This window comes from Phacochoerus africanus, chromosome 12 (assembly GCF_016906955.1).
Source record: "Phacochoerus africanus isolate WHEZ1 chromosome 12, ROS_Pafr_v1, whole genome shotgun sequence".
Lineage (NCBI taxonomy): Eukaryota > Metazoa > Chordata > Mammalia > Artiodactyla > Suidae > Phacochoerus > Phacochoerus africanus.
Genome location: NC_062555.1, coordinates 57,787,349 through 57,888,846, shown reverse-complemented (window position 1 = coordinate 57,888,846; position 101,498 = coordinate 57,787,349). Strand labels below are relative to the sequence as shown.

At 39.4% G+C, this 101,498-nt stretch overlaps 1 protein-coding gene across 2 annotated transcripts; it reads left to right on the top strand.

Annotated features, from left to right (window-relative positions):
* Nucleotides 1-6,962: 6,962 nt before the first annotated feature.
* Nucleotides 6,963-78,531, top strand: SPAG6 (sperm associated antigen 6). 2 transcript variants are annotated; one of them, XM_047755309.1, is made up of 11 exons: nt 6,963-7,131; nt 7,213-7,308; nt 30,416-30,582; nt 34,263-34,446; nt 55,892-56,097; nt 57,211-57,384; nt 58,487-58,639; nt 61,120-61,311; nt 66,364-66,480; nt 70,707-70,852; nt 78,214-78,531. In XM_047755309.1, the coding sequence occupies exons 1-11, from the start codon at nt 7,107-7,109 to the stop codon at nt 78,281-78,283; spliced, it is 1,530 nt and encodes a 509-aa protein (XP_047611265.1). In that variant the 5' UTR covers nt 6,963-7,106; the 3' UTR covers nt 78,284-78,531. The 2 variants fall into 2 exon arrangements, with proteins under 2 accessions (XP_047611265.1, XP_047611266.1); XM_047755310.1 differs by lacking the exon at nt 70,707-70,852 and having other exon boundaries at nt 6,964-7,131.
* The last annotated feature ends 22,967 nt before the right edge of the window (nt 78,532-101,498 follow it).

Below are 101,498 nucleotides of genomic sequence, written 5' to 3'. Positions count from 1 at the left end.
CTGAAACCAGAAATGCTGCTGCTTTTGAGTCTACACCCCTAAGGCTGTAGAATTTCTTCTGAGGATTCAAAAGCCAAGCAATTAGGTCTGACAACCACGTCATTTCCATAATGTACTTCCCTACAGAGGACTTTTTATTGGAATTGGTTACATTTCTATAGAATCTTACCACACAATCTTTGACTCCTTTCCAATCACCTGAACAAAACTAAGTTCAATAAACACACATCCAGAATACTTATGTATAAATGGTCCTGGGAGAATAGAGTGCTGCTGAGAGAGCATTTGGCTGTTCATGAATCAGAAAATTAATGCTATCAGTAATTAACTCAGGAGAGAGTATTTTTCCTCTGAACATAATTTATTACAGTTTGTTTTCTAGTGTAACTAAAGAACTTAGAGTAAGTTTGGAAAAATGTGTTTACCAGCTGTTTCTTTCTAAATATGCCTCATGACAATTGTCTTAAAATATTTTCACTTGGGTGTTCTTCACATTGTCCCATCATTTTCCAAGGAGAAGTAGTAGGTTAAGAGATCCAGTGGACCCCACCTACTGTTACCAAGTAATCATTCTGCTCAAATTATTCACCAGTGAAAATTCTTATCACTTTAAAGAACATTTCTAAGGAAATTCATTAGAATAAAGTAATTTTTTACAACAGAATAATATAACCAACCTTGAAAATAGGCTTAAGGAAATGATTTAATGAGCTTCAAAATTCATCTCAGCTCTCTAAAGACAGACCTTAATGCAACCAAGTCTATTATATTATCATGGTCTGCAATGGGTTCTGGGAATATTTTTTCCAAGAAAGATAACTGATGTCTTAATTGGTATCACTCTTAAATGTTTGCCCTACATTTAAAGCATTATGCATAAGCACCACATTAAAACAAAATCAATGTTTTTCTATTCAGTTGTGCTACAAGGAGTCTCTATTTAAATGTCCCCATTTGGTGTCCTTAGTATTGCAAGCCATTCCCTAAGCCAAGAGTTTGTTAATAAGTTTAATTCTCTGGGATTTGACTATAAGTATACAGCAGTTACTTGTATACATCTAACTTTATCTGTAAACTTCCAAGACCTTTACTCTTGAGTTACAATTAAAATAAGCAATTACGTATAATTTTACCAGGGGGAAAAAAAGACACTCCTAGAATAAAAAGCATTTCTTTACAATTCATTTCCTGTCTTACTGATGGGAAAGACATTAGCATTTTCTTCATATAGGTAGTTATTAATCTTTATTCACTTTAAAAAATAAAGATGAGGCAACTTTGGAGTAGGAGAGAAAGTAATTCAGCATTAGCACTATTCAGATATTTACTCTGAAATATCCAAAAATAGGATGACAAGAGTTGTGTTGTATAGCTTACTTAGACTAAGGAGGATGCAAACTGTAGTGCAAGTATCTCCACTTAAAGGATGGAGAGTTGTGCCACTGCGTCTTCCTAATCTAACCTACGTTTTAGCGGAGCTCCCTCTAAAACTCTGAGGGGAAACCGACGGGCAGGGTGGATAGACTATCTGTGCTATCTTTGCGAAAGCAAAAACCTTGAATACTTTCTCTCTGTATTTTTGAAGTATTTCTTAGGAGTCAGCATACGGTCAATTATTTTTCAGAGCAATCAATGAGCAAGAAGTTTTGGCTTAGGACTTGATGTAGCGAAATGACGTCAAAAATAAAAAAAAAAAATCGAGGCTCGCACATGCGCAGTGAGATGCAGTTTTTTTGGTGGTTTTTTTTTTTTTTTTTTTTTTTTTTTTTTTTTTTTTAAGTAAAAGCTTTGGGCTCCTCACACCCCCTCGGGGATCCAGCCTGAGCCTCGGGGTCTAGGTAGCTGGCTGATGTAAGATAGTGTAGGATTCCCACACCCCGCTCCCAGCCAAGAAAGTCTGACTGCGCCGCCTCCCGCGGCCCCCCGCCACCAACTGGGCTTTTAAGTCCCGGGGGGAGGAGACAGCACAGGGGAAGCAGGGCCGACCCGAGCGGCCGCCGCGAGCTTTTCTGGCTGCTCAGCACTGCGGGGCCTTTGCTCCCGGGGTTCCGGTCTCCGCCCGCTCTGGGCTTGCCCCTGCCAGTCGGCCGCACCATTCCCAGGTCCACGAGTCCGTTGCGCCGCGGGGAGGCTTGGGCCGGGACTTCTCGGCGAGAGCCCGCGCCGCCGTGCGGTGCTTGCCGGAGGCCTGGCCGAGGGAAGCAAACCGAAAGGACAGAGGCCTTCTTCATCTTGCAGCCCACCCCCAGCAGACGCTGGCTGCGGGATGCACGACCCCTCCCCTCCTGATCCCCAGGCCTGTGTCCGGCGGGGCTGAGAGCAAGCGGGAGAGTAGGACCTCCCCCCTCGCCAGCGCCCGCCGGCCAGCGGGCCCCCCCCGCCCCAACTCTCCGCCAGGCCCCGCGGGAGGGAGGCCGCCGGCTCCGAGCCTGCGCCGCGCTTCCGCACTCGCGCCCTCGGGCCGCGCGCCCCCGCCTCTGCCTCTGGTCCGCGCTCCCAACCCTGCTATCTCCGCGCCCCCTTTTCGGCCCACCTTTACGACCCCCTGCGGGGGTCTTGCGGGTTTCTAATGGGTAAGATGGCCTGACCCCAGCCCCAGCTGATTCCCGCCCTCCCTTGGCGTTTAGTACTGCGCGGAGACCGCGGAGGTGCCCGTTGGGGTTTGGGAAACTTTGGCCTAAAGAGCCAAGGACACCGCTGGAGCATCACGTTCTTCCCTTCTCCCGGGGCCCCAACACCTCCTCCACGCTGAACGCAGTTGTCTGCCAGCGCCAGCGCCGTCGAGCCGTAGACCCCGCTCCCATTCTGCGCGTCGGCCCAGAACCTTCCGTTTGGGGCTCGCGGAGACGCGGCGCACCCCTGGCGGGACCCGCACCTGAAGGATGCGTGGGCCCTGTCCTCCCGGGTCTCCGCCCGGATGCGGGATTGGTGTGCTTCGGTGTTTTTTTGTTGTTTTCCCCTATGTGACACCTTCCATCTTTTGTCTCTTGTGCCCTGTACTAATAAAAAGATGGGAAAGGGATAGTACCGACTTTGGCTGAGACAAATCCAACAAGGTCAAGATTTTAAAGAGGTGGGCGACTTGGAGGTGTTCAGAGGGAGTAGTTGACAGACTTCTATAGCAGGGCGCCTAGAGAGTATCTGATAGTGCGGGGTTTGAGTACAAATTTAAAGGAAAACTCATGTAAGTCTTTAAAAAGAAAGTATTCCCATAACATTCGCACACACAACACGCACACCAAGCAGCAATAATTTGATTTTTATGCATGTCCCACTGCCCTAGAAAGCGTTATGCTGCATTTCAGAATTCTACATTAGAAGCATCAATTTTTATATCAGTCATTTTGTGCTATATGGTGCCTTTGGAGGTGAAATCATTTGTGTGCGGGATCCCCTAATCAGATTCACTTTGGTAGTGGAAAAGATAAGTTCAGTCTCTGCATCCACTGAATTACTGGAAAAGGAAGCTATTTACAGGCATATTTTTAGAACTTTGGGGCTAGCAAAATCACTGTCATTTTAACATTTTATTGGCCTTAACACAAAGTAAATAAAAACTTTAAATATAAGGAGTTGACTTTAAAAGGCTTGAAAAGCAAAGAATTGGTAACAGGGCACAAACACAACACCAGTATAGAAATGTTAACCTTCACCTCCTAGATGGAAGTGTCCAAGTCTCTTTTGCTCTGCTGACAAACTTGATGGCACAATTGGTTGGTCTGCTGAAACCTAAATGTAAAATCCTGAGACTTTTTCCCCAAAGAGGGGCGGAGCAACATTTAAGATGTCATATGTATGCTTTCATCATTTAACTTTGTTATAGGGTGTGTCATGCCTCTATTTTTAATTCAAGTAAGTATGGAGTTATATTTTAAATTTTAGGTTTGGTATGGACAAAATGATTATTGTATTCTCAGAACTTAAATAATTACTTGCAGGTGCCAAATGAGTGCATAGTTAAATACTACCATTATTTTTTAATTCTTTGGGGGATGAGGGAAGGAGATTTCATATCTGGATAAAACTCAGGTTTTTTTTTTTTTTTTCTTAAAAACAAGCCACCTTTTATTAGTTAAGTGATACTTTAGATATTCTCACCTCTTCCCCTAGGTTATCCTAAATTCCTCTTTGTTCCCAAAGTACTAACAATGCTGAGTACAATTATAACCCCTAAAACAAGGCAGGCTGCAGTATGTGCTTGTTGAATGAATTAAACTTTGTTTAGATGTCTTTCTCCCACTGGATTTTCATGTCCTAGAAGATAGGCACATTCTTTTATTAGCAAAGTGTCTGTCATACATTGATATTTAATGGTTTGGGCTTGAGAGAGGAATCTATATCTATACTTGATTCATCTCAAGAGCAGTTTTTTAAAATGTGGGTATTAATATCTAATTAGCACATATAAAGCTTTAATTTTTAAAATTCATCCAGAAGCTGAAGAAAAAATACATGCCTGTTAAAATTAGTAAAACTTCCTTTAGGCATGTGTAGAATATATTCCCATGGTAATAGTGTTTTCTAGATTCTCAGAGCAGATTTTTAAAAGATACAGAACAGGACTTTTAAATTGGCTTTAGGGTGTTGTCTTTTTGAGTCTCTTTTTCATAAAAAGAGGAATTAAATGCAAAAATTATTTTGAAGTTACCTGTGGTTAGCTTTATACAAAAAGAGGCAAAGCCTTCCACACAAATCTTTCATGGAAACATTTGGCAAGTTATTCAGGTAATATGTTTCATTATCTATTAGATGTATAGTTTAATGTGTCAAGTACATTGTATATCTATTTAAAGTCAGCTGGTAAGAGGAGTAATCTTAAGAGCACCTTTTCTCTTTTTTAAATTAATATATCCTTTTGAACAGTTTTCTTTCTCACTGCTTACCTGCTTAACTGTTAGAAGTGTGTATGTCATCTGGAGGCATCCAATTAGCTTTGTAAAATAAAACAGTATTTTAAATTTATAAGTTGAAAAGTGGATCAGAAAACATAGATTGGCTTTCTTGTCAGTAAAAATAATCTTTCACTTTTGCCATATTTTATATATTTAAATTACTAACAATTCCTTTATGTTTTGTGATAATTCCATGTTACATTTTTCCATTTAATTTTAAAGACTTTAAAAAAGAAAACTAAAATCAAGAGCAAAGGTCTAGTTTCTTCAGTATGTCCATTTTAGATATAAAGTAGTAATTCTATATTGTGTTTTATCTAGAACAGTTTACCCCACAGACACTGTTAATGACAAATACTCAGAATCTATAGTTTAAAATAATTTACACTCCATTTGAACTTTTCAAACTTTGTAGTGTTCCATAAATAGACTATGTTTATAGGTTAAGACTTTTTCACTATTGAGCTCTTATCTCCACACTTTTAAAGTAGAAAATACATACTAAAAACAATTACTAAAAATGGCAGCTGTAGTAGCTTAGGAGTTTGAATTGTTTAAGGACTAAAACCAAATATGGAACCTTTTAGTTTTAAGGGGATTTCTTTTTTCAAAATGCAACAAGGAACTGAAAACAAAATTACAATGAAGGTTTATTTGCAGTTTTAATTATTTGTCCAATCTATTCCCCCCACATCCCTAAATTGGGACACACAAAAGCTCTAATTTTAAAGGACATGCTTCCTTAGGGAAATGTGGTTATCACTGTGAAACTATGCTTCAGAGTTAAGTAAAAGGATTGTGGCTATCATTGGTTTCTAAGCTGCAGAGCAAACACATGCACCTGTTCTGGGGGTAGCAGGGACCCAGCTGAGCATACTTATTCCTCTCTCTGGTTGTTGGTCCATTCCACAACTATTTGGGGCTTCACAAATTACAATGTCCAGAGAGCTCACGTGAGAATGAGATTTCAAAGATTATTATATAGGACTCACCCCAAATATGAGAACCAGCTAAGTATGTATGATCCTTTCTATTAAAGAAGAGATATCAAGAGCTTCACTGTCTTGGCACTACTCAGCAGCAGCTGTGACTAGCTGCCAATTTGACACCTAATGAAACAATTTCTGATGGAGAAACGTTTAAGGTTGACACCTGTCATTGAAACATGGGGTATACAGTTTTCAGACAAGCTGGAAACCAAAGATAGACCCAGCTTCTTTGAACAAAAGTCAAGTAGTCTGGAGTTAAAGTCATGTAAGCTAGGGAAGTCTGGCTGAGATAATGTGAATCAAGACTTTGCAGGTAAAGATTCTCTCTCCCTTTCTTTTGGAAATGTCCTTCCCGGGGGGGAGGGGGAACGAAGCCTAAATTTAAAAGACAAAGACTAAATGTTTAAAAATCATCTAAAAGTGAGGAAACAGCAAAGTTAGTAGTAACTGGAGAAAGTAATGGAAGATAGGAGGCTTATCATACTGTTTACTTATCTACTTTTCTCACTGATTCTCTGTGAGTGCCGATTAAATGCTATCCATAGAGCATAATTATGAACTAATTCATATAGTATGAACGTAGTTGTCTTGACTCTCCAGGAATCCTGAAGCCTGAAATGCTAGGTATATAAAAGCTGGACTAAAGAGGGAAATATTTGGTTTTCAATTTGCACTGACAGTAATGTATTTCTCAGATTACACAATGTCACATGTGGGATTTTTCTCCACTATCAAAGCCTAGGTGACTCCATCGCCGCACTTTGCTGTCTCGAGCACTTGAACCCGGTTTTCTGGGCGCGCGGGGCTCCCCCCGGACCCTCCGCAGTCAGGAAACTACGCGGGTCTGGGTTGGGTTTTGAAGCTCCCGACCTCCAGGCGGATGCCTGTACCTTCAGGGTGGTGACCCTCGACGGCGCGCGGCTCCCGCACTGGCCGGGCGAGTGCCACACGTCTGGGAGCCCGGCGCGCAGAGTCCCCTCCTGGCTGCCGACGGCTCGGGGCTCGAGGGCACCGCGCCGTGACGTCACTCCCGGGCCTGCCGTTGCCGCGAAACGGCCGCGTTCCGGTTCCGGTCGGTTGCCCGGAGACGCGGGTACACAGAGAGAACCGGCTCCCGTCGGAGGCCGAGTGGTCGCCGCGGTCGCCCCCTCCGCGAAGTCACAGGCCGGGAGCAGACGACCCGCGTCGCCGCCGAGCCGGTGGCCGGCGCCGAACCGCGGGCGCCATGAGTCAGAGGCAAGTGCTGCAAGGTAGGCCCGGGCGCCCCGACGGGTGGCGGCGGGTCCCCGGGGGACAGCGGGCGGCGCGCTCCAGCGTGTCTCTCCCCGCAGTCTTTGAGCAGTATCAGAAAGCGCGGACCCAGTTCGTGCAGATGGTGGCAGAGCTGGCGACCAGACCCCAGAACATCGAGACGCTGCAGAATGCCGGTGAGCCCTCACCCCGAACCCGCGTTGCTCCGCGCCCCTGGCCTCGCCGGTCGCTCCGCATCCCTGGGTCCCTCGGCTTCGCCCCGCACATCCAGCCCCTAGTCACCCCGGGCTCCCTCACCCTGTATCCCTGGCTCCTCGTCTCCCAGTGCCCCCTGGCCTCGCCTAGACCCTGGTTCCCGTCGCCCGGCTCCTCTGCCAGCTGAGATGTTGCGGAGCGGAAGGATGGGGATAGGAGAATCGGCGTCCCTAAATTCCTCCAGTCCACCTCAGAGGCTGTAGAAGTGTTAGGTCTCTTTAGCGGATCTTTGCGGGTGTAGTTTCCAGATTGGTGTGAGAGGGGGCCGACGCCCCTATTTCCATCTTTATCGCAACCAGCCAAATATCAGAAAGTCAAGACCTTAAGAATTGCCTGGAAGTTATTTTGCGTGAATGCGAATCTATCCTAACCAGATCCGTTTTATCCTAATGCCCTGCCTTTAATCACCTTTGACTTGACTTTGTCACCCTAAAGGAATTTCAGGGTGGTTGACACGTTATTTCTCGCCTTGCATTAGTGAAAGAGCAAAGATATGCTTGAATATATTTTCCAAGATGTTCAAAGTAGGCTGAGACCTAGCTTTGAGAAATCCTTATGGTGCTGTTATTCCTCCTCTCAGTTCATAGTCATGTAGACTCTATAGGGAGAGGAAGAGTGTATGTGTATGTGTTTTTGTGTTTTGTTTGTTATCTTTTAACATAAACAGAGAAGATGATGCTGGAACCCCCCCCCCACCTCTTGTCTGTCTCTCCAGATTCCACCACCATCTGAAGGTAGTATTTTATCGCTGTGTCATGACAAATCTTCAATTTATAGGACGTGATCTTTAAAACTCATTTAAATGGATGTGAAATTAGAAGAAAATTAAGAACATATTTTCAGGGCAGGAATGTTTGGACATAATGTTTTTTCTGGGTTTCTTTAAGGGGAATTATTACTGTGCCTAGATGGTAATTTCTTTTGTCACTGGGAGGGATTCTGGTGTGTATTCATTGCATATTTTTATTTGGGGGGTGTATTTAAAACAAAGTGTATTTTATAATCATTTCAGAAACTTAATTTTGAGATAATTGTAGATTCACATGCAGTGGTAAGAATTAAGAAAGAGATCTCATGTACCTCAAAACTGTAGTATGATATCACAACCAGAATGTTGACATTGATAAAAATCCATCAGTTTTTTCAGTTTTCCCCACTTTTACTTGTACTTTAAGTGTGTGTGTATTTATTTCTATACAATTTTGTATTGTTGCATACCCATCACCACTGTAGTCAAGATACTTTTATCACCACAAAGATCCCTTGTGATATCTTTTTATAAGCACACCCACTTCTCTCTTGTCCCTAACCCTGGGCAGCCACTAATCTGTTCTCCATTTTGAAATTTTCTACAGTTGTTTCACATGGATTAGTTTTCTTCTGCATGTGTGTGTGTGTGTGTGCGCTTGTGTGCATGCCTGTATGCTCAAAGTTCCCAGAAGAGTGCTGACACACAGTGTTTTACATACGATATTTAAACTTTATTAGTAAGTATTACATTTTTTGAATGCACTTATTTTTTAGATTTTTTTTCCCCTTTCTGTCCTGCTCAATGGTCTTTGTGAATGGACTCTTGCTATTTATAAATATTTAATTTTCTGGACAGTATATATACAGTTAAAATAAAACATGTTCTTTTTTAAAAAAGGGAAATTGGCGTTCTTTTAGAAATTTGATACTAAAATAAAACATACAGATAAAACTTAAAATACAGAATATCATGTTTTAGTGTAATAGTGACAAATTATCTCTTCCCATAGGTGTACAATGTAGAATATATTATAGAATTTAATCAATCCAAACAGGCTAAGTCATCATCAAAGTATAAGTGATTTAGATATGACATTCTTAAATAGCCACCTATTTCCAGTTTAAGTCTGGATTATGAAGGAATGGGATACAAAAGGAATATAACTTAATGTTTTGAAATTGTCTGCTCTTGACTCATATCTTGATCAAATGGTAATATTTTTCTTTTCCCCGAGGAACTTATTTTGACATATTTAATGTTATTTAAGTTCAACTTAAGCACCCTTTTCATAACTTTAAATAGAGAGAATATTTCAATATATTATTCTTTTAATTAAAAAAAAACCTGTAAGCTTTGTTATGAAACCTTCTGTTAATAGTCAATTTAACCACTCACATGGTTTATTTTTTTTTAAAAAATCACCATGGATTTAAAAATGCTTTTGAATGAGCCTAATGTGTGTACATAAATTATATATTTTAATAAAGCTTTTTTTTTAATGACTTCATTTTGGTAGTATAAGATACCAATACATTTTATTCCTGACTTTGACATATTGTCCATATACCTTGAAGGGTTTTGTTTTATTTTCATACTTTTCTCCCCTAATAAACTATTTAAATAAATATGTATCATGGGTCCAAAATAATGTAAAAAAAATTCCATATAGACATCATGATAAATCAGTAGTTCACTTGTTAGGAATTTTTAAATTCAGTGTGGAAGGAATCTTAAAGATGAAAATTATCAATGGAGTTTTATTTCAATTTAAAATCTCTGATCTTTTTCATTGTGTTTTTGATGTGCTAATGACAGTTTTTACTTTATTAAATATGTCCAACATAATTTAAAGCAAAAACAAAGTGTTGCAAATTATCTTCTTCAGTCTATTTGGACAAAAATAAGTGAGTTCTAATCAAAATTGTTACTAGAAAGAGCTGTGTGCAATGTATCTGTAACCTAAGTTGTTTTTTTTTTCTCATTGAGAGTTTGTTTCTTCTAAATCAAAAGAATATACATGATAACATTAAAAATGTTTCATGTTTGTTATAAAATCTCTCTTTTTTTTTTTTTTTTTTTTTTTGCTATTTCTTTGGGCCGCTCCTGCGGCAAATGGAGGTTCCCAGGCTAGGGGTCGAATCGGAGCTGTAGCCACTGGCCTACGCCAGAGCCACAGCAATGCGGGATCCGAGCTGCGTCTGCAACCTACACCACAGCTCACGGCAACGCCAGATCCTTAACCCACTGAGCAAGGCCAGGGACCAAACCCGCAACCTCATGGTTCCTAGTCGGATTCGTTAACCACTGCGCCACGACGGGAACTCCTAAAATCTCTTTATGCATCCTCAGACTCTGTGTTTGAGCCATGTCTTGCAGCTATTTAAAGATGAATTTGGATACTTCCTTTCTTTGAATAACTAGTAACATATGACTGCAGTGGTAGAGATAATACATCATTACTTGTACCAATTGTGGAATTTCAGCAATTGCAGGTGATTGTTATAAAATATAAGAAAGGTGTTTTCTAGTATATTGGAGTACCAGGCCACTCTTAGGTTGTTTAGGAGGTTTTTAAAATAAGCTAATAAAAGCTCCAAGAACATGATTTTAAAACTGCCTAGCCACATAAACCTCTGAAGCAGCTTTTTATATAAGAAAAGTGGGGATAAAGTTTAAAATAATACTTTGTAATGTATTTCTTATAACCTATAGCCAAACAATAAACATGGAAAATCAGTTGTTATACAACATTTTCAGAAGCGTAGGAATAGAAAAGTTTGCCTAACACTTTATGCAACTAATTTGGTTTACAATTCAAGAAAATAAGTAATATATGTTGACATAAAATTATTTGAAATTACATATATCTGGGGCAGGGTGAAAATCTTTAGATTAATTATCTAGCATTTCAGTTAATAGCTATGAGAAGGAAAAACCTCTTAAGCATTTATGGTGTATTTAAAATATAACATGGGAGGTATATGCACCATGATTCTCCTATAAGAACTACTGGTCCCAAGAATATTAGAACCGCAAAGTTAATTAATAAAGCAATTTAAAAAAACTTAACCAATTATGCTATTTAAATTTGACGTATTTTGTCAATATAAAAAAGTCTTGTTGTGACTGTATGATAATTAATTCAAAGCACTTTTTTTAAGGATAGGGATAAAGTTTGTTTTTTAACACATACTTAAATGGAAAATATTCCAGGGAACTTTAAAAATTCAGAACTTGTATGTATCTAACAATATGTCCTAAAAACAAGATTTTTCAGAATTTTATTGTGTTCCAAATTATTGTTCCTACAAGGACATTTATCTGTTTTGTTATCTAAGCATTGGTACCTAGGTAGAAAATAATACAACCAGGACTAGAATCTCACTGTTTGCTTAGGAAAAGCTGAATGATTAAAAAGAAAAATCCAAATTATAGATGAATCTGAAAGTGTGGGTTTTGGGAATGGCAAGTTGTGTGGGTTAAATTTTAATGTCACAGATTAAAAGTTTTTGAAAAGTAGGAGTTTCCATTGTGGCACAGCAGAAACGAATCCAACTAGGATCCATAAGGACGCGGGTTCCATCCCTAGCCTCGCTCCGTGGATTAAGGATCCGGCGTTGCCATGAGCTGTGGTGTAGGTCAAAGACCTGGCTCAGATCTGGCATTGCAGTGGCTGTGGCATAGGCCAGCAGCTATAGCTCTGAGTGAACCCCTAGCCTGGGAACCTCCATATGCTGCAGGTGTGGCTCTAAAAAGCAAAAAAAGAAAAAAAAGTTTTTGAAAATGTATTTAACACTTTGCATTTGGATGTTTTCCCATGGCCTTTGCTCCTCTGACTTGAACCTTTTCCTACACTTCTTTGCCTGCTGAATTTCTGTTTGTTCCTCATGGCTCTGTGTAGATGTTGATTCCTCAGGGAAACCGTCCTTGAGGCTCACAATGAGTTGAGTCTTTTGATTTAACTTTCTTTGGTTCTAATATTTCCTTTTCATAGTCCTTATCACGATTGTAATGACTTAGTTTCTGCTTTCTCTGCTAATGAAAACTCCATGCCTAGCATAATGCTTGGATAGAACAGATGTTCAACATGTTAAAGGAACATGAAGGAAGGAGTAAATATTTGTGTGTTTTCACATCTCTTAAAAGTTAGATTTTTCTAACAGCTTGGGTAGTTACAGTGGGTATCTTTTTCAGTGTGGTTTAAGCCCAAAGAAGGTTGGATAATTGCCCTTATCACAAAGTGAGTTAGTTCTCCAACTGGGACTGGAATCTGTTTCTTTTTTTTTTTTTCTTTTTTCTTTTTTCGTCTTTTTGCCATTTCTTGGGCCACTTCCCCAGCATATGGAGGTTCCCAGGCTAGGGGTCCAATCGGAGCTGTAGCCGCCAGCCTATGCCAGAGCCACAGCAATGTGGGATCTGAGCCATGTCTGCAACCTACACCACAGCTCACGGCAACACCGGATCCTTAACCCGCTGAGCAAGGCCAGGGATCGAACCCGCAACCTCATGGTTCTTAGTCGGATTCGTTAACCACTGAGCCATGGCGGTAACTCCTGGAATCTGTTTCTTAATTGCTGTCTGACCTTGTGCTCTCTCTGTGTTCCCTCAGAGGTTTTAGGACACTATTCCTAGATGTTCTAGGAGTTCGAATAAACCTCAATGTTAACCGTAACATCAAGTCATCTGTTTAGGCTTTTGGGTACCAATGACTGTCCAGCAATTGTGCGTAACTGCCTTCAAGGTCTGCCGGAGCGCCACTACGAGGTATTGAGTGGCAGCCTGGTGCAGAGGACTCATTTTGATACGCCTGGAGCTTTGAGGGAGGGAAAGTTGTATTTAGGGCTTAAATTGGCCTCAGAGCTCTAAAAACCTTTTGGCTTCCTCTGGCTTCTAAGAAAAAGCCTTATCAAACCAGAAAGTCTTTAAAAGCACCTGGGGAAAGCATGTAATGCTTTGGAAGTTGCAAACCCGGAGAGTACTTGAGAGCTCCTGGACTGAGACGCACCGTTATCAGGAGGAGTGCTGCGGAGACTTGGTCAGAGCCTGGGGTGGCTGACTGCCTGCTCTCCTGGGCTTTTCGAGAACATGTGAGCTAGAGCACAGTGAAGAGGGAAGCCCTTAATATTGGTTGGTTGATTGACATGAGTGTGTACTTGACACTTCTCTTTGTTCTTTATTTACTCACACTTTGTGTAAAGGACTTTTTTTCTGTGTTCATCAGGGGCAGAACTTTGGGATTTCTATTGAGTAGATGTACTGGCCCTAGAAGAAATTCAGGGTGTACCTTGAGATAAAAATTGGCCTTGCCTCGTAGTGGGTGGGATGGTCCATCTGAACACAAGTCGGATTTTCCTAGTCTTCAAAGTGAAATGCTGGATTTTCCATACACCCCAAGTTTTCTTTTATAAGGGTGGCTCAATTTTAAATTTATTGTTTATTAAAGTTCTGTTAAAAATCTAGGTGGAGGAGTTCCCGTTGTGGCGCAGTGGTTAACGAATCTGACTAGGGACCATGAGGTTGCGGGTTCGATCCCTGCCCTTGCTCAGTGGGTTGAGGATCCAGCGTTGCTGTGAGCTGTGGTGAAGGTTGCAAACGTGGCTTGGATCTTGCGTTGCTGTGGCTCTGGCATGGGCCAGTGGCTCCAGCTCCGATACAACCCCTAGCCTGGGAATTTCCATATGCCGCTGGAGCGGCCCAGGAAATAGCAAAAAGACAAAAAAAAAAATCTAGGTGGAAACAAGTAATGTATGTGTGCATGTGTCTCCAAAGGAAGTGATCTCTCTCCACATTTCTGTATGTTCTCAGGTCCATCTCTTTGTCAAATTAGAATCACTCTTGAATTATATACATACACTAGATTACATTAGTTTTCCATAGAAATGTTTTTGTAGAATTAAATAATATACCTTTGTGTGTGTGTGTGTGTGTGTGTGTGTGTGTGTGAGGGTTTATTTAAAAATAGACACAGAGTTCCTGCTATAGTACAGTGGGTTAAGGATCTGGTGTTGCCCCAGCTGTGGTGTAAGTCACAACTGCAGCTTGGATTCAGTCCTTGGCCTGGGAACTTCCATATGCCACGGGTATAGCCGAAAAAGAAAAAAAAAACATACTTAGACTTTCCTGTAACTTTTAAAATCATTGAAGGTATTGTCCATTTTGTTGTTAAGTTTTAAAATATAAAGATACACTCTTTATTTTTTTTCTTTTTACATCTAAACCTGTGGCATATGGAATTTCTCAGGCTAGGGGTCGAATCAGAGCTGCAGCTCCCAGCCTATGCCACAGCCACAGCAACACCAGGTCTGAGCTACACCTTCGGCCTACACCACAACTTGTGGTAATGCTGGATCCTTAACCCTCTGAGTGAGGCCAGGGATGGAATCCACATCCTCATAGACACTTGGAGCCACAGTAGGAACTCCAAGATAGACTCTTTTATTCAACCAGACTTTATCAACTATTACTTGTCAAGCCAGGCCTAGATGTGATTTCAGGAAAAAAACAAGGACGAACAACAACAACAACAACAAACTTGTTCCTGATTCCTTTTGTTTCACAAAGTGGTTCTGTTTTTACTTTTGCTGTCACAAAATTCAGTGCTGCATTCAGAGTTCAATTGTAGCAATTATCCCTAAAGTATATTTCTGACTCAAAAAACAAAACAAAACAAAACAAAAAAAACGAACCTAGCCCCTCTCTCCACATATGGCTCTTAATTATTATCTTTGTGTCCATTTGTTTTATTTACTTTTATTTAAAAATTTTATTATAGTTGATTTACAGTGTAGTGTCAGTTTCTGCTATATGGCAAAGTGACTCAGTTATACATACATACATTCTTTTTCTCATATTGTCCTCCAGCATGTTCCATCACAAGGGATTGGATGTACTTCCCTGTGCTATACAGCAGGTGTGTCCATATCTTTTAGAGTGTCTCGAAAATATTTAAGGTAGGTAGAGTATGAATAAAACAAAAAACTTTGTCTAAAGATAGATTTTTGAACTGATTGCTCTCAAAAATTTCCTCTTCAAATATTGCCCATGAAATCCCTTGGAGCAGGCAACCCTTTGAGAATCCGAGCCACGCCTGCAACCTACACCACAGCTCACGGCAACCAGATCCTTAACCCGCTAAGCAAGGCCAGGAATCGAACCTGCAACCTCATGGTTCCTAGTTGGATTCATTAACCACTGCACCACGACAGGAACTCCAGGCAACCCTTTTAGAGCTGTCCTCTCTATTCCCTGTACTAACTCCATTCCCAGACATTCCATCTTCTCCAGGAAGATGGGTGTAATAAGTATATATTGTAAAAGAGAAGATAGGACTAATTTAAATTTTTCAGCTATCTAGAAGACTTTCACATTAAAATGAATTATATTTATGTGGGATGATATTAGGTGAGAGGGTAGTTTAAGTGACTCATGTGAGTTCCTTAAACCTCTATGAAATTATGATAATAGTGACATTTATGTACCTGACCTTATGTTCCTCCCCAAAATAAATGTGACCATGTATCATCCATTTTGATATTTTAACTAAAATTTACCTGAAAAGAGAAAACTGCACATTAATTTTCACAGTTTGTTCACTTATCATTCAACAAACATTTACTGAGTGTAATGCAAGTGGCAGATGCATGCTTACATGCTGATCATGCAAAAATAGAAGGCATAGACTTTGCCCTTAAAGAGCTTATTTGCTAATGGAGAGATATATAAATGAATGAAATACTTTTTGATAAGTGTCTAATATAGAGACATACATAAAAACATAGGGGGAGTTCCCATCGTGGCGCAGTGGTTAACAAATCCGACTAGGAACCATGAGGTTGCGGGTTCGGTCCCTGCCCTTGCTCAGTGGGTTAACGATCCGGCGTTGCCGTGAGCTGCGGTGTAGGTTGCAGACGCGGCTCGGATCCCGCGTTGCTGTGGCTCTGGCATAGGCCGGTGGCTACAGCTCCGATTCAGCCCCTAGCCTGGGAACCTCCATATGCCGAGGGAGCGGCCCAAGAAATAGCAACAACAACAACAACAACAACAACAACAACAACAACAACAAAGACAAAAAAAAAAAACGTAGGAAGGTCGTCACACCAAGCTTTAGGAATGAGGGGTGCTGGTCATGGGAGACTTCTAGGAGGAGATAACTGGCTGAATTGTTTCTACGAGTTTGGTAGATGAAGGGGGAGAGGGAGACTGCATTTTGGTAAAGGGAACATTATGTGTAAAGGTAAAGAGGCCAGAGGAAAGGTGGTACTCCTTAGAAAAGGCAGTTGTTTTGGTATGACTGGACCTTCTGGGGGTGAGGGGGATGGTTAACAGGACAAGAAAGAGGAGGGTCAGTGGCTGGAGAGGAAAATAGGCCTGAAGTTTGGATTAATCCTGAAATTGATAGAAAACCATTGGAAAAAATCAATTAGAGGGATGAAGGGATCCATTGGTGTTATAGGGAGATGATTTTCACAGTAGTATGGGGAAGAGATTGGAGGGGATTGAAATAGGATCAGGATGACCAGGTGCCCATTTTTATCCAGCAGTTACGCTGAATAAGGGCTCTACAGGACTTGTGACTTAATGGGAGGAGGGGAACAGGGGCAGGTGAGGAGAGAGCATGACTCCAAAATGACTCCTGGGAAAACTAATTCAAAAGATACATGCACCTCAGTGTTCATAGAAGCACTTTTTTTTTTTTTTTATGATAGCCAAGATATGGAAGCACCCTAAATGTTCAGCAACAGAGGAATAGAAGATATGGTCTGTATACAATGGAATACTACTCAGGCATAAAAAAGAATGAAATAATGCCATTTGCAGCAACATGGATAGATCTAGAAATGATCATACTAAGAAAGTCAGAAAGAGAAAGACAAATACCATGTGATATCACTTATATGTGGATTCTAAAATATGACACAAACTGATTTTCAAAACAGAAGCAGGCTCAAACCTAGAAAACAAATTTATGATTATCAAAGGGGTGGGGGAGGAATAAATTAGGAGTTTGGGATTAGTAGATACTAACTGCTTTTTGTAAAATAGATAAATAATATCCTACTGTATAGGACAAGGAACTATATTCAATATAATATCCTTTAATAAACCATATGGAAAAGAATATGAAAAATAGTATATATGTATAATTCAATCACTGTTCTGCACACCAGAAACTAACACAACCTTGTAAATTATACTTCGATTACAAAAAATTTTTTAAAAAGAAGTTATTACAGAACTCCATCTGGCAGAGAGCCCAGTACAGTGTGGGTGCTCAATAAATGTTGAGTCAACTTCGGAAGGGCAAAAGCATGAAGGACTGCCTGAGGAAAGGTAGGATTTTATGCTTTGGTGATAAAATGACTTTTAGAAAATCAGGAGTTCCCGTCGTGGTGCAGTGGTTGACGAATCCGACTAGGAACCATGAGGTTTCTGGTTCAATCCCTGGCCTTGCTCAGTGGGTTAAGGATCCAGCATTGCCGTGAGCTGTGGTGTAGGTTGCAGATGCGGCTTGGATCCTGAGTTGCTGTGGCTCTGGTGTAGGCCGGTGGCTACAGCTCTGATTAGACCCCTAGCCTGGGAACCTCCATATGCTGCAGAAGTGGCCCTAGAAAAGGCAAAAAGACAAAAGGCAAAAAAACAAAACCAAAGAAAATCAAACAAAATGACTCCAAGGCTTCTGGTTACTTAGGCAAATAAGCAGTATCATTAGCAGAGATGGGATACAAGCAGCAGAGGGAAGAGGTGGTTTCACTCTAACGGTGTGAGTTTGAAGTGTGTCTGGGAGATCTGTGTGCCACTGACTATGGTAAGAAGTTTGGATATTTAGGGCTCTGGAGCTCAGGAGAGAGATCTTAGCTGAAAACAAAAGCTTGGATATGTGAAACTTAAATATTCATTTGAAAACTAAAAGCCCATTTGTATCTCTTCATATAATTATAAACGTAAGTTCTAATCATATAAGTATCATGTTAAGTTGAACTTGCCATAACTTTTATGCTCTACATACTCAGTTTAAATCTCTCATGTAGGACAGATGGTGGTGGCTGTGACCTAGTCAAGAGTCAGAGTTGCGCTGGCCAGATGAATGGAATTTTGGTTTAATACAGTAATCAGGGAAGAGACCTACAGTAATGTTAATGGCAGAATAATATGACTTCAACAGATGGTGTGCCTTCTAAACCTGGCACAGGGGCCAGTTTTCACTGGTAAATGGGCTGATTGACACTGGGGATGAGAAACAGGAGGGCATGGACTGTGGAGATAGCATCCACCTCTAGGATTGTAATGAGGATCTATGGGTTAATACTTGTAAATTGGGTGGGGGCTGGGGAGTACCTGACCCTTGGTAAAAGCTCTATAAGTGTATGTTAAATAAGTAAATAAATACATCCTGTGCTTCCTTGCCCTCCTAGTAGAATTACTAGCTGCCAGTGAGAAAATCTTTGTCTCATCTTCCTGTCACCCCTCCCCACTCAACAATGATATGTCAAGTGTGGTGGCCTTTCACTCACAAATGACTGAAATAACAGCGAATCGCCAAACAAAATTCAGAGGATACTATAGATAATGAGAATAAAGTTAAAAGGAGAAACTAGATTACTCTTGACCATAAGAGTTTCTTGAATTATGTACCCTTACAATTGAATTTTATGTTAAAAAGACTATACATACATTTTGTGATTCATTCTGACCCTTTAAATAAGTTAGAAGGCTTTTTGTTGTAAGGGATATAACATCAAAAATCATAATTGACTTTATAGTTATGGCAGTGAAAAAGTGTTTCACAGAAAACAAGACGAATAGGTATGTGATGCCAACATTTATTAATTATTAATCAGATGAAGGAGTAGTGGCCAGAGGTATATAATCATAGAGGCTGAAGGAAATCAGATCAGAGCCTGAAAATTCTTACTTTAAAAGAAAAAAATCAAGGGAGGAATACAAATATTTTCAAGTGACAAAAGGCCGATTAAGGAAAATTAGAACATGCCTTAAAACTCATCAGTGTCATAAAACTTGCTTCAGTATAAATATAGACATGTAAATATAATAACTTATTATAGAAGTAAAACAAAGTCACAGTAAAGCTGATGTTTAATTGAAGTTACTCTGAAATAGGAGAGTAGGTAGTGCTTGTAATAGTAAAATCAATGGGGATGGTGGTTTCCAGAATCAAGACCCCAGAGTGTTTCCGTGAAAGTTAGATGTGGAGTTCCCATCATGGCTCAGTGGTAATGAACCCAGTATCCATGAGGATACAGGTTCAATCCCTGGCCTCGCTTGGTGGGTTAAGCTGTGAGCTGTGGTGTAGGTCGAACAGGCAGCTCAGATCCCACATTACTGTGGCTGTGTCTGTGGCTAGGCCAGCAGCCACAGCTCTGATTCGCCCCCTGGCCTGGGAACTTCCATATGCCAATGGGCGAGGCCCTAAAAAGACAAAAATGAAAATAAAAATAGAAAATAAAAGTTAGTTGTGTGTTCAGAACTGTGTTAGGTAATTTGAGAAATAGAAAAAAGTATAAAACATAAACACTGCTCTAGAGATGTTTTTTATTATTATACTGAGGAGTTAAGACATTTAGTTTTATAAAACAGGCTAGGGAACCACATAAAAATCAAGGATGGCCTCTGTGCTTTGCACAACTTCGGGAGGGCCGTTTATATCATGATCTATGTGAATGGCATCCCCTGGATTTGTGCAGTCCACAGCCTGCCCAGCTATACATTGTGGACCTGGGAATTGTTCAGCCTTTATTTTCATCTATTTACTTCACTGAGAGTGAGTGGTGCAAACAATAAAGCTCCCCATGGCTTCCCATTTCACTTAGAACAACATCTCAGAGTCTTAATTTGACCTATAGCCAAATTCTCTCTGGTCCCAAGTGATCTCTCCAGCTGTATCTCTTGCCACATTACCCCTCCCACTTTAGGGCTGAGACCAGTATGATTTATCATGGCTTTGTCAGCAGTCTACAACAATCATGCATCCCTTGTCCCAAGCCAGAAACTTAGAAGTACCACGGTTTCCTTCCTCTTCATCACAATAATCAGTTTATCTCCTAAATATCTCCTTAAGTCTTTCACATTTGTCTTTTCCTTTCCCCATTATTCCTCTCCCACTGTCTTCACATCTGGCCTAGGTTCCTACAATAGCTTCCTAAGTGGTCTTCCTGCCTCCCATCTCCTCTCTTTTCATCCTTTCTCCCCAATGTAAACAGAGTGATCCTTCTTTTCAAAGTGCAAATTTTGTCTGTCACTGCATTGACATTATTGCTCAGACTGAATTCAAAATACTTAAAATAGTTCATTGGACCCTTCAGGACTTATGTCTCTGTTAATCTCAGCCATCATTCTCCAACACCTTTCTCCTCTCTTGTACTGTTAGTCAAACTGCATTCTCAGTTTTGTCAGCATATCAAACTCTTTTTGGTTCTGAGCTTCATTTATGTGGTTCCTTCTGGTTGGAGGACACTACGTCCTGCGCCCTCCACTCCCTGCAATTTTTTCAGCAGATGATCTGCCTGAGAACCTTCAGATCTCAATTCAGATGTCAGTTGCCTTCCCTCTGACACTCAAAGCCTGGGTTAGGTGCTCTGCTCTGTGTTTGCAGAGCATCCTCTACTCCTTTCGTTGCACACATTGTAGTGTGTGTGTTTATCTCTCATGATGCCTTTATGAGTTCCTTGAGGTCAGGGACAATTGTGTTTTAACACCTTGTATATTCTTGTATAGATATTTCTTAAATGAATAGTTTATAAATTATTCATTCCATAGTAATTCTAAAATATATGGTAGAAAAACTCAATCTACGGGCCATGCAACATAAATATTTCTTCATTACCATAGAAGGTATTGATTAAATAATGTCATATATGTTAATAATAGGAGTTCCCATTGTAGCTCAGCAACTAGTATCCATAAGGATGCAGGTTCAATCCCTGGCCTCGCTCAGTGGGTTAAGGATCTACACCTGTGGTGTAGGTTGCAGATGCGGCTTGGATCCTGTGTTGCTTTGGCTGTGATGTAGGCTGGCAGCTGCAGCTCTCATTCAACCTCTAGCCTGGGAATCTCCATGTGTGGTGGGTGCAGCCCTAAAAAGCAAATAATAATAATGATACTAATAATAAATAAAAATGTGTTAATAATAAAATGTTGATGAAAAATATGGTCAATATAGGAAATTGATTCCTTTAGAGCACTTTTATTTATCAAGCACTTACTGGTATTTATTTTGTCCCAACTAATCTTTCTAGCACTTTAGAAATCTTAACTCATTTTATCTCACAACGACTTTCTGAGGTAGTCCTAGAATTTGTCACCATTTTACATATAAGGAAATTGAGACAGAGTGATGTTGAGTAATTTCACTGAGGTCCACAGCCAGGAAGTGGCAGAGTCCAGATTTCAACCTAGTAATCTCCCTCCAGGTACATGCTATTAACTACCTCAGTTTGTTATCTCTCAGCATAGGCAGTCATATAACATGCTAAAGCATGACATTTCTTTTATATTTTAATTGGACCCCAACAGCATGCCTGAGTAACACTGATGGTCCAAAGTGAATTCTTTGCTGTGTATTGGTTAATTGTATGAAGAAATCACTTATTCCAAAACTTTAATGATAGTAGCAGTTTCATAGTAAATGAATATATGTAATCTCATTTTATTTTAAAAATGTTTTTATTATACTTGATTTACAGTGTTCTGTTAATTTCTGCTGTATAGCAAAGTGACCCAGTTATACATATATATACATTCTTTTTTTTACATTATCCTCCATCATGGTCCATCACAAGTGACTAGATATAGTTCCTTGTGCTATACAGGAAGATCTCATTGCTTATCCACTCCAAATGCAATAGTTTACACCTACTAACCCCAAACTCCCAGTCCATCTCACTACCTCCCCGTCCCTCTCCCCTCGGCAACCACAAGTCTGTTCTCCAAGTCCATGAGTTTCTTTTCTGTGGAAAGGTTCATTTGTACCATATATTAGATTCCAGATATAAGTGAAATCATAAGGTATTTGTCTTTCTCTTTCAGACTGACTTCACTCAGTATGAGAGTCTCTAGTTCCATCCATATTGCTGCAAATGGCATTATTTTTTTATAGCAGAGCAGTACTCCATTGTGTATATGTACCACATCTTCTTAATCCAATCATCTGTCAATGGACATTTAGGTTGCTTCCATGTCTTGGCTATTGTGAATAGCGCTGCTACGAACATATGGGTGCATGTATCTTTTTCCATGAAAGATTTGTCTGGATATATGCCCAGGAGGGGGATTGCTGGATCATATGGTAGTTCTATATTTAGTTTTCTGAGGTACCTCCATACTGTTTTCCATAATGGCTGTACCAATTTACATTCCCACCTGCAGTGTAGGAGGGTTCCCTTTTCTCCATACCCTCTGCAGCATTTGTTATTTGTAGACTTACTAATGATAACCATTCTTACCTGTGTGAAGTGGTACCTCACTGTAGTTTTGACTGGCTTTTCTCTGATAATTAGTGATGTTGAGCATTTTTTCATGTGCCTGTTGACTATCCATATGTTTTCTTTGAAGAAATGTCTATTCGGGTCTTTTGCCCATTTCTCAGCTTTTTTTTTTTTTCTTTTTTACTGTTGAGTTGTATGAGTTGTTGTATATTTTGGAGATTAAGCCCTAGTTGCATAATTCGAAAGTATTTTCTCCCATTCCATAGGTTGCCTTCGTTTGTTTTTTTAATGTTTTCCTTTCCTTAAGCTTCTAAGTTTGATTAGGACTCATTGGTTTATTTTTGTTTTTACTTCTATTGTTTTGGGAAACTGACCTAATAAAACATTTGTACCATTAATGTCAATAATTTTAGATTAAACATTGTTGGAGTTTAAAATTTAAGGGCTTTGTAAAATGTATAATAATAAATCTTTATCTTTTTATGTTTGCGGTAATTTTGAATAAAATTAGAATGTAAAAATATATATAGTAGAAATCACTTCATTTAAGTTTAAAAAAACAAAGAGGGACATCAAAGTACATTATCAGGAGAGTGAAAAGACAGCTTGCAGAATGGGAGAAAATACTTGCAAAGCATATGTTTGATAAGAGCTTAATATTCAGAAAATGTAAAGAACTACAAATACCGCCAACAAAAAAATCCACTTCAAAAATGGGCTGAAGATTTAAATCGATTATATTTCTCCAAAGAAGATAAAACAAATAGGCAATAAACACATGAAAAATAGCTCAGGATCACCAGTCATTTGGAAAATGCAAATCAAACCACACTGAGATGCCCCTTCACACACATTAGGGTGGCTATGATAAACCGTAACAACACAATGTAATATTGGTGAGTATGTGGAGAAATTGGAACTCATGTATTGCTGGTGGAAATGCAAAATGGTGCTGCCACTATGGAAAATAGTTTGAGAGTTCTCAAAAAGTTAAACATAGAATTACCACTGGTATAGCAATTCCACTCCCAGGTATATACTCAAGAGAATTGACAGCAAGGACTCAGATGGATACTTGCACACCAGTGTTCACAGAGGCGTTATTCACAATAGGCCAAAGGTGGAAAGAACCCAGTCTACCAGCACATGACTAGACAAACAAAATATATATATTCACAATGGGATATTATTCAATCTTAGAAAAGGAATGAAATTTTGATACATGCTACAATATGGAAGAACCTTAAAAACATTATGCTAGGTGAAAGAAACCAGACAAAAAAGGACAAATATTGTATGATTCCACTTATATGAAGTATCTAAAATAGGCAAAGTTACAGAGACATAAACTATCACAGGCTAGGAGTAGGGGGAAATAGGAAGTTATTGTTTAATTGGGATAGAGTGGCTGTTAGGAATGAAGAGTAAGTTCTGGAAATGATAATAGCGAGGGCTGCACAACACTGTGACAGTACTTAATGTTATTGAAAATGTATACTTAAAAAGGTTAAAATGGTAAATTTAATGTTATGTATATTTTACCACAATTAAAAAACAACAACAAAGAAGTAACTAGGGCAACCAGAAATCTTTATTAGGACCTAAATGAACCCAAAGGGTTAGTTTACAGATACTTGTTTTTAATGGAACAAACTTGAGATGTTAAATATCTTCATAAAACACCTCATGGAGTTCCCGTCGTGGCGCAGTGGTTAACGAATCTGACTAGGAACCATGAGGTTGCAGGTTCAATCCCTGCCCTTGCTCAGTGGGTTGGGGATCCGGCGTTGCAGTGAGCTGTGGTGTAGGTTGCAGACGCGGCTTGGATCCCGCGTTGCTGTGGCTCTGGCGTAGGCCGGCGGCTACAGCTCTGATTCGACCCCTAGCCTGGGAACCTCCATATGCCCTGGGAGCAGCCCAAGAAATGGCAAAAAGACAGAAAAAAAAAAAAAAAAACCCTCAGATTGAAGTAACGTGTATAAATTATACACATGTAATTTGAGAATGAGCCAGGGTTTTTTTTGTCTTTAGAAATGTTTGACCATTTTTTCCCTGAATTATATGTGCAGTTGGCATTCAAAATTAAAATGATTCAGCCTATGTTACATTCAAGGAATTAATGGAAAGAGTTTTGATTATTTTGAGATTATTTTATAAACTCTTCTACCAGATTATTAATTTTTTGAGATTATGCGACCACATACTCATGTATGTGGTCTTATTTCCTGCCACTTGGTAAACCTTGGTCTATTTTTTGAATGGACGACTGTGGGCAGGATCAGGGAGGGTTTTTTTAATTTTTGTTTTTTGCATAACAGCGTTACAACCAAAGGATTAGAAGCAGTGGCCCCAGTATGGCACTGGAACAAGAAATACAGAAAAGAAAGTCAAAGCTGTAAAGTTAGGGGTGGGGAAAATTGTAAAGATTTAGCCTATACATTTACATTTCAGAAGTATTTTCAAACCATTTTATCAATTTGTACAGAGAAGACAGGATTTTTTATAGATATTAAAGTACAACATATGGATTATTTTTGCTATTAGATAGAATACTAAATAGTATATGTTGGCTCCTTCAGTGGAGACCCCAGTGAGGCCATTAGCTGCTCACTGGAGACCCTGTCTATCAGATACTGTAGCAGCTATTCAGACTGCTGTAATTTATGGACTCTGCATTTTCATGCATTCACTCACCAAGGATCAGTCAACATGGATTCCTAATGGACAGGCAAGTAAGGAAATTTTTCTTTTTATGCTATGTACACATCACTTTTCCCTCCTCTCTCCCATCCTCTCTCCCTCCCTTCCTTCCTCAGTTCTTCTTAAATAATTACCTGTATTTTTAGAACAAATCTGCAATCAGAATAACAAAGTCTTAATGCTTGGTCTATGTAAGAGATAAAAACATGTCCCTGGGGACTGATGACTATGAAGCACTAAGAGGCAATTTAAGGACTGGAAATTGGGGGCAATATTTTCTCTAATAAGAATGACTATTCAAACAGATATTTAACATAGAAACTTTAGGAGTTGCCGTCTTGGCGCAGCAGAAACAATCCAACTAGGAACCATGAGGTTGAGGGTTCAATCCGTGGCCTTGCTCAGGGGGTTAAGGATCTGGCGTTGCTGTGGCTGTGGCTGGCAGCTGTAGCTCTGATTCGACCCCTAGCCTGGGAACCTCCATATGCCATGGGTTCGGCCCTAAAAAGACAAAAGACAAAAAAAAAAAAAAAGGAAACTTTAGCTTTTACTTTTATAGTTTCAGAGATTTTAAGTTTTTCAAAGTTGTTATTGTATTACTATCTGAATGAAGGAATATAGGAAAAGTATGAAAAAGCATCTGCGTAGACGCCTAACTTTGATGTTGAATACAGGAATAGAAGGAAAGGAATTGTGTGTCATTTTGTTGACCCCATTTTTCCTGGGCCAGATGCAGTAGAAGAGGGGAGGAGAAAATATGTAAAGCTGAAAATTCCTTTAAGTACATGGGCAAGAGAAATAGCTTTTTGGTGTTAAAATACTTATTGCTGAAATGGCAAATTGAAGATATCCCAAATTGGGAGGCTTGTATATTAGATAATATAGTAACTAATAATAAAATAATAAAAATATTGTAGATTCAGATAAATTCATTCTTAAAATTTGTTCAAAGCTCTTGAAATTAAATTCAAAGTTCCAGGTCGAACAATCTAGTATGGATTGAGTTTTCAGTTACATTTCAAAAGATGATAAGCCACTTCCTTCACATAAATATACTGAGGAAAAAAGAAAATACCAGAATCATCAGGGAAAAATAACATGAAACATATTTGTACTTCCTTTAAACTGTTCTAAGCATACTTACACTTTATATTTTTTGGCTTTAACATATTTATTATGAAACTTTGAATATACGTTAACAAATTTAACTTTTCCTTTTTAGAGTATTGACTTGTTTTATTTAAAATGGTGCATATTCATTATAAAAAATATCAAGTTGGGGGGGGTCCCCTTTGTGGCTCAGCGGTTAACAAACCTGACTAGAATCCATGAGGACACAGGTTCGATCCCTGGCCTCACTCAGTGGATTAAGGATCTGGTGTTGCTGTGAGCTGTGGTGTAGGTCGCAGATGCAGCTCAGATCCTGCGTTGCTGTGGCTGTGGTGTGGCCGGTGGCTACAGCTCTGATTAGACCCCTAGCCTGGGAACTTCCATATTCCATGGGTGCGGCCCTAAAATAACAGCAACAACAAAAAATCAAGTTATACTCAACAACAACAAAAAATCCAACCCACTTAAAAAATGGCCATAGGACTTACATAGACATTTCAACAAAGAAGAAGTACAAAAGGCCAATAAGCACATACACCATCATCACAGTGTGCTAGGAAAATAAAAACCAAACACAAGGAGATAGCACTTTATACCTATGGCTAGTCTTAAAAAAACAGTAAGTGTTGGTGAGTTTGGGGAGCACTTTCAACCCTTGTACTTTGCTCATGGGAGTGTAAGGTGATGCAGCATCTGTGGAAAGCAGTTTAACATTCCTAGATAGTGGTGATGATTAAACGCCATCGTAAATATATTTAATGCCACTGAATTGTACCCCCCTCAAAATGGTTATAATGGTAATTTTTATGTTATATATATATTACCACTATTAAAAACTTCAGTAATAAAGCAACTACAAAGAAGAGATCAACAAATTATTTTAGATCCAACTTTTTAGAAGGAATCTATGTTAACGTTTAGTGGTCATTCTAATGCCCTATTCTGTGCTTTAAACTTTTTGTTGAGATACTTCATAAATTGTCTCTTTAAAAAATAATATAGGCAGCACTTTTATGCACATGGACATGTTGATTTGTTTAACATGAACTTGACCCAGGCATGAAAGGAAGAGGGCTGTGTGCCTGCAAAGTTACCCAGCCTGAGCAGGATGCAAACTTGCATCAGTGGCCTTACATAAAATGATCTAACCCAGCTGACTTAGACATAAAAATGATCAATAAAGGAAAGTGGGGATTACGGAAAGCTGCAGGGCACATCATTCGGTGTTTCTGTGATAAGCGTCATCATCCCCTGCTTCTGTTATTCGGTGGCACTGTTAACTTATTTTGCCTGATCCCAAATATTATTGTAAATATTTTTCTTTTATTCTATTTCATGTTTTTCTGGCTAGAAAAGAATATATGTGATATGTATTCACTTTTATAGGTCACTGGGGTATGTTTTTAAAGAAAAGATGTAATAGGGAGTTCTCGTTGTGGCTCAGTGGAAACAAATCTGGCCAGTATCCATGAGGATGAAGGTTCGATCCCTAGCCTGGGAACCTCCATAGCCATGGGTGCAGCTCTAAAAAGACATAAATAAATAAATAAATGCAGAATCTTAAGTTGTTGAAGACACTAAGGGGTGTTTAAACCTTAAAAAAAATTAAAGACCACAAATAACAAGTGCTGGAGGGGGTGTGGAGAAAAGGGAACCCTCCTGCACTGTTGGTGGGAATGTAAACTGGTACAGCCACTATGGAGAACAGTTTGGAGATACCTTAGAAATCTATACATAGAACTTCCATATGACCCCGCAATCCCACTCTTGGGCATCTATTCGGACAAAACTCTACTTAAAAGAGACACGTGCACCCGCATGTTCATTGCAGCACTATTCACAATAGCCAGGACATGGAAACAACCCAAATGTCCATCGACAGAGGATTGGATTCGGAAGAGGTGGTATATATACACAATGGAATACTACTCAGCCATAAAAAACAATGACATAATGCCATTTGCAGCAACATGGATGGAGCTAGAGAATCTCATCCTGAGTGAAATGAGCCAGAAAGACAAAGACAGATACCATATGATATCACTTATAACTGGAATCTAATATCCAGCACAAATGAACATCTCCTCAGAAAAGAAACTCATGGACTTGGAGAAGAGACTTGTGGCTGCCTGATGGGAGGGGGAGGGAGTGGGAGGGATCAGGAGCTTGGGCTTATCAGACACAACTTAGAAGAGATTTACAAGGAGATCCTGCTGAATAGCATTGAGAACTTTGTCTAGATACTCATGTTGCAACAGAAGAAAGGGTGGGGGAAAAAATGTAATTGTAATGTATACATGTAAGGATAACCTGACCCCCTTGCTGTACAGTGGGAAAATTAAAAAATTATTAAAAAAGGAAAGAATGAGAAAAAAAATTAAAAGAAACAGAAAAGATGTAATAACATCACGTTGAATATCCTGCTATAAATTATTTTGTTCTAGTCTGAACTCTGTCATTACCTTTTTTGTAATCTTAGAGTAAAACACCATCATTAAAGCACAAATAGCAGTTGACTATTATGCACATTTTATAGTAAGTAAAAATAGAGTTGGAATATCAGTAAAATGACCCAAATGCAATCATTTTTCCCCACCTCCTCAATTTTCCATACGTATTACTTATTAAGTATCAATAAAGAATGTCTGAGTTTGTAAACTTGCACCTCATTTTATATGACAATTTCCCTAACCTTTCTCAGCCACCATTTCCACATCTGTAAAACAGACATTATAATAGGACCTACATCGGAGTTCTCATCATGGCTCAGCAGAAATGAATGTGACTGGCATTCCTGAGGACGCAGGTTTGACCCCTGGCCTTGCTCAGTGGGTTAAGGATCCAGCGTTGCTCTGAGCTGTGGTGTAGGCCAGTGGCTACAGCTCCCATTCAACCCCTAGCCTGGGAACTTCCGTATGTCACAGGTGCGGCCCTGAGGAGACCAAAAAAAAAAAAAAAAAATAGGGCCTACTTTATAGGTTTGCTATGAGAGTTGAGTGAATTAATAAGGAAAACAGGAGTTCCCGTCGTGGCGCAGTGGTTAACGAATCCGACTAGGAACCATGAGGTTGCGGGTTCGGTCCCTGCCCTTGCTCAGTGGGTTAAGGATCCGGCGTTGCCGTGAGCTGTGGTGTAGGTTGCAGACGCGGCTCGGATCCCGCGTTGCTGTGGCTCTGGCGTAGGCCAGTGGTACAGCTCCGATTCAACCCCTAGCCTGGGAATCTCCATATGCCGCGGGAGCGGCCCAAGAAATAGCAACAACAACAACAGACAAAAGACAAAAAGACAAAAAAATAAATAAATAAGGAAAACAAGTTCTAATAACAGTTCAAACACATAATAATATATAAGCTGCTTTTATCGTTGTTGTTGTGATATTCCTAGTATGTATTCAGCCATAGAATGAATATTATGAGAACTAGTAATTTGATACACTTCCTTATCTCAAAGAATTTATTTATTTGGAGATAATGTCAGAAATCTTTGCAGCCCTTTATTAATGTGAGACCCTAGACAAATGGTCCTCCTAGCTCACTTGGCCCTGAAAGAGATCCTGATAAAATTTCTGTAATAAACTCTAGTTTTAGTTGGAATCAGAGAAAAAACAAATGGAAGACCTGACTGAGGAAGGGACTGAACTGAGCCCTGAAAGACTGGATTTGCAAAGGCTTTGTTGAAGGGAACACAGCTCCCCAACACCCCTCCCCGACCCCTAGCAGGTACTAGGTAGGCATTCTGCTACAGGCTCCCCAGCCCCTCTCTGGGTTCCTCATGACATCACATAGCCAGTGTTTGCCATATCAGGGATTTAAACTCTGACTCTCTAAAACTTTTCTTATTTTCGTTCTGCTGATTTGATAATTGTTTTATATATTGGCCAGTGAGGTGCTGCTTAATATCTCATTAGTTTTTAGTGAATTTTTTTTTTTACTGACACTTTTCCCTTAATTTTCCTATCTGCATATACGCTGAATTGTATATTTTTTAATTTAAATTTTGCTGATTTCTGTTTTTTTCTGAATTCAGGTGTAATGTCTTTGCTGAGGCCTCTTCTTCTGGATGTGGTCCCAACAATTCAACAGACTGCTGCTTTGGCTCTGGGGAGACTGGCTAATTACAATGATGACCTAGCAGAAGCAGTTGTGAAGGGTGACATTCTTCCTCAGCTTGTTTATTCGCTGGCAGAACAGAATGTAAGATTTTTTTTAAAAATAAGTTATGTGTTTTTTGTTTTGGATTAAAAAAATTTGATAGCTTGGGTACAGTTGCAAGCTTGTAGACATAGAATTATTAGGATGTTAATACAATCTTCAGTTCTTTAGGGTATTTTTCTTTGGGACTAATAGTCAACTTTTCTCCATTACTGTTAATATAAGGAGAAAACATTAAAAATTTTAATGGACTTATACAGATTCCTACTTGTGTAACCAAAGGACAAATAGTATAATAAACGGGCAAAGGACTTGCATAGACTTTATCCAAAGAAAATGTACAAATAGCCAACACAAAAAGATACTCAACAGCATTAGTCATTAGGAAATGCAAATCAAAACTGTAATGAGATAGCACTCTACCTACCAGGATGGCCAAAATAATAAGAGAAAGGGGGAAAAAAAGATTAAAAAAAAAGGAACATAACAAGTGCTAGTGAAGATGTGGAGAAGTATAAAATGGTGCAGCTGCTGTGGAAAACAGTTTGGCAGTTCCTCAGTAAGTTAAACATAATTACCATACAACCCAGCAATTCTCCTCCTAGTTGTATTTCTGAAAGAATTGAAAACAGGTGTTCAAACAAAATTTGTACACAAATGTTCAGGGCATTATTCACAATAACCCAAAGAATGCCTAGATAAACAAAATGTTACATAGCCATATAATGGAGTCATAAAAAGGGATGAAGAACTGATACATCCTGCAACATGGGTGAGCCTTGAAAACTTTAAGCTAAGAGAAAAGAAGCCAGACAAGGCTACATATTGTATGATTCCATTTATATGAAATATCCAGAACATGCAGATCCATAGAGCAGATTAGTGATGGCCTCCTTCCAGGGGCTGCAGGGAGGGGGAGTGAGAAGTAGCTACTTAATATGTAGGTGGTTTCTTGTTGGGGTGAAGAACTAGATAGATACAGTTGTACAACAGTGTGAATGCACTAAATGCCACTGATGTGTACACTTTAAAATGGATAAAATGCTAAGTTTTATGTTACCTGTATTTTACCAAAAAAAAAAAAAGAACCTAATTGTTTTAAAATGTTCCTTATTTTTTAGATTGGAGAGTCATTTGCTAATGACTGTCTTATCCCTTAGGAGGAGTTACAGAAATTTTGTTTTTCTTGTAGATGTTCTTTCTGTCGTCAACTCTTAGCTTCTTCTCTGAGAGCAGGGTCTGTGTTTGGTATTCCACATTGAAGGTTCCCAACAGAAGTTTTCTAAGTGTGAATGAGTGTGTCCCCTTTAGTTATAAAGAGACAAAAAGTGCTAGGGCAGAAGTAAGGAGAAAGTGTGAATGTGAAGCAGTATTCACAGGCTTCTCTCCCCTTCCCCTAACAGTCCTTTAGCCCATTTCTCACAGGAGACTGAATCTCTTCTTTATGAGGTACAGAGTCCTCTGGTTTTACTTTTCCTTTCTTTACTTCTTGTTTTGTTTTGGTTTTGCTTTCTTGGCCACCTGCTGGCATATGGAGTTTCCAGGCCAGGGATCACATCAGATCCAAGTTGAGCTGTGGATCCCTCACCCAATGTGCTGGGCCAGGATGAACCTGCATCCCAGTGCTCCAGAGACACTGCTGCTGATCCTTTTGAGCCACAGTAGGAGCTCTGATTTCGTTCTCTTTTTCTGTTTTTAAAGGGCCTTTCTTTTGGTGAGGAACAGGAGAGACAAGAGGGATTTAGGGAAGCAGGAATTAGGAGGGGGGGAATAAGATCAGAAAATGTGAATTCTAGGCAGTGGAGTTAGTATTGACTATTGATGTGCAATAAACTGTGAATCTGAAAATTCTGCAATATAAAAAGTCAAATTAGTTTAAAGTAATGACGAGATATATCACCATTTTTCCCACAGTTATAAGAAAACACTTTAAAACTCTATTCTAATTTTTATGATAAATTAGATATTTGGCTACATGTAAAATTAGAATTTATAACAAATATTTTAATGTCTATAAATGTGACATTTAAGAAACTACAGAAATATGCCAAATCAAAACATGGTTATACACAACATTGTAAATCAACTATACTTTAATTTTAAAAATGAGGGGAAAAACATCATTACTAACATAGCATATTTCTTATACTGTCAACATATACCAATTTTTGAGATGTGTTAAAATATACTTGATATATGTTTCCCTCATAATTTTTATTGAATCTTAATATTTTAGTCTATTAGAATTAACCTATCCTAGATAGAATGCTTTCAAAACAGGCGCTATAATCCTAGTCACTTTTTAGTAATTACTGTAAGAAAAGAAAAACTGAGACTCTAAGGGCATTAGGAGTTCATGCTGTGGCACAGTGGGTTAAGAATCCAACTGCAGTGGCTCAAGTTGCTGTGGAGGTGCAGGTTTGATCCCCGGCCCAGCGCAGTGGATTAAAGGGTCTGTTGTTGTTGCAGCTGCAGCGTAGGTCACAGCTGTGGCCAGATTTAGTCCCTGACCTGGGAACTTCCATGCACTGTGGGTGTAGCCATAAAGGAAAAAAAAAAATTGGACATAAATTGTGTTCTATTGATGAAAGATATAGTTAGGAGACCATTACTGTGTCACCACACTAACATAAAACAACAGTGAGTGGTAGAGTCAAATTCTTCCTCTACATTTATTTATTTTTTTAGCTACATGAAGAAAAACATGTTAGTCTAGTGTTTCAATTTTATTTCTTAAGCTGATAGAATTTAAGTATAGAAAATATTATCAGTATGAAGCATTACTTGAGATTCACATGATGGTAAGTCATTTGTATTTGTCTTTTTAAAAAGCATTTTCTAAGAAGGGATAAATAACATGTTCCACTGTTGGACTGGGTTATTTGCCAGGAAAAATGTTAAAATGAATCATGAATGCATTGCCGTTATGTTTATCTGGTGATTGCTAAGTGGGCCTCAGAACACAGTTGTTATTTCAGGATACCGTGGGACATCAGAAAGGTTAGCTGAGGTCATGCTTAGAGACTGAGGGCAAGTAAAGGAGATGAATTTGTCAGGTGACAGTTCGGTTGCACATGCTAACAATCTAGGAGCTCCTGTAGGGCAAACAAATACCTTTCAGGGTAATGCACATACATAAAAGCTCATTCTTTTATGAATTTTTGTAAAATATAATATTTTAATTTGATATAATGTCCAAATGCACATTTCAGAGTAAAACATTTGAAATGTAATTTTAGACTTACTTTATTTTAGTTCAGTTACTGAACAAAGGCAATGGGGGAACATAAAAAATCAAAATGTTTTTGCAGGAGTTGTTCATCTTTTATATTTAAAAGCTGTTGAGCCTTTTTTATTTTATTTTTATTTTTATTTATTTTTTTGCTTTTTAGGGCCGCACCTGCAGCACATGTAGTTTCCAAGGCTAAGAGTCTAATCAGAGCTACAGCTGCTGGCCTGCGCCAGAGCCACAGCAACACCAGATCCGAGCCGCGTCTTCAAGCTACACCACGGCTCAGGGCAACGCCGGATCCTTAACCCACTGAGTAAAGCCAAGGATCGATCCTACAACCTCATGGTTTCTAGTTGGATTCATTTCCGCTGAGCCATGATGGGAACTCTCTGTTGAGACCTTTTTATATCCATGTCATTTTTATGTTGGTTTTGGTCTATTTTCACTTTTAGTTCAATTCACTTTGAGTTTTGTCTATTTATCCTTGTAGCGCTTTTACAAGAAAGCAGCTGCGTTTGTGTTACGAGCAGTTGGTAAACATTCTCCCCAACTAGCTCAAGCGATAGTAGATTGTGGAGCACTGGATACACTGGTAATATGCTTGGAAGATTTTGACCCTGGAGTCAAAGAGGCTGCAGCCTGGGCCCTTGGCTATATTGCAAGACATAATGCAGGTAATAGGCCTTCCTTATTATAAAATGGATTATTGAAGTTTAGTTCGGCAAATCTGCTTTTGCTTAGTAAACTGTAGATAAGGTTTTAATGGTGTTTCTGTACATGAAACGGGGCGGGGGGGATAAGTTCTGAATAACGGTTAGGTTGTGTGGATCACAAATTTACCACACACACACAAAAACCCCTCCATTTCAGTCTTTATCTTAGCAGAAGAGAAATTTGAAGACAGAAAATGAAGTGAGGGGAATATGGAGAGAATGGGATATTGATTGATTCAAAGACCTTGGTAAATTGGTTCAGTTACAAAATTATTTGAGTGCGTCACCCCTCAGGGGACAGTATTGGGTCTTCACTCTCGCTCTGGTAGGGTGTACCAAGCCAGCCAGGAGCCCTGTTGTATGGGTGAATAATGTGGAAAAGACATGAACATGGTATATTTCTAGAACATACTTGTATTCAGCCCATATTGGGCAGGAAGAGGAGAGAGAGAGAAGGAGCATCTTTGCTTACAACCTTACAGCTCAGTGGAGTCATCGAAAGGGACCTGGGCCTCTCGTGTAGAGTTGTGCCAACATACCTGATTGGTGAAAATTACATAGGGAACAAAACTACCCCCACCACTTTACAGAAATTGCTAAATAATATGAACAAATAACAACAGAAAAAGTTTTAAAACAAATGTATGAAAAAAACAGTAACTTTGCTAGTAATCAAAGAACTGCATATTAAATATCAATGAAAAATGTTTTTGCTACATGTTATTATCTGGGAGGAAAAAAAGAGTACAGCAGAAAGATAGCCAAGTGGTTAAAAGCACTGTGGCATTAGACAGGATCTGAGTTTGAGTCCACATTCTACCAATGAGTTGCTATCCAACTTTGGACATGGCTTTTCAACTTTCTGAAATTTAACTTCCTCATCTACAAAAGGGGGTGTACTGCTTCAGAGATTTGTTGTGAGGATGATGAGATAGATCAGTGCTTGGGACATGGTAAATATTCAATAAATGTAAGATATTAGTGTTAATACTGAAGGTTTGGACACGATGAAGTTTATTCCCATTGGTGGAGGCACTACGAATTGCCTCAAGTATAAACTTGTGGAAAGCTGTTTGGCAAAACAAATCTAAATCATGAAAGAGTTCATGGTTACTCTAAAAAGCCTGCTTTGGGAGTTCCCGTTGTGGCTCAGTGGTTAACGAATCCAACTAGGAACCATGAGGTTGCGGGTTTGATCCCTGGCCTTGCTCAGTGGGTTAAGGATCTGGCATTGCCGTGAGCTGTGGTGTAGATTGCAGACTCGGCTTGGATTCCGCATTGCCGTGGCTGTGGCGTAGGCTGGCGGCTACAGCTCTGATTAGACTCCTAGCCTGGGAACCTCCATATGCCTCAGGAGCGGCCCAAGAAGTGGCCAAAAAAAAAAAAAAAAGAAAGAAAAGAAAAAGCCTGCTTTGGAAGTTCACCCTAAGGAAAGAATCCCACAGAATGAAGAAGCTGCATTCATGCAAATGTTATTGTAGCACTATTTCTAATATCAAAACCCCTAAAATATTTGGTAGGAATTTAGTGTTTAAATTATAGTTGTTTACTTAATGGAATATCATTTAACAAATTAAAAAGGTAATTATGAATCCTACATGATAACATGGAAAAGTGAATATAATTTGAAAAAAAGACAAAATTGTATATTACAATTATAATATAAAAAATATTTTTATGTGGATGTAAATTACAAAGAAATACATGTTTGTGTTATTAGGGTGATAGAATTAAGGATAATTCTTTGTTTTCCAGATTTTTCAGTGTGCATGTACGTATAAAATACTAGCTACTGTGAATTGAGTAATTACTGTGTGCCTGGCTCTGTGCAGCATGCGTTAGGATATTAACTCATTTTGACAGCTGATACTCTCAGGGTAGGTATTACCCTCCCTGTTAAAGAGAGGAAGTTACATACCTGAAGAGATGTTAATGGTGGAACCAAAACTTAACTCTGACTCCAAAGCTGTATATCAACCCATACAGGTTCACTAAGCATTGCTTGAAAGAGTATTGAAGAAGAAATTCAAAACAAATAGGAAGTGGCTGTTCCATGGTTATGTTTAATTTGGTTTTTAAAATGGAGACACTACTGGAGACAAAAAAAGAAGTAAATTGATATAAAAGTAACTTGAGAAAGAAAACAGTTGTCATGCTTAAAATGATTCTGAATTGGTGTAGTGAAATTAATCCCTCAATATCTGGATTTTGGTTTTCTAAGTAGGTTCACCATAGGACTGTTGTTTAATGTTGATTAAGAACACTAAGGCCATTTTTTTCATCAAGGCCACTTTTTTTTTTTTTGGTCTTTTTTGTCTTTTGAGGGCTGCACCCATGGCATATGGATGTTCCCAGGCTAGGGGTCAAATCAGAGTGTAGCTGCCAGCCTATACCACAGCCACAGCAACACCAGATCCGAGCCACGTCTGTGACCTACACCAGGGCTCGCCACAACGCCATATCCTTAACCCACTGAGCAAAGCCAGGGATCGAACCTGTGTCCTCATGAATGCTAGTCGGTTTTGTTAACCACTGAGCCACAATGGAACTCCCAGCCTTATTTTGAATTAGAAGCTGGTTATCATGGGCAAACTTCATGAGTATATTTAGTAATTATTTTACTGTCAGAGGGCTTCATAGCAAACAGATTGTAACATGCGTATTTTAAAGGATGGTATGTAAGCGTGCCATCATGGCTCAGTGGTTAACAAACCTAACTAGTATCTATGAGGATGAGGGTTCAAGCCCTGGCCTCGCTCAGTGGGTTGAGGATCTGGCATTGCCGTGAGCTGCGGTATAGGTCGCAGATGCGGCTCAGATCTGGCATTGCTGTGGCTGTGGTGTAGGTTGGCAGCTGTAGCTATGATTGGACCCTTAGCCTGGGAACCTCCATATGCCATGGGTGCAGCCCTAAAAAGACAAAAGGAAAAAATAAAATAAAAGTAAAGTAAAATAAAGGGTGGCGCCTAAAAGCTTTGAGAGACAACCATACAGATATGCTCTCAGGCAGATGCCCCTGGATAACCTTCCCATACCTCCCCCTTTGCTGAATCTGAGGCTAAATTATTATTGTATATAAATAGGATCTGTCTTAGGGATTCCATTCCAATTTCTTGCTATAATCTGTCTCCCACATGGAATTCCCAGTGTAATTTCAATATTTCACAGTAGTTAGGGGCCTGGGACCCAGAAGCTCCCAGAAGAGATTAGTGCATAGATTTCTCAGAAGGAAAGCGAATTGTTATCTAGTAAACAGTAAGTCATCCTTCACATCCTGAATGTCATTGAAAATAGACGATTTACCTCCAAATAACCTGATTTCTCTCCTGATGATTTCCTAAAAATGGAATGTATTGAGATTAATGGGGTTCATTCAGTGTTTCCTTCTGAGTATTAGTGATAAAATGTTTGATTAGACAGTTTAAGAACTATAAACCTTCAAGAAGATACAAAAGAAATGGATTTTTAAGGGTAATAGAAGGAAAAATTTTGTGCATAGAAAACAAAAATAAAGTAAGCATATAATTAACAGAATAGGGAAACCAATGGTCATCATCTGACCTGTCCTTATTTGAAAAGTATAATTTCTAAAGGTAACTTCTATGTATAGATTTTAAAGCATTTTATAGATAACCAAAGGAAACCAGGGGCTGACAACCAGATACGGCATGTTTTTGCTTTTTGTTTTTTTTGTTTTTTGTTTTTTGTTTTTAACTCTGTGCGAATCATCTCATTAAATTTCTATGACTGAGGCATTCCCAGGTGCCTCAGTGAGTTAGGGATCCGGTATTGTCACTGCGGTGGCTTGGGTTGTGGCTCTGGTGCAGGTTGTATCCTTGGTCCCAGAACTTCTACATGCTGTGGGTGCAGCCAGCCAAACAAACAAACAAACAAAAAACCTCCCAACAAAACCAAAAGACTGTGACTGAATTACCAGCTATTGCATTCACTTGATAATATGTACCTCTTACATTGAAGATAAATAAGCTATTTACATGTTTTCCTGCTCCTTAAATAAGGATGAGATAGACTTCTCAGATTGCTTGTCTCTTCTTCCTTTTTGCTACTACCTTCTCCCATGCAGCAGAATTATTCTATTTATATATCTACTGAATCGATGTCAAATTTCTCCCTGTTTTCAAGGACTAGTCTTGCTGTTGGAGCTACAAGGGGTGAGGCAGGAGGAATGGTGGGGCTCCCATGAGGAGGGCCCGGGCAGGGGCTTCATTGCTCCCCAGGGACCCCCTGCTCCCACTTGGGAGCCCAACTCTAGCCTTGTGCCTGTGGTAGCATAACAGCTTCGTGGAGGAGCTGCCAGTGAACTTGTGTGGAGCGTGTAGCAGCAATTAGAGTACTTGAGACGGAGCTGAGAGCAGTGGCGAGGCTGCAGTCTGAGGAAGGAGGAGCCACGTCGGTGTTTTGTAGGAATGCTCTTCCACATTTGGGCTCCAAAACATGTTTTAAGTGTTTGTCTAGGAGCTTTAGCTAGAAATACTGTCTCTTGTAAACTCTGTCTCCTGTAAACCTTTGCCGTATCAGAATAAACTTTGGCTTTTTCAATTCTGACAAAGAGGAGTACATTTGGTCAGGTGTTTGAAAAGATTTGAAAGTAATTGTCACATTATAGATGAGGAAACTGAAATAGAGAGGTTAAAGGATTTATTCTGATCAGACAGCAATTTATGGCAGAACTGCTTGGCAATTACTCAAAACCCGTCAGAGATTCTCCCTTTTTATAGTGTGAGAAAGGCAAGCATAGGAAGCTCATCAGTCTTTGTTCAAGCTCCTTGTCGTATCTGAAAGTCTTGCCAGACGCCTCTCTTTTTAATCCCCGCAGACTGGTTTCCACATGTGTGACTATTCTTTCTCCTATAGACCTGATTTATATCCTTAGAACCTAAATCAAATGAGAAATGCTCCTTCTAGCTCAGTAGCAGTGAGGAGAGGAGACGGCTGCAGCCTTGGAGGAACAGCACTCAGGTGCCTTGGCTGCGGAAGGAATCTAAACAGAGCCAGCCAGCCCGATTGTTTTCTTTCTTTCCCTTTCTTTCTTTCTTTCTTCTTTCCTTCTTTCCTTCTTTCCTTCTTTCTTTCTTTCTTTTCTTTACTTTCTTTCTGTCTTTCTTCTTTCTGGCTTTCTTTCTTTTCTTTCTTTCTTCTTCTCTTCTCTTCTCTCTTTCTCTCTCTCTCTCTTTCTCTCTTCTCTCTCTCTCTTTCTCTCTCTCTCGCTCTCTCTCTCTCTCTCTTTCTCTCTTTCTTTCTCTCTTTCTCTCTCTTTCTTTCTTTCTCACTCCCACAACATATGGAGGTTCCCAGGCTAGGGGTCTAATCGGAGCTGTAGCTGCCAGCCTACACCAGAGCCACAGCAAGGCCGGATCTGAGCCGCATCTGTGACCTACACCACAGCTCAGGGCAACTCTGGATCCTTAACCCACTGAGTGAGGCCAGGGATCGATCCCACAACTTCATGGTTCCTAGTCGGATTCGTTAACCACTGAGCCACAACGGGAACTCCCCGATTGTTTTCTATGCTGTACGGGATGATGAAATGATAAAAGCAGAAATCATTTTAAAATTCAAATTTTTGCAACTATTCTTATGCCATTCATGCCAAACACCAGTAGTCTACATCATGTGGAAGGCTCGAGAAGCAGTAATTAACTTTTTAAAAAATCTACCTATTAGTGACAAATATCTGAGATAATTATGGACTTTGTACTGTATGTCTTAGCATAAGGATAGATGGGGAAGAAGGGGCAAGAACCTGGTAACTAAAATTTGTTTTAAAAGCCCCAGAGACTTTATTGATGCCTGTAGATAATAATGTTATTTCTGGATCATTTTTTTTCTTTTTAGAACTTATTTTATCTTGTGAGGAACACATAAACATAGAGGCAAATTATGTATTTCAGATTATGCATATTACATATTATACTGATTTTGATCCTAATATTTATTTCTATAAATACTTTTCTGTTTATTTAGGTATTGGTAAAAAAGATAAAAATGAACATGAATGTTTCTTCTGTGTTCTTTGGATATAGAAGCCAAATGTATTAAAGTTACATTTTAATTATAACTTTTACTCAGTATTTACCTATTTGGTTAGTCATTAGGGTTTGTATGCTGGTTAAAAAAAAAAATTTGTATGTGACCTTTTTTTAAATTTCTTGTGATTTTTAAGTTACAAGCTATTTGTTTTTGGTTTGGGGTGTTGTTGTTTTTTTATTGGCCATACCCACAGCACGTGGAAGTTCCCAGGCCAGGGATTGAATCCATGCCACAGTAGCAACCAGGCCACTGCAGTGACAATGCCAGATCCTTAACTCTCTGCACCACAAGAGAGTTCCTGGAGTTACAAACTTTCGATTAACAAAATCTTCTAAGCTTTATTTTTTTCTTTGCATTTTCTTAGAATTCAGAATATGGAACAATAAAATATAGTTCTATAATCTCAGATACCTAAGTCACCGAGACCTACAACTTTATAAGGCTAGCAAACAATTCCATCATCTCCATCGTCATCACTGTTATGATCAGAAAGTATTTGAGGAGTTCCTGTCATGGCTCAGCAGTTAAGGACCCAGCTAGCATCCATGAGGACGTGGGTTCAGTCCCTGGCCTCACTCAGTGTTTTGGGGATCTGGTGTTGCCATGAGCTGTTGTATAGGTCGCAGATGTGGCTCTGATCCAGAGTTGCTGTGGCTCTGGCGTACTGGTGGCTACAGCTCCGATTCACCCCCTAGCCTGGGAACCTCCATATGCCATGGGTGCAGCCCTAAAAAGACAAAAACACACACACACAAAAAAAGTCAATTTAAAACAAAAAGTATTTGAGACACCCATATTATCATGTTTGTTTGTTTTTTTCTTTTTATGGCTGCACCTGTGGCACATGGACGTTCCAGGCTAGGGGCTGAATCAGAGCTGCAGCTGCCAGATCCGTGCTGCATCTGTGACCTACACGGTGCTGTGGCAATGCCAGATCCTTAACCCACTGAGAGAGGTCAGGGATTGAACCTGAATCCGCATGGACACTATGTCAGGTTCTTAACCTATTGAGCCACAATGGGAACTCCTATCATGTCTCTTTTACTGAACAAAGTAAAATCAATTGGCTAACATCACACCTCTAAGACTTTACAATCTAAGATAGAAAAATTGATGCAATGAGCATAAAAGTCATCCAGACAGTTGGGCAAACACTGTACACATGTGTGTAATATTGTCTTCAGAGTGTGTATAATATAGAGGGTGATTCTACACTGGACCAAGTGAAAGATGAATCATGAGTTACATTTTTGGGCAGTGGCAGAAAGGGGAATCTTTACTTTCCTCTGAGGAACATTGTTAAATCAAGATGATCTCTGAACAGACTTTGGGCACAGAAATAAAAGGAGGAAATGACATTGATAATGCCATTGTAGGAGGTAGGAAAGCCCTTTATTTCACGAAATACTTCTCCACCTCTTGGCATCTTAATGTTCTTTTAATCTGAGACTTTGTTTTCTGTTTAGTGCAAATACCTGTGGGGGAAGTGTCACTATGTGTGTTTGTGCTGGCTCAATAAAGAGAAGGATATTGGTATCTCGTGGTTTGGAAATAAACCGCATTTGAAGAGGGCACCATACAATATTTTGTGTGAACAAAATTATTTCTCAAACTTGGTTTATTTTCCAGTTGCTAATGTATAAATCTTCCTTCCACCTTTTAGATATTAAGAGAAAAAACACTTTAATTTACATTTAAATTTCAGGAAATATGTTAGCTATCGCATACTTGACTGAAATTTTAAAGTACTCCAATTAAGCATTTCACAAACATCTACAAGAGAGTTTAGCTATTGAATGCTTAGGACTTGTTAGTATAAGAATTGTACCCTGAAATAAGTCATATTCATCATCTTATTTTACCATAAATTAAAAAATCCATGGTCTACAGGAAAATAATTGCTGTATAATTACTGTGTTGTCTGATTCTGTACACTTAATTTTTTAGGCTTCTTTGCTCTTGTCTGTGGTTTTAGATGAATGAACCAGATTGCTACAAAAATGTAGTATAAGTAAATTGCATCAAAGAATTTTCTTCAAGGCAGCATTCTAACCTTGAAAAATTATTTGACCATTTGTGTCATAATTCTATTACTACCCATAGAATATTTCTTTCTTTCTTTCTTTCTTTCTTTCTTTCGTTCTTTCTTTCTTTCTTTCTTTCTTTCTTTCTCTTTCTTTCTTTCTTTCTTTCTTTCTTTCTTTCTTTCTTTTTTCTTTATTTCTTTCTTTCTTTCTTTTTCTTTCTTCCTTCCTTCCTTCCTTCCTTCCTTCCTTTCTTTTTTTTTTTTGTCTTTTTAGGGCTACACCCGAGGCATATGGAGGCTCCCAGGCTAGGGGTCGAATGGGAGCTGTAGCTACCAGCCTACACCACAGCTACAGCAAAATGGAATCCAAGCTATGTCTGCCACTACAACCACAGCTCATGGCAATGCCAGATCCTTAATCCACTGAGCAAGGCCAGGGATCAGTCCGAATCCTCATGGATCCTAGTCGAGTTTGTTAACCACTGAGCCTCAATGGGAACTCCTCTCTGTGTCTCTTTTGATTTCACACTACAGTTTTACCAATATGGCAGCCAGTAGTCACATACTCCACTTGAACTGTGGCAAGGGAGTTCCCATGATGACTTATTGCTAATGAACCTGACTAGTATCCATGAAGACTTGGGTTCAATCCCTGGCCTCACTCAGTGTGTTAAGTATCTGGTGTTGCTGTGAGCTGTGGTGTAGTTTGCAGACATGGCTTGGATTTGGCTCAGCTGTGGCTGTGATGTAGACTGGAAGCTGCAGCTCCAGTTTGCCCCCTAGCCTGGGAACTTCCATATGCCAGGGGTGAGGCCCTTAAAAAAGGGGGGGGGGGAGTTCCCATCATGGATCAGCAGGTAATCGAACCCGACTAGCACCCATGAGGATGCCGGTTCATTCCCTGGCCTCGCTCAGTGGGTTAAGGATCCAGCATTGCTGTGAGCTGTGGTGTACTTTGCAGATATGACTTGGATCCTGTGTTGCTGTGGCTTTGGGGTAGGCCAGCAGCTTCAGCTCTCATTGGGCCCCTAGCCTGGGAACTTCCAGATGCCTCAAAAGCGGCCCTAAAAAGACAAAAAGACGACCAAAAAAAAAAGAAAGAAAGAAAGAAAAAAAAGAACCGTGGCTAGTGTGTCTAAGGAACTAAATTTTACTTGCTTTTAATTAATATAAATTAAAAACTGATAGGAGTTCCCATTGTGGCGCAGTGGTTAACAAATCCAACTAGGAACCATGAGGTTGCAGGTTCAATCCCTGGCCTTGCTCAGTGGGTTAAGGATCTGGCATTGCCATGAGCTGTGGAGTAGGTCACAGACACGGCTCGGATCCCTCGTTGCTGTGTCTCTGGCGTAGGCTGACAGCTATAGCTCTGATTAGACTCCTAGCCTTGGAACCTCCGTATGCCGTGGGAGTGGCTCTAGAAAAGGCAAAAAGACAAAAATTAAATTAAAATAAAATAAAATAAGATAAAAAATTAAAACTGACAATCAGTTCAACTATTGGAAAGATTTCTAGGCATGATTGGAACAATATGGGTATGTGAATCTACTTTTTCTGTGAACTTTTTGAAATCTAAGTATTACAGATCAAGAATTTATTTTAATTTTTTAAATTAAAATATAGTTGATTTACAATGTTGTGCCAATTTCTGCTCTACAGCAAAGTGACCTACTCGTATGTATATATATCTTCCTTTTCTTATATTATCTTCCATCATAGTCTATCCCAAGAAATTGAGATCAAGTATTTACAATGAAAATTTAGCAGCTAAATTGAGACATGCTGTAAATGTGAAATATACACTGGCTATTTAGACTTGATATGAAAAAAGAATGTAAAATATCTCATTACAAATTTAAATTATTGGAGTTCCCTTCATGGCTCAGCAGTTAATGAACCCAACTAGGATCCATGAGGATGTCGGTTCGATTCCTGGTCTTGGTCAGTGGGTTAAGGATCCAGCATTGACGTGAGCTGTGGTATAGGTCGCCGGACATGGCTCGTATCCCTTATTGCTGTGGCTGCAGCTGTGGCTGTGGTGTAGGACAGCGGCAGTAGCTCCGATTAGACCCCTAGTCTGGGAACTTCCATATACTCTAGGTATGACCCTAAAAAGCAAAAAAGAAAAAAAATTAAATTATTGATTGCATGTTGAAATTATAATATTTTGGATATGTGTTAAACAGTGTATATTATTAAAATTAATCTCACCTATTTCTTTTTACTTTTTAAATGTGGCTATTAGAAAAATTTAATTGTATATGTGGCTCACATTCCTACTGGACACCACTGACTTGGAATTTAGTTTTTGTTTTTTTGTTTTTTTTTTAGTTTTTTTGTTAAAAAGTAATGTGGTGACGCTGTAGTCTCAAAAAGTCACAGTTAATTTTATTATTATTTTATTAATATTAATCAGTGTAACAACACAGTAGCATGCAGTGTTAAGGAATACGGAACTAAACATACCATTTGGGGAAAAGCAGATGATGAGCCAACTTCCAGCAATCACATTGTAGGGACTGAAATGTACTTTATTATATTAGTGGCCGAACTGCCAGATGATCTTGCAGTGCATAAGAGATTGACCTATATGAAACTGCCTATATTTGATTGTTTTGACTTAAAAAACAGCAGTTTCACAAGGTCTGATCTAAAAATATCAAGAACCTCAAAAAATGTCAACACTCTTCCCCTCAGTAACTTTACCTCTGAGCCTCTATCTTAAGTAAATGCATACATGTATGCACATACATACAAACATATGTATGTTTGTATAACCTGTGGAGTTATTTATATATGTACGAATGTAGGACCAGCCTCCAAGTCACCCCTCAAAGATCCTGTGTCCTGGCATCCATGCCCTGCATAGTCCCTTCCCACACCATACTAGGATGGTCTGTATTACCCCTAGAATGCAGCAGAAGTGATGGTATGTCACTTCTGAGAAGAGGTGACCAACTCTACAAGATTGAGGCTTCTGTCTTGGGGTGTCTCATCGCTTGCTCTGCGGGAAGCCAGCTACTGTGACACTCCAATAAACCTATGGACACTCAGGCAGCCTATGGAAAGGCCCATGTCACAAGGAACTGAGGTCTCCAACAACCAGCAAGAAACAGGAGCATCCTGGAATCATATGAGTGAGATTGGAAGCAGATCCTGCCCCATTTGTGCCTTCAGATAACTGCAACCCCAGCTGACAGTGTGACAGCAACTTCACGAGAAACTCTTAAGCCTGAACCGTGCAGCTAGGCTGTTCCTGGATTCCTGACCCACAGAGAATGTGAGATAATAGATGTTGTTGTTTTAGCTGCTGAGTTTGGGTTATTTGGTATGTAACTAATAGATAATCTTAACTCGTAAAGAGGTCCATCGTGCTGTACTTAATAAATGGCAAAACCCAAAACCAAACAATTAAGGGTCCTGAATGGGGGAAGGGGGGTGGTTAAGTGAATTATGGCGTATTTACTCAGTGGGATATTATGCAATTATTCACAACGTTGGACCAGCTCATCCTCAGGAATCAGTGTTTGGTGGAAGCCCATAGGTAGTTTCAAGGAGGGAGTCACACCAAGCACTGCTGACTGGGGACCCCTTGTATAAAAACCCCATGTAAACTTTTCTCACAATCCAGTGTTTTGTTACTGTTTCCTCTCTCCTTTGTGTTCTCCTAGAAAATTCCCTTGAAGCACCGATAATAACTGTTTACTCTTTAGCCTCCTGGTCAGCCTGAGCTCCTTGAAGGCAGGGACCTATCCAAAACTGGCTGGAGCAGAGAATGCCAGTGGAGTTTGAAAGTTTGAATAATAAAGTCTGCATTTTCCATTTACGGGATTTTTGTTGGGTTTTGTTTGTTGGTTGGTTTTTGGTGTTTTTGTTTGTTTGTTTTTTAAGCATGAGGCAGGTTGTAGTTGGAGTGAAACTACAAGTATGGTTACAACATTATACAAAGCAAGTGGAAACAAATGGAAACATTTCTAGATATAAAAAATATATTCTGTAAAGATCTGATTCCAAGCAATTTATTGTTTTCTTCATTACAGGAACACTCCAGACCCTCTCTGCAGTTTTGCCTTTTTTCTGTTTAGCTTGGTCTCAGCTGTCATGTAGTTATAAAACTAAAAGTTGCTAAAATTGGGGTTTTGAAAATTGCTTTGTATCTTATGCTATCTGTTATTTTCCAAGCCATACCCAAGTCTTCACCTTTTCCCATCTTCTCTTATCTCTTCTTGGCATTTCCTTACCTTATTTCAAAGCTGTTTTTTTTAATACTTGAACCTTGTATAAGTGTGCCATCCATCCAGCTGATTGTTATTTCTTACTAAGGGCCCATTAGCTCCAGATCAATGGTTTATTTGACTCACTTGATTTTTTAACAGAGCCAGAATGATTCAACCTTCAAAGCATGTGTATGTATGCTAACCCTTAATCTCTCAAACACTCAGCCCATGTGTAAGTGTTAGGCGCGTGGCTCTGAAAACTGAGTGGAGAGAAGTGGTGTGGAAATGATGAGTAGGAGAGATGACATTTTTGGGGATGGGGATAAATAAAAATCATATTGGACTTTTTCTAACAATATGCAAATTCCCTCCACCATTTCTCACTCCCACCGATAATTGGAGGAGTCGGTTTCTCAGCTCAGAATTCTAGCTCTTGTGAGCCATTGTTACCTAAGGAAGGCTGTTGCCTCTCCCAGGTGTGTCGGTGTAGCCGGCTTCCAGGCCTGCCTCCTCCTGCTCACATCCTTGTGTAGTCTCGTGCCACGCTGTGCCGAGGAAATACAGCAGAAGTGACAGTGTGTCACTTCTGAGGCTAGATGATGAACAGACTGCAGCTTTTGCCTTGGTGTCTCTCCTCTGGATCACTCCCCCTGGGAGGAAGTCTCGGCATGAACAGCCTATGGAAAGGTCCAGAGATGTGGAGGAACTGAAGGCTTCTTCCAGCATTCCCGTGGGTGGAGCCCATGATCTCCCATCCTGGAGACCCAGTCAAGTCTCAGAATGGCAGCCCTCGCTGATGGCTCGATTACAACGTAGTGCGAGGTCACAGCCTGAACAACACAGCCAAGCTGCTCCCAGATTCCTGACCTATAGAAACTATGAGATTACAAAGGTTTCCTGTTAAGTTTGGTGTGATAGCAGTATCTACTAAGCCGGTTGTAAACAGCTGAATTAGAACAAAAACGAGATCGTTTTCTTCTACTTTGGAAGTGACATTCCTAAAATCATACTGAGTCTGGTCAGTATATAGTCAGCTTTGGTGATTGCAACTCTATATTTGTTTTTACTGCAGTTGTACTGAATCATGAAAATTTTGGTTGAATGAGATGACTGATTATTATAACATATGATTAACATCATAAGTGGTAGCCAAATACTAAAAGTACTTTTAAATCTGCTTTATATCAAAAAGATTTTGCAGTGATATAGTTACGTGTTTTACAGCCATATGCAAAACCAGCCTATCTTTAAACTGATAAATAGGGCCACCTAAATGTAAAGAAATGATGATTTATAACTTTATTTTTAATGAAACAAAATATAACTCTTTGTAGGGCTTTAAAACAGTGAATTAAAAATAGTCTTTGGAAAAATAAATTAAAAGGCAATAAAGTTAGCACATGAAAAGATGCCCATCATCACTATTAGAGAAATGCAAATCAAAACTACAACAAGGTATCACCTCACACCAGTCAGAATGGCCATCATTAATAAGTCCACAAATAACAAATGCTAGAGGGGTCATGGAGAAAAAGGAACCCTCTTACATTGTTGGTGGGAATGTAAGTAGGTCCAGTGACTATGGAAAACAGTATGAAGGTTCTTCAAAAAACCAAAAATAAAGCTGCAATTGCACTTCTGGGCATATATCTGGAGACAACTATAATTCAAAAAGATACATGTACCCTGGTGGATTTTTTTTTCTGTTTTTTGCCTTTTTTTGAGTATATGGAGGTTCCCATATCCTAGGGGATAATCTAGCCACAGGCCTACTCCAGAGCCACAGCAACACGAGATTCGAGCCACATCTGCAACTCACACCACAGCTCATGGCAATGCCAGATCCTTAACCCACTGAGCAAGGCCAGGGATCGAACCTGCAACCTCATGGTTCCTAGTCGGATTTGTTAACCACCACGCCACGACAGGAACTCCTACCCCGGTGTTTATAGCAGCGCTATTTATAATAGCTAAGACAGGGAAACAGCTTAAATGTCCATCAACAGAGGAATGGATAAAGATGTGGTACATATATACAATGAAATACTACTCAGACATAGAAATAATGAAATAATGCCATTTGCAGCAACATGGATGGATCTAGAGATTATCATTCTAAGTGAATAAGTCAGAAAGACAAATACCATATGATAGCACTTACATGTGGAATCTAAAATATGATACAAATGAACTTATCTATGAACCAGAAACAGACTCATAGATATAGAGAACAGACTTGTGGTTGACAAAGGAGAGGAGAGGTGGGTAGGGATGGATTGGAAGCTTGGGATTAGCAGATGCAAATTATTATATGTAGAATGGATAAACAAGGTCCTATTGTATAGCACAGGTAACCATGTTCAATATCCTATAATAAACCATAATGGAAAAGAATATGAAAAAGAATATGTGAATAACTAATCACTTTGCTCTATGGTAGACTTTTTTTTTTTTCTTTTTTGCTTTTTAGGGCCACACCTGCAGCATATAGACTTTCCAGCTAGGGGTTGAATCAGAGCTGTGGCTGACAGCCTACACTACAGCCACAGCAACGCTGAACTGAGCTGCGTCTGTGACCTACAGCGCAGCTCATGGCAATGCTGGATCCTTAACCACTGAGCAAGGCCAGTATTGAACCAATGTCCTCATGGATACTATCGGATTCTTTACCACTGAGCCATGAGGGGAACTCCTGTGCAGTAGAAATTAACACAACATTGTAAATGAGCTATACTTCAATAAAATACACTTTAAAAAAAGCAACAAAGTTCAAAGGAATTAGAGTTCCTGAGATGTTTGATTTGCCTAATTATTTTTGAATTAATGTGAGAAATACATTTTTTCCTTTCTTTTTTCCTTTTGGAGAACCTCTTCATTTTGAGTCCTTTTTAGGAGTTCTCATGATGGATCGCTTAATTTTGCTCAAAGTCTTTCCTCCTACATCTTCATTATGAGCAGAAAAAGTATCATATTTTTTGCTTTTTTTTTAATTGAAGTATAGTTGATTTACAATGTTCTAATAGTTTCGGGTACACAGCAAAGTCATTCAGTTATACATATACATGTATATAGATTCTTTTTCCTTATAGATTATTAAAAAATATTAAGTATTGTTCCCTGTGCTATACAGTAGGTCCTTGTTGGTTATCTATTTTATATATAATAGAGTGTAGATCTTAATCCCAAATTCCTAATTTAACACTTCTACCTCTTTCCCCTTTGATAACCTTACTTTTTTTTTCTATGTGCATAATATATGTTTAGACTAATCCTTTTTTTTTTTTGCAGGTCAGTTTTTTGGTTTTCATCAATTTCTTGGAATTCACCTCTGAATTTTCTTTATAACCGCTATAGCGGTTCTTCCTTTATGACTCTGAAACATGTCTTCAGGAATAAAAAGTAGAAAGAATGTCCCCTTCCCACATCCAGGAATCTCCCCCCGCCCCCAGCTCATTTTAGAAGGTGTAAGGTTTAAGTCTAGGGTTGTGAAATAATGGATGTGTTTTGTTTGGCCTGCACTGTGTTGTCTTACACAGTGTTTTGTTTTTTTAAAGTTGCCAAAACTTGAAAACCAGGCACTTTTACATTAAAAATCAAATGTCTGCCTTCTTCTAAAAAATCCAAAGATATGACGGCTTTAGCCTATATTCCCACGTGGCAGCGCTGGGCTGAAGCCAGCTAGTTGCTGCTGCTTGTAACTAGTACGGATACGTTTCCTGTTTACTGTGCTCCTCACTCAGTCATTGTCTGATACCTTCTGGCTTCATGTATTTTAGCTTTTTGCCTGGGCCCTGTGTTTACCACCCCCGATCTAAACAAACAGCCATAACAATTGAGAGGATGGGGTTAAGGCCACTGTGAGCCCTTTAAAGCAAAGTCACCTTTGCCCAGGGTACCCAGTTTTACCTGTTACAGCTGCACCCATTATGCACTGATGGGTTTTCCTGACTGTGCTCTTCCCTTCTGGTCAATGTAGCACCATCTCTAATATCCCATTCATCCAGCTTTGGATACTAGTAATTTTATGAATGTTGATCTTAGAAGTCCTCCCTTTTATCCGTGTCTCTTTTTGTTTTAAAAATTAAGTTGAAAGTTGTCCTGAGCTTGTCACAGTCCCACAGAGGAGGCTGCCTCTGTTCCTTAACAGCAAGGTACTTGGGAGGCCAAATAGAACTCGTTATTCCTTTCCCGAAAACGGTTGACCATCAGATTTGAGAACTATCTTCAGGTGTCTACATGCCTGCAGTCAGTGGCTTTAATTATTTGTGAATAGGGAAGGCACTATTGGATAGTTTTATTTCCACTAATATGAAGTCTAAAAAATTGTTTAAAAATGAATAACCCTTAGCATTAAAAAATGAAATGTTTTAACTGTACAAAGGGCATGAATTAAGACAAGGAAAGAGTGGAAAAGTCAATGGATAATATTTCTAGTATATGTTAGTAATTCCTCAAAGAATAATTTTGCACTCTTTCCTAACATTTTGTGTGAAGGAGACATACATTCCTACCATTTTTTTAAAAAAGAAACTTTCTGCTGCATTGAGAAATAAGCTAAAATGTTTATAGGTATTTTTCTTTGTAATAGTAATGTTAGTATAGTTAGCCCCAGCAGTAGTTAAGTGTATGGTCAAAGGACATGTTCATATTTCTTTTATTTTAAAAAAATAATCACACTGAAGAAAATTTGGCAGATAGAGAAGTAAATATATCACCAATAGTACCATCAACCCTGGTTAAACTTGTTAGTATGTCGGCATAACATAAAGCATTTTTCTCTGCATATTTTTCCATATCTACTTTTTTTTTTTTTAATTATTTATTTGTAACCTTTGGCCACACCTACAACCTACAGAAGTCCCAGGGTGAGGGATCAAACCTGTGCCACATCAGTGGCAATGCTGGATCCTTAACTGCTAGGCCAGTAGGGAACTCCTTACATAACTACTTCTAATCTTGCTTGTTATCTAACAGTGTATGATTATGTCATGTGTTCTTACATAAAAGGTATAGTTTTTAAAGGTTTGTTTTTGTTTGTTTGTTTTTTGTTTTTTGTTTTGTTTTGCTTTGCTTTGCTTTGCTTTTTTAGGCCGTGCCCATGGTATGTGGAAGTTCCCAGGCTAGAATTGGAGCTGCAGCTGCTGGCCTATGCCACAGCCACAGCAATGCCAGATATGAGCCATGTCTGTGACCTACACCGCAGCTCACAGCAATGCTGATCCTTTAACCCACTGAGTAAGTCCAGGGGTCGAACCTGCATCCACAGATACAAATTTGATTCTTAACCTGCTGGGCCACAACAGGAAATCCCTTAAAGATTAATTTTTTAAAGATTCATTTAAAATTTAAAATGAGGCTAAGGTAGTTTCAGGCACTGAAGATAAATTTCTTGGTTCACTAAAAAAAAAAAAAAAAATTGGGAGTTCCCATTGTAGCTCAGTGGGTTAAGAACCCAGCATAGTGTCTGTGAGGAGGCAGGGTTCAGTCCCCGGCCTCACTCAGTGTGTTAGGGATCTGGCGTTGTGCCAAGCTGCAGTGCAGGTCACAGATGCAGCTCAGATCCAGTGTTGCTGTGGCTATGGCCTAGATTGGCAGTTGCAGCTTTGTTTTGCCTACTAGCCCAGGAACTTCTATTTGCCACAGGTGTGGCCCCCGCCCCCCAAAAACAAAACTTTTAGGAGCATCTGTACATATCAATCTTTGATTTCTTATATATAGTGATTAATTGAACAAACCAAACTCATTTCCAAATTAGACTTAAAAATGAATTCTGTGAGATTTCTCCTATGGGGAGTCATTTTAAGTGTACTAGAATTTTGTATGTGTTTTGGTTACTACTGCTTTTTTTGAGTAGAAAAATATAGGGGGAAATAAAAGGGGAGAAGGCAGGAAGATGGGATGCACTGCTGCAAACAGTACCCCGTGTGCATTTCCCCAAACCCTCCAGACTCTTGACTCCCAGCCCCACTTTGCACTGTGGCCGGTGTGCATGTTCACCCTGCGAGGCCTGTAGATCCGAACAATGCTTTACTCCCTTCTAGTTCCCCAAGATCTAGCCAAGTTTCTAGCACAGAGTAGGCAAGTAATGAATACTTCATGGCCAGAAAAGAGAGGAAAATATGTGCATACACCAAGCCTGAGAGGGGACAGAATTCTATCAGTAGGTTTTGGGCTGTTAAGTTACAGAATATCAACCGCAAGTGCCTTAAGCAATGAGGACATTTTTTATTTCACATGACACAGAGTTCAGAGTCAGGGCAGTTCCAAGGTTGGTTATGCAGCTGAACAGAGTCATGGAGGACTCAGGTGTTTTTCATTTTTGTACTCAGCCATCCTCAGTTTTTTGATGATTTCTTCTGTTATAGTTGCAAGATGAATGTAGGAGTTCCAGATGTCATTTGCAGGCAGACATGCCCATGTCCAGTGAAGAAGAGGCAGCATTTCCTCCTGTGCATCTCTGTTTATTACAGATGAAAACCTCTCACCGATGCTTCCATCTGACTTCTCCTCAGGTCCCATTCTCCTGGATTGATTCCCAAGCCCATGCTCTGACTGACAAAGGCTATCAGGTAGATGCCAACAGCAACTGGCAGAGAAATGCCAGAGCAAAAGTAGGGAGTAGGGAAGGGAGGAAAGACCACAGGAAAAAAGTAGTGGTGGAAGCAGGATGAAATAGCCTGTAGCATGTGTAATAGAGCATGGTGTTTGTTATTTAGGCCCATTATACTCTTACCTGAATATACACTGTTTCATACCCAATATCTGTATGTTCTACCAGAACAATATCATGTATAAATAATAATGTGTGCCGCCCAAGAGCAGGTCCAGGTTTTGTAGGGCTATATAAGCTGGAGATGTGAAGTGTATGTAACTGCAAGTGCAAAGTTGCTCAGCCCCATCCAGGTCCTTGGAGCTTCGTTACCTTCAGACACACCTTCCTTTGGTGCCATCCCCAGGCTTCCCCTGGTTTAACGTCACTACCCCAGAAAGGATGGAAAACAGCTTTGAATGGGAATGGGTAACAAGTCAGAAGAACTGAGTTTGCTCTATTACTAACATTATAGAGTTCAGGGTGAGGAGAATATGGTACTCAGTTTATTTGAGGAAAGAATAAAATCCATGGGAATTAGAAAGATAATATTTAAAATTTTATTATGGTTGATTTACAATGTTGTCAATTTCTGCTGTACAGCAAAATGGCCCAGTATACAAAGTGGTCTGAGTATAATTTGTAGTCAGCCCTCCAATCAGCAGTTTCTGCATATCCACGGTTCTGAACACAACCTACCACCGATAGTGCAGCAAGCACCTCAGGATGTACTGTTGAAAAAGTCCGCCTGCAAGTGGCTCTGCACAGACCAAACCCAGTGCTGTTCAAGGATTAACTGTACATATGTGTTCTAAGTGCCCTCATATATGTACATGTAAAGTTGATGTTATCATATAACGTATGATTTGGAATGAATTAAGTAGCATTTTAATAGTTAAGATAAAATGTAAAAATTATATCTAGAAATCACATGATACCACACTTTATGTTTTATTCCCATTTCCCTTGGGAGGGGGCGGCAGGAAAGAAACAGTGATGACCTGTTTCACCTGCTATTCTGTTGGTCTTCAGGCAATGGCAGCAGAATCTCAGCGATGCTTCTGAGGACTCTTTTTCTATTGATTGCTAGGTCGATGTTCCAGTCTGTTGATGCTGTTGTCTTAAAAAAAAATATATATATATATATATATATATATATATATATATATATATATATATATATATTCCTCTTATCTGCCTCTGGTTCCTGAGATTATGTTTAACTTCCATTGTATTTCACATTTCACACTAGAGTTTTTAAATTGAAATATATTTGTTAATCAACTTAGTGTTAATTTGTAGAAGTGTGTCATCTACACCAGTGTTGGATGAGTCTGGCACATAATAACCTTCCATTAATACTTGTTTAATGAAAGAATGAATCGTTTATGTAATATTGGGACTTCTAGGATAATTATAATAATTGAGGGAAAGCAGGTGTTGGACACTTACTTGCATTGTCTAACAGTATCTCCTTTTAGAAAATGCGATATTTCCAATCTTTCGAAAAATTGAAGACTGTATTTTCTTTAAAGACTAAGTGATATGCTGAATTAATAGCTTGGCTATTAAGACATAAATTGTCAGGGCACTACAAATCTGAGGGAATGAGAACATAATTTCAAAGGAAAAGATTATAGAAATGGATATATGTGATTAAGATAGGCCATGAACACAAAGAGAGTAGAATCTGTAACCTTGTACTGTGTTTTGTGCTTCTCAAAAGACATTTTTGACACATATATGGGTCTGCCTCCTTGTCTCCCATTCTCTATAATTTAAAAACATATTATTTTTTATTGCTGTTATTCTTGGACACACAACTAAATCAACATGTGCATTCAAAAGATAGTATTTCTGACATGTAAATATGCTTAAGATAAATTTATTTCTTTATTCAACATTAACCTCTCTATATATATTAAAGCATATTGTTCAGTTGTAGTTGTCATTTTTGAAAGTGTTTTTCTATGTACAATAAAAACATACCTTTTACTTTTGTATAAAGTTTTAAAAAATCTTTTGGAAGTACTATTAGATTAAAGGAATTTAAAAATCGATGTTATTGGCACAAGATTCATGTTACTGTTTACTCATGTAAATAGCACAAAATACTGCCTAATTAGTATGGTTGGTAAATTTTTGGTACTTTAATTTTCTCTGTTATTGTAAACCATGCATAAAATGCTTGCCTATTGAGAAGTGCAGAATTGTCAGAGCTTAAACAGCTGACATCTGCTTACTCTCTTAAAAAAAAAAAAAAAAAGGATAACAAGCCATTTCAGCCTAATCTACCTCAAATGTGTTCATGTAAATGGAGGTCCATCTATTGACCTGTATTCTTTTCAGCTCAGGATTGGTCCACATGGTTCATGAAACCAGGAAGGCTGATTTGAAATGCAGATGTCGAGACAGTGAAGTACGCCCTCCCCTTCTCCCTTTGCTGTATCTGTCAGGGTGAAAAGTGGCTTGTACAAGGGTCAGTCACCCATACTCACTTAATTACTTTTCTTGGACCCACAGAACTGTCACAAGCTGTGGTGGATGCGGGAGCCATCCCTCTTTTAGTGCTCTGTATCCAGGAGCCAGAAATTGCTTTGAAAAGGATTGCTGCTTCCGCTCTCAGTGATATTGCAAAGCATTCTCCAGAGTTAGCCCAGACTGTGGTGGATGCAGGAGCCATTGCTCACTTAGCCCAGATGATCCTGAACCCGGATGCTAAGTTGAAGGTATTCAAAGACAAAGTTAACAGGCAAACAGACCAGGCTTCCAATAATCTAAGAAAATGGAAATGTGTACAGACTAATATTAATTTTAAAATAATTAGTAAATTATCATGGAAAACAGATATGAATATATTATATATTTATTTGGTCCTTTAATATGTGAAAATTATGCTATAAGGATTAGACAGTAAATACATGACTGGGAAAAATATGTGCAATGCCAAAATCTAGATATAGCATCAGAATTAATAATTAAGGAATCACATGACAATTAAATCTCAGGGTTAGAAGGCACCTAAAGCTTTTCCAGCCCACTGCTATATATGTTTCCTATGAAAATTGCCATATTTATATAGTCATTTTTTTATAGCTTTCTAAAATCTAATTTTCAGTTAATGGTCACCAATTATACTTTTATGTTCTAACAGTTATATTCTATAAGATTTTAAAATTGTTAATTAAGCAATTTAAAGTTCTTTTTTTTTTGTCTTTTTAGGGCCACACCCTCAGCATATGGAGGTTCCCAGGCTAGAGGTCTAATCGGAGCTGCAGCTGCCACAGCCATAGCAACGCCAGATCCGAGCCACATTTGCAACCTACACCACAGCTCATGGCAACTCCGGATCCTTAACCCACTGAACAAGCCAGGGATCAAACCTGAGTCCTTATAGATCCTAGTCAGATTCGTTTTTGCTGAGCCATGACGGGAACTCCTAAAGTTCTTTAAAATGATATGAGCAACATGCCAAAAATGTTCTGCTTGGTCATTTTTGCATTATATTACTGTATTTATCATAAATTAATAATTCAGGTCTTCCATAATTAAGAAATAGTACTCATCCAGGGGCCACAGTCTTTGACCAGCCTCAATACATAGAGATTTAAATAGACAATAGTGTGAACTAGGATATTTAACTTGGAAATTAAGTAATTTAAGAAATTGAGTATTTAGGTATAGGGCTTGGGTGTGAATGCCTCGAGACTCCCAGGTTAGTTGGATGTGTGATTGTTTTTTCCTTTTTATAAAGGAATTTGAATATGTATAAGCAGTTTAAATTACAGCTGAACTCTGCAGTGAACTCTACATAATATCTTGGCTTGGCTTTTGCTTGACAGCGTCAGGTCCTTTCAGCTCTCAGTCAAATTGCAAAGCATTCTGTGGATCTGGCAGAAATGGTGGTTGAAGCAGAGATTTTTCCAGTTGTACTTACCTGCCTGAAGGACAAAGATGAATACGTGAAGAAAAATGCTTCCACTTTAATTAGAGAGATTGCAAAACATACACCTGAGGTAAAACAAGGAGGGGGGGAACAGCTTTAAAATACACTAATACATAGTAAAACATCAGTTTGTTCACAGGGCCCAGGGGTGGTGTCATGTTCTGTGGGTTTCTCTTCGTCAGGGCTATTGACCCTTTGGACCAGATCATTCTCTGTGGTGGGGGGACTGTCTGTACACTGTAGGAGGATGTTTAGCAGCATTCCTGGCCTCCGCCCACTAGATGCCAGTAACACCCCGCCCCCCAGTCATAGCAAAAATGACCCCATATATTGTCCAGTGTTTCCCATGGAACAAAAGTGCCCCCAAGTTGAGAACCACTGGGTTCTAATCAGTGGAGTCTGAGTGTGAAATCTCAGTTTTTAATCACTTTCTGCTTTCCATTTCTAAATGGTAGGGACTTTGTGATCCTGTCCCTTTAGGTCAGCTGGGCATAGAGAGAGACAGTGCCCCTGCAGGCTGGGAGAGCCCACCCGGCCCCCGGACCTGGTGTAACCACCCAAACAGCAGCTTTTCCACCGTGGTTCCTGCTCAGAGTTCTTAGATGTGAAGGAAATAGAGATGAAGCAAATCCCGGTGGATTCTGATGTTGTATCTTTTTCTGTGTTTATTTTGACCGCTCACTGTCATGTCACTAAACTTCAAAGCCCTCATCGTACCTTATTGCACCCAACATGTGTATGTGGTTGAGATTTTCCAAGTTTGGAGTACAATCAGCTAGTGATCACTGCTTGCAAAGGAGGGATAGTTAGGCAAGAATATTTCAAGTCTGACCTCGCCTTTCAGCATTCAGTGATTAACCCATGCTTTGTGATGAGGGGTTTCATCAGTTAGCTAGTTATGAACTAGCCCTCAGCTTAGAGTTTAGGTAAGAACTTTTGACCTCCATTATGATAGGGGTAAAAGTTTTACATGATAAATTGGACCACAGAGAGGCTCCTCACAGTGGGCGAATTCTTTGATAAATGTCGTAATTTCACTAAATGATATTTCACATTTTACCAGATTTTTTTTTTAGGTCCTAAAATTTAAAATCTGGCAGTGCTCATATAATATTGAAAGTTCCTTTACACTATAGGGTCATGGTTATCTAGCTCTCCTTCTTTTCTCTTAGCTTTCACAGTTGATAGTTAATGCGGGCGGAGTGGCTGCGGTGATCGACTGCATCGGGTCCTGCAAAGGAAACATAAGGCTGCCAGGCATCATGATGCTGGGCTATGTGGCAGCTCATTCTGAGAACCTGGCCATGGCAGTCATCATCTCCAAGGTTCGTTCTTGCTTCATTTTCCTCTAGTTATGCAACGAGATGCACCAAGACAGAACCACAGACCACTCTTTCACAGAGTGTAACATATAGCTGACCAGAGTCAAAGAATTACTAGCTTTTTTTCAAGGCTTATTAGTAAGTTTCCCAAAGCAATGCTTGAAATAAGGTTTACTTGGCAGGAAGGTTAAAGACTTACTCAGTGTTTAACATCAGTACGTCTGAGAATTAGTGTTGTCTGTATTTAAATATTGCATATTTGCATCTTGAAGGATTGACTGTATATACTCACAAATATGCAAAGCATACTCCTGTTAAAGACAGCTATCATAGATGACATGCCAGGTGGTCGTTTGCATTATTCTCGGAGGTCTGCACGTTCTCCCCCTTCTTGCCCATTGGGCAGGAGATGACAATGGATGGCTCTCTTCTTCAGCTTCTATGAGCTAATTTCGCCTCTCTCAGACATAGGCAATTCAGAGCACAGGCAGACAGCAGTGTTTCTGTTTCCATGCTCTAGGGATCTGGCCTTGTCTCAATTTACAACTTGGTATTTAACCCACCAGATCATGTTGTCCTGGCTCATAGTAGGTGCTCAAAAAATATTTGTTGAATGAATACGTATTGATCTCCTGAAGCATGCTTCACAGGCTTTGTGCTCCCTGTGTCTCTGGGGACCCTCTATGGCGTGGGTTTCTTATCAGCATGGAAAACCCACTGCTGTATGTTAAACAGAAGTGTGGATTTTTTTTTTTTTATCCTCTGCTAATCCTCAGAATAAAAAGGAGGCTCAGATCTTTATTTTTTTACCTATTCCTTGATTATTCTTTACTTCACTCTCTCTTTATCCCAGACTTTTCCTTTTGTTCTTCGATTACCAAAGACTCTGGTACTGACTAGAGCAGTGGTGCTGCTCTCTGAAGGGTCTCTGTGGGAGTATTACCGGGATTCTTATTCTCGGTTCTTTTGTGGGTGGTCAGAAAGCCTACACACAAGAGGGAAGATGAGAGAAGCAGCAGTTCCTTCTGCTTCTGGTGTTCCTTCCCCAGACGACCTGGGAGGCGCTCCCCTCCTCTGGTTGGAGCTGCTGCTGGCCTCTCCCACCTGGTTTGTCTTTCATTTAGTTGCTAGGTTGGAGGGGGAGGGGGCAGAGTTTGAGGCAAAGCATGCAGTACAGCCTCATTTTTCTTTTGCCACATGTTCCATCAGGACTGACAGCACCTCCCATCTAAATAATACTTTATAATGTTCAAAGCACATTCACTTTCCTTGTCTCACTGGCCAGTAACTCAGAGGTTGGGAAGGGGGGAAGGAAGCTATCTTCTTTTCCTCCTGCTTCTTCCATCTTGGTGTGTCTCAGAAGTGTGGACATTCTGGAAAGCTGCCTCATTCTGAAGAGAGGTCAGAACTTTTTTTTTTTTTTTTTGGTATGGACAGACACATATTTTTAGTTCTAAGAAGCCAAAGAACTAATCAAACTTAAAAAAAAAAAACAATAAAATAGAACACTTTGGTTATGAAAAAAAAAAAGAAGCCAATGAAGAAATACAGCATATCTCTTCAGGAAATTGGTCTTAAAAACCAAATGTGAAGTTGGAGGGAAAAACGTATATATTATCATTTGCCCTTTGCTGTAGTAGCATAACCATGTGATAGTGGCTTTTGTGGCACTAAATTTAAGGTGCTAGTTCTCATAGTCTCAAGGTAGTTGGAAAATTATGCCTCTACAGAATCTGGGATTATAATTTGATTCAGGCATTTGACTCTTCCTTGGGTATATAAATTGTGATGTGTTTGAGGCCTTTGGGTTAATTCGCTTTTGGTTATCTCAATACAATTGAGGTTTGGAGTACAGAATATGAGCACACGTCGTCTGTGTAACAAAAGTACTCATTTGACATTCAATCATGTTAAAATGGGCAACTGTCATGTAAACGTTGAGCAAAATTAATGGGACTCTACTATTTCAGGAAATGTTTTAGTGAATATATTTCACCTAAAATTTACTTGAATAGAACTCTTCTCATATTATTCATTTGATTTTGGATCTCTAGTAGTTATTTGGTTCTTAAATCTGTTACATTTGGTGAAAAGTCAATTTTTAAAAGGATTCTGAATTTGCTTTTTTAAGAAAGGAAAGCAAAAGGTTTTTAAAATCCTACGCATTTTTAATTTGCCACAGTAGAATCTAGTTTTGCCTTAAATACTTATCTCTGGCATCTGTTTTTTGGTTAAATGCCTCTATTTGGGGAGTAAACGTTAGTAGAGAGATTTAGTTTAGTTGGATTGTTACAGATAATTAAGGCAAATTAGTTCTAGTCATTTTATTGACTTGAAAAATGACAGTCCCTGTGAAGTGCTCATTTAAGGAAAAAAAAAAAGGATCAAGACCAAAATAATTCCTTCTAATGTCTGAGAGACATGGAAAACTCTTTAATCCTGCTTGAGATTCTTAACACTTGCTCTTTTGATCACCGCTGCAGGGTGTGCCCCAGTTGTCAGTGTGCCTGTCGGAAGAGCCAGAAGATCACATTAAGGCGGCCGCTGCCTGGGCCCTGGGACAGATCGGGAGATACACCCCCGAGCACGCCCGGGCCGTCGCCGTCACCAACACTCTGCCGGTCCTGCTTTCTTTGTACATGTCCACAGAAAGTTCCGAGGACCTTCAAGTAAAAGTAAGGGCTTAATTCCCAACTGTTTTAATGCAGGTTTTGATGCAGATATTTACTCATTCTTAAAAAGATGTGACTCAATATGTTTTAATTTTCATTATGGACAATATTGCTTTTCTGAGTCAGGAAATAAATTTACCAGAAGAATTGAGATGACTCTACGAAAACAGCTTAGCCCTGTCTCTAAAAAGTCAGTGATTGATATTTCAAAGAACGTTCTCTACGGGTACAAAGGTGTTTGTAAAGTGAATATCTGGTTGTTTCCTTCTATGTTTCTCTTGACTTTTCTTTTTCTTTTTTTGTCTTTTTGCTATTTCTTTGGGCCGCTCCTGCGGCATATGGAGGTTCCCAGGCTAGGGGTTGAATCGGAGCTGTAGCCACCGGCCTACGCCAGAGCCACAGCAATGCGGGATCCGAGCTGCGTCTGCAACCTACACCACAGCTCACGGCAACGCCGGATCGTTAACCCACTGAGCAGGGGCAGGGACAGGGACCGAACCCGTGACCTCATGGTTCCTAGTCGGATTCGTTAACCACTGCGCCACGACGGGAACTCCCTCTCTTGACTTCTCTTATGGTAGGCGTCGAATACTAGAATTTCAGAGGTAGCATTGGTTGGAGAGAACTTTAGTCCATCTCACATTAAAAAATTGAGCCTAAAAAAAATGTAAGGTGCTTTCCAGAGGTATTCCTGAAACTGTGACCTACCTCTCTGAATTCCAAGTCTGCCTGATTTTTAATTGTGTCTTATATCTGTTTCTTAAAAGAAAAATGACCATAAAATTCACTAAAACTTCAAAACCATGCATTTTTTTTTAAAAAAATCCAAGATTTCTGAAAAAATATTACTGGCTATTAAAATGATTCCTAAAACATGAATCTAAAGTAGGATTTTAAAAAAATAATTTTAGAATTTCAAAGAAAGAAAAATGTTTTCCAGCATATTCCCTATTAGGAAAACATGTAACTTTTTGAAAGCAGCTTTCAGAATTGACTTGGGATAAGGGAAAAACACAGAAAAGATAATAATTCAAAATCAAATTAACAGTGGAGTTCCCGTCGTGGTTCAGTGGTTAACGAATCTGACTAGGAACCACGAGGTTGCGAGTTCGATCCCTGGCCTTGCTCAGTGGGTTAAGGATCTGGCATTGCTGTGACTCTGGTGTAGGCTGGCAGCTACAGCTCTGATTAGAACCTCCACATGCTGTGGATACGGCTCTAGAAAAGGCAAAAAGACAAAAAAATAAAAATAAATCAAATTAACAGTAAGTTAAATTATTTTCATATTTTAATTAAAATAAAAAAAGAACAAGTAGGAAAACACATTTGCTGGGTCAGCTTTAGATGATATAATGACGCAGGAAGTCTACTTGAACTGTATGGTTGAGGGACTCTGAAAGTCATATAGTGAGTCATTTATTTGATTTATAAATTTTATTGAAGTGAATGTATGTTGATTTGGTTATGTTGACATGTTTTTTTCTCTACAAATTCATTGAGGGAAGTTGATTTCTTGGATTAACCTTTTTTCAATTTTTATAAGACTTTCTAGATCAAAGCAATGATTTAATAGATTTAGGGCTTTTTCCATTGTCTCCAATGTTGAGTCCATTCCTTGGCAATACTTGGTAGAGAGTAAGATTGACAATGTGCTAAGGTCTTCCCCTATTTAACAATTCTTTGATGTTTTTTGACCTTCTGGTGAGAAGCCACAACTCCATTTCCAGTTTTGAGTTGTCCAAGTACTGCTGATTTACATACATATAATTTTAACCTATGTATGTAGTTCTCTTTTTGCCTCATGTTTCTCTCACCCATTATCATCATTGTCTTTCCTCCCCCCCCGCCAACTTCCTTCTCTTTCCTTCTCCCTCCTCCTCACTTCTCCCCTCCCACCTTTACCTCTAGTGATCCAGGGAAATAAAGAAATACATCAGCTAGAGCATGAATAATTAATAATGGAGTCAATAGTAATTATAAATGAAGAGACATTCTATTTTAACAGATTGGAAGATTCAATATTGTTAAAATGGCAATACTCCCTAAATTGATCTATATATCCAGTACAATCCCTGTCAAAATCCCAACTGCCTTTTTTTTGCTTTGTCCTTTTAGGGCCGCACCCAAGGCATATGGAGGTTCCCAGGCCAGGGGTCCATTCTGAGCTACAGCCACCAGCCTACACCAGAGCCACAGCAACGCAGGATCCGAGCTGCTTCTGCGACCTACACCACAGCTCACAGTAAGGCCAGATCCTTAACCCATGGAGTGAGGCCAGGAATCAAACCCACAACCTCATGGTTCCTAGTCAGATTCATTTCTGCTGCACCATGACAGGAACTCCCCAACTGCCTTTTTTCTCCTCAGAATTTGAGAAACTCATCCTAAAATTGATATCGAAATGCAAAGGACTCAGGCTAACCAAAATCATCTTGAAAAAGAAGGGCTTATACTGCCCAATTTCAAAATTTATTACAAGGCTACAGCAATCAAGACAGTGTGATACCTGCTGATAGAAAGACATACATATTGATGAAGTAATAGAATTGAAAATCTGAGATAGACCCTTTTATAGTTCATTGATTTTTCACAAAGGCAATTTAATGTTAAAAGGATATTATTTTAAGCAAATGGTACTAATATAATTATTATATCCTCAAACAAAAATATTAATTTGAACCCTTATATCATACCATATACCAGAATTAACTGAAAATGGATAATAGATCTAAATATAAGAGTTAAGACTAATAAAAAACTCTTAGAAGAAAACATAGGGGTAAATCTATTTAACATTGGATTAGATGTTGATTTCTTAGAAATGACACTTAAAACACAGGTAGTAAAAGAAAACATTGATAAATTGGGTTGAGTCAAAATGAAAAATTTGGAGTTCCCATCTTGGCTCAGTGGTTAACGAATCTGACTAGGAACCAGGAGGTTGTGGGCTTGATCCCTGGCCTCACTCAGTGGGTTAAGGATCTGGCATTGCTGTGAGCTGTGGTGTAGGTCACAGATGCAGCTCAGATCCCGAGTTGCTGTGGCTCTGGTGTAGGCTGGCGGCTACAGCTCTGATTAGACTCCCTACCTAGCCTGGGAACCTCCATGTGCCATGGGAGCGGCCCTAGAAAAGGCAAAAAGACAAAAAAGAAAAAAAGAAAAACTTGTATGCCTTAAAAGACACCATTGGGAAAAGCAAAAGACAAACCACAGACTTGGAAAAATTACTTGCAAATCATATATTCAAGCAAGGACTTGTATTCCAAATATATAAAGAGTGCTTACAACTCAGTAATAAGAAGACAAATAACCCAGTTAAACAGTGGGCAAAATATTTGAAGAGATATTTCATTTTTCAATCAGCACATGAAAAGATGTTCAACATCGGTTAGTCCCTAGAGAAATCAAATCCAAACCATAATGAGATATTACTTCACACCCACAATTAATAAGACAGGCAATAACAAGTGTTGATCATCACATGGAGCATGAAACTTTCTTACCTAACTGGTGGGAATGTAAAATGTTGCAGTCATGTTGAAAAATAGTTTGGCAGTTTCTCAAGATTTACCATTATTACCTGACAACTCTATCCCTCAGAATCGTCCCAAGTGAATTGAAAACATTTGTCTACACACGAACTTACATATGAATCTTCATAGTTGCACTACTCATACTAGCCAAAAGTGGAAATAACCCCATGTCCAACAATTGGTGAATAAATAAACAAAATGTGCTGAATCTGTGTAATGGAATGCTATTTGACAATAAAGGAACAAAGCACCGATATGTGGATGAACCTCAGAAACGTCATGTTCAGTGAAAGAGGCCAGCCGAAAGTTCACATATTGTATGATTCCACTATGAATTGCCCAGAAAAGTCAAATTTTTAGAGACAGAAAATAGATTAGTAGCTAATCTAATCTACTGGGAGGGCTGGTAGGGGTAAGTAGAGGAGAGAATAGGGAGTAACTATAAATGGATATGAAGTTTCTTTCTGGGCATGAAAGTGTTCTAAAATTAGAGCGTGGTGATGGTTGCACAACTCTAAATTTACTGAAAATCCACAGAATCATGCACTTAAAATGGGTGAATTTATGCAATGTAAATTATATCTCAATATTATCAAAAAAATCTTAAGCCCAGGAGTTCCCTTCACGGCTCAGCAGTTAATGAACCTGACTAGGATCCATGAGGATGCCAGTTCGATCCCTGACCTTGCTCAGTGCGTTAAGGATCCAGTGTTGCTATGTCTGCGGTGTAGACCGGCAGCTGTCACTCCGATTTGACCCCTAGCCTGGGAACTTTCGCATGTCGTGGGCGCAGCCCTAAAAAGCAAAATAATAATAATAATAATATCTTAAGCCCAGAAATTGACAAGTAAACAAAATCTTAATTAACGAGTATACTAATATTTCTTTCATGCTGGATAAAACCACTGTTTTTTTGGTTTTTTTTTTCATTTTAGGGCTACACCTGCAGCATATAGAAGTTCCCAGGCTAGGGGTGGAATTGGAGCTACAGCTGCAGGCCTACACCACAGTCACAGCAACTCGAGATCCAAGCCATGTCTGAGACTTATACCACAGCTCATGGCAAGAGACTTAACCCACCGAGCAAGGCCAGGGATGGAACCTACATCCTCTTGGATATTAGTCAGGGTCCATAACCCACTGAGCCACAACAGGAACTCCCTACAACTGATTATTAATCATGATATACATTCTTATCTAGATGTTTATAGTAAAGAATCAGGTGTATTTCTTGGTGAAGGACGGTAAAGCTCCCTAGTGGATTTTTAGTGTCATTAGAATTCTTGATTAATAACTTGACAGTCTACCACCAACTTGGAATTGTTAGCATTAGAGTAAGGCTATCTGCATTGTACAGTAGGTGGGACCTTGGCTATCCTGTTTGTAGACCTTGTCACCAAAAGCAGCTATTTTCATCATAAGCTCTTCATTTCGCTCTCAAACTCTTGGAATGCAAGACATGAGGTTTTGTCAAGCTTTTGTGGATTTACTTTGGTATGTATTTTGCTTTGTATTTCAATAGAGTAAGAAAGCCATAAAGAATATCCTACAAAAATGCACCTATTTACCAGCTCTTGAGCCATTTCTGTATGACGCTCCTCCTAATATTCTGAAGCATGTGGTCGGACAGTTCAGTAAGGTAAGAAACGCTCTCTTAGCTTAGAAGGGGGGGAAGAAAATTAAAATGAGGTATTAACTTGTTTCTTCTCTTTGGTCAATGTTTTCTTCTGTAAGGCAGGAGTGGGTTTTACTAAACTTTCACCGATTATATTGACAGGGAAGATAATATGGGTTAATCAAATTAACATAAGTTAACGAAATTCACACATAAATAATTTACACTTCTTTCTCACATTTTCCTCACAGTCTCTGTACTGTCTTTTTATGTTCTTGGAGAGTAAAGAGTCAACATGCTAATTGTCCCATAATTGTCTCATAAAGCAGACAATCTATATTGATGAGTAACTTTTGGTACTTTTTCTGGTGTCTGTTAGTCTAACTCATCTGGGAACACTGCAAAGATCTCATAAAGAAAAGGAAAAAGGTCTCTGAGTCACGGAAACATTTTTTTGCAAAGTTGATGCCTTTTACTGGAGATGCTTTCAGGCAGTCATTTGGAGTTTATTGACGTATTTTGTGAACGTTGTAACAAATGCAGCTGCCGTATTTCTTAGATCAGTGCGGGTTACAGGCAGTAAGGCAGAGAGGCCAAGCTGCTGGGGAGGCTCAGCCAAAGGGACTGACTATTGACAGCCGAGGCTGGGAGAGAGCGTGCGCTCCTTCACTATCACGAACTGGTTAAACTGTGTTCAGGAGGTTGGATTTCAGAAAATAGAGTCTCTGGTATTAGTATCCCACAGCACCTATGAGCTCAAGCTCTGGAGTTGCAGAGCCTAGATTTCCCACTTATCAGCTGTAAAATCTTGAGCAAAGTCTTGACCTCTCTAAACCTTAGTATGACTACCCATAAAATGGGGCTAATAAGAGAACCTATTTTATAGGGTCATTGTAAAGATTAATGAGATGTTGGATTAAAGAGTTTAGCTTAATCCCAGGCACATAGTAAGCACTCAAAACAAAAACCAACTCACAAAACCCCCCAAAGTTGTTTTTAAGAAATAAAATGTAGATGTGGTTGAGGTTATTTTTAAAAAATGAATAAAAATGAATGGGGGGGGGCAAATTCATTTGCATAGTCAATTATAATGCTATATAAAAAGGTACCACTGTTTGTACAGTTCTACAAATAATGAACAAAACCTGTATATTACAATGTTCAAGGATCACTCTACATGGAAGTTCCTGTGTGGCATAGCAGGTTAAGGATCTGGCATCGCTGCAGCTGTGGTACAGGCCACAACTGTGGCATGGGTCCATTCCCTGGCCTGGGAACTTCCACATGCTGTGGTTAAGGTCAAAAATAAACAAACAAACAAGTAAAGTAGGTACTGTAACTAAATAGGACTAGTTTTAGGTACTTGTCTCAAACATAATACTGTCTGCTAACAGCCTTCAGTTCTCTGAACCCTTTCTGTCGTCTCTGACAGCTTGGCTGCCCCTCAAGCACTGTAGTCACTGGATGGGAGGAGGTTTTCCATTGCTGAAGCCACCTCAGGATACAGTTCTGTGTATCAGACACCTATGCTTTGTCATCCTCTTTCTAAGAAAATAACCAGACTCTATTTTCTGAGTGCTAAGTTAAGAAAGTGAGTGGCTAATGCCATCAGCTAAGGGGTGGGGGGGGGTTGGGGGAGGAATGGACCATCTGCAGAGTCATCAGCTCGTGAAAGTGAGCAGGTGACAGTATTTCTGAGAGCTTTACTTTATAGTCTAATCTTTTAGGCTACTGAGATATTCTAGAGTTATTGAACTTGCTATGAAAACGAACACTAACCCAAACTGAGTTCCAAATAAGTCACTTTTAAGGTAAATCGTTGGGGAGTTCCCGTCGTGGCACAGCGGAAATGAATCCGACTAGGAACCATGAGGTTGCGGGTTTGATCCCTGGCCTTGCTCAGTGGGTCAAGGATCCGGCATTGCTGTGAGCTGTGGTGTAGGTCGAAGACACAGCTTAGATCCTGCATTGCTGTGGCTCTGGTGTAGGTCTGCATCTGTAGCTCCGATTCGTCCCCTAGCCTGAGAACTTCCACATGCCGCAAGTGTGGTTCTAAAAAGCAAAAAAATAAATAAACAAAAAATAAAATAAAGTAAATCAGTGGGATTTGTGGAAATTAGATGGCCAAGATAAAATAAAGACGAGACTGCATAACATGTACGCTTATAAATGTGCCTTTGGGAATATTTGCTTCAGGCAGAATTTTGTGTTTTCTTAATCTAAGGATCCAGAGAACTAGAAAAGAGTTGGGAAAGCACTTCCAGAGGTAAAAGGACACTAATTTAACATGGCAGATAGGCGGTAATTAAAACTCTCCAGGCCAAACAAAATATTTAGAACCAACACATCTACAGGCTTTCCCATGTTTTAAGAATACGCACTAGGGAGTTCTCAGTGGAAACAAATCGACTAGTATCCATGAGGTTGCAGGTTCAATCCCTGGCCTCGTTCAGTGGGTTAAGGATCCGGTGTTGCCCTGAGCTGTGGTGTAGGTTGTAGCCTTGGCTTGGATACCCCATTGCTGTGGCTGTGGTGTAGGCTGGGGCGGCTACAGCTCCCATTTGACCCCTAGCCCGGGAACTTCCATATGCTGAGGGTGTGGCCCTAGAAAGGAGAGAAAATAAAGAAATATGCACTAGAGTCATCTTTTATTGTTCAGTTGATGTGTATTATCATTCTATTAGCAAGATCCTTTTGCGGTTTTAAATATCTATTAAATGCTTACACACATGCAGCACTCTGTTAAGCATTAAGGGACCGACCAAAAAAGAATAAGACAAAGTTTGTCAAGGAACTGTATAATCAAATTGGGGGACCAGATGAAACAATTAGAAAACACTTCAATGTGCTGGACTCCATGATAAACTTTTTTTTTTTTTTAATATGAGAAGGAATTAGTGAATGCAGTCTGAGTTATTCAGAGAGGATGTCAGTGGAGGAAGTACAAGTGAAAAAGGCTGATCTTTGGAGAAGGAGCAAGATTGGAGGAGAAATTAACACATACACACTGCTATATATAAAATAGATAGCCAGCGAGGACCTACTATATAGCACAGGGAACCATACTCAATATACTCAGTATTTTGTAATAACCTATAAGGGAAAAGAATCTGAAATAACACATGTATGTATAGTCACTGCTGTACATCTGAAACGAACACAACATTGTAAATCAACTGTCGGAAGGGTAGCGATGACCACAGAAGAGAGGCGGCCCCTCCCCACCCAGGACCCCGTTGTCTCTTCCTTGCCTGGTAGTCAGGTTGTCCTGCGTAATTAGCTTCTTCATCTCCATGGGCTCTTTCCTCTCAACACACTAATATCCACTGTCACATCCAGTGACTTTATTCACTTCTCAGTGATTGCTTCTTAAAATCTCTTGAATTTGTTAGTTCCTTACTTCCCTGGTTTTTCGTCTCTCTCTCTCTAACATCTCCTCCATTTCCTTTCTCTGCCAGCTCCTTAGTATGTTCATTCCTTTACTAAATATTTCCTGAGCATCTATTAGGTACTAATTATTCATTTTGAGGGAAATGAATGAGTGGTTTCTACCGTCAATGACATGTAAGTGTGACAGACATATAAAGTGATAATTGACAAGGGTTTAACAGAAAAGCTAAGAGAGAAGGAAAAAAACCTATCTCATCCTGGAAATAGAAAATAGGGGTGTCCCAGAGAAAGTTACTTAAAGGAGGCAACGCCTGAGCTGAGTCTTAAAATATGAACGGGATAGCCAAATACTGGGGGAGGTGTGTGGAAGGTGGAGGGGCATTCTAGAAAGAGAAACAGCAGAGGCAAAGGCAAGAAATAGCTCAGATGCGCCCTTTGAAGATATTGAAACAAAATTTAGCAAAGAGATCGGTAGGGAAGGAAGCTGGAGAGGTATTTAAGATCTAAGTCACAAAAGGCCCTCTGTGCCTTGTTAAGGAGCTTGGCTTTAATTTTGGAGCGACCTCGAATGCATGTAAGGAAAGGACGGACACTGCTTTACATCTTACCTACATGAGTGGGTCCCATCGCCTTTGCTCTCGATCATTACCGTTATTCCATCTTCACAGCGTAAGAAGTTAGCACATTTCTGAAAAGGCTGCATTTTACTTCTAGTCATCAGCAGGTTTAGGCTCATTATGTTATAGGTATATTGACATAAATTCTCTTTTACATTTCCTCAGATATAGTATTGCTTTTCAGCAGTGAAAATCCAACTAGGAAAAGAAAAGCTGACATTTTTATGTGCTTCACTTTTCAAGGTGCTGCCACATGATAGCAAAGCACGACGACTTTTTGTAACAAGTGGTGGACTTAAAAAGGTTCAAGAGATAAAGGCAGAACCTGGATCTCTCCTTCAAGAATACATCAACAGTATTAACAACTGCTACCCAGAAGAAATAGTAAGGTGGGAAATGGACTCTGAGAAGGTCTAAGTTATCATATAGTTTTTCTGTTCTCAAATCTTGATTTTTATATCCACTGTGTCAAAATGTGGACTTTGAAATACCACATAAGACCAGTGGAGACCTCGAACTTCTCTTCTTATCTCTTCCACCCCTCAAATGAAATGATGTCCCAATTTACGCATATATTTCCAAATCAAGCTGGAGTGTCATTTGAGGCATTTCTGTATTAATTTAATAATGCTTTACTAGAGAATACCCAAATACAAAGTTAAAATTAAGTTAGCAGTCTTCAGTGTGAACCTGATTTAGAAAGAGTCTGATTTTCAGAGTGCCCTGCTTATTGTTTTTCTGCCTTAAGCTCACATCCACATCAATGAGGGTATTACAGACAGAGATGTTGAATGGCAAAAAGAAAGTTAGTATCTATATTTGAAAAAAATTAAATAAATAATATTGTTTATGAAATGCAGGTGCTTCATAGTAATGTAGCAAGAAGCTATTTTCCAGATTAATTTTTTTTAATGAGCTTGGTTTATAGAACATTAAACCTAAGCCTCAGTCCTTGCAAGCCTAAAGGAGAACTCTACCACTAAACCCCTAGTAAATAAAAGCAACATTACTGAGAACAGATAGAATTATTATACAACTAAATCTTTAAAAGTGTTCATAAAACATGCAGAATTAAAGGCCTATTTAATCCACGTTTTTCTAATACTACACTAATTTCTTACTTTATCTTAATGTTATAGAATGTAAATTCTGGTGTCTAAACGTTATAATTTATATGTTATATAAACTATTGTTCCTATTTAATATCAGTAGTTTTTAATATGTACGGTAACATTGATTTTAAACGTACAAAAATAGTTTTAAGATTGAACTTTATCTCATATACACATATACTCTGCCAGTAAATTCTTACCACAGGTACAAGTTTATGCACTTGGGGGAGGTTTATGAGAACTTCCTGATCAAAAGAGCTTCAATAAGTTAGCTTTGAAAATATTAATTTATATAAGATACTTCAAAGGAGTAGTATAACACATTTGTCTACTATATATAATATATAAATAGAATAGCATACCATATTGGTTAGAAAACATGAAATATGTGTGAAACCAGTAAATGAAGGAAATATGAAAATCTTTTATCAAGAAAATAAAGTTAATTTTTATACAGGGAATGTATGTCCCCATGGTAAGAATGCCATTTTTATATAAGTTTAAAGTAACTTTTAGGAGTTCCTGTTGTGGCCCAGCGGGTTACAAACCTGACTAATATCCTTGAGGATGTGGGTTTGATCCCTGGCCTTGCTCAGTGGGCTAAGGATCTGGAGCTATCATGAGCTGTGGTGTAGGTCACAGATGTAGCTCAGATCCAGCATTGCTGTGGCTGTGGTGTAGGCTGGCAGCTGCAGCTCTGATTCGACCCCTAGCCTAGGAATTTTGATATGCCTCAAGTGTGGCCCTGAAAAGCAAAAAAAAAAAAAAAAAAAGTAACTTTTAATGCAATTTTCTAACATAAAATTATAGAAAAATGAAAAAACAAAACAAATTAAAGAGGCCCTCAGATGGAGTGACCTATTAGAATTTTAGGTCACTCGAATGGCAAGGTACTTTCTTGAATAGAAGTCTTCTTTCTACTTTTTTCTAGAATTATTTTACCGAGCACTAAGGGAAATCAAAACCTCTGTCATGTTGGAATTTGCTCTGGTGCTTTGTCAAAATACCATTGTTAAGTTTCCATTTCTCACGTTCTGTGATCTGGGATTTTGTTTTTAAAAAAAACTGGCTAAATATCATGAATAATTTTGGTTGACCGATTAGCTTTTTCAAGTTTCTGTTATTTTTCAAAGCATTAGGTTCTCTAGAACTTAGAGGAGTTTTATAGAAATCATTGAAACATTGTCTTTCTATGAAAATAGACAATATAGTGGTTTTACTTTTGCTATCATATGACTTGATGAATACTTCAGAATTATTCTTTAGGAGTTCCCGTCGTGGTGCAGTGGTTAACGAATCTGACTAGGAACCATGAGGTTGTGGGTTCGATCCCTGGCCTCTCTCAGTGGGTTAAGGATCCGGTGTTGCCTTGAGCTGTGGTGTAGGTTGCAGACGCCGCTTGGATCCCTCGTTGCTGTGGCTCTGGCGTAGGCCAGTGGCTGCAGCTCCAATTGACCCCTAGCCTGGGAACCTCTATATGCCATGGGAAGCGGCCCTAGAAAAGGCAAAAAGACAAAAAGAAAAGAATTATTCTTTAAAAGACAGTTATCAATGAATACACTCTCTCAGCTGTTCGCCCTAAACATTTATTTCATATTGCCCTCTAATTTTACTAATCTTTAAAAATGTTTAATAAAAGTAGTTGGTATGATGAAAGGGAAGGGGTCCAGGACTGGATGTTAGAAGACCCAAGTTCTAGGCCTGGACCTCTCCACAAACGTCGTCTTCTTGATCTCTGCCTAAACTGGGAAGGGGAAGTTGCTTTTAGAGAACATCTAATTTAGGGAGGGAGACAGGCAGGTAGTCTTCTATTCAGCCCATTTCTAGTATGATAACAACATAATAACCCAAATTCTGTAAGCATCTAGGATGGGGTTAATCGCCTCTATTCCTAAAGGCCATGCAGAGGTTAAGTTGGGATAGCAGTGGTTGACCCCCAGAGGAAAGGAATGTCCAGTTCATTTTGTTTCTTTTGTGAGGAATATTGGCTAAAAGCTCAGACTTAAGTATCAAACAGATCTAAGTTCCTGTCTCAGTCCCAACTTACTTTGACTTTGGAGATATTACTTTACTCCATCTATAAAATGTGGATAATTACCCACTTTACAGAGCTGCTATTGGGATTAAGTGAGATAACACTTAGCCAAGAAGCTTATACAAAGGAAGAATTCGATTGAGTAAATATCTGTTATTGTCCCCTGTGGGCACCTCTCTTGTTTTTTGTTTTGTTTTGTTTTCTATCCAGGTTAAATCACATTATTAGGTGGATCAGATTTAACATTATAAAAACACTGGAGGAACTATCTAGCAGCACTTAGCCACTTATCGTTCTTTCACAATTTCTTTTTTTTTAATTTATTTGTTTATTTTTCTGCTGTACACTTTCTTTTGATGATAAATGCATATCAAGCAAATATTTCTTTTTGCAAATATAAAAGATGTAAATAAAGATTGTTCTGGTTACACTTAAATTGCTTTTAATTGCTAATGTAAGGGTTCTAGACTTTTTCCTGATCAGAAGCTTCTTTTGAATTCCTTAACATTGGAGAGATTCTAGCTGGAATGGGGTTTTTGACAGCTAACAGACAACTTATGCGGAGATACATAAGTGGTCTGTACGAATGTATGAGAAGTTAGGTAGTGATGAATGTACTCTCTGCTCGTGGGGTAAGTGGTGTAAATCCTAAGCACGTTTCCTTTTCCTTGGGGAATCCTGGAGATTATGGGGTCTCTGAGGTCCTTGGAGAGAGAGGTATGCAGTGGCAATTAGCTTGGCAATTAGCCAGGTAAAACTGATTGATTTATTGAGGACCTTTATGTTAAAGCGGTACTATCCAATAGAAATACAGCATGAGCCACATTTGTCATTTTAAAAAAATAATTTTTGTTGAAGTATAGTTGATTTACAATGTTATGTTAGTTTCAGGTGTAAAGCACAGTAATTCAGTTATGTGTGTGTATACACGCACATAATGTTATATATATAGATATATATAAAATGTTAAATTTGATCCACCTAATCATATGATTCAACCTGGACGGAAAACAACAACAACAACAACAACAAACTCAAGAAAGACGGAGTTCCCATTGTGGCTCAGTGGAAACCCAACTAGTATCCATGAGGACTCAGGTTTGATCCCTGTCCTTGCTCAGTGGGTTACAGATCCGGCATTGCTGTGAGCTGTGGGGTAGGCCGAGAGCTACAGCTCTGATTTGACCACTAGCCTGGGAACCTCCATATGCCACAGATGTGGCCCTAAAAAGATAAAAACAAACACATATTGTCCACAGGGGACAATAACAGATATTTACTCAATCGAATTCTTCTTTTGCATAAGCCCTTTGGCTAAGCATTATCTCACTCTATCCCAGTAGCAACTCAATGAAGTGGGTAGTTATCCATATTTTACAGATGGGGTAAAGTAATATCTCCAAAGTCACAGTAAGTAAGTAGTTGAGACTGAGATAGGAACTTAGATCTCTTTGATACCTAAGTGTGTGTGTGTGTGTGTGTGTGTGTGTGTGTGTGTGCGCGCGCACGCGCACGCGCGCGCATGGTGCTCACATGTGCGCGTGTGTGTATTATTTATCAGTTTCTTTTCCATTATAGGTTATTACAAGATATGGAGTATAGTTCCCTGTGCTATATAGTATGTCCTTGTTGATTATCTATTTTATTTATAATAGTATATATATTTTAGTCCTCAACTCCTAATTTATCCCTCTTCCCTCTTTCCACTTTGGTAACCATAACTTTGTTTTCTATTTCTGTGATTCTATTTCTGTTTTATAAATCAGTTCATTTATATTATATTTTAGATTTCACATAGAAGTGGTATCATATAGTATTTGTCTTTCTCAGACTTATTTCATTTAGTATGTTAATCTATAGGTCCATCTATGTTGCTGCAAATGGCATTATTTCATTCTTTTCATGGCTGAGTAATATTCCATTATATATATGTAACGTCTTCCTTTATCCATTTCTCTGTTGATGGACATTGAGGTTGCTTCCATGTCTTGGCTATTGTTAATAGCGCTGCAGTGGGAGTTCCTCCCCTGGCACAATGGGGTCAGCAGGTCTTGGGAGCACTGGGACGCAGATTTAATCCCCAGCTGGGTACAGTGGGTTAAGGATCTGGCATTGTCTCAGCTGTGGCTTAGGTGGCAACTGCAGCTCAGATCTGATCCATAGCTTGGGAACTCCATATGCTTCAGGGTGGCCAAACAAACAAAAAACCCCACAGTGAACATTGGGGTGCATGTATCTTTTTTTGCTGTTGTCTTTTTAGGGCTACCCATGGCATATGGAAGTTCCTAAGCTAGGGGCTGACTTGGAGCTGTAGCTGTGGGCCTAATCCAAAGCCATAGCAACACAGGATCCTTAACCCACTGAGTGAGGCCAGGGATCAAACCTGAGTCCTCATGAATACTAGTTGGGTTTGCTACTGCTGAGCCAAGATGGAACTTCCTGTAACTTTATGAATTATGGTTTTTTCCAGATATATGCCCAGGAGTGGGATCATCAGATAATATGTGGTTCTATATTTAGTTTTTTTTTTAAGGAAACTCCATGCTTTCTCCATAGTAGCTATACCAAATTGCATTCCCACCAACAATGTAGGAGGTTCCTTTTTCTCCACACTCTCTCCAGCATTTACTATTTGTAGACTTTTTGATGATGGCCATTCTGACTGCTGTGGCCACGTATGTCATTTAAAATTATGTAGTAACCACATTTTCAAAAGTAAAATGAAAAAGAGTAAATAAAAATTAATGATATATTTTTGTTAGCCCAGGGTATCTAAGTATTATAATTTTAACTTGTAATCAATATAAAAATTATTAATGAGCTATTTTTCATTTTTTATACTAAGTTTTTAAAATCTGGTGGGTATTTTTATCACTTCTAGCACATCTCAATTCAGATACTAAATTTCATTGGAAATACTCAACTTGTGTTTAGAGTATATAAAGTTTACATTTGTGAAAGTAGATTCACGTTGTTCCAAACACACCTAAAATTTTTCCAATAACTGAATCAAATATCAGTTTTTAATTTTTCATTGAATTTAATTTAAAAAATTCAGTTCACAGTCATATTTCACCACAAGTAGCTACCATATGAAACAGCACAGTTTTTAAAGTTTTGTTGTTCCTAAATCTACTTTTTACCATTTCTATAAAAAGTATTTATCATGTCTAACACATTTATAACATTCCTTGCCTAGGCAGGTGAGGACTGCTTTAAAATTTGTGACTTAACTCAGAGAGAAACAATTGTAACTTCCTTGGTCTAGGAATACTTTGAAGAGACTCACTGTTGAGGGGCATTTGGTGGCAGCATTCTTCTCGAGGTGCCTCTTTATGCATGACTGCCTGTAAGCACACTATTGGAAAAGCAGAGCTCTGTTTTATCCATGCTAACTTGGCAAATTGTGGAAGAAATTAGTATAATATAAATGATGAGTTTTTAATACAAGCATGTGAAGATAGAGACATAATTAACAAAGTATGAAACAGGTCTTTTTTTTTTTTTTTTTGCTTTTTAGGGCCGTACTCGTGTCATATGGAAGTTCCCAGGCTAGGGGTCGAATCTGAGCTACAGACACTGGCTTACACCACAGCCACAGCAACTCGGGATCCGAGCCACATCTGCAACCTACTCCACAGCTCACGGCAATGCCTGAATCTTAACCCACTGAGCAAAGCCAGAGATGGAACCCGCATCCTCATGGATCCTAGTTGGGTTCATTAACTGCTGAGCCACAAAGGGAACTCCAGGATGAAACAAGTCTTGAACGTTAGGTTTTATCTGGAGAAAACACCTGAGGAGGCTTAATTATTTTGAGTGTCTTGGAACATTTTAAATTATACTTTCTTAGATTTTTTTATCCACTTATTATGTTTTACAATGTCTGCCAAATTTTGATATACTTTTACATGTATATAAAGTCTTTCCACAGTATGTGAAGCATCTCACAATGCATTAATCAACATATATTGTTTCTGTACTGTATATTTTACAAAATGTTAAATTTATAAATACAAACGTATAGTACTAGAGATGCCCAAAACCCACAAAAAATGATTAATTTCCTAGGTTTGTATGATGGAATATTTGTAAACTATTAAATAGTTCATTAACGTGAATTATACTCCCAGAAGTTTTTGTTTGTATGGGTGGTCAGATCTAATTAAAACATACGTTGAGAATAATCTATAAGGCAGTCAGAAGGCTGCAGTTGATTAGTAATGATAAGCTGTGTTATCTAACTTATGAATAAAACCTATTAGCTACGACCATGAAGGCAACATCAGTCACTTGACACAATCAAAACAAAGTCTCCTTAAAAAAATACTGTCACTGGATCCAAGTTGCCGGCTTTTGAAAATGCCGCTTCTCTTGCCATTGCATTGATTCCTGTAACCGATGTGCTGCTCCTCCAGCACAGTCTTGAGAGCTGGTGCTCTCTTCCCTGGTCATCTCCAGCCTCATGCGCAAAAGCATTGCTGCAGCGTAATCGGAGATTTCACTCACAGATTTATTTCGGATAAATACCTTATATTGAGTCTTTTGTGCCTATTGTGCTGAATCTTTTCACAAAGATCTAATAGAAAATTTTCTTTTTCAGGTATTATTCCCCTGGATATTCAGATATACTTCTGCAGAGAGTGGACAGCTATCAACCACTTATTAACTGAGCCAAGTTACATTTTTATACTCGAATTCACAGCAGAGTAGGAATGACAGTAGTTAAAGCTCTTTCTAAGTATTTGAATTAAATGCATTCTAGATGTATTCAATGTGAAATGTCTTTGGATAGTATTTTCTAAATTTGTGTAACACTTTGAAAATTAGTGGCTTGAATCGATGAGGAATAATTCATGGTCTTTTGCCCAGGATTTGCTCTAAAGGTAAATTTAAAAATACATTAAAGAGTCTTAAGGCATTTGTTATATTAAAAACTGAACACACACATACACATAAACCCTCCAATAAGATATGGATAAAAATGGTATTCAGAAACTCTTAGTTATTTTGCCATCTCTTTATGGGCACAGGCAAGGAAAACTGGCCTTGCAAATAAGGGAAGGAGTTGGAAGAGGACACTGATGACAAAGAATAGGGCATTTGAAAGACATATGATGCTGGTTACACAAATGCTTTGACTAACCACATGGAATCCATGGAAAACCTGCCAGGTTTTCTTAGAATTCAGGAAGCCCTCCTCTTCATCCTAAGTTTTCTAAACTCTTTTCTTACTCTGCCTAAACTATGCCTTACTTTTCCTGGGGCTGGAGACGGTAGAAGTCAATAATAAGCCTTATACTACTGCAGACACGCTTTCCATTTTCCTTGAAAGGTTTCTTCTTAGTCTAGTCCCACTCATGAATCAATAAAGAAGCAAGCTAGAAGAATGGGTCCTCCGTGTTCCTGTGTCCTATCTTCACTCTCCCAGGTTTCCAAAGTCAGATTTTCATGGATTTAAGGACTAATTGGAAAAGAATACCATCATGCTCAGACTTTACATGCACTTCCGCTGAAAGGAGGGTAAAAGGGAGTTGCGATCAAATTTTAAGCAAAAACAGCATTAGAGTTGTCCTTTTCATTTTTCCTCTACAGTGTTTGTGACCTTGGGAACATGTGATTAGACTTTGGAGTCTTGCTTAGTTGGCTGGTGTATCTTTTTTTAATCTAAAGGGACATTCCCTACAGTGATGTCCCCTGGAGGCCTGGCCAGGAAGTAAATGATAACCAGAGAGCCCCTTGGACACAGTGTTTCCAATCTGGTCTGCCTTCAGATTTCTTTCATGGACTCTTCCCCCCGCCCCCAAAAGAAACCTATTCATTTCTTTTTGGTATTTTCTGGATTCATCTCTGTCATAATTTTCTAGCAGTACATAGCTTTGTTGCAGCTTTTTAAACTTGATCATACCAGAGATTGTCCCATTTCCTTTTACCTTGTATCAGTTTAGGATTGCCTGCAGTTTGACTTTTTAATACTTCCTTGGGCCTACTTTGTTTCCTCACAGTAATTCCTTTGATCCACTGTGTAAGAAAATCTAATTCTTATCCTCAATTTTGTAGCTTCCTTTTCTGTCCTCCTTGCCTACCCAACTTCACTTATGATCCTTTTAACAAATTGAGAAAATAAAGATATTTTCCATCTTTCTTCATTGATAATGACAGAAATTAGTCTATCTGGGATAAGACCTGCTCAAATGTTATGGGAATGGTGAGTTTCCTTTTACGTATTTTCTATTTTATGTTGCATTTGAAATTTTTCACTTCTTACATCATTTCATACTTGTCAAATAGTTTTGAACTAAGAAAAAAAATATGTAATATAATTTGAATGTGCATCCTAATTTGATCATATGCAGTTTGGAAGATATATGCTATGAAATGTTTCTTGACATAAAACACTTAAAGCAGGAGTTCCCGTCGTGGCTCAGTGGTTGGCGAGTCTGACTAGGAACCATGAGGTTGCGAGTTCAGTCCCTGGCCTTGCTCAGTGGGTTGAGGATCTGGCGTTGCCATGAGCTGTGGTGTAGGTTGCAGACACGGCTTGGATCCCAAGAAATGGCAAAAAAAAAAAGACAAAAAAAAACCCACTTAAAGCAAAATGACGCTTTATTTTTTGAAAAGCCTATTATGAGACTTAAAAAATATTTTCTATTTGTGCTACAGGAAAAAATATTATCTCTCATTGGTGGTATTTTTCATATTTTTCACCCATAGTTTGAATTTTATCAATTCCAATTCTTCCAGCTGACCAACTCCTGTCTTACTCCCCCCCACCCCGCAGTTTATTTAAAATTCAATTATTGGGATATTTCATTTCACTTATATGAACAACAACTTATTTTTAGGACCTCCGTTTAGGACTAGAATAGTTAAATCTAACTATTGGTTGAAACTAATTATTATTCATTTAATTCCCCTGTTGTGGAAAGAGGTGCGTATCAGTGATGCCTGAAAGGAGACGATGGCAGTTTGGGTTCTAGTCATGTCTGTTAAACAGTAAGGGTGATAATACTTGCTGAGCTGATTCTTAAGATGTTTATGAAGATAATCTGTGATGATACAGGTAACAATTTTGTAAAGTGTTCCATTCTGTGTAAACCAATACATGATTTATGTGCAATATGACAGTCAACGACAGATTACACATTTTGGCCAGCAATTGGGCACACCAGGCCCCACACCCAGATAAGTGGAATTTATGCAAGAGGATTTGTGATAAAGAAAAGCTAAATTTCCTGCCTTCACAGAGTTTTCTACTACAAACACGTTTATCCAAACACAGGGAGTAAAATAGGCACAGAACACTGAACACCAAACAGGCGTGTTTCATTCCATATGTAAAACCAAATGACAACCTCATATTTACAGGAGGTTGACCTGTTTTTCTAACCTTTCCTTTCAAAATACCCCTTTAAAGACAGGATTAAAGGTATGCTTGTTTCTAAACTTGATTTGAGGTCCTGCTCAACATAAACCCTGACCTTAAATTCCTGGGTGAGGCCATCTCCAATCCAAGATGTCAAGTTTGGAAACTAACCTTGAAAGAATGAAGGATTTGTCTGTTGTGTTTTCACATCTCCATCTCTCTCCTTAAATTCAGAAACCCTGACCTTACATTCCTGTGTAAGGCCACCTCCAATCTAAGATGTCAAATTTAGAAACTGACCTTGAAAGCATGAAAGATTTATCTGTTGTGTTTTCAAATCGCCCAACTTTAAGTTAGGTGCTAGCAAATGTAGAGGCTTGTGTATATTTTGCCACCAAATTCACTGCGTAGAAAATGCTAATTTGTAGCTCTTCTTTTTCAAAGATCAAAAGGGTCAAATGATAGTCTTCATTGTAATTACTGAATTTAGCCATTGGTTAAGGCACTTTGGGCTTTTTTTAAGTTTAAATTGGCTTTTATTTTTATTATTTTTTATTGTATAGTGGATTTACAATATTATATTAGTTTCAAGTATAAAACAGTGATTTGCTATTTCTATAGATTATACTCCATTTAAAGTTATTACAAAATATTGGCTATAATCCTGTGCTATACAATATATCCCTATAACTTATTAAGTTTATACATGGTAGTTTGTACCTCTTAATCTCCTACCCCTATCTTGCCCCTCCCCCCTTACCTCTTCCCACTGGTAACCAGTCATTTGTTTTCTATATCTGTGAGTCTGTTTCGTTATATTCACTCCTTTGTTTTATTTTTTAGAGTCACATATAAGTGATGTCATATAGTATTTATGTCTTTTTCCATCTGACTCATTTCACTTAGCATAATGCCCTCCAAGCCCATCCATATTGTTGCATCAAGTATTAGTTTCCTTTACCTTGTTTTGCAGTGACAGCTGTAAGGAGGAAAGGAGGAGAAGAGGAATTTGGACCATTGATTTGCAGCATGTCTCACTGACAATTAAATACAGTGGTTTGTTCTGTTTTCTGCCACTCGAGGGTTATTTAATTAAATTCATGACTTAGGATGCTAACCAGCCCCACATCTAAAATAATTGCTTCTCTGTTGGTGAGATGTAAAGCCGGGATTGATTTTCCCCTGGCCGATAGCTCTCCTTTCTGAGTCATGAATGTCATCTCCACTCTCCTCCCCACATAATTTGATCTCTGTATTTGATCCCTATTTAGTATACACTTCGCTAAACAGATGTCTGAGTAATTAAAATCCCACATGGGCACACTGATCAGTGAGTTACATCTATTTAACAGTCAGCTTAGAAACTTCTCACCCTCAGCTCTTCTCCCACCCTGGTGTCATCTGTCACTGGCCTTTAGCAGGCTCTAAATATTAGAGTTCAAATCGACTATGTTTGTTTTCCTGCATTCATAGAAAATCTCTTCATTTTCTGATTGCATTTTCCTCATAAGTCCCTGATCTCTTTCTCCTTCAACTCACCTGGATTTTCTGTATAGTTTTCTATGAGCATTCAAATTCTCATTGAATGAATCATCCTATATTTCATTCATGCTAGCACCAGCAGTTTAAAAAAAAAAAAAAGAATCAGAACAATGTTGTCAGAACCATGGATTAAGAGTGCCTTTTATTTTTTTCCCCTGAGGCATAGCCAAATATTTCAGTCTGAACAATCCCCCATTTTTTTTTTAACTATTTGAGATCAAATACTGGAAACCTGTTTGGTGGCTGCAGGTCACTGAAGGATTTTGATGGTCAAGAATTATAGAAGGAAGAATGTGGGTTTGGAGCAGGAAAAAAAAAGCTAGGAATGACTTGTTACATGAATAAGTAATATTACCTATTACTTTTGAGAGATTTAGATAGAAATTTATGAAAATGTTTATACTTAGACAATGTTCTTACAATAAATCTTGTGATATTAATATAACATTACATAAAACTTGAAGTTAATGCTATAGTTTACAAAATAGGTAAAAGTTTCCTCTGCAATTGATGATGCATATCAATTTTAAGAACTTTTTTTTTTTGTCTTTTTAGAGCCACACCCACGGCACACAGAGGTTCCCAGGCTAGGGGTCCAGTCGGCCTGTGCCAGAGCCACAGCAGTGCCATATCTGAGCCACATCTGTGACCTACACCACAGCTCATGGCAACGCCGGATCGTTAACCCACTGAGCAAGGGCAGGGACTGAACCCGCAACCTCATGGTTCCTAGTCAGATTCGTTAACCACTGCACCACGACGGGAACTCCTCTGATACCTACCATTTAAGACTTGAACAAAATTACGTAAATGAGTGGGCCACAGTCATAGAGCAAAAAGATTCTTTGTTTTCCTACTTTATTTAAATAGAGTTCCAGTGCATTAAACCTGGATCATTTTATAGATGTACATTTATCAGGACATGTATATATCTTGTAGAGTTCCTTTGCATTCACAACATTGGCAAATAAAAAGATGATCAGGAGTTCCTGTCGTGGCTCAGCAGTTATCGAACCCGACTAGCATCCATGAGGATGCAGGTTTGATACCTGGCCTTGCTCAGTGGGTTAAGGATCCGGCATTACCGTGAGCTGTGGGTAGGTCGCAGATGCCGCTTAGATCCTGAGTTCCTGTGGCTGTGGCGTAGGCTGGTGGCTACAAGCTCCGATTAGACCCCTGGCCTGGGAACCTCCATATGCCGTGGGTGTGGCCCTAAAAAAAAAAGCCAAAAGACCAAAGAAAAAAAAAAGATGATCAAAAAGCAAGCAATAATTTCAGAGGTTAACTAATACTATTTTAGTTCTAGGAGAGCAAATTCTAAATGTATTTGTATAAACTTTATTACCATGATTCTATTTTAAAACTACGTGAAAATCCTGCTGTGTGATGGAGCTTCACTTGGGTCATTTAGACATAACTTCTAGCCTTGTTATCTAAATTAACAGAGACCAGGTAAATAAACAGAGACGTAAATTAACAACAGGATTCTTAGACAAATAGTGACATGGAATAGGAGCTGGTATTTCAGGAAAGTAGAGTTCAACATGATGAGAATGCTGTGGGTGTGATTTCTTTCACTGTTTATCATCCAGCCTCATTACAGATCTGGCAGCTTGAGAGCTAGAACAACTTTCATTGTCCCTGTGCTCAGGATAACCTCCTCTTGCCTGTTCACCAGGTCCCTTCCCTTCCATGGTGCTTGTGTTTAGTCTGCTTAAACTCCAGGGCACTTCTTTCTCTTATCCAAGCTTCGTAAGGCTTGTTTTCCCTCCAGTCATTTCTTATCACATGTCCATCCATGCTCTGTTGTCAGCTTCTTTCAGATCATTGGGGGGAAAGAAAAAGATAAATTCTGAAAAGGTATTTCTGGCTTTCAACTGCCTGAGTGTCAATCAGGGGAAATATTTCCTGATCTCCTTACAAAGCTGTGAAGGTCAAATGAGCTCCTGTTGTTGAAAGGGCTTTATACATGGTTACATGTGGCCAAGGGCATGAGCTCCAGCCCCGACTGCCTGGCTCAGATGGTTTCTACCACTCTCTAGCTGTGGGACCTTCTGCAAGCTGCTTAACTTTTCTCTGCCTCAGTTTCCTAATGTGGAAAATGGAGATCACGAAAGTACCAAAGTCTTGAAGTTGTTTGATGATGGTTACATGAGACAATTCATGCATATTATAAAGTGGGTACATGCTTCAAACAGTCCCTGTTTTAACCCCCCCAGCAGGTGTTAGCACAAGTGCAGTCATCTGTGAACTTCCTCAGGGCCTCCTTTCTCCAGTGGGGCCTCTGGGACCTGTCCTCATTCAGGCACTGCAGAGAGCTAGGCTACATATCTTGGGCGTGGTCTGCGACAGCTAAAAATGGAGCGGGATGTAAGAATAAGAATCCTGGCTGAGCACACACATTTGAGGATTGGCAGGTAACTTTAACAACTGCGTCTCTTTCTCTCTATCATGTGCACTCAGCATGGCTTCCTCTCTAATGGTTTGTTTGTGTCAATATTTCAGTTTTCAGTACTTAATAGTCACAAAGATACATCCTTCCTAATCTGGAAAATGGGCGTTGTAGAGTATCTACCCCTGGATTTGCAATGAGATAAATCAAGTGACTTTCTTCCAAAGGAGACAAGGAAGAATATCCTAGGGGTGCTTTTGAAAAATAAACTGGGGTGTGGGGGGAAGCATTTGCAGTCCAAATAATTTATACACATGAAATAAGGTGGAAGCAAATAAAACAAGACATACAAAAAGCAAAAACCTTGCATTCTAAAAGTGGGATAAATGAATTCTTCCAAATGAACTCTCTGATGGTTCCCTCTGAACTCAATACATAACCCACGAGACAATACTGTTTTTGCCCCAAAAGTGTTGGGATTATCTTCTTTGAAAAGGCTTTTAAAGGAGTTCCCGTCGTGGCGCAGTGGTTAACGAATCCGACTAGGAACCATGAGGTTGCGGGTTCGGTCCCTGCCCTTGCTCAGTGGGTTAACGATCCGGCATTGCCGTGAGCTGTGGTGTAGGTCCCAGACGCGGCTCGGATCCCGCGTTGCTGTGGCTCTGGCGTAGGCCGGTGGCTACAGCTCCGATTCAACCCCTAGCCTGGGAACCTCCATATGCCGCGGGAGTGGCCCAAGAAATAGCAACAACAACAACAACAACAACAAAAAGACAAAAGACAAAAAAAAAAGAAAAAAAAGAAAAGGCTTTTAAGGACCTTGGTGCAAATACAAACTCTGTCATTTGATCTTTATGACAAATATCTTTCTACTTCTCAACATATTATTTAATATTGTTTGTAGTTTTTGACATACAGGGGTTCTAAATGCTTCTGCAGATACATCTGTATATCTTCCATTTTTTTTAGTTAGTATTCTTCCCTACTCAAAATCCCCTAAACAGTCACTTGTATTTTCTTTTAGTTCTTTCACACTTTCATGTTCACATTTGTCCTTTTAATCCATCTGGGATGTATTTCAGTAAACAGTATGAAGTGACCATCTGATCAACGAAATTATTGGCCAGTTGTGAGTAATCTGTGTCCTCCTCATTGGTGATGCTTCATTTGTTGGAATATTAAATGTTCTTTGGGGGCTTTTTATGAAAATCTATTTGCCAAGTTTTTCTTAGTAGTTCAAACCCACATTTGTTGTAATGCAGCTCTTTAATGTGTATTAACATCTAGTCCAGTGAATATACTATTACTATTCTTTTCAAAAGTATTCTGGCTACTCTCCTGATTTTTGTTCCAAGTGGAAATTAATGTTTTTCAACTTAAAGAAATCTCCTTGGAATCTTTATTAAAATCACAAAGGAATAGTTACATTTATCTAAAAGCATATCAGATTGCTCAATCTATTTAAATGTTTTTGCTTTTGTATTTTTTCTTTTTCTAATCAATCCCTTCCAGTTGTTGCCAGTGTTATTTATATGTGAATAGAATCTTTTAAAAAAGTACATATTTCCCAACAGGTTATTACTGGAAAAGTTATTGGTTTTTAATATTTTATATTAGCTTTTAAGTAGGTCTTGAGTTTTTGAGGCAAAAGTATCATCTGCAAATAAAGGCAACTTTTCTTCTGCTTTCAATCTTTTACCTATTATTTCTGTTTCTGGTAACAATTATTTCAGTATAATTTTAAAGGCCAGTGTTGATAGCAGGCATCTTTATACCTGATTTTAATGAGAATGCCTCTCCTGTCATATCATTGAGAATGGAAATTTAAAAATATACACAACAGTAGAGTGAATAGTAAGATGAACTCTCATGTGTCCATCACTTAGCCTCAACAATTATCAACTTTTTTTGCAAACATTTTTAGAGGGATTATAAATCCAGACTTTTTAGATGCTAATTTGGGAATATCTGTCCGGAAATGGATCCGGCAATTCCATTGCTAGGCATTAGTCCTAGTACATCAGTACCAACATGCAAAGATACTCAAGGATGTTCAATGTAACTGTATATAACTGCAGAAAATGAGAAAATGTTCCCCAGTAGGTGAGTGAAAAATTATGCCACATTCATTTATATGTAAACTATTATGCTCACGTAATTCACATGTATATTCATATAGTAAGTTGTTATGAAAAATTTTGGTAGATATATGTGCTAATATGGGAAGATATCCAAGGTCGTGTGTACAATGAAAAAAGCAAGTGCAGGACAATATGTATAGCATTGATTCTATTTATTTCTTTTTTTTTCTTTTTCGGCCACCCCGTGCCAGAGATCAGATCCGAGCTGCAGTTGCAATTTAGGCTGTAGTGGCAATGCAGGATCCTTAATCCACTGTGCCAAGCTGGGGCTCAAACTTGCATCCCAGTGTCAGAGCAGGAACTCTTCTATTTGTTTTTTTCAAAAAGGACGGTCACATGCTTTTATGTGTATGGGAAATTTCTAGAAGGATATGTAAGAAACTGGTAATGGAGGTTATGTCTGGAAGGGAGAATCAGGAGTGATGTTGGGAGGTTGAGGAACTGCTATTCACTTTATCTTCTGTACAGTTTGGCTGTCTTACTATTAGCATATTTCTATAGAACCTTATTAAAAGATATGATGTTGGCTATTGCTTTGATATTTACTAAGAGGTTTTTTAAAGTCTTTAGCTGTTTTAATCAGGAGTAGGTGTTAGATTTTTATCATCTATTGAGATAAAGTTTTTTCCTTATATGGCCTAAATGTATGATTTTTTAATTTCAATTATTTTCCTATTATTGAAATATCCTACCATTTCTTGGATAAAATCTACTCAAACATGTTAAAAATTACTTATTTCATTGAATGTAATTTGCTGATTTGGGGGGGAATTCTGGCATTTGATTTCTTTATGTAGGTTTGTATCTTTTGACTATTCCTTTTGTTCCACTTTTGATAGGTTTTATAATAATTACATTTGCTTCATAAAATGAATTAAATTTTAATATACTCATGCATTCGAAAGGAAATTTTATGTCCTGCAAAATGTGCAAGAATTTGCTATAAAATCTCAAGGGAGCTTTTTAAAAAATTTTTTCTCTGATTTTGATCTACTTAGTTTTTCTAACTTATTCTTAATTTTGGGTGATTTATGTTTTTCCAGGAAAAAAAATTGCATATAGCTTACTATATGTAGAATTCTCATATAATTTAAAAAGCCCCAAACTTCTCCATATCTATTATCTCCTTTTTCCATTATAATTTTATTTATGTTTTCTCTTTTTTAAATTAAATAGGTTTGCCAGGTATTTCTCTATTTTCTTCCTATTTTTGCCAAAGAATTACTTTTGGAATTGATCAATAATTGTGTTTTTTGTTTTCTGATTCTTTATTTGTTTCAATCTTTCCTTAATTCTCAGAGCTTAATTTTTTAAAGAAGTTTTACTCAGTTCACTCATTTTTTTATTCTTTCATGTTCAGTTTTCCCCTGTTAAACAGTATTCCTAAGTTTGGTCTGGTTTCAAAAAACTGTAGGTTATTTCTAAAAATTAAATCCACTCTCAAGAAAGATTTGGTATCACTGATGATGTCATTAAAAAGAATGTGACTCAGTCTCTTTTAGAACTCTAAAGAATTCTAAAAATGTTTGTGTAATGGCAATACAGTTACAGCAAGCTTATGACCTATTCTGAAAGGGCCAAGACCTATTTGTACATCTAAAACCTATACATTTGCTAGAACATCATCTGCCACCATATTTTTGGAAAGAATGAAGTGCTAGGATTTAAAAAGAAGCTCTCACATTTGCTTAATATCCTCTGATACTCTATGTCTATAACCCAAGATATTTTAAATGTTTTTTCTTTTTGTGAAAATGCATTTAAATACATTATGTATATACAACCTGGCTTCATGTTGGCTTGTGACTGAAATTAACTCCAGATAAAACATTTTTCAAATGCAAAGATTAAAAATTGTTCACATGATAGGATGACAAAGTTTTCTCTGCAAGAATCAATTCATTATGATGATGTAGATGAAGGTAGAACACGTTTTTAGAAATTTTTTTTTTTCTTTTTTGACCGCCCCAGGGCATATGGAGTTCCCTGGCCGGGGATCAGATCTGAGCTGCAGTCACGACCTATGCCTCAGCTGTGGCAAGGCCAGATCCTTAACTTATTGTGTCAGGCTGGGATCGAACCTATGTTCCATCATTCCAGAGACACTGCTGATCCTGTTGCACCACAGTGGGAACTAAAAATAGTTTTAAAATGCCCTGATACACCAGATCATAAACAATAAAAATGTCTCTGATTTCAAAAAATACCAATAGAAATAGAAAGAAAGGTAGATTTGCAGGTGTGACCTTTGCCAACATATGTAGCAGATCATCAGATCCACATGTTTGCGGCTTATGTAACAGTGTTTAAGTGGCCAGGAAAGGGAGGATTTTGTGGTCAAGAAAGTGGAAATGTCCTATTTAACATATGACCCTGGCCAGTCTCATCTCAAATTACTGTTGATCAAGTTACAGATGGTTGCCCAGCCAGGTGGGAGGGAAGAGAAAGGTCTGACAATCTGCGGTAAACAGGAGGCCACAAAGCCAGTGGCTGTTATTATTAAAAATTCAAACTTACTCAAGTCTTCAATATTAAAAGTAATGCAAAAAAATTGTTTTGCAAGCCTTCTGGACCAGGGCTGTTGCTTTAAATGGCTTTAACAAACCCTTCCCTAAAAATAAGACTTTAGAAAAGGCGGAACATGGCTGTATGAATGAACCGAAAACATATAACTAGACTCCCACACAGAGGTTTATGATCATGATTGAAAAGCATTTTCTTTGTTTTGCACTCACATGCATCTCAAGTTTTTTAAGCTTCCACATGTTTTAAAACATACACCTGCCTGTGCTCTAGGAATTTACTCTTGAGAGGAAATAGCACTAGAAACCAATAAATGGAAAAACAAAATTTTAATCTTCTATAACTCATTCAGAGGCATGTATATATAAATTTATGTATTTAGACTTGGTCTCAACTGGTTGTGTTTTAAAGTAGCAGTTCAGGGCTAACAGGACAGTATGCCAGAGCCAAAAGTAATCTTAATTTTGTTATTGTGACTGTGAAATTTTCAGTAAAGCACAGACTGAAGGCCCAAATGCTGCTCAAGGATTACCTAGAAAGGAGAGCCTGAGGCCAAGTTAAAGTGCTAAGATTTTATTAGGAGGTGCAATCCCAGGGCATCAAGGGTGAGGGGAAAGGCAAAGGAAAGCAAATGGAAAGCGGTGCTTCACTGAGCTGAAAACAACTTCACAAGAAAGTACAGCTGACCACTGCCCAGTCCCCTAGGACAGCTTCCAGGCAAGCTTCGGGGAACCATCATGACTGGCTGCCTGTGGACAGAAGGGTTAAAAAGCTTGCTATTTCTTGCTCTCTTCTTCGCTTGCTCACTTTGGCGCATTGGGCTCCAATGCCCCACTCTTCTGGGTGTGCCTCCTGATCTTCCAGGCAATTGTTAGGGAGACAAGAACAAGGTTTTCTACCTGACTCTGGGACTGGAGCGAGGAGCCATCAGAGGCCGGGTGTGGGGTAGGCATGCCTAAATCTGATCCTCACCTGCGGGAGGCTGTGGACAGAAGCAGCCCTGGACGTGGAGGTTAGGCCGCTGCCTTGAGCTACAGGCTAAGACCGGGCGGAGATGGGTCTGACCGAACCAGGGAGGTGCATAAGCCAGGTCTGGTCCAGGGCACCCTTCTAGGCCCTGATCTATTCCTAGTGCGGCTGTTCTCTGATTCTTATGGGAGGCGGAGCCACTCAATTCAGAGATGGCATACAATTTAGCTCTCAGATTTTGTAAGTGTAATTATTTCCCACCAACCTGTCTGTTCTATGTTCCCCTACCACCCTTACCCACTACCTTAACTCTCTCTTCCACAATATTTTTTGAGGTGTAATTCACATATAATAAAATTCGCCCATTGAAGACTACAGAGCGTTGAATTTTGGCAGCTGCATATGTCCTGTAACAACCATTCCTATTCAAGGCATGGAATTGTTCTTTCGCCCCCCAAATCTTCCCTCCTGCTCCTTGGCCTTCCATCTTCTCGCTTTTTTCACCCTCTCCGGCAACTGCTTTCATCACTTTTGCTTCTTCCAGATTTTCAGATGAACGCAGAGAGACTAAGGTCTTTTGTGTTTGCCTACCTCCGCCCCCAGCATTTTTTCAGATCCATCTATGTTGCTGCATGTATGAACACTGGGTTCTTTTTCACTCCTCGCTCTATTTTGGAGAACTTACTCCGTGTGCATTTTACCTGCATTCGCTCACTTGGAGTCCTCACAACTACCCAGTTTCACGACACCGGACCTGATGCTCGGGGCGCCTGAAGGGGAGCTTGGGGAGGGGGGGACTCCGGGCCGACTTGGGCCAGTCGGGCTGCCGCGCACGCCGTAGTCCGGAGCCCGCCCCGCGGCACCTGCTGTCCAGCTAGGGGTACACGTGGGGCCTGGCAGTGTACGACAAACCGCCCGGAACCGAGGCCCCGCCGGGACGCCTGCGAGGCCGGAGCCGTCGCCCTCCGCACCGCATCCTGGCCGCTCCTACCGCCGCGGGCCTCCAGGGCCGCCTCCCCGCGCTGGGCAGCCGCAGGGCTCCCGCCAGGAGCAGAGGCGGGGCCGCGGGCGGCCGGGGGGCGGGGGAGCTCGTTTCCGCGGACGCGTCACAGCGCTCGGGCGTCTCACCGCGCGCCGCCCGCCGTTTCCCTCCGCGCGCGGACGGCGCTACTTCCCGCAGGGCCCCCCCACTGAGGAGCGGAGTCGTCCGTGAGGGGAGCGCGGGCCCTTCGTTCTCCAGCCGCCGCCCGACGTGGCCGCCGCGTCCCTGCCGCTGCATCGGAACCAGCGAGAGGAGTGGTTCCGAGTCTCTTTCTCCCCCTCCGCAGCCGCCTCGCCACAGCAACCCGCGGAGACTGACTTGAAGGACGCGATGGAGACAAAGATGCCGGGGCTCTGCCCTGCGGCGAGGAGCGGCCTGCCCGCAGCTATTGTCTGTCTGCCTGACGGGAGCGGCGGCTCTATTTTTCTTCTTCCGAACGTGGTGCTTCGGCAGCAGCAGTAGCAGCAGCAGAGGGACTGACAAGGAGGCTTTGTCTCCGGAAAAAGAGCTGTTGCGAAACGGCGCCTCCTGAATGGCCGCCGGGCCGCCCTCATGTCAATTAAAGCCGGAAAGCCTGCTCCTTCCCTCCCGACGTTTTCTTTCCGTTTGGAGTCGTGGTGTCTGAGTCGTAGAGGGCCGCCCTCCGCTTGAACTGACTCCATCTCCTTTACTGTTGTAGCGATTGTGAAAATTGTTGAGGACCGAGTTCTCTTTGGGCCCTTTTAGAACGTCTGTTCTTTTCCTCTCTCAGAGGGAAGTGGATTGAGAAGCTGGCGGTGGGCGATGCTCACGCAGACTCACAGCCCCGAAATGCCTTTCGCTGAGTCCCACCTGACACGGGCTGAGGAGAGGGCTGTTGGGGGTTCAAGTTATTTGGGGATCCCGTTATTTTGTGATTTTAATGAATATCCCTTGAAACTGCCTGATCAGAGAAAGTGGAAGGCGATTGAGTCTCAGAAAGGGGCTTCCAGTCCGCTAAGCGGGCGTCTATTGTCTGGTTACACAACAGCCCACAGTGACAGAAAAGAGCAAAGGAGGAGATTTTTTTTTGTGGGCACTGAAGTCAGGCTCGGGCTTGGCGCTTGTGACCGCCGATCTGCCATGCTCCTCTTTTGTCTCTCTTCCTAGTGTTTCTTACCACCTGGTAATGTTGCATATTTTACGTATTTGTTTTTTAGTTTCTCTCTCCCACTTAACCTCTGAGAGCTGGGAGTCGTTTGGTCCCTGTGTTTCTCTGGAGCCTAGCACAGTGCCTGGCCAGGTACTGGGGGCTTCGTAAATATTTACCAACTCAGTGAGTACAAAACACACATGGAACATATTATTTAAAGGCATTCTGAGAAAAACACCAAACCGAAAGCCGCGTGACACAAGGAAACTTGATCTCTTCAAACCTGATTTTTGATTTGGCAACAGTGATTGTTAAGGAAGAGCTAAGAGATAGTGATATCGCTATTTGGTTTTCCAAAGAATAATCAAAGAAATGAGCTTTTATGTCTAGGGTGCTTTCGCCTTCATTCTAGGGATTGATTTCTCTGAGATGAGCCCACCAAAAAGTCTGTGAGGAAAATAGAAGTCCTTTTTAACTAGTCCTCTGTGACCCTCAGATACACGCTCAACTTGGTCTGGGAGTTTAGGTGGCCTGTCTGATGAGCATGACATGGGGCTTTGGGACTTACAAGATGGACATTAATGTGCTATACATAGATATTTTTCTGTGCTGTACTGTATCTGGGAAGTGTGTTTCATATGAATATTAGCCGGCTAAATCCTTCTGCTACCTGGCCCTTAGAGAAATGGTCCTCACATGATGCTTATTCATAAATCACGGGTTGGTTTTGAAGGAAATGAAAACGAGGTGCTTTGAGAGTGCAGAGGATTAGAACAGCAAACTCCTCTAAGGAATGACCCGACTCAACCTTCATTTGGGGGGAACTTTTCGTTAGAAAATAGCCACACCTACGCTAGGAAAGTTTCTAATACCTATCGGAGTATACCTAACAGTTTGGGAGATTCTTCATAAGAAATGTTTAAGATCTCAGTATCATCCAGTATTAATCATCCAGTAATCATAGTATCCTGGAGGATCACTCAAACAAGTATGTTTATTGAGCATTATCATGTGTCAGGCTTTGTTCTAGATGCTGTAGATATAGCAATGAAAAAAAAAAAAGAAAAAGACAAAAGCCCCTTCCCTGTTTTATATTGTTCCACCCCCAGACAGACCCCTTCCATCTTTTCACTTTTTTCTTTCCTGGTTTTCACCTTTCATTTGCCATCTACTTCACCATTTTTTCAAAACATTTCTATTTTCTGCCCCCTCACTTCAGTCAAAATATGAACATATCAAATAAAAATATATCATGAAAAAAATTTTAAAAATCAAGTCTTTTTAAAAAATCTAACTTTTTACCAAAAATAGTTTCTAAAATGTTTCTTTTATGACTATATTTTTTTAATGTTTAAAAATGATTTTCCTGGTTGCCTTCAGTTAGCTATTTTATAAGTGAAGATAACTACTGTTCAATCAGATTTCACTCTTCCATGAGAATGATCCATCACCCAGACTTTATCTGACCTTACCAGTCTTTCAGTAGCATACAATAAAACATTACATGGAGAATAGCAATATTAAACAAAATTTTTAAAAATAGAGATATTCCTTTTCCATATATTTTTTTTCTTTTAAGGAGTAAACTAAATGTTGACATAGAGACACAGAATATGAATGTACAAAGTTCTAGGGCAGGACACAATACCAGAAGGAATTTTCAAGCCTATTTTTTTCTTAGCTGTACTCTTTTTCACCAGCTTTCTCTAATTTTTCTCCTTTGCATTCAGTCCAAAATGCTCACTGGCCCAAATGTTCCCTGGAGACTGTGGCTTAACTACAATACTCCCCTTTTCCTGTTTCACATTTATACTTGTTATATTTCATACTTGCTTAAACAGTCCCTATATTCCTGCTCATTCCCTTCAGCCTATACTGAGGAAGCAGAGAGCCTCTCTCTGTTCTCCTTCCCCATCTTCACCCCCCTCTTCAGGTGAAGGTGATCAGAGCTGGATTACCCACCATACTAGTAATTCTCAACCCCGCTTGGCAGAATCACCTGGGAGACTTAAAAAAAAAAAAATACTGTTTTCTTGGGCTGACCACTGACCAGTGAAATAACAATCTGTGGAGTTTGAGTTCCACTGGTATGTTTATAAAGCGTTCAAGTGGATTCTAATGAAAGCTAGTTTGAGAAACAGTGCAGTGGTGAGCTCGACTATCAGTCTAAGGCAGTGATTCTCAAACTTCAGTACCCCAGAATCACCTGAAAGGGCTTGTTAGAATACAGCTTGCTAGGTCCTACACCCTGAGTTTCTGATTCAGTAAATTAGGGGTGGAGCCTAAGAATTACCATTTCTAACAAGTTCCCAGGTGATGCTGCTGCCACTGGTTTCAGGGGTTACACTTTAAGAACCACTGTCCTAGGACACCAAGAAAAACGGGGGCACCAAGAAAAAAAATGAGAGGAAAAAAATCAGATTGTATTTGATATTTCAAACAAAGCTTCTAGGTAACTATCATGGTGCAGTTTGGAAGCTTTTTGCGCTTCTTTACCTTTGTTTTATGCTTAGTATGATTTTGATTTAGAATTGTATTTGGGGAAAGAGATGGGACTCCCATTAATTCTTTCATTGCTACGGGTGGCTTCTGAAAGTCTTGAGCCCTACAGCTACATATCCTACAAGCCAATGTTTCTTTTCATGTAAACTGCAGCTTTTACCCTTCTTTGAGAATGTTTCTTTCACCAGATATTCCCTGACCAAAGTCATAGTAGCCCACAATAAAACATTTACGGAGAATAGCAAAGTAAAACACACGAACACATACATTTCTCACTTTTCCCAACAAAAAAGCATAAGGCAGAAAAATTGTTTATCTTGTCTTCCAGGTGATAGGCGAATATATCTTGTGTATTCAACCCAGTGACAGAGAACTTGACTCTAGGAGGGCATGCAAATATTATGCAAGCGGATCTGTCAGAGTTGTGGAAATGAAAGGTACATTTGCTTTGTTTTAAATTTCGTTTTCTTGCTTTCTTGCTTTCTTGCTTTTTTAGGTATATGGAAGTTCCCAGGCTAGGGGTCGAATCAGAGCTGCAGCTGCTCGCCTATGCCATAGCCATAGCAACTCCAGATCTGAGCCACCTCTGCGATCTACACCACAGCCGTGGCAACGCCTGGATCCTTAACCAACTGAGCAAGGCCAGGGATTGAACCAGCATCCTCAAGGATGCTAGCTAGATTTGTTTCTGCTGAGCCACAAGGGGAACTCCAGTACTTTTGCTTTTGAATAACTTTTCCATCTGTTTTTGCGGTTTATCTTCTCTCTACCAGCACATGAGATATTCCTATCCTACATGGAGAAAATGAGGTGCAGGAAGCTTTCAAACTTGCCTAGAATCATGTGGCTCATTAGGTATGATGAGAGGGCTCTTGGCTCCCAAACTGCATTATTTTCTCTAGAATATGCTGTAATTCAAATGCCAGAACTGTCCATCTAAAAGGAAGAGGGAAAGAATTTGAGGTTTTTTTTTTTTAACCCTGTAGAAGTGAAATCTAAGAAACACACCCTGCATTTTTCTAGTCCATGTAAGTAACAGGGTTAACGTGTCATTAGAAAGAATTTAGATGCAATATACTATACCTTAGGGAAGAACAATATGATAATGGAGTAAGACAGCAACATGGATGGACCTTGAGGGCAATATTTTGAGTGAATTAGAGAAAGACAAATACCATATGATTTCACTTATATGTGGAATCTTAAAAAAAAAAAAAGAAAAGAAAAAGAAACAAAAGAAACAAAAATCAAGGTTATGGAGACCAGGGGAGAGATTGGTTGCCAGAGGTGGAGGATGAGAGGGTGGGAGAAATGGGTTAAGCAGATGAAAGGCACAAACTTCCAATTATAAAATAAATAAGTCATAGGATGTAATGTCTAGCATGGTGCCTATTTAACAGTTGCTAAAGAGTAAATCTTAAAAGTTTTCATCAAAAGAAAAAATTTCTGTAACTGTGTGGTGGTCATTTCAGAATATGTACAAATATTGAATCATTATACAATACACCTGAACTAATATAATGTATGTCAAATATACCTCAATTAAAAAGAAAGCAAAGGGAGGAAGAGATGTAGAAAAGATTTGAAATAAAACTTTTATATAGTTAGCTAATAGTCCTAGAGCCTGGAAGAAATCCTGATGGACATGAAAAGAAAACAGGCAGAAGACTCATCCTTTTAGTTAACTACTGCTGTGTTACAAGCCACCTCCAAATTTAGTGGCTTAAACAAAGTCTGTTTTACTTGCTAACAATTCTTTGGGTCAGAATTCAGGCAGGGCTCAGCAAGAGGGCTCTCCTCTGCCCCAGGTCATCTTAACTAGGATGCCCCAACTGGAGGATCCACGGTGACCTCATCCACCTGTCTGAGCCTCAGTACTGAGAGCTGGGTGGGGCACCTTGGTTCCTTTCTGCTTGTCCCCCCACACCCCCACCCACTGCCATGGGGTCTTGTGTAAGTCAGTAGTCTAGCTCAAGCATTTTTATGGGGTGGCTGTCTCCCAAGGGGTGAAAGGGATTACGCAGCATATTCTTTTGGTCAAAGCAAGTCAGAGGGCCAACACGGAGTCAAAAGCTTGGAAAATAGATTCCACTCTTGATGGGAGAGTGGTACAGGCACATTGCAAAGGAAGTGTTCTTCTGCTGAGTGAAAGAAGCCAGACACCAAAGAATACATTATGTATGATTCTATTGATGTGAAATTCTAGAAAGGGTAAACTGATCTAGAGTGACAGAAAGCAAATCACTGGTTGCCTGGGGCTGGAGGGTGGTGACAGCAAAAAAAGCTTGAGGGAAATTTTTGGCATGGTAGAAATTGTCTGTACTTTGATAGTTGTGGTGTATACACAGGGAAAACTTGTCAAAATGTGTTCATTTTACTATAATTACCAGGTAAATTATACCCCCCAAAATGGTAGGAGGGACTGTGGAACCATCTTCAGAAATAATCTGCTGTACATAAGAGCTTAGATTTGAAGGAACCTTTGAAGAACATCTGGTCCTTTGTCTTCACTTTACAGATAAGGAAAATGAGGCCCAAAAAGAGGAACTTGCCAAAGGATGCTTGGTCAGTTAGTGACAAAATCAGGGTTGGAACCCAGACTCCTGACCACAGCCTTCCTCTAAGAAAATTGGAGAAAAGGGAGTTCCCATCATGGCTCAGTGGAAATGAATCTGACTAGTATCCATAAGGACGCAGGTTCCATTCCTGGCCTCGCTCAGTGGGTTAAGGATCCACGTTGCCATGAGCTGTGGTGTAGGCTGCGGATGCTACTCAGATCTGGCATTGCTGTGGCTGTGGTGTAGGCCAATAGCTGTAACTCCGATTTGACCCCTAGCCTGGGAACTTCCATTTTCCTTGGGTGCAACCCTAAAAAAAAAAAGCCAAAAAAAAAAAATGGGGAAAAGGATGCCCTAGCCCTGGGTTTCACTGAGGCTTACTTAGATGTAAGCATGTCTGGGAATGAAGGCTGGACCCTGAGAGCTGTTGGTATCCCTTTGGACTCTAGAAGTTTCCAGGGGTTCCAGTGGTTAGTATGAAAAGTCAGATTTCTGTGCTCCGTTCCTAGTTCTGAGAGACTATGACCAAGTTCCTAGAACTCCTCCATAAGTCAGTGCCTATAATAAAGGTGTATGGAGCAATATTTATACATAGAGTTGAACGCTGTAGGGAAAAAAATAAAAGAAGAGCTGTTTTGCCACAGCCCCCTTTGTCTACAGTGCTGTCTCTAGCTTTCCTATGAGGGTATTGGTGGGAAAGGACCAGGAGGGCTGTGGAACTGTTGAAACATGGTTATTCACTTAGCTTTTACTAAATTAATAAACCCATCTTTCAGACTTGTAAGGAAAGAATTATTGCTAGCTTTTATAAAGTGCGCCGTAGAGTAAGATCAGGTTAAAACTACAAAAAATAGTGTTGCTACCCATATGCAAGTATTAGAACATACTTAAGGAATTCGAAAAAATGAGTACCCTTCATTCTTTACCTTTAGTATACCATCTTTACTCAGAAAAAAATGATTTCGAACCTTGTCCCAAGTGACTCAGACATTTATTAGATGTATCCAACTCCTTTGGATGACAAAGAACCTTTTATTTTTATTTTTTGTCTTTTTAGGGCTGCACCTGTGGCATTTGGAAGTTCCCAGGCTAGGGGTCCAATGAAGCTGTAGCCGCTGGCCTTGCCACAGCCATAGCAACTCAGGATCTGAGCCTCGTCTGTGACCTATACCACAGCTCATGGCAACACCGGAGCCTTAACCCACTGATCGAGGCCAGGGATCGAACATGTGTGTCCTCATGGATGCTAGTCAGATTCGTTTTCACTGCACCATGACAGGAACTGCCCAAAGAACCTTTAAAAAAGTATCTATGAGAGACGACAGAATGCTGTGGGCTAAAATGATTTGTGGCTGGTTTATCAGTGTAATACCCTGCTGATCTTGAGCAGCTACCCAGAGACCTGCACACTTGAACTGTGGACGGAGTCTGAACTTTTGGCCAACACTAAGTCACTTTTGGAATTACTTACCATAACACTAAAAATGAGTGATTCAGCAAGGGAAGTATCTTCAAGAGAACATCACTCTGATAGATTTCTGCAGCTTAAACTTTTCTTCATTTTAGTTGTAAGTTGTTGTTTTTTCCCAATTTTTCTAATACTTGTATTTGGAAAATTATTAATAGTAAGCATCTTATTAAGTGAAGGGACACAGATTTGCATCTTGAACTTGTGGTTTCTTCTCAAAGCTGCTGTTCTTTCACAAACTTGAAGGGGAGTTGCGGAATAACTCCACTGGCCTAACGGTAATGCCGGGTGGAAAGTGATGCATTTATGGAAATAATTCAAGCCAAAAAAAATCTACTCTTGTTTGGATTACCCCAGCTGGGTAGTGCTTTGCTCCTGAATGGATTCCCGTTGGGTTGAGTTGGGTTAAAGAGGGCAAAACAATATGGAATATAAGGGAATCAGCCCAGGGCTCTCTTAGAGTTTAACCTTAGCAATCCTATACAATTTAGCTTGGTCTAGGCCAGACATCTGTAGATGTTTTTAAAAGTTTTGGTTTCACTCCATGGCTGCCATGTCTTGAAATATCTGGATTACTCAACACATGCAGATCATCAGTACTACCTTAAGAGCTCAGAAACCCAGCACGCCATGGAGATGAACCAAGACTGCTAGGTTTTCTACATCCCTGCCAATCTGGGTCCCACTTCCCACCATCACTGCTGTTCTTCGGGAATCAACGGTTCTTTTAATTGCCTTCTACTCATGCCATTTGTGACAGGGGGATTCCCACCCTAGAGTTATGGGGATGGCCAGACATACAACCCCTGACCCTGGACAAGTGAGATTGCTTACTGGTCACCTATCCTCCAGCCAGGGGGAGGAGGACACTCAGGGCCACATGATGGTTGCACTGGAGAACAAAATGAACAGCAAGAAGCTGTGCGTGTGTGTGGTGTGACTTGATGGGGAGGGTTGGTGGTTGTGGGAGGGGATCAGGCTGGGAAATACTACAAATGGCATCAAGAGGGTGAGGTGCCCCCTGGTTCCCATGGGAGGATGTGACTGGCTTATTTGAATTCTGAGGGCTGGCAGGGAAACCCACTGCTCAGAGATTAGCACCTGGTCCATTTAGTAATGAGGGTTGTTTGGCTGGGACACCTTATCCTCTGAAGAAAGTGGCGAAGGGAACCTGTGGTTAGGCCATTTGAGGTTTCCCAGTTTTCCCCAGATGTCAAGACATACATAATATTGGGCCTTAATTTTAGGCCTTATGCCACAATGGCCAAGTCAGGACATTACTTCTAGACCACCATCTGCAATACCCCTTATAATTGGGAGGGGGAAAAGAAAAAGGTGGAGTGAGGTAAAATGCAGGCCAAGTCCTGAGAGAGGAAACTCAGTAGGACAGACAATCCAGTTCCTAGGAAAATAAATTGCAATGGGGAAAAAAGAGAGTTAAAAAGGACCAATCATTTAAAAGATGCTTAGAAGACCCATCAAACAACTGCAAAGCTTGGATTTTACTTGGATCTTGATTTAAAAAAAAAAATTCAACTATGACATGTATGAGGCCTTGGAAGTTTGAACATGAAACGTTTGATAAATTTAAGGACTGAATGCTAATTGTTTTAGATGTAATGATGGTGTTATGCTTATTTTGAAGAGAAAGTAGTCATTATATTTTAGAGGCAAGCTCTGAAATGGTTATAAGTGAAATTATTTAATGCCTGGAATTTGCTTCAAAATAGTATTGGAGGAAGGAAGTGGAAGAGAGTGTGAATGGGGCAGGGTTGGCTAGGGGGCTGATGGTTGCTGAGGAAGAAAAAATCACCCTATGCATATTTTTACATAGGCCTGAAATTATTATTTGTTTAAAACAATGTGAAAAAATTTTGTTTAATGTATGCATGTGTATGATTTTATTTTGTATTTGTGCTAGAATATTCTCCAAAGGAACAACTTTATTTAAAAAAAAATAATAAGTTGGAGTTCCCGTCGAGGCTCAGTGGTTAACGAACCCGACTAGCATCCATGAGGATTCAGGTTCGATCCCTGGCCTCGTTCAGTAGGTTAAGGATCCGGTGTTGCGGTGAGCTGTGGTATAGGTTGAGGACATGGCTTGGACCCCACATTGCTATGGCTCTGCTGTAGGCTGGTGGCTACAGTTCTGATTGGACCCCTAGCCTGGGAACCTCCAAATGCCAAGGGTGCAGCCCCAAAAGACAAAAAAGACAAAAATTAATAAATAAATAAATAAATAAAGGCAATTAGAAAATAGAAGGCTTATATTTA

Coding starts and splice junctions, on each gene's coding strand:
- SPAG6 (XM_047755309.1), top strand. CDS start 7,107: ATGAGTCAGAGGCAAGTGCTGCAAG. Junction 7,132..7,212: donor TCAGAGGCAAGTGCTGCAAG/GTAGGCCCGGGC, acceptor CTCTCCCCGCAG/TCTTTGAGCAGTATCAGAAA. Junction 30,583..34,262: donor ATTCGCTGGCAGAACAGAAT/GTAAGATTTTTT, acceptor TTATCCTTGTAG/CGCTTTTACAAGAAAGCAGC.